At 43.5% G+C, this 144,179-nt stretch overlaps 3 protein-coding genes across 3 annotated transcripts; 1 reads left to right on the forward strand and 2 right to left on the reverse strand.

Moving 5' to 3' along the window:
• The first annotated feature begins 9,395 nt into the window (after positions 1-9,395).
• On the forward strand, positions 9,396-53,888 carry LOC144595642 (matrix metalloproteinase-20-like). Its single transcript, XM_078403219.1, has 5 exons — positions 9,396-9,595; positions 10,095-10,222; positions 10,669-10,825; positions 46,057-46,154; positions 53,674-53,888. Exons 1-5 carry the CDS (start codon positions 9,396-9,398, stop codon positions 53,730-53,732), a joined length of 642 nt encoding a protein of 213 aa, XP_078259345.1. The 3' UTR covers positions 53,733-53,888.
• A 3,680-nt stretch (positions 53,889-57,568) lies between these two features.
• Positions 57,569-62,635, reverse strand: LOC144595357 (collagenase 3-like). Its single transcript, XM_078402783.1, has 10 exons — positions 62,519-62,635; positions 62,107-62,327; positions 61,854-62,002; positions 61,634-61,759; positions 61,301-61,462; positions 60,435-60,564; positions 59,369-59,499; positions 58,273-58,432; positions 57,905-58,008; positions 57,569-57,781 (listed from the first exon to the last, which is right to left on the reverse strand). Exons 1-10 carry the CDS (start codon positions 62,633-62,635, stop codon positions 57,678-57,680), a joined length of 1,404 nt encoding a protein of 467 aa, XP_078258909.1. The 3' UTR covers positions 57,569-57,677.
• Positions 62,636-114,028: 51,393 nt separating this feature from the next.
• On the reverse strand, positions 114,029-119,097 carry LOC144595360 (collagenase 3-like). Its single transcript, XM_078402787.1, has 10 exons — positions 118,981-119,097; positions 118,569-118,789; positions 118,316-118,464; positions 118,096-118,221; positions 117,763-117,924; positions 116,897-117,026; positions 115,831-115,961; positions 114,733-114,892; positions 114,365-114,468; positions 114,029-114,241 (listed from the first exon to the last, which is right to left on the reverse strand). Exons 1-10 carry the CDS (start codon positions 119,095-119,097, stop codon positions 114,138-114,140), a joined length of 1,404 nt encoding a protein of 467 aa, XP_078258913.1. The 3' UTR covers positions 114,029-114,137.
• Between the last annotated feature and the right edge of the window lie 25,082 nt (positions 119,098-144,179).

Here is a 144,179-nt window from a genome sequence, read left to right on the forward strand (position 1 = left end):
GAAGAAGTTTCATTGAAATCGGTGTTATATTTTAAAAGTTATTCACATTTTAAAGTTTAAATCTATCTTCTGGGGAGGGAGGGGGCGAGCGGAGGGGGGAGGGGAGGAGGGAGGGGAGGGAGGGGAGAGGAGGGAGGGGGAGAAGGGAGGGTAGAGGGAGGGTAGAGGGAGGGAGGGGGCGAAGGGAGGGAGGGGGCGAAGGGAGGGAGGGGGGGAGGGGGAGGGAAGGGGTAGGAGGGGAGGGGAGGGGAGGAAGGGGGAGCGGGGAGTGGGGCAGGACAGGGTGCTGCACCAATGCGGCACGGTAGCGCAGCGGTAGAGTTGCTGCTTTACAGCGAATGCAGCGCCGTCGACTCAGGTTCGATCCTGACTACGGGTGCTGCACTGTAAGGAGTTTGTACGTTCTCCCCGTGACCTGCGTGGGTTTTCTCCGAGATCTTCGGTTTCCTCCCACACTCCAAAGACGTACAGGTATGTAGGTTAATTGGCTGGGTAAATGTAAAAATTGTCCCTAGTGGGTGTAGGATAGTGTTAATGTGCGGGGATCACTGGGCGGCACGGACTTGGTGGGCCGAAAAGGCCTGTTTCCGGCTGTATATGATATGATATGATAGGTTTGGGCCCAACGGGTCCACTTGATCTAGTATTACTTAAAGGTGAAATAATATTGTTGAATCCAATGCCGTAATCTGTTCCAATTTTACAACGTTTTAATTATGGGTTAGTATTTATAGAAATACTTAATATGGTTGGTTATTTTGATCTTAAGATATCCACTGACCAGAGTTTGGTCCAAGAATCAGTACGGTGTCTGCAATGATTGAAGGCAAACACTCAGTTAAGATCAGGATTACATTATCTGTACTTCTCTGCCAACCACAATGTGATTCAGCCAGGACAATTCAACATATTTGCACTTTAAAATATCAATGATAATAACATTAATAGAGTTGAGAGTTGCTAAATGAATGAGAGACTCCGTGTAATAAACTGGGTTCAATACCAATGTTGGGAAACAGACGCCGCCCATTTCTGCAGTGCTCCAACATTCCACTGACGAGGACACGGGTCAGAATGGATCTGAACACAACACACAGCATCAGCTCTGCCAATTGTGGGGTCTCCAGAAATAAAACAGGCAATGACTGATCTGTACAGGCTGCCCCTGGCATTAAAATGACGAGATGAGGGTCTGTTTCCTCACAAGAATGGAAATATTTACATCATGTTGTGTTTGGCAGTGATAGAAAACAGTGAATTATTACACAGAATTATATATATTTTCAGACGATTGCTGAGATTGTCCATTGCATTGCTTGCACTCTTAACCTTGTGCATATCCTGTCACCATCTGAAACCCTAGAATGGATTTTAATCTTTGCCTCTGTAGGAGTTTCCTGAATGGCAAATATTGGTTTCAAACACTGAAATTTGTACAATAACTTTAAAAATGTGACTAATTTTGTCTCTGAACAGAATAATTCAATATGGGTCTAATTTACCAATAAATGAAGTTGATGACATCTTGAAAAATACTCTTAAACTCTGGAGCGATGTTACTCTCTTAACATTTACAGAAACAACATCCACAGCAGACATTGAAATCACTTTTGCTTCACGAGGTACGTTCAGACAATAACATTGTAAGAGTAAATGCAAAAGCTTGAAATCTGAATTAAAAATAAATATTGTTGAAATTCAATAGTAAACCAGTCAGCAGCTGTAAACAGAGGATTAAGCAATAAAACATTTAGCCTATAAAACATCTCTACTGATTGATATAATTTATATTTCCAGCATAATGTTACCCAAAGATACTAGAGGAACAAGATAGACCACTCAACCCTAAAAACCATAGTACGTCATGGCGCCATTTTACTTGCAGAAGTAAACTTGAAGAAACATTTTAAAAGAAAAATAACAAAAATATGTGAATTGATAGATGAGATATATTCTACATTTTAATGGTATCATCACACATACTGTTCCCCCAAAACACTGATTACACTGCGAGAGGCATATCGAATGGCGGGTTTTGCCTACTAAAATGGCTCCTTTGCGTACTATACTTCAGTATAGGCGATATCAACAGAGTGGTCCATCTTGTTCCTCTAGTATCTTTGATTTTATCTACTTTTAAACAGTCCAATCAGAGTTCTGTTTTCACCCTTGGGAGAAAATTATTCTTGAGTGAATTGTTTGTTCAATGTCTCCTCTAGATCATGGTGATGGTTTTCCATTTGATGGACCTGACGGTATCCTGGCCCATGCTTTTGGCCCTGGTGCAGGTTAAGGAGCTGATGCTCATTTTGATAACGATGAAAATTGGACAAACAACGCTAATGGTAATTTTTTATTACTATCAATTGAAATGTTTCAAGCTCTCTTTCTTGAATCCTTGCTGTAGGACATCACCTTCAGCCCCAACTAACATGTACTGAAAAGTCTAGGGAAGGTTGTGCTCCCTAGGCTGGGTTTGAAAATCAATTGAATTGAATTTAATACTTTGTTGTATGTGACAAGTCACAGTGAAATTCATTACTTGCGGCACGGTAGCGCAGCGGTAGAGTTGCTGCTTTACAGCGAATGCAACGCTGGAGACTCAGGTTCGATCCTGACTACGGGTGCTGCACTGTAAGGAGTTTGTACGTTCTCCCCGTGACCTGCGTGGGTTTTCTCCGAGATCTTCGGTTTCCTCCCACACTCCAAAGACGTACAGGTATGTAGGTTAATTGGCTGGGTAAATGTAAAAAAAAAATTAAAAAATTGTCCCTAGTGGGTGTAGGATAGTGTTAATGTACGGGGATCACTGGGCGGCACGGACTTGGAGGGCCGAAAAGGCCTGTTTCCGGCTGTATATATATGATATATGATATGATGATATGATATGATATGATGATTGTGCCAAGGTATGCAAATAGTCACCCAAAAAGGGAGCTTAAAAGTTACAAATCCCCCCCTGAATACTTAATCCATTTCATGTTTTGTATGTTTTGTATGCCTTACGTTTGTATCTGGAAGAATTATGCCAAAGACCTGACCCACCAGGAAAGTACAAGAAAGCCTTTGATACCTGTGTCCATCCCTTTGTATAGTGCCAGTTATGGAGTCATAAAGTCATACAGTGTGGAAACATGCCCTTCAGCCCAACTTAAACACACAGACCAACAAAACCCATCTACATTGAATGCACCTGCCTGCATTTGGCACGTATCTCGCTAAATCCTTCCTATCCAAATGTCGTGATAGTACCTGTCTCAACTACCTCTGCCGGCAGCTCGTTCCATATACCTACCAGCCTTTGTGTAAAACAGGTGCCCCTCAGGTTCCTATTAAATTTTTCTCCCCTCACCTGAAACCTATGTCCCCGGTTCTTGATTTCCTTACTCGGGATAAAAGATTCTGTGTGTTTATCCTATCTACTTCTCTCATGACCTTGCACACCTCCGAAGGTCACCCCTCATTCTCCTGTACTCCAAGGAATAAAGGTCAACCTTTCCCAATAATTCAGTCCCTTGAGTTCTGGCAACATACTCGTAAATCTTCTCTACATCCTTTCCAGCTTCACAACATCTTTTCTGTAATAGGGTGACCAAAACAGAACATAATACTCCAAATGTGGCCTCACCAATGTCTTGTACAACTGTTACATGACCTTACAAATTCTATACTCCATTCTCTGACTGATGAAGGCCAATGTGCCAAAAGCCTTCTTGACCACCCGATCCACCTATGATGCCACTTTCATGGAATTATGTACCTGCACTCCTAGATCCCTCTGTTCTACAACATTCCCCAGAGCCTTGCCATTCACTGGGTAGATCCTGCCCTGGTTTGACTTCCCAAAATGCAACACCTCGCACTTCTCTGCATTAAACTCCATTAACCATTCCTTAGCCCGCCTGTCCTACCGATCAAAATACTGCTGCAATTTTTGTCAAACATCTTCACTATCTACAAGTTGTGTAGGAAAATAACTGCAGATGCTGGTACAAATCGAAGGTATCATAAAATACTGGAGTAACTCAGCGGGTCAAGCAGTATCTCAGGAGAGAAGGAATGGGTGACGTTTCTGCTTCCGCGGAGACCTTTCCCTCTGCAACTCCCTGGTCCACTTGTCCCTTCCTACCCAAACCACCCCCTCCCCAGGCACTTTTCCCTGCAACCGCAGGAGATGCAACACCTGTCCCTTTACCTTCCCCCTCGATTCCATCCAAGGACCCAAACAGTTTGTCCAGGTGAGGCAGAGATTTACCTGCACCTCCTCCAACCGCTCTTGCTTCCCCTCCATTGTATCTGTTGTTCCAGATGTCAACTTCTCTACATCGGCGAGACCAAACGCAGGTTCGGCGATCGTTTCGCTCAACACCTTCGCTCAGTCCGCCTTAACCAACCTGATCTCCCGGTGGCTGAGCACTTCAACTCCTTCTCCCAGTCTGACCTTTCTGTCATGGGCCTCCTCCAGTTTCATAGTGAGGCCCACTGCAAATTGGAGGAACAGCACCTCTTATTTCGCTTGGGCAGCTTACAGCCTAGCGGTATGAACATTGACTTCTCTAACTTTAAATAGCTCCTCTGTCCCTCTCTTCCCCTCCCCTTCCCAGTTCTCCCACTGTCTTCCTGTCTCCACCTATATCCTTCCTTTGTCCCGCCCCCTGACATCAGTCTGAAGAAGGGTCTTGACCCAAAACATCACCCATTCCTTCTCTCCTGAGATGCTGCCTGACCCTCTGAGTTACTCCAGCGTTTTGTGATACCTTCGCTATCTACAATGCCACCCACTTCAGTGTCATCTGCAAGTACGAACCATGCCTTGTACATATCAAATTGTTGATTTCAATCACAAACTACAGTGAAGCATGTGGCACACCACTAGTCACAGGCCTCCAGTCTGAAAAACAACCTTCCATCATCACCATCTGCTTCCTTCCACAAAGGAAATTTTCCATGCAATCGTCTAGCTGTCCTTGGATCCCATGCTATCTAACTCTCAGTAGCAGTTACAAAGCAGAACTCTGTCAAATGCATTGCTGAAATTCACATATACAACATCTACAGTTCTTCCTTCATCAGCCATTTTGATGACATTTTGGTCACAGTCACTGAAAATATTCAGCAATCCCTCAGCCTGAAGCTGCCACATGTGTATTCCACAAACATATTATTCGACATTAGGAAATTCTTCTAATAATTTACAACTACCTACACCTTGAGGGAGTGGAAACCTTTCCAATTTATAAAAACGTCCATATTCTAAATGGAGGCAGAACACAGTCGAAGTCTCCCCAAGAGAGACACCTATGTGGCAAAACTTGCTATCACAGGTGCCATCTCGTCCTAACGCCAAACTAGGTAAAATAATTTGTTCACAGATACAGTGCTGGGAGGATTATTAAATGCATAGAACTGGTTCTCTGCTCATCCTTATGTAATTGGATCCCCAACTTCATCGGCCAACCTCAAAGCAGTACGAATTGGCAACAATATTTACTTCTCAATAGCCATCAACACAGGAGCATCTCAAGGCTGTGTGCTCGATCCCCTTCTATATTCTCTCTCCAAACCCATGACTGTATCGCCAGAGCCATCTTTAAATTCACCGTCAATATACAGTATGTGTTTTTGGACAAATAACGCGCAACAATGAGTCAGTGCCAGTGGGAATTTGAACATTTTAATGGTGAGAAAACAGGAAGCTTGGTTTGCTTGTCCTTTCCCACCTAAACTGTCCACTCCCCAGGTACTTTCCCTTGCAACCACAGACAACATAATGCAGATAAAAACAGAAAAATGCTGGAAATGCTCAGGCCAAGCTTTGTCTTCTCACAATTGTGGCCTGAGCTGCTGAGTATTTCCAACATTTTCTGGTTTTATATTAGATTTTCAGCACCTATTGGCTTTTGATTTTCCCTTAAATGTCAGAAGCATCCATGCTGCCTCATGTAGATGACAGGCAGTGGTGACAGAAGCCAACGTTGTAAATCTGTTGATCTATGATTTTAGAAATAATTTTAATACATTTACGACTAATAAAAGAACTAAGGAAACATGTTCAATACCAATTAAAAAGGTTTAAACACAATTAGATACGATACTATTTGATAGAACGTTGTTTATCCCAGGAGGGAATTTGGTCTGCCAATAAGCCTTAAAACAATAATGTTGTGTTTCTAGGAATCAACATGTTTCTTGTTGGAGCTCATGAATTTGGTCATTCTCTGGGACTTGGCCATTCTAATGTCCAAGAAGCTTTGATGTATCCCTATTATGAATATGTGGACACGGAAGGCTATACACTGCCAGAAGATGATGTTAAAGGAATCCAGGCTTTATATGGTAAACTCAAAATGTGTGCATCCATCTTTGCTCTGATTCCAGTGATGTCCCACTGTTTGAATCAGAACATGTTTTATTTCTGGAAGTTCCCCCACAAGAGTATAAGAGGATAACTGCAGATGCTGGTACAAATCGAAGGTTTTTATTCACAAAATTCCCCCACAAGAGTCTCATTTCCATTTCTCTGCTCAGCTTTACAAGAGCCTTAAACCATCATTAATCAACTTCTGTCAGCTCCCAGATTCACCACTATCTCTAGGTGTAGGTTCCAATTCCAGCTGGTTGCTTTTCTACCAGAGTTCCAGTGATCTCTTCCCAAAACTGAAGTGGAGATTCAGTGGAATATTTAAACAATCGGCTAAACAACTTTTTATGCCAGTGAATGAACGTACAGCCCTCCGCTCAATCTGCAACAGCACCGACATTATCCTTAAACACGCCAACAAGGAAGGTGCTGTGGTAGTCTGGTGAGCTGACCTCTACTGCTCTAAGGCCAGATGCCAACTCTTGGACACCTCCTCCTACTTACTCCTGGACCATGACCCCACAGATGAGCACCAGGCCATTATCTCACAGACCATCTCTGATTTTATCACTTCCAGCTGTCTGACCTCCACAGCCTCCAACCTTATCGTTTCCCAGCCCCACAAGGCCCGGTTTTACCCTCCCCCTATAAACACAACTGCCCTGGCCGGCTCATTGTCTCTGCCTGCTCCTGACCCACTGAAATAATTTCTATGTACCTCCTATTCCCCCTGGTCCAATCCCTCCCGACCTATGTCCTAGATACCTCACATGCCCTTCGTCTCTTTAATGCTTTACGGTTTCCAATCCCCCTTTCCCACATCTTTACGATGGGCGTTCAGTCATTCTACACCTCCGTCCCCCACCAGAAAGGTCTTAAAGCCCTCAGTTTCTTCCTCAACCATACAACCAGCCAATTTACGTCCACAAACAAATCAAAGGCATAGCTATGGGCACCCGCATGGGCCCCAGCTATGTCTGCTTCTTTGTAGGGTATGTCGAGCAATCCCTGTTGCAGGCGTACACTGGCCCTATCCCTGACCTCTGTCTCCGTTACATTGACGACTGCATTGGGGCTACCTCATGCACCCGCGCCGAATTCATGGGCTTCTTTAACTTCACTATCAATTTTCATCCTGCTCTCAAATTTGCTTGGATCATCTCCGACACCTCCCTCCCATCACAGGATATAGACTATTGTCTACTACAACCCTACTGACTCCCACAGCTATCTAGACTACACTTCTTCCCACTCTGCCTCCTGCAAAGACTCTATTCCCCCACTCCCAATTCTTAACAGGAGTTCCCCTCTTCTATCATAGATGAGGCCCTCCCACATGACTTTTTGGTATCCTGTAGCTCCGCTCTTGCTCCGCCTCCTCCCAGTCGCAACAGGAACAGAGTCCTCCTAATCCTCACCTTTCACCCCATCAGCTGTCGCGTATGCCAAATAATCCTCCGACATTTTTGCCAGCACCAATGGGATCCCACCGCTAATCACATCTTCCCGTCTCCATCCCTTGCTGCTTTCCGCAAAGACTGTTCCCTCTGCAACATTCTGGTTCACTCATCCCTTCCCACCCAAAGCACTCCCTCCCAAGGTACTTTCCCCTGCAATGGCAAGGGATGCTACACCTGTCCCTATACCTCCTCCCTCGATTGCATCCAGGGACCCCAGCAGTTCATTCAGGTGAGGCAGAGGTTCACTTGCACCACCTCCAACCTCATTTACTGTATCCAGTTCTGGGTGTGGACTCCTATATATCGGCAGCACCAAATGCAGACTCGGCGATTGTTTCGCTAAACACTTACGCTCAGTTCCCCTTGGCCTACACAATCTCCCAGTTGCCAAACACTTTAACTCCCCCTCCCATTCTCGTACTGACCTTTCTGTTCCGTGCCTCCTCCACTGTCAGAGTGAGGCCACACACAAATTGGAGGAACAACACCTCATATTTCGCTTGGGCAGCTTACAACTCAACGGCATGAATATTGATTTCTCTAATTTGAAGGAGCCCTTGCATTCCTCTCTCTTTCTGTCTCTCTCTGTCTCCCCCCCCCCCCCCCCCCCCCCACCCTAGTCATCTTGCTAGTTTTACTGTTCAAGGCATCCCAACGCCCGCACTCAAGTTCATGCCAAGCATAAATACCTTCTCCACCACCCTCTCTTCCTATGTTGCTGCTTTCAGGGATTGATGTACCTCTTCGCCCGAGGTCTATCTGTTCTACAACACTCTCCTGGGCCTTACTATTAACTATAAGTCCTGCTCTAGTTTGACTTACCAAAATGCAACACTTTGCACTTGTCCAAGTTTTTTCCATCTGCTATTGCTTGGTCCATTTCCCCGGTTCATCTAGATCTTGCTATAATCTTAGATAACCTTCAGAACATCCTATCATGTGGGATCTTGTCAAAGGTTCCACTAAAGTCCATGTAGACAACGTCTAGTGTTCTGCCCTCGTCAATCATTTTGATCACTTCTTCAAAAAACCCAGTCAAATTTTTGGTAAGATAAGATTTCCCATGCACATCGTCACGCTGACCACCTTTCATCACTCCTTGGCTTTTCAAATGGGGAAACATCCTTTCTCTCAGAATTCTCCACTGCCTCCCACCACAACTTGATCACCACTGATGTTAGGCTCACTGATCTGTCGTTCCCCAGCAACATCAGCCACCTTCCAGTCTTTCAGTACATCACCAATGGCAAAAGATGATGCAAATATCTCTGCCAGGGCCCATACAATTTAGAACCATCATTAATGGAAGCACAAACCCTTATTCATGTATTTTCAAATCCAGGTCCTGTTGTAACAACTCCATCAACCACTGAACCTTCAACATTGATGACAACAGTGCCTTCAACACAGACGCCCACAGTGCCTTCAACACAGACGCCCACAGTGTCTTCAACACAGACGCCATCAATGTCTTCAACAGACGCCACAGTGTCTTCAACACAGACGCCCACAAAATCTTCAACACAGACACCCATAGAATCTTCAACACAGACGCCACAGTGTCTTCAACACAGATGCCCACAAAATCTACAACACAGATGCCCACAGAATCTACAGCACAGACAACAACGGTGCCTTCAACACAGACGCCTACAGAATCTTCAACACAAACTTCCACAGAGCCACCAACAGAGAATCCACCAACCAGTGACTCAAACCTGTATGCAGATGCTGCCACCATCATGAATGCAAAACTTTTCCTCTTCAAGAATGGGTAAATAAATTCCGTTGTAATATCAGTACCATGCACACAATTTTACCCTGTCCGCAGGTTATCTTTAATAATCCTGATGTGCTTTGTTAACTGGTTGCAGAGAGTAAGACCATCCTGCCTTTGCTTCCAGCACTGGATGTCCTGGCTATCCAAGCACCGGGACTCGTTTCCATTGGTTGCAGATGTTGAGGTGACGGCCCACTGCCACAGCTGGTCCCCACAGAATGAACACTGAGCCCCGACCCCCACCCCAACCCTCCTCTTCACCCCACCCCATACTACCCAACCCCCCCTCCTGCCGGGCTGGCCAAGAGCCAGATACGAGTGTTGTCAGGAGAGGAGACAACTTCTGTCTGAGTCCCATTCAAAAAGTGGCACCATTTCCTTTTGAATTTACAACTTGTCCGAAAATTGACAGACTCTCCACTATTTCACTCATTAGCACCACAGCTTAAATATTTACCGCTTAGTTTAACAGGAAAACAATAACAAACTATAGGTTGTTTCGAATTGGAGAATCTGCCGATGTCCATCCCGTGAAAGACACTTGGCCGGGTGGCCCATCAAATATTGATGCTGCCTTTGCTGCAAATGAGAAAAATACAATGATAACTTATTTCTTTCAAGGTTACACAATGCTTTATATTATCAGTAATGTGGCTATTGGTACTCCATGTTACTCATTGCTAATCTGCAAACCATTACCGAACATTAATTGGATACTTGTATGGAGATATCTTATTTATTCTTGTAATCTTTGCAAATCAATTGTAAATATGCAAGTCACATGATTTATTTTTGGCATTATTGCACTTGCTGTAATGCATGTTAGGAATAATAATCCAGAAACCAGTGTACATGCAATATTTTGACAGTCCAGTGCTAGTTTACATACGATTAGTGCACATATCTCATCTAAGTTTTATTACTCCAAGTATTTGTGGAACAAGACAATCAATCCAAATGTACAGTTACGCAACATCTTGATATTATTATAACATGAAACTGAGTGATAAGATGGAACAACCATTTCAAGAATATTTTTAAAAACTAATGTCCCCCTTGTCTTGCAGGATCACAGTATTGGCGCTTCACTGGGAATGTTTCAGATTCAGGAAACCCGCAACCCATCTCTGGTTTTGGTTTTCCAAGCAGTGTTGAGAAAATTGATGCTGCATTGAGTGAAAATGGGAAAATAACAATGTTCTTTGTGGGCAATCAGCTCTGGAGGTCTGAACTTTCTTTGACCTATTTTTCCCATGCCGACCAACATGCCCCATCTACACTAGTCCCACCTGCCTGAGTTTGGCCCATATCCTTTTAAACCTATCCTACCCATCTACCTGTCCAAATATCTTATAAACACTGTGATAATACCTGCCTCAACTACCTCCTCTGGTAGCTCGTTCTATATACCCATCATACTTTGTGTAAAAAAGTTGCCCCTCACGTTCCTATTAAATCTTTCCCCCCCTCACCTTAAACCTTTGTCCTCTGGTTCTTGATTCCCCAACTCTGGATAAAAAAGCTCTGTGCATTTACCTTATCTATACTCTAATGTTCTTATATATTTCCCAGATAATATATTCTATCTATTACTTTCTTGTTTAGGTACAAAAAGGGAAAAGGAATGGACGAGAGGTCCCCAGTCCCAATAAGAGAGGTCTTTATAGAAAATGATACCGTGGATGCTGCGAATATGGATCAACGTAAGTGTGAACTGGATGGAAAAAAATATTTGTTAGTTTCATGAATATTTAATAAAATTAATTTGGAGTTTGCAACTAAGATGCGACAGTGAGATTTGAGATAATATATTTAATTGAGAAGTTTTCACTTGATTAAATCTTTTGGAATTAACAATATCGGGGCAACTTGTGGCATGCAATCGTTTGCAAAGAAATGTGGATCATTTCCATCATGGAGAATTAGGGAAGTCAGAAACCAGCTTTGACTTGCCTTTGCCTCTTTAAATCAAGACTCCATCCCAGCAGCCGAGCCTCACAAAATTGGCTCCATTGTTTCACTCAGTTTCCCTTTTGTCTTCTAGAAGTTATGCCTTTTAGAGTATTGGAGATCATCTAGCATTTATCCATGAGATTTGTGCATTTATCCAGGCTTTAAAATCTGTCGGGAATATGAAGATCGGTATCAGATTTTTGTTTTGCACTTCAAACATTTAAAAGAAACAACAACACACTTTCCGCTTCATATTCAGTAAAACCCATCTATTCTCTTTAAGTTGCAATACGCAATACTTCAGGACTATGTCATCCAAAAGCGATTTAGACTAAATTACATTAGCCATCTATATACTTAAACTCTCGTTTGTTTGTTTGTTTGTTTGTTTGTTCTTGAACTACAGCCAAAATGTACACAATAGCGCAACAATTTTAGGCCCATCTTACTCACTGTCATCCCTTTGGTGTTAATGGAAGAAGTTTCATTGAAATTGATGTTATATTTTTAAAGTTATTCGCATTTTAAAGTTTAAATCTATCTCCCAGGGAGGGAGGGGGGGAGGAGGAGGGTAAGGTGGGTTGAGGGGGGGTGGAGTGGGGGGGAGGGGAAAGGGGGAGGGGAAGGGGGAGGAGGAGGAGGAGGAGGAGGAGGGAGCAGAGAGGCGGGAGAGAGGGGAGGGGGGAAGAGAGGGTGCTGCACCAATGCCAGAGGTATGGGCCCAACGGGTCCACTTGGTCTAGTAATTTCTAAATTCACAGGATCCACAAGGAGTCTTCAACTGCTGTTTTCCTAGCACTGGAGGTGCATCTCTTGGCATTAGCGATAAAGCAAAGCACTTTTGAAGTCTCTCCGTATAAAGTGAAGCTCCAGGAAATAATTTATTGGGCAGTCTCAAACTAATAAAGATTTACATCAGGATGCCATTTAAAAAGCCATGCAGCTCGCAAGGGGACATGTCACAAAACAGCTCCACATTTCTTTGAAAACAGCTTACATGTATATCCGAGCGCTTAGACTGTGCACAAACAAGTAAATATTGCTCTTTGGCAAATTTAACTGTTGCAGAGTTAATCTAGTGAGTGCCTCAATATCACCTCTTCCTTAATATATGGCAGACACTGTGCCCATGAGCGCCCACACTGCCCAGATGACCATCTTACTCCTTTCAGTTTCTGCATCCATGAACAATGATGTAAATGGTCCTAAAGCAATCATAGGCTTGACCTGTGTGTTGGCCTCACAACGGAGGGCTAAAACAATCTATAGCTGTGTGCATGTGAGATACGGATAGATTTCACAGGCGGGAATAGAAGAATGGACACACGTGTGTGTGTGTTTAGTTTGGTTAAGTTTAGTTTAGAGATACAGCACGAAAACAGGCCCATCAGCCCACCAAAGCTGCGCCGACCAGCGATCCTCGAACACTAATGGATGGCACGGTGGGGCAGTGGTAGAGGTAGAGTTGCTGTCTTACAACGCTAGGGACCCAGGTTTCTTCCTGGCTACAGGTGCTTGTCTGTACGGAGTTTGTACGTTCTCCCCGTGACCTGCGTGGGTTTTCTTTGAGAACTCCAGTTTCCTCCCACACTCCAAAGATGCACAATTTTGTAGTTTAATTGGCTTGGTAAAAATGTAAAAGTTGTCCCCCGTGTAAGATAGTGTTAATAAGTGATAGGACCAGAATTAGACCATGCGGCCCATCAAATCTACTCTGCCATTCAATCACAGCTGATCTATCTCTCTCTCCCTCAACCCTTCTCCCCATAACCCCTAACACCCATACTAATCAAGAATCTACAATCTCTGCCTTAAAAATATCCACTGACCTGGCCTCCACATCCTCTGTGGGAATGAATTCCACGGACTCACCACCCTCTGTGTTGGATATGAGTTCTTAAGGCCAAGGTCTAACTATTCACACTAAATCATGGTATATGCAGAATGTCTACTATGTTCTACCTTGGTCCACACTGTAAAGGTCAAAACTACTTGTCCGTGGATTGCTGGTCGGTGCGGACTCTTTGAGCCAAAGGGCCTGTTTCCGCGCTGTATCTCTAAACTAAACTAAACTAAAACTATCCAACACCCTACGGACAATTTACAATTTAATCAAGTCAGTTAACTGACAAACCTGTATGTCTTTGGAGTGTGGGAGGAATCTGGAGTTCCCGGAGAAAACCCATGCAGGTCATGGGGAGAATGTACAAACTCCATACATACAGTGCCTTAATCATGATCGAACCAGGGTCTCTGCCGCCTCGCCACTGTGCGTGTGCGTGAATAAACATCAACATTAAGTAGATTATTATAACATTTCTAATGATGTCATGATTTACTTTCCAACACCAGACATTGGAACGCTTAGGTTTGGATATAGGCTTATTATTGGCATATGAACCCTAGTATAGTTAAGAAAAAAATTCATGCTATTCAATCAAATCAGATAATACTGAACATAGGTACAATCAAGCCAAACTCAAGTATAATGGCTAGGGCAAAGAGAAAGATCAAATAAAATAATGTTTTTGATGAAATAATGTTTTTTTAAATTTATAGACAATTATTATCTCATAAATGGACCTTTTCTGAATGAATACAACAAAAACATTAAATTCATAAGACATAGTGAACCGACAGGATGGCTGGACTGAGCCTGAAGAAATGTGCTGATGCATGGCTGTGCACTGTTTTGTATAAATAATGCTTGACGAAAAAGAAAATATGACCTCAGATATGTTTTAAAATGAACTACTCAAATCATACTTAATTCTTTCACCTAAAATTGACAATATTTTAATAAGTTGATGAATCAGTTGCAATAATAACATTCTGTAATGTGTGATAAGATGATAAATTCTTTGAGCTTCAAAAAACAATCAAGCAATAAAGCATTTTTTTCTACTACAACTACACTTCATGTCATTGCTATATTACACTAAAGGCAGAGAAGACAACTGATCTCATGGTGTTCTGGGCAAAATGTTTCTTGCAGTTTATTTCTAAATGTCATTTATTCGCATCATTATTTTTGGCTTCAACATACACTTACTTGTTAAAGTTTGTTTTTTTCTAGACAGACAACAATGCCACAAAGTTAGTGGTAAAACGGTAAATTTATTACGCCGGGCAGGAGTGGAGAGGTCAGCACTGGGTGTCCAGACACCCACAGAGCTCACCTCGAGTCCCACTCCAGAAAACAAAGGACAAAACGGCTTAGTTATATCTTTATCTTATCAGCAAATGATGGGACACAACTCACATCGTGCCCATACAAGGTAGTAAAGGAAATAAGACCATGTCCATATAAGGTATTAAAAAGTCATCAGTAGGTCAGCTTCTTTTTCATAATAAAGCAATCTCAGCTTATTCTTTTTTTTAGCAAATCCAACTAAAGGTCAGTTTTTTTAATTAAAGTACGTGTCGTACTTCCCAAGGTTCAACATAGCTCACCCCCTTTCTGCTTAGCTAAGCAATTCACAATGTGCAAAGAAGAAGCAGGCATCCATTTTGTGACCTGTTTCTTTTATAATTACGTTAACTCTTTCATTCCCTCCTTTAATCATAACATGATAACATTCACAATCCTCGGTAGACACACAATGATCGCAAACATTTGATGATAAAAATCAGAGCAATGATTAACAGGAAGATAGAGCCATAATGTATCATAGCACCCCAAAGTCCACCAAACCAACTGTACGGCCACCAGTTCCCACTCGCTACACTCTATCCATGCATGGCACTGCCAACCTTGCGGATCTTTTTAATTTATTAGGAAATGTGAGTAGCAAGGTTAGTGATATTAGAAGATTCATTGGGGGAAATAGGTGCAGCACTCTTGTTCTGTCATAGCACAGGTGCCCCCTTTTTCTGCCAAGATAAAGTCTAAGGCCATACGATTTTGTAAAGCCACAGTGCGGATGGCAACCATTTCGGCTGAAAGAGACGTTATGGCCATGTTTGTATCTACTAGGGCACTGGCAGTTGTATTTTCCAATATTTCCATGGCAGAGGCCATATTGATCAACTCCCATAGCTGGGGAAAGCGATCATCCAAAATCTCTGTGCTTCTGAGATACCCCTTGACTCTCAGGACTATTAATGTCATTGTCCTTTTTTTCTTCCATTTACCAATCCTTTTGCAATCAGTTAGGTGTATCCAACGAGGGTGGTCTTCGACCTTCACTGCTGTAGGTGTAGTCAGTCATACTTGGCAGGGCCCATTCTACCATTCTCCTACTTTCTTCCGATCGCAATTTCTTATTAGTATGCAGTCTCCTGGTTGTATGAATTTGCCGTTATGGTCTCTGTGTCTCCAATACCTGTGAATGCAAGACTGACAAGATTCGGCTCAATTGCTGTGCGTACATAATTAACTCTTCACTAAGGGCATGTAGATCAAAACTAACTTCTGTTCTTGCAAACGCACCCCAAGGAGTACTTAGTGGTCGTCCATATATGATCTCAGCAGGTGTTAGTTTAGTAATACTGTGTGGAGTGATTCTCATTCCAAACAGACTGAGGGGAAGAACCTTAATCCAGCTCTGCCCCATTTCTCCCATTAACTTAGTCAATTTGGTCTTGAGTGTCCCATTTGCCCTTTCGACGATACCAGAATCCTGCGGATGGTGAACACAGTGAAATTGGTTCTTGATTTTAAAATGCTGGCATATTTCCTTATTAACAGTGGCTATAAAGTGACGACCATTGTCGGAGCTGATAGTGATTGGCAAACCAAAGCGGGGTATAATTTCTTTTAGCAGCAACGTAACATTTGTTTCTGCTGTGTTATTTGTAGTAGGCAAGGCTTCAATCCATCTACTAAATAAATCAACAATTACTCAACAATATTTATAACACTGTGCATGTGGCATTTCAATAAAATCTATCTGTATGCATTCAAAAGGGCAGGATGGCATTGGAGTGACTCCCTTTGGACCTTTTCTTGCCTTACCAGGATTGCTCCTCTGGCATATCCCACACTCAGAGGCCTGCTTGAATGCCTCTTGCCGAATTTTCAGGTACCACCTTGTTTCTTTGGTCATCCTTACCATTCCCTCCTTTCCAGCATGAGTAAGGGAGTGTATGCAAGTTAACAGTAGAGGTAAAAATGCATCAGGTACACAAACTTGTCCAAGAGGGGTGAGCCAATCACTGGGACAGCCCTCTCGTTTCCAAAGATCTTTTTGAGCGGCAGAGGCGTCTCCCTGCATTAACTTAACTTCACCCATGTCTGGCAGAACCGTTCTGTTTGTCAAAACCCTTTGTTCAGAGGGGACAATATTAAGGGAGTAGGAGGCCAACATGCGGGCAGTGGCATCGACGGGGGCATTTCCTTTAGAAACCTCATCTGAGCCTCCCGTGTGTGTATTACATTTAATAATGGCTAATCGATACGGGAGAGTTAGAGTCTGTAACAAATTGGTCACATAAAGGGAGTTTTTAATCGGAGTGCCGGAAGACGTTTAAAAGCCTCTATGCTGCCAGAGGGCTCCAAAATCATGGGCAATGCCGAAGGCACAATGAGAATTGGTATAGATATTAAGTGTCTTTTGTTGGCCCAGAATGCACGCCCTAGTGAGAGCATAATGTTCTGCCTGCTGGGCGGAGAGAGCGTTTTGGAACCGGCCTTCTTCTATTCTTCTATTCTATTCTATCCTATTCTTCTTCTATTATGGCCCCGTTATCTGCGTAGTCCGAGGTTCGGTGTCCATTTTCGGCAATCAGTGACGATGCATCCACAAACCAATTGCAGTCTTTCTGTTTGAGAGGAATATCCTGTAAGGAGTATCCTGTCAGACTGTGGTTAACAGTTCATTTGCCAATGCACAGTCATGAAGTGGTTCTTTGCGATGTTTGGGTGGTTCTGTAAGAAATGCTGAAGGATTAATGGTGGTGCAATGATAGAAGGTAAGGTACGGGTTGCTCAGGAGGGTAACTTCATAGCGGCCTAATCAGGCTTAAGTCAAATATTTAGTTTGTCCTGTGTTAAGCAGGGCTGCAACACATTGAGTGGTGTATACTGCCACCGGTTGGTGCAGGGTAATATTGCAAGCCACAGCAACAGCTGCATGTAGCCCTGGTAAAATCTGTGTGCCTGGAGGGTAGCCCTGGGCAACAGCGTCTAGACAGACCAAGAAGTAAACAACCAGGCGTCACACATCATCATGATATTGGATAAGCAAATTTTGGATAATACTGACATACGGTTGGAAAGGCCTGTTGTAGAGTGGGCCGCCGATAGCGGGGCGGCCACTAGGGCAGCCTTAAGTTTGGTGAATGCTTCTTCTTGCACGGGCGTTAGGGCAAACTTTCAGGGTGCATTTGCAGATGCCAGGGGGGAGAGTTGCATGGTGTATAAGGCCACATCCGGAATCCATTGCCTGCAGAAGTTAACCAACCCTAAAAAGCCTCTCACAACTCTAAAGTCACTCATTTTGAGTTGTCACTCATCCAAGTGCTGAATAAATAACTGTTCCCAGACACTATCTTCAAGGGCCATTCTGCCCAGCCATGGTTAATTGCAGCTCTGTTCTCACCAGATGTCCATCATGTGACCATTTTCACAGTGTTTCTTTGTTCTTCTGTTCCCAGCGTTTCGCTCTGTCTGTCTCTACCTAGTAGCATCCTTCAAAAGCCTGTCGCTCCATGTAACACCTCAGAGGTTTTGTGTCCCATTAGGTTTTTCCAGCATGCCCCTTCAGTGGGGTCCAGTAAGGATTCAGCCAAGGAGAATACTTATCTCTTATTACCAACATGTCGTGGTTTTCAAGCCATGTATATCCTTACGGTGTCTGGCTGTCTGTTTTCTCTGGCTCAGGGGTTTACCATAGCTCTGATTGGCATTACTCTTTTTGCTGTCTTTCGAGGATGTATTTTAACTCCCTCCGCAACATTTGACTCAATTACTTCTCCTTCCTCCATACATTTCTCGGCCCTTTCTCAGTCTCCTTCTGACTCGACTTCTCTTTCTCTAACTGGGGGAGGTGCTGCAGCCTGGGGTGAGACAGGGTAGAGACCCTGGGCTCCCTGGAGTGGGGGCGCAAAGGGCGGAGGTCTACACCACCCTTGTTCGGCCTCGTCCTCCTCTGTAAACAGGGTCGCTATGCCAGGTCGTTTATGACCTTTTTCAGCGCTTAAGTTTTTCACATTCCATGTTCGCCTTAGTGGCCAGGCTTCATTTCTCAATCTTTTTGTTAATGAAGTAGACAATTGTCGGTAATCTTTACGTTTTTCCGGATACAGATAACACATGTATTGTACCGGAGCTCCCCCATCGCTCTTATCCAGAGCCTGTCCCATTTTTAAGAAATCTTTCACGAATAACATCCGACCTGACCAATCTTATTAAGAAATCTTTCACGGATAACATCCGACCTGACCAATCTTATTTCACTCTCTCCCATTAACACATGTGATGTCTCGCCTTATATAACAAAAATATAAGGTCTTACCTATGTTGTCTGTCTAAAGGTTCTCGGCAGGAACCAGATCGACCTCAGACGAGGGACCACAGTGTTCCCAGGAACTCATTCGGAAGCTCAGACTCAATGGATCCGATAGTGCACTTTTTACTCCACTCCAGGTCCCGGCCAAATTGCAGCCTCTTACTCAGTCGTTGAAGTTGGTACCAGCGATATCCTGCCGACTACGCCAATGTTAAAGTTCATTTTTTCTAGACAGACAACAATGCAACAAAGATAGTGGTAAAATGGTAAATTTATTACACCAGGCAATAGTGGGGAGGTCAGCACTGGTTGGCTTCAGACACCCACAGAGCTCATCTCGTGTCTCACTCTAGAAAACAATGGACATAACGGTTTAGTTATATCTTAATCTTATCAGTGAATGATGTGACACAACTCACATCGTGCCCATACAAGGTAGTAAAGGAAATAAGACCATGTCCATATAAGGTATTAAAAAGTCAAAACCTCAAAATATCTTGCCAAGGCAATATAGTGCCTGCTTTGGTAGACTTGTGCAAGCAACATCCCTGTTGATCCCTGTGGTGCAAGCAACATGGCTTCAGAATCAGATAAGAATGAGTGTCATTTGACCCTCATTTCTGGCTACATTGGTCTGAGGAAACAGATGAGATCTCTTGCAACTGCTTTGAGTCGGAGGACTCGTCCATCTTCAAGGACTCTGTGGCCACCCAAAATGAGTATGCCACTGCTATCACAGACTTCTTCAATAAGTGTGTGGAGCAATTCATGTCAAAGAAGACAATATCAACATTCCCCAACCAGAATCCATGGATGAATTGTGAGGTCCATTCCCAGGTGAAGTGCTAGTATGTAGCATGTAAGTCAAACGATCCCAAGCAATACAAGAAATCTATTTATGATCTTTGCAAGACCATCAAGGATGCCAAAGGGATATTTCAGACTGAGATAGAGTTCCAGTCGAACCACACAGGCACCCGTTGATTGTGGCAAGGCTTGCATGCTAGAACAGGCTACAAAATGAAGTTGGACAATATCTCTGCAGCACCATATCTCTCTCTCATAAGTTTAATGCATTCTATGCTCACTTTGAACAGAAGGTCAGTGGATTGCTTTATCCACCCTGACAGTCACGGGTGGGACGGTATCCATGGCCATTATCACAGATGTGAACCCACCGAAAACAATTGTCCCCTGGGTGCATCCTCAGGAACTGTGTAACCAACTGGCAGGGGTATTGACGCACGTCTTTAACCTCTCCATATTCCATTCTGAGGTTCTAATCTGCTTCAAGAAGATCATTATTTACCCAGAGGTTGCAGGATCAATTTATTCCAAAGAGGTGGAAAGACTCTTAAGGGGAGTAAGAGACACCTGTGGCTGACAAGGGAAGTCAGGGACAGCATAAAAATTAAGGAGAGGAAGTATAACATAGCAAAGAAGAGTGGGAAGACAGAGGATTGGGACTCTTTTAAAGAGCAACAAAAGTTAACTAAAAAGGCAATACGGGGAGAAAAGATGAGGTACGAGGGTAAACTAGCCAATAATATAAAGGAGGATAGCAAAAGTTTTTTTAGGTACGTGAAGAGGAAAAAAATAGTCAAGGCAAATGTGGGTCCCTTGAAGACAGAAACGGGGGAATTTATTATGGGGAACAAAGAAATGGCAGACGAGTTAAACCATTACTTTGGATCTGTCTTCACTGAGGAAGATACACACAATCTCCCAAATGTTCTAGGGGCTGGAGAACCTAGGGTGATGGAGGAACTGAAGGAAATCCACATTAGGCAGGAAATGGTTTTGGGTAGACTGATGGGACTGAAGGCTGATAAATCCCCAGGGCCTGATGGTCTGCATCCCAGGGTACTTAAGGAGGTGGCTCTAGAAATAGTGGAAGCATTGGAGATCATTTTTCAATGTTCTATAGATTCAGGATCAGTTCCTGTGGATTGGAGGATAGCAAATGTTATCCCACTTTTTAAGAAAGGAGGGAGAGAGAAAACGGGTAATTATAGACCAGTTAGTCTGACATCAGTGGTGGGGAAGATGCTGGAGTCAATTATAAAAGACGAAATTGCTGAGCATTTGGATAGCAGTAACGGGATCATTCCGAGTCAGCATTGATTTACGAAGGGGAAATCATGCTTGACAAATCTACTGGAATTTTTTGAGGATATAACTAGGAAAATTGACAGGGGAGAGTCAGTGGATGTGGTGTACCTTGACTTTCAGAAAGCCTTCGACAAGGTCCCACATAGGAGATTAGTGGGCAAAATTAGGGCACATGGTATTGGGGGTAGGGTACTGACATGGATAGAAAATTGGTTGACAGACAGAAAGCAAAGAGTGGGGATAAATGGGGCCCTTTCGGAATGGCAGGCAGTGACCAGTGGGGTACCGCAAGGTTCGGTGCTGGGACCCCAGCTATTTACAATATACATTAATGACTTAGACGAAGGGATTAAAAGTACCATTAGCAAATTTGCAGATGATACTAAGCTGGGGGGTAGTGTGAATTGTGAGGAAGATGCAATAAGGAACCACAGTAAAAGTGAATCAACTCTCATCGCAGAATAATTTAGATTTGTCTCCTCTGACTGAGAATCTAGAACCACAGGTCATAGTCTCGCAATAAACAATTTAAGACTGAGAATATGGTGAATCTTTGGGATTTTCCTCTGAGAGAACAGTGGAGGCTCTGTTGTTGAGTTAATTCAAAATAGAGATGGATAGATTTCTGGACATGAGGAAATCGATGTGTGGACAGTGCAGAGAAATGGCAAGGACATAGATGTTGATCTTGATGTAGGGCATAGCAGGCTCGAAGGGCGAAACAAGGAGGAGGAATGTTGGAGATGGTAGAAGTGGTCGTCACTGGGAAGTGACAACTCTTTACCCGAGAAAATGGGCAGGAGACGGTGGCGAAGGAAGAGGAGCTCTATAGCATGTCGGGCCCGGAACCTGTTGAGCTGTGGGCATGGGAATACAAAGATAAGGTCTCTGTTGGGGACTGAAAGAAATCTCGGGTTCTAGAAAATCACATCAGAAAAACAATTGAGTTAATGGGGAAGAAGATTGTGTTTAGTTGGTCTTCTTCAATTTCCTGTATACTCATGTCAAGAGAAGTTTGTTGAAAGGATATTGTATATTGAAATGTGCAATTTGTTTTGTAAGTCTTCCTCAGGTTATCCTACTGCCAGTTTACCGGTAGTTAAACCAGAATAGGGAGTCAGAAGGAAGAAAATAAATATTACTGCATCAAGATGAACAATGCATGTTTCATAGGTGTACTCTGGTAACAGGGAACATCACTGGGACACTCCAAATTGTGTCACTCTGTGCAATTGCTGTGTGTTTGTTCCTTATGAGTGAAAAAGCCATTTTGAAGCTCACACTTGTAATTTCCGATTTCAGTTGAGAATCAGGATCTCATTAACTGCATAGTGCAGGAAATCACTGGATGTGCATCTGATGCCGGTAAATGTAAGATAAGCCTGGGTGGATCACAACCAGAGGGGCTCCGACCAATTTAGCAATTTAGCAGCATTCCAATAGAAAATGGTTGTTCACACAGTGGGCAAATACCAAAGAAAATTGGTTTTAATAATAGTAATAATAATAATATATTTCCTTTATTTGTCCCACACCGGGGAAACTTGCAGTGTTTCTGTAAACAGCAGCAAAATGGATAGCAAGAGACATTCATTCATATCATATATATACAGCCGGAAACAGGCCTTTTCGGCCCTCCAAGTCCGTGCCGCCCAGTGATCCCCGTAGATTAACACTATCCTACACCCACTAGGGACAATTTTTACATTTACCCGGCCAATTAACCTACACACCTGTACGTCTTTGGAGTGTGGGAGGAAACCGAAGATCTCGGAGAAAACCCACGCAGGTCACGGGGAGAACGTACAAACTCCTTACAGTGCAGCACCCGTAGTCAGGATCGAACCTGAGTCTCCGGCGCTGCATTCGCTGTAAAGCAGCAACTCTACTGCTGCGCTACCGTGCCGCCCTAATAAATTATAAATAAAAATAAAGATAAGGATAATTGTCATAATTTACAATGTTTTTTTTTTACTGTTACCCTTGACTGGTCCGTTGACTGGTCTGCGGGGAGTAGCGTTGGTGTGCCGTCTCACAGCAGCGGAAAGGAAGGACCTCCTATATCTCTCCTTCACACACTTGGGGTGAAGGAGTCTGTCACTGAAGGAGCTACTCAGTGCAGTGACAGTGTCCTGCATGGGGTGGGAGTCGTTGTCCAGCAGCGATGTTATCTTTGCCATCATCCTCCTCTCTCCCACTGCCTGTACTGAGTCAAGGGGGCAACCCAAGACAGAGCTGGCCTTCCTGACCAGCTTGTCAAGTCTCTTCCCCTCCGCTGCTGAGATGCTGCTGCTCCAGCAGACCACTCCATAGAAAATGGCTGATGCCATCACAGTGTTGTAGAAGGTCCTTAGGAGTGCCCCCTGCACTTCAAAGGACCTGAGTCTCCTCTGCAGGTAAAGTCTGCTCTGGCCCTTTTTGTACAGTGCATTGATATTTTCGGTTCAGTCAAGTTTATTGTTAAGGTAAGCACCCAGGTACTAAAAGAGTCCACCCTCCCGATGTCCATTCCCTGGATGTTCACCGGTGTCGGGGGGACATGGCTGCGTCTGCGGAAATCCACCACCATCTCCCTGGTTTTCCCCGCGTTGATCCGGAGGCAGTTCCGCTGGCACCAGTCCACAAAGTCCCTGGTCAGTTCTTTGTACGCCCTGTCATCATCGTCTGTGATGAGGCCAAGGATGGCAGAATCGTCAGAGAACTTCTGTAGATAGCAGTTTGCTGAGCTGTGCCTGAAGTCCACAGTGTATAGGGTGAACAGGACAGGAGCTAGCACTGTTCCCTGCGGAAGCCCTGTGCTGCAGACCACCCTGTCCGAAACATAGTCCTTTGTCCTCACATACTGTGGTGGGTTGGTGAGGTAATCCAGAATCCAGGATGTGAGGTGGTGGTCCACTCCTGCATGCTCCCGCTTGCCCCCAGAAGCCCAGGCTGGATGGTATTGAATGCACTGGAGAAATCAAAGAACATGATTCTCACAGTGCTACCAGGCTTCTCCAGGTGCGAAAGAGATCTGTGTCGTAGGTAGATGATGATGGAAAGTGAAAGGACACTGGGGCAGCTGCTAGAGTTGCTGCCTCACAGCACCAGAGACCTCTTAATTATCAACTATAGATCCGCCTTCAACGCCATCATCCCATTTAAACACATCTCCAAATTCCTGGACCCAGAAATCAGTACTCCTGTCTGCCACTGGATCCTTGACTTTCTGACTCACAGATCACAAGCAGTGAGGATAGGTGACAACAACTTATCCACAATAATTCTCAACACTGGTGATCCGCAAGGTTGCATTCTCAGTCCCCTACTTTATTCCCCATACACTCACAACCGTATGGCCAAATTCGACTCTAATTCCATCTACAAGTTTGCAGATAACACCATTCTGGTGGGCCGGTTCACAAACAATAATGAGGCAGAATGCAGGAAGGAGATAGAGAACTTACTGGCATGATGCCCAGGACAATACCCTCCCCCCTCAATGTCAGCAAGATGATTGAGTTATTGATCAGGAAGCATGATGGAGTGCATGCTTCAATCGGCATCAATAGTATGGAAATGGAAATGGTTGAGAGCTTCAAGTTCCTTAGCGTAAATATTACAAATGATCTGTCATGGATGAACCACGTTGCGACAGCCAAGAAAGCACACCCACACCTCTACTTCCTGAGGAGACTGAAGAAATTCAACCTCTCCAGTGACTCTTACAACTTAAACAGATGCACCATAGAAAGCATATTGTTGGGATGCATCACAGCTTGTTTTTGGGACTGCTCTGCCCAAGTCAGTCCCAAAAAATGCAGAGAGTTGTAGATGTAGCCCAGTCCATCACATAGACCAGACTCCTCACCACTGACTGCATTTGCAATTCGTGCCACCTTGGAAAAGCAGCTAACATAATCAAAGACGTCCCATCTCGGTCATTCCTTCGTCTTTCTGCTCCTGTCTGGCAGAAGGTGTAGACGCTTGAAAATGTACACCAGACTCCAAATTAGAACACATGGTAATGGGGGTAGGGTACGGACATAGACAATTGGTTGGCAGACAGGAAACAAAGAGTAGGGATTAACGGGTCCCTTTCAGAATGGTAGGCAGTGACTAGTGGGGTACAGCAAGGCTTGGTGCTGGGACCGCAGCTATTTGCAATATACATTAATGATTCAGATGAAGGGATTAAAAGTGACATTAGCAAATTTGCAGATGACGCAAAGCAGGGTAGCAGAGTGAACTGTGAAGAGGATGCTATGAGGATGCAGGGTAACTTGGACAGGCTGGGCGAGTGGGCAGATGCATGGCAGATGCAGTTTAATGTGGATAAATGTGAGGTTATCCAATTTGTTAGCAAGAACAGGAAGGCAGATTATTATCTGAATGGTGTCAAGTTAGGAAAAGGGGAAGAACACCGAGCTCTGGATGCTCTTGTACATCAGTCACTGAAAGTAAGCATGCAGGTGCAGCTCAGTTTTTGTTCTTCCACCATACTAGGATTAGTGTAGATAGTCTTCAATGTCAGTGTGGAAGAGCTAGGCCAAAGAGCCCATTTCTGTCCGATACAACACTATGAATGTCTATGGCTCTATGATTCTGAGACAGATTAGAGAGGATATGTTTAAAAATTATTAATGCGATGATACCTTGTTATAATGACGTTTAATTTAGTTTTATTAGGTTATCAGATGTAATAATAATCTAAAAACATTAAAAAAATAATAGAAGAATTGAAAAGTAATAGAATTGAAATAAATCTTTTCCTGTCCCTATAAGCTTCCTCCTGGGAAATTGCACAACATTACCCAGTTATTACCCAGTTAGTAAAGTTTAACTCCCACAGAGACCCAATTAACTGAGGTTTGGCACCCACCTCTCAGGTATTTAAATAATTTCACATTCACCTGAGCTAACCTCTGGGGTCAGAATGCCTTTGAGTTTCCTGTTACAAAAATGTAAACGGTGGCTTACGTCTCAGAATTTGTGTTTAATCTTTGGTTCATGGAGCACATCGGAGAATATTTTGCAGAAGAGGGACACTCTCAACAGATTCAGATTTCAGAAGTACCCTCTGAGAGCACAACCTGAAAAAAAAGCTCACAGGGGCAACAGTGTAAGAGGCGACCGTGGCCGACAAGGGAATTCAAGGAGAGTATAAAAATAAAAGAGAAGTATAACATAGCAAAAATGAGCGGGAAGCCGGAGGATTGGGTAACTTTTAAAGAACAACAAAAGATAACTAAAAAGGCAATAAAGGGAGAAAAGTTGAGGTACAAAGGTAAGCTAGCCAAGAATATAAAGGAGGATAGTAAAAGCTTCTTTAGGTATGTGAAAAGCAGAAAATTACTTAAGACAAATGTGGGTCCCTTGCAGACAGAAACAGGTGAATTCATTATGGGGAACAAGGAAAGGGTGGACGAGTTGAAAAGGTACTTTGGATCTGTCTTCATTAAGGAAGACATAAACAATCTCCCAGATGTATTAGTGGCCAGAGGACCAAGGGTGATGGAGGAATTGAAGGAAATTCATATTAGGCAGGAAATGGTGTTGGACAGACCCTCATAGGAGATTAGTAGGCAAAATTAGAACACATGGTAATGGGGGTAGGGTACCTACATAGAAAATTGGGTGGCAGATAGGAAAAACAAAGAGTAGGGATTAACAAATCCCTTTCAGAATGGTAGGCAGTGACTAGTGGGGTACAGCAAAGCTTGGTGCTGGGACTGCAGCTATTTGCAAGATACATTCATGATTCAGATGAAGGGGTTAAAAGTGACATTAGCAAATTTGCAGATGACACAAAGCTGGGTAGCAGTGTGAACTGTGAAGAGGATGCTATGAGGATGCAGGGTAAATTGGACAGGCTGGGCGAGTGGGCAGATGCATGGGAGATGCAGTTTAATGTGGATAAATGTGAGGTTATCCACTTTGGTAGCAAGAACAGCAAAGCAGCTTATTATCTGAATGGTGTCAAGTTAGGAAAAGGGGAAGAACAATGAGATCTGGATGTTCTTGTACATCAGTCACTCAAAGTAAGCATGCAGCAGGCAGTGAAGAAAGCTAATGGCATGCTGTCCTTCATAACAAGAGGAGTTGAGTATAGGAGCAAAGAGAGCCTTCTGCAGTTGTACAGGGCCCTGGTGAGACCAAACCTGGAGTATTGTGTGCAGTTTTGGTCTCCAAATTGATTATCTTTCTGGGCAGACCCAGTGAATCCCTCCTTGATGATATGCATCCAAACTGATGCTCTTGGCTCTGTCAATTATTGCAACATGCTCTAGAGCATTGTGAACCATTATCCAAGCTCCCGGTTTACATATTGAGGAAACAAGTCATATGATTCAGCTGGTATGGTACATGGAGAGCAATTCCTATAACATATGGTACCCGATTGTCCTGGAATTCCTGATCCACTTGACTAGATCTAGTCAGCGATCACAGGATGCAGGTTGCATATTCCCACTCCGCTGCCTCAGTTTTGTCGATATCCAAGTGGATACTCGGTAGTTGATTAACTGTAGAATGCCACCTGTACCTGGTACATCGGCCATTGAAATAGACATCAGACACCTGTTCCCTATGCTCTCCCTGAGAAACCTTACTCACTCTGCCTATCATTCTATTTATTGACCCTCAGGTAGCTTGAGTATTTTAACTTCTTTAAGAAATTCTAGCTTCCTCCCCTGCCTTAATTGGTTGTTTCAGTATCTTTAAATCCCGTTACTGCCCCTTCTGTATCTTCTCTCTCAGCTGTTCTATTGGTTCACTAAGTCCTGATACATCTATTATATGAACTGTGGATATCCCTGCAGCATATCCTGATGCCACTATCTCTACAAATCCTCTTCAGGTTCTATGTGGTTTTTTAGCCCTTTTCCAAATAACTGTAACATTCACAGATATTAAAATCATTCTTTATAGGTGTAGAGCATCATGTTGGATGTCCAACCCAATAAATTAGGCATCATCTGAATGTGATGGCAATGGGGAGCAAAGGTTATATTTTCATCGGGTCAACACTAACCTGTGACCATCCACCACCTTAATATCCTCATGACAGCAGGCAGATTGGCAGTAGTGGTGGTTACAGATGGATAAGTTTGAAACCCAATTAATGGTTCAATGTCCAATTGTTCTTTATTATCACACAAACACTGCAACCGTGAAATTCTTTTTGCATAGCTCACACATGCACAAGTCACTATATTTTGGCACCATTTACAAAACGGCCAAAGTCCATCCTCAAGCTGGATGTACTGGAGCTCCCCCGATCCAGGCATGCCCCAGGCTGTTGCAGGGCCTCCTCCATTGCCCCACCTAAGTAATATTTCTTCAACTAGGATCCATGGCATGGTTTTAGCCATACAGCCTCGGTGTGGGAATGACTCTAACCAGTGGGTGAAGTGGACAATGAGTATTAAAAAGAACACGTTATTTGGAGACTGGGTTAAGGATCAAGTAAAATCTATCTGTGTATGTTTGTCAGCAACAGCACACTCTCTCATTTTGTTTATCGACTATTTCACACCACTACCTTCCCTGCTTCTAGGAGTTACATTATACTGCCGGAGAATATAAAACTGTAGTCTTTAACAGTGTGATTGGTTCTGACACTTTTATTGCCCATGTCACAAAGTCGAGTTCTAGATCAGCCCAGCTACCAATTGGCTTTAATCAGTTGAAGAGTGCACAACTGGCCTCATTGTGTCTCCATGCTTTTGTGTTACAACTACAGTTTGAAAAGTCCGGGAGCAGAGCAAGGACGCCCGTTGGCTGAGCAGAAAAGTAAGTGCTAATTACAGTTGAACAGGCAGTTTAAAAAGAGCGCCAAAAGGAAGCTAGTAGTCAATTTGAAAAGTCCGGGAGCAGAGCAAGGACGCCCGTTGGCTGAGAAGAAAAGTAAGTGCTAATTTAAGTGAGAAGTCAGGTAAATTGGACAATCAGGTAATTTAATTGGTGATATAAGCAAGACTTGCAAAAGGGTGCAGCCCTGTTCAGGTGCAGCCCAGCGAGGGAAGTGCCCAGTGAGAAAAGTGCGAGTCTTTGGTGCCCAGTGAGAAAAGTGCGAGTCTTTGGTGCCCAGTGAGAAAAGTGCGAGTCTTTGGCTGCGAGCTTTCGGCGAGGAGGCTGAGGTGAGGAGGATACAATTGTTTTAAGCCAGAGCTGGTTATAGGCACAAGGTGATGGCGGAAAAGTTGGCGCAGTGTGTTTCCTGCAGGATGTGGGAAGACAGGGACGTCGCTGGAGCTTCTGGGAGCTACACCTGCAAGAACTGTGTCCAGGTGCAGCTCCTGAAGGGACGTGTGGTGGAGTTGGAGAGGCAGTTGGATGACCTCAGGGCCATCCGGGAATGCGAGAGTTTCCTCGACAGGACCTATTGTGAGGCTGTCACGCCAAGGGTCCAGGTCGAGCGAAGGTGGGAGACTGTTTCAGGGGGGAGTGGACGTGGACTACAGGAGACCCCAGTGGCTGTGCCTATTGCAAATAGGTATACCCTCTTGGGAACTGTCGGGGCAGAAGACGTTTCCAGTCCGAGTGGCGGACCTGTTGGCAAGGATACTCGACGGGGGAGACCGAAGTCTGGAAGAGCCGTAGTGGTCGGTGACTCCATAGTCCGAGGGACGGACAGAAGATTCTGTGGCAGCAGGAGGGACTAGAGGATGGTCTGTTGCCTCCCTGGTGCCAGGGTTCAACACATCACGGACCGGCTTCAGAAAATCCTGGTGAGGGAAGGCGATCAACCTGAAGTCGTTATGCACGTGGGCACGAATGACGTCGGGCGGAAGAGGAAGGAGGTGCTACAGCGGGAGTTTAGAGAGTTGGGGAAAACACTGAGAAGTAGGACGTCGAAGGTGGTTATCTCTGGACTGCTACCGGTACCTCGTGCTGGTGAGGCCAGGAACAGAGAGATAGAGGGTATGAATTTATGGCTGAGGGACTGGTGCAGAGAGCAGGGATTTAGATTTCTGGACCACTGGGATCTCTTCTGGGCTAGGGGTGACTTGTACAAAAGGGACGGGTTGCATCTTAACAGCAGGGGGACAAACATTCTGGCAGGCAGGTTTGCTAGTGTGACACCTGTGGCTTTAAACTAAGTAGTGGGGGGGAGGGGTTAACAAATTGTGAATATGAAGATGAGGTAAAAGGGAATACAGGAGATATTGCAAAAGACTCTCGGAAGAATGGGAACAGAAGTTCTAGAGGGGAAAAGAAATTAAGGGCAGGGCCAATTGTGAACGATGTGAGAGGGGAGGTAAATACAGAAGTTAAAGTGTTGTACTTAAATGCGCGTAGTATAAAAAATAAAGTGGATGAGCTTGAGGCTCAGTTAGTCATGGGCAAGTATGATGTTGTAGGGATCACTGAGACATGGCTACAAGAGGACCAGGGCTGGGAACTGAATATTCAGGGGTACACAACGTATAGAAAAGACAGACAGGTGGGCAGAGGGGGTGGGGTTGCTCTGATGGTAAGGAATGATATTCATTCCCTTGCAAGGGGTGACATAGAATCAGGAGATGTTGAATCAGTATGGATAGAAATGAGAAATTGTAAGGGTAAAAAGACCCTAATGGGAGTTATCTATAGGCCCCCAAACAGTAGCCTCGACATAGGGTGCAAGTTGAATCAGGAGATAAAATTGGCGTGTCAAAAATGTAATGCTACGGTGGTTATGGGAGATTTCAACATGCAGGTAGACTGGGAAAATCAGGTTGGAAATGGACCCCAGGAAAGAGAGTTTGTAGAGTGCCTTCGAGATGGATTTTTAGAACAGCTTGTACTGGAGCCTACCAGGGAGAAGGCAATTCTGGATTTAGTGTTGTGTAATGATCCTGATCTGATAAGGGGACTAGAGGTAAAAGAGCCATTAGGAGGCAGTGATCACAACATGATAAGTTTTACTCTGCAAATGGAAAGGCAGAAGGGAAAATCGGAAGTGTCGGTATTACAGTATAGCAAAGGGGATTACAGAGGCATGAGGCAGGAGCTGGCCAAAATTGATTGGAAGGAGGCCCGAGCAGGGAAGATGGTAGAACAGCAATGGCAGGTATTCCTGGGAATAATGCAGAGGTTGCAGGATCAATTTATTCCAAAGAGGTGGAAAGACTCTAAGGGGAGTAAGAGACACCTGTGGCTGACGAGGGAAGTCAGGGACAGCATAAAAATTAAGGAGAGGAAGTATAACATAGCAAAGAAGAGTGGGAAGACAGAGGATTGGGACTCTTTTAAAGAGCAACAAAAGTTAACTAAAAAGGCAATACGGGGAGAAAAGATGAGGTACGAGGGTAAACTAGCCAATAATATAAAGGAGGATAGCAAAAGTTTTTTTAGGTATGTGAAGAGGAAAAAAATAGTCAAGGCAAATGTGGGTCCCTTGAAGACAGAAGCAGGGGAATTTATTATGGGGAACAAAGAAATGGCAGACGAGTTAAACCGTTACTTTGGATCTGTCTTCACTGAGGAAGATACACACAATCTCCCAAATGTTCTAGAGGCCGGAGAACCTAGGGTGATGGAGGAACTGAAGGAAATCCACATTAGGCAGGAAATGGTTTTGGGTAGACTGATGGGACTGAAGGCTGATAAATCCCCAGGGCCTGATGGTCTGCATCCCAGAGTACTTAAGGAGGTGGCTCTAGAAATAGTGGAAGCATTGGAGATCGTTTTTCAATGTTCTATAGATTCAGGATCAGTTCCTGTGGATTGGAGGATAGCAAATGTTATCCCACTTTTTAAGAAAGGAGGGAGAGAGAAAACGGGTAATTATAGACCAGTTAGTCTGACATCAGTGGTGGGGAAGATGCTGGAGTCAATTATAAAAGACGAAATTGCTGAGCATTTGGATAGCAGTAACGGGATCATTCCGAGTCAGCATGGATTTACGAAGGGGAAATCATGCTTGACAAATCTACTGGAATTTTTTGAGGATGTAACTAGGAAAATTGACAAGGGAGAGTCAGTGGATGTGGTGTACCTCGACTTTCAGAAAGCCTTCGACAAGGTCCCACATAGGAGATTAGTTGGCAAAATTAGGACACATGGTATTGGGGGTAGGGTACTGACATGGATAGAAAATTGGTTGACAGACAGAAAGCAAAGAGTGGGGATAAATGGGTCCCTTTCGGAATGGCAGGCAGTGACCAGTGGGGTACCGCAAGGTTCGGTGCTGGGACCCCAGCTATTTACGATATACATTAATGATTTAGACGAAGGGATTAAAAGTACCATTAGCAAATTTGCAGATGATACTAAGTTGGAGGGTAGTGTGAATTGTGAGGAAGATGCAATAAGGCTGCAGGGTGACTTGGACAAGTTGTGTGAGTGGGCGGATACATGGCAGATGCAGTTTAATGTAGATAAGTGTGAGGTTATTCACTTTGGAAGCAAGAATAGAAAGGCAGATTATTATCTGAATGGTGTCAAGTTAGGAGGAGGGGGAGTTCAACGAGATCTGGGTGTCCTAGTGCATCAGTCAATGAAAGGAAGCATGCAGGTACAGCAGGCAGTGAAGAAAGCCAATGGAATGTTGGCCTTCGTAACAAGAGGAGTTGAGTATAGGAGCAAAGAGGTCCTTCTACAGTTGTACCGGTCCCTGGTGAGACCGCACCTGGAGTACTGTGTGCAGTTTTGGTCTCCAAATTTGAGGAAGGATATTCTTGCTATGGAGGGCGTGCAGCGTAGGTTCACTAGGTTAATTCCGGGAATGGCGGGACTGTCGTATGTTGAAAGGCTGGAGCGATTGGGCTTGTATACACTGGAATTTAGAAGGATGAGGGGGGATCTTATTGAAACATATAAGATAATTAGGGGATTGGACACATTAGAGGCAGATAACATGTTCCCAATGTTGGGGGAGTCCAGAACAAGGGGCCACAGTTTAAGAATAAGGGGTAGGCCATTTAGAACGGAGATGAGGAAGAACTTTTTCAGTCAGAGGGTGGTGAAGGTGTGGAATTCTCTGCCTCAGAAGGCAGTGGAGGCCAGTTCGTTGGATGCTTTCAAGAGAGAGCTGGATAGAGCTCTTAAGGATAGCGGAGTTAGGGGGTATGGGGAGAAGGCAGGAACGGGGTACTGATTGAGAGTGATCAGCCATGATCGCATTGAATGGCGGTGCTGGCTCGAAGGGCTGAATGGCCTACTCCTGCACCTATTGTCTATTGTCTATTGTCTATTGTCTATTGTAATCCCTATCATTATCACAGTACAAATGGAAGGTTCATTCAAAGCTGGAGTCCCAGAGTTGAGGAGGAGGTCACAGCTTTAAAAATAATAGAAGAATTGAAAACTAATAGAATTGAAATAAATCTTTTCCCGTCCCTATAAGCTTCCTCCTGGGAAATTCCACAACACTAACCAGTTATTACCCAGTTAGTAAAGTTTAACTCCCACAGAGACCCAATTAACACTGAGGTTTGACACCCACCTCTCAGGTATTTAAATAATTTCATATTCACCTGAGCTAACCTCTGGGGTCAGAATGCCTTGGAGTTTCCTGATTCAAAAATGTAAATGGTGGCTTATGTCTCAGAATTTGTGTTTAATCTTTGGTTCATGGAGCACATCTGAGAATATTTTGCAGAAGAGGGACACTATCAACAGATTCAGGTTTCAGAAGTGCCCTCTGAGAGCACAACCTGAAAAAAAAAGCTCACAGGGGCAACAGTGTATCTGTGACCTGCATGTCATCTTAACTCAAGACATCTGGATGGAAAAATTAACAGAGGAAGAAGTAATGAGCGCAACTTAGAGCTGATTTTAATGTTGGGTCAGGTGAAGATAGTGAATAAATAAATCAAATGAGACGGAGAAAAGTCTATTTTTGAAAAGGTTAAGCATTTTGAATTTGATAATTTTTCTCCTGGAGTTATTGTCATTGAGCTATACAGCATGGAAGTGGGCCCTTCAGCACAACTCGTCCATGCCGACGTTTACTAAGAGCTAGTTCCACTTACCTTTGCCTAACCTATATCCCTCCAAATCTTTCCTATTCATGTACCTGTCCAAGTGCCTTTTAAATGTCATAATTATACCTGCCTCTATCACTTACTCTGTCAGATTCTATATGCACAACACCCTTTGTGTGAAAATGGTGTCCTTCATGTCCCTTTTCAATCCTTCTCCTCTCATTTAGTTAGTTGACTTTATGGACATGTATGGAGTTACAGTGAAAAACGTTTTATTGCATGCTAACCATTCAACGGAAAGGCTACACATGATTACAATCGAGCCATCTACAGTGTTGAGGTAAGTAATAAAGGGAATAACCTTTAGTGCAAGATAAAGTCCAGTAAGGTCCAATTAAAGATCGTCCGAGGGTCTCCAATGGGGTGGATAGTAGAACAGGACCGCTGTTTAGTTGTTGACAGGAATATGTTTTCACACTTCTGTACCTCTTGCCTGATGGGAGAGCGTCTTGGGTGAGACTCATCCTTGATTATGCAAGTGGCTTTACTGAGGCAGTGTGATGGAGTCAATGATGGAGTCAATGGAAGGGAGGTTGGTGTGTGTGATGGTCTGGGCTGCATCCACCATTCTCTGTAATTTCTTACAGTCTTGGATAGAGCTATTCCCAAACCATGCTGCGATGCATCCCAATAAAATGCTTTCTATGGGGTCATCTGCAGAAGTTGGTGAGAGTTCTTGGGGACATGCTGAACTTCTGAAGCCTTCTAACGAAGTAGAGTCATTGGTGTGTTTCCTTGGCCGTTGCTTTGATATAGATTGTCCAGGACAAGTTGCTGGTGATATTTACTTTTGTTTGCTCTAGTGTGGTTTGATTTATTGTCACGTGTGCCAAGGAATAGTGAAAAGCTTTTGTTGTGTGCTAACCAGTCATCAGAAAGATAATACGTGATTACATCCACAGTGCACAGATGCATGATAAAGGGAATAATGTTTACTGCAAGATAAAGTCTAGTAAAATCTGATTAAAAATCGTACAAAGGTGTCCAACGAGGCAAAAAGCATCTCAGGACCACTCTCTAGTTCTGACAGAATGATTCTCTAGTTTTAGAGAAACTAGATTAGTGTAGATAGTCGTCAATGTCAGTGTGGAAGAGCTGGGCCAAAGAGCCCATTTCTGTTCGATACAACACTATGAATGTCTATGGCTTTATGATTCCGAGACAGATTAGAGAGGATATGTTTAAAAATTATTAATGCGATGATACCTTGTTATAATGACGTTTAATTTAGTTTTATTAGGTTATCAGATGTAATAATGATCTAAAAACATTAAAAAATAATAGAAGAATTGAAAACTAATAGAATTGAAATAAATCATTTCCTGTCCCTATAAGCTTCCTCCTGGGAAATTGCACAACACTACCCAGTTATTACCCAGTTAGTAAAGTTTAACTCCCACAGAGACCCAATTAACACTGAGGTTTGGCGCCCACCTCTCAGGTATTTAAATAATTTCACATTCACCTGAGCTAACCTCTGGGGTCAGAATGCCTTTGAGTTTCCTGTTACAAAAATGTAAATGGTGGCTTACGTCACAGAATTTGTGTTTAATCTTTGGTTCATGAAGCACATCGGAGAATATTTTGCAGAAGAGGGACACTCTCAACAGATTCAGATTTCAGAAGTACCCTCTGAGAGCACAACCTGAAAAAAAAAAGCTCACAGGGGCAACAGTGTATCTGTGACCTGCATGTCATCTTAACTCAAGACATCTGGATGAAAAAATTAACAGAGGAAGAAGTAATGAGAGCAACTTAGAGCTAATTTTAATGTTGGGTCAGGTGAAGATAGTGAATAAATAAATTAAATGAGACGGAGAAAAGTCTATTTTTGAAAATGTTAAGCAGATTGAATTTGATAATTTTTCTCCTGGACATTGTCATTGAGCTATACAGTACGGAAGTGGGCCCTTCAGCACAACTCGTCCATGTGACTAAGTTACTACGAGCTAGTTCCACTTGCCTTTGCCTAACCTATATCCCTCCAAACCTTTCCTATTCATGTACCTGTCCAAGTGCCTTTTAAATGTCTCCACATCAGAGAAGCCAGTTTTCAGCCAAATCCAGTTAGAAATGTCACTTGAAAGGCTTAAGACCTCACCTCATGACTCCCCAAAAACCTTTTACATTTACAAAGCACACCAACATCTCTACTTTCTCAAGAAATTTGGCACATCTCCAATGACTCTTACAAACGTCTACAAGTGTACCATAAAAAAAGCATACTGTCGGGTTGTATCACAGCTTGGTTTGTGAACAGTTCTGCCCAAGGCAGGTATGATAAGTTTTAATCTACAATTTGAGAGGGATAAGGGAAAATTGGAAGTGTCAGTATTACTGTTGAGTAAAGGGAACTGTGGAGGCATAAGGGAGGAGCTGGCCAAAGTTGACTGGAAAGAGACCCTAGCAAGGATGACAGTGGAACAATAATGGCAGGTATTTCTGGGAATAATACAGAAGGTGCAGGATCAGTTCATTCCAAAGAGGAAGAAAGATTCTAAGGGGAGTAAGAGGCGACCGTGGCTGACAAGGGAATTCAAGGAGAGTATAAAAATAAACGAGAAGTATAACATAGCAAAAATGGGCGGGCAGCCGGAGGATTGGGTAACTTTTAAAGAACAACAAAAGATAACTAAAAAGGCAATAAAGGGAGAAAAGTTGAGGTACAAAGGTAAGCTAGCCAAGAATATAAAGGAGGATAGTAAAAGCTTCTTTAGGTATGTGAAAAGCAGAAAATTACTTAAGACAAATGTGGCTCCCTTGCAGACAGAAACAGGTGAATTCATTATGGGGAACAAGGAAAGGGCAGACGAGTTGAACAGGTACTTTGGATCGGTCTTCATTAAGGAAGACATAAACAATCTCCCAGATGTATTAGTGGCCAGAGGACCTAGGGTAACGGAGGAATTGAAGGAAATTCACATTAGGTAGGAAATGGTGTTGGACAGACCCTCATAGGCGATTAGTAGGCAAAATTAGAACACATGGTAATGGGGGTAGGGTACTGACATAGAAAATTGGTTGGCAGATAGGAAACAAAGAGTAGGGATTAACGAATCCCTTTCAGAATGGTAGGCAGTGACTAGTGGGGTACAGCAAAGCTTGGTGCTGGGACTGCAGCTATTTGCAAGATACATTAATGATTCAGATGAAGGGGTTAAAAGTGACATTAGCAAATTTGCAGATGACACAAAGCTGGGTAGCAGTGTGAACTGTGAAGAGGATGCTATGAGGATGCAGGGTAAATTGGACAGGCTGGGCGAGTGGGCAGATGCATGGGAGATGCAGTTTAATGTGGATAAATGTGAGGTTATCCACTTTGGTAGCAAGAACAGCAAGGCAGCTTATTATCTGAATGGTGTCAAGTTAGGAAAAGGGGAAGAACAACGAGATCTAGATGTTCTTGTACATCAGTCACTGAAAGTAAGCATGCAGGTGCAGCAGGCAGTGAAGAAAGCTAATGGCATGCTGTCCTTCATAACAAGAGGAGTTGAGTATAATAATAATAATAATGTATTACATTTATATAGCGCTTTTCATACACTCAAAGACGCTTTACAGGGATTTAAAGAACATAGGGAAGTGAATAATTAGATAAATAAGTAAACGAACAGAGAAAGGAGACAGAAGGTGAGGTGACCTTCAGTGGTTGAAGGCAGTACTGAACAGGTGAGACTTCAGTGATGTTTTGAATGTGGTGAGTGAGGAGGAGTCTCTGACGGTTTGGGGTAGTGAGTTCCATAGGGTGGGAGCAGCGATGGAGAAAGCCCTGTCCCCCCAGGATCTGAGTTTGGTCCGGATGGGGCGGATAGGAGATTGGCAGCAGCAGAGCGGAGGGTGCAGGTGGGAGTGTGCCTGTGGAGGAGGTCAGTCAGGTAGGATGGGGCCAGGTTATGGAGGGCTTTGTAGGTCATGAGGAGGATTTTGTACTGGATTCTCTGGGGGATGGGGAGCCAGTGGAGTTTGTAAAGGACGGGGGTGATATGGTCACGGATCGGGGTGTGGGTGAGTAGACGGGCAGCGGAGTTTTGAATGTATTGAAGTTTACTGATGATTTTTGAGGGTGCGCCATAGAGGAGGCTGTTGCAGTAGTCCAGACGGGAGGTGATGAAGGCGTGGATGAGGGTTTCTGCAGCTGTGGAGGAGAGGGATGGACGGAGACGGGCAATGTTTTTGAGGTGGAAGAAGGCTGTCTTTGTGATGTGTTTGATGTGTTTGTCGAAGGAGAGGGTTTGATCAAAGATGATTCCAAGATTCCGGATGTGAGGGGAGGTGGATACTGGGAGACCATCAATATTGAGGATGAAGTTTTGGGTGGATTTGGTGAGCGTTTTTGGACCAATGATGATGATTTCAGATTTGTTGCATTTGAGTTTGAGGAAATTTGATTGAAGCCAAGATTTTATTTCAGTGATGCAGTTTGTCAGTGTAGAGTGTGTGGTGGTGGAGATTGACTTGGTGGAGATGAGGAGTATAGGAGCAAAGAGAGCCTTCTGCAGTTGTACAGGGCCCTGGTGAGACCAAACCTGGAGTATTGTGTGCAGTTTTGGTCTCCAAATTGATTATCTTTCTGGGCAGACCCAGTGAATCCCTCCTTGATGATATGCACCCAAACTGATGCTCTTGGCTCTGTCAATTATTGCAACATGCTCTAGAGCATTGTGAACCATTATCCAAGCTCCCAGTTTACATATTGAGGAAACAAGTCATATGATTCAGCTGGTATGGTACATGGAGAGCAATTCCTATAACATATGGTACCCGATTGTCCTGGAATTCCTGATCCACTTGACTAGATCTAGTCAGCGATCACAGGATGCAGGTTGCATATTCCCACTCCACTGCCTCAGTTTTGTCGATATCCAAGTGGATACTCGGTAGTTGATTAACTGTAGAATGCCACCTGTACCTCCCCTGCCTTAATTGGTTGTTTCAGTATCTTTAAATCCCGTTACTGCCCCTTCTGTATCTTCTCTCTCAGCTGTTCTATTGATTCACTAAGTCCTGATACATCTATTATATGAACTGTGGATATCCCTGCTGCATATCCTGATGCCACTATCTCTACAAATCCTCTTCAGGTTCTATGTGGTCTTTTAGCCCTTTTCCAAATAACTGTGACATTCACAGATATTGAAATCATTCTTTATAGGTGTAGAGCATCATGTTGGATGTCCAACCCAATAAATTAGGCATCATCTGAATGTGATGGCAATGGGGAGCAAAGGTTATATTTTCATCGGGTCAACACTAACCTGTGACCATCCACCACCTTAATATCCTCATGACAGCAGGCAGATTGGCAGTAGTGGTGGTTACAGATGGATAAGTTTGAAACCCAATTAATGGTTCAATGTCCAATTGTTCTTTATTATCACACAAACACTGCAACCGTGAAATTCTTTTTGCATAGCTCACACATGCACAAGTCACTATATTTTGGCACCATTTACAAAACGGCCAAAGTCCATCCTCAAGCTGGATGTACTGGAGCTCCCCCGATCCAGGCATGCCCCAGGCTGTTGCAGGGCCTCCTCCATTGCCCCACCTAAGTAATATTTCTTCAACTAGGATCCATGGCATGGTTTTAGCCATACAGCCTTGGTGTGGGAATGACTCTAACCAGTGGGTGAAGTGGACAATGAGTATTAAAAAGAACACGTTATTTGGAGACTGGGTTAAGGATCAAGTAAAATCTATCTGTGTATGTTTGTCAGCAACAGCACACTCTCTCATTTTGTTTATCGACTATTTCACACCATTACCTTCCCTGCTTCTAGGAGTTACACTATACTGCCGGAGAATATAAAACTGTAGTCTTTAACGGTGTGATTGGTTCTGACACTTTTATTGCCCATGTCACAAAGTCGAGTTCTAGAGCAGCCCAGCTACCAATTGGCTTTAATCAGTTGAAGAGTGCACAACTGGCCTCATTGTGTCTCCATGCTTTTGTGTTACAACTACAGTATGGTAATCCCTATCATTATCACAGTACAAATGGAAGGTTCATTCAAAGCTGGAGTCCCAGAGTTGGGGAGGAGGTCACAGCTTTAAAAATAATAGAAGAATTGAAAACTAATAGAATTGAAATAAATCTTTTCCCGTCCCTATAAGCTTCCTCCTGGGCAATTGCACAACACTACCCAGTTATTACCCAGTTAGTAAAGTTTAACTCCCACAGAGACCCAATTAACATTGAGGTTTGGCACCCACCTCTCAGGTATTTAAATAATTTCATATTCACCTGAGCTAACCTCTGGGGTCAGAATGCCTTCGAGTTTGCTGATTCAAAAATGTAAATGGTGGCTTATGTCTCAGATTTTGTGTTTAATCTTTGGTTCATGGAGCACATCTGAGAATATTTTGCAGAAGAGGGACACTCTCAACAGATTCAGGTTTCAGAAGTGCCCTCTGAGAGCACAACCTGGAAAAAAAAGCTCACAGGGGCAACAGTGTATCTGTGACCTGCATGTCATCTTAACTCAAGACATCTGGATGGAAAAATTAACAGAGGAAGAAGTAGTGAGCGCAACTTAGAGCTGATTTTAATGTTGGGTCAGGTGAAGATAGTGAATAAATAAATTAAATGAGACGGAGAAAAGTCTATTTTTGAAAATGTTAAGCATTTTGAATTTGATAATTTTTCTCCTGGAGTTATTGTCATTGAGCTATACAGCATGGAAGTGGGCCCTTCAGCACAACTCGTCCATGCCGACTAGTTTACTAAGAGCTAGTTCCACTTACCTTTGCCTAACCTATATCCCTCCAAATCTTTCCTATTCATGTACCTGTCCAAGTGCCTTTTAAATGTCGTAATTATACCTGCCTCTATCACTTACTCTGTCAGATTCTATATGCACAACACCCTTTGTGTGAAAATGGTGTCCTTCATGTCCCTTTTCAATCCTTCTCCTCTCATTTAGTTAGTTGACTTTATGGACATGTATGGAGTTACAGTGAAAAACGTTTTATTGCATGCTAACCATTCAACGGAAAGGCTACACATGATTACAATCGAGCCATCTACAGTGTTGAGATAAGTAATAAAGGGAATAACCTTTAGTGCAAGATAAAGTCCAGTAAGGTCCAATTAAAGATCGTCCGAGGGTCTCCAATGGGGTAGATAGTAGAACAGGACCGCTGTTTAGTTGTTGACAGGAATATGTTTTCACACTTCTGTACCTCTTGCCTGATGGGAGAGCGTCTTGGGTGAGACTCATCCTTGATTATGCAAGTGGCTTTACTGAGGCAGTGTGATGGAGTCAATGATGGAGTCAATGGAAGGGAGGTTGGTGTGTGTGATGGTCTGGGCTGCATCCACCATTCTCTGTAATTTCTTACAGTCTTGGATAGAGCTATTCCCAAACCATGCTGCGATGCATCCCAATAAAATGCTATCTATGGGGTCATCTGCAGAAGATGGTGAGAGTTCTTGGGGACATGCTGAACTTCTGAAGCCTTCTAACGAAGTAGAGTCATTGGTGTGTTTCCTTGGCCGTTGCTTTGATATAGATTGTCCAGGACAAGTTGCTGGTGATATTTACTTTTGTTTGCTCTAGTGTGGTTTGATTTATTGTCACGTGTGCCAAGGAATAGTGAAAAGCTTTTGTTGTGTGCTAACCAGTCATCAGAAAGATAATACGTGATTACATCCACAGTGCACAGATGTATGATAAAGGGAATAATGTTTGCTGCAAGATAAAGTCTAGTAAAATCTGATTAAAAATCGTCCAAGGGTGTCCAACGAGGCAAAAAGCATCTCAGGACCACTCTCTAGTTCTGACAGAATGATTCTCTAGTTTTAGAGAAACTAGATTAGTGTAGATAGTCGTCAATGTCAGTGTGGAAGAGCTAGGCCAAAGAGCCCATTTCTGTCCGATACAACACTATGAATGTCTATGGCTCTATGATTCTGAGACAGATTAGAGAGGATATGTTTAAAAATTATTAATGCGATGATACCTTATTATAATGACGTTTAATTTAGTTTTATTAGGTTATCAGATGTAATAATAATCTAAAAACATTAAAAAATAATAGAAGAATTGAAAACTAATAGAATTGAAATAAATCATTTCCTGTCCCCATAATCTTCCTCCTGGGAAATTGCACAACATTACCCAGTTATTACCCAGTTAGTAAAGTTTAACTCCCACAGAGACCCAATTAACACTGAGGTTTGGCACCCACCTCTCAGGTATTTAAATAATTTCACATTCACCTGAGCTAACCTCTGGGGTCAGAATGCCTTTGAGTTTCCTGTTACAAAAATGTAAATGGTGGCTTATGTCTCAGAATTTCACCGAAACGTCACCCATTCCTTCTCTCCAGAGATGCTGCCTGTCCCTCTGAGTTACTCCAGCATTTTGTGTCTATCTATGACTGGTTCATGGGTGAAAATGCTAAATTCGGGAAGGCTGATTACAATGATATTAGGCAGGAACTGGGGGAGATTGTGAGTGGCTGTTTGAGAGTAAATCCACATCTGACATGAAGTCTTTTAAAAGATTGCTGATTCAAGTTCAGGGCCAGCATGCTCCTATCAATCTGAAAGATAAGGATGACAAGATTTGGGGGTTCGATGGCAAGAGATATTGTAAGTTTGATCAAAAAGAAAAAGGAAACATTTGTAAGTTTTGGAACCTAAAATTGAACAAGACCACTGAAGAATAAAAGACAAAAGGCAGGAGGAACTCAATGGGTTAGGCAGCATCTGTGGAGGTAATGGACAGATGACATTTCAATTTGGGATCCTTCTTCTGACTGATGGGGTTGGGGGAAGAAAACTGGAGAGGAGAGGCGGGGGTGGGGCAAAGCCTGGCAAGTGATAAAGGTGAGGTTAGGTGGTTGGCTGATGGGTGGAGTAAGTGACAAAGGCTGCGGAGTAAGTAAAAAGGAGAAAAAAGTGTGTCGGATTAGACGAGAGGAAGTGGAGTGAAATGTAAAGTCAGAGGTAGGGATAGATATGTGTGGAAATGGACAGGAGGGAAGGGGAACGGTGGACAGCAAAAAGGGAAATATGGGATGGGTCTGGGAGATGAGTGGATAGAGAAGCGGAAAAAGAGCGGGGTATCTGGGAGAATTCACTGTTCATATGATAAATTACCCAAGCTGAATCTGAGGAGCTGTTCTTCCAGTTTGCATGTGTCCTCACTCTGGATATGAGGCCAATTTCAGTCTGGAGGTCTGTGACCAGTGGTACTCTGCAAGCGTCAGTGGTGGCATCTCTTTTGTGTATAATATATAAATGACTTTGATTAAAATGTAGGTGGTCTGATTAGTAAGTTTGCGGATATCATAAAAAATGGTGGATTTGTGCATAGTGAGGGAGGGTGGTAGAGGATACAGCAGAATAACATATTGTGCTTGGATTGTTTTCTTTGGAGCATCAAAAGCTAAGGAGACCAAACCTGCCAATAGACAATAGACAATAGACAATTGTCTAATTACAACTGGATTACTTCTATTGAAATTTACACTTAATGGTGTTAGCACATACTGATTGTTTTTCTAGTACAGTGCCATAGCCTATGGCTAGAGTTTCAGGATTTAGTTCCTAAGTCCATAAGTTTGGAAACAATGAAGAGATAGCAAGGTATTTCAAATTCAGCATAATGTGCAGCTTCAAGAGGAACTGCATAAAATGGACAATATTCTTTCCTGCCCCTGACTTTTTTTCTTGATGGTGGTGGTACGATTTTGGGGAGTCAGATGATGAGTTTCTTGTTGAAGGGCAGGGACTCATTTACTTTCAAGACCCACCTTCCCATGTGTTATATAAGGAAGGGTTTGGCTCACATGATGAACATCATTTTGCAATTGTGGTGTTTACCTTTATGTCAAGTAAAGGGTTCCTTTGTGATCTTGAGCATCCTCATTTCAGATTAAATGACAGTAGAGACGGTATATTTGAAGAATGTAGTGGTCTGAGTCTTCCTTTAGCATTAATGCTGTGAACTTGGATCCATTTTTGATGGTCATTTTATCTGCTTCGATTTCACGATTCTTTCTTGGCTTCTTCAGCAATGCCTGGATCGTCTTTCTCTGTGGACGGCAGAATGAGGAGTAACGTGAAAACGATGCAAACACGAGCTCAACAGAAACGTTGCACAAATCCTGCCATCTGCTGTCCTCCGTTGATGTCACTGTCCTCCGATGATGTCATTGTCCTCTATCGATGACTATTGGTGTTCTGTAGGTGTCGATGTTGGGTCCGATATTTTTCACGTTGTATACTAATGAATTGGATGATGGAGATGGTAGCTTTGTGGCCAAGTTTGCGGATATTACAAAGATGGGTGGAGGGGCAGGCAGTGTAGAGGAAGCAGAGAATCTGCAGAAATTGGACAGGATGGGAGAGTGGGCAAAGAAGTGGCAGATGGAATGCTGCATAGAAAAGTGTGCAGTCATGCACTTTGGTAGAAGCTAAAAAGGTGATGACTATTTTCTAAATGGGGAGAGGATTCTGAAATCGGAGGTGCAAAGGGATTTGGGAATGCTGGTGCAATATTCCCGATAGGTTAATTTGCAGGTTGAATTAGTGGTAAGGAAAGTAAATGCCTTGAGAGGACTAGAATATAAAAGCATGGATGTATTGCTGAGGCTTTATAGGGTGCTGGTCAGACTGCGTTTGGAGTATTGCGAACATTTTTGGATGCATTTCTGTAAGGGATGGAGAGTGTCCAGAGGAGGCTTGCAAGAAGGTTCTCAGGGTTTATTTGGGTTAATGTATGATGAGCATTTGACAGCTCTGGGCCTTTACTCACTGGAGTTTAGAAGGATGAGGGGGGCTCTCTTGGAAACCTACCAAATAATATAAGTGGATAAGTAGAACAATAACAGAGTGGATGTGGAGAGGATGTTTCCAATGGTGGGAGAGTCTAGGACCAGAGGGCACTGCCTTAGAATAATAGAATTTACCTTTAGAAAGGAGATGTGAAGTAATTTCTTTAGCCAGATGGTGGTGAATCGGAGGAAATCATTGCCACAGATGGATGTGGAGCCCAATTCTTTGGTATTTTTAAAGTGTAGTTTAATAGCTTCGTGATTACTAAGGGTGTCAAAGGTTACGGGGAGAAAGCAGGTTTAATGGGGTTGAGAGGGAAAGGTAGATCAACAATGATTGAATCGCAGAGTAGACTGTGAGGTTATTCACTTTGGAAGTAAGAATAGAAAGGCAGATTATTATCTGAATGGTGTCAAGTTAGGAGGAGGGGGAGTTCAACGAGATCTGGGTGTCCTAGTGCATCAGTCAATGAAAGGAAGCATGCAGGTACAGCAGGCAGTGAAGAAAGCCAATGGAATGTTGGCCTTCGTAACAAGAGGAGTTGAGTATAGGAGCAAAGATGTCCTTCTACAGTTGTACCGGGCCCTGGTGAGACCGCACCTGGAGTACTGTGTGCAGTTTTGGTCTCCAAATTTGAGGAAGGATATTCTTGCTATGGAGGGCGTGCAGCGTAGGTTCACTAGGTTAATTCCCGGAATGGCGGGACTGTCGTATGTTGAAAGGCTGGAGCGATTGGGCTTGTATACACTGGAATTTAGAAGGATGAGGGGGGATCTTATTGAAACATATAAGATAATTAGGGGATTGGACACATTAGAGGCAGGAAACATGTTCCCAATGTTGGGGGAGTCCAGAACAAGGGGCCACAGTTTAAGAATAAGGGGTAGGCCATTTAGAACGGAGATGAGGAAGAACTTTTTCAGTCAGAGAGTGGTGAAGGTGTGGAATTCTCTGCCTCAGAAGGCAGTGGAGGCCAGTTTGTTGGATGCTTTCAAGAGAGAGCTGGATAGAGCTCTTAAGGATAGCGGAGTGAGGGGGGTATGGGGAGAAGGCAGGAACGGGGTACTGATTGAGAGTGATCAGCTATGATTGCATTGAATGGCGGTGCTGGCTCGAAGGGCTGAATGGCCTACTCCTGCACCTATTGTATATTGTCTATTGTCTATTATGACTTATGAACTTATGAACTATCCACTTTAGCTACAGGATCGGAGAAGGGATGGACAATAGATCTCCAATCCCAATCTCAACGGCCTTTGAAGAAAATAACCCTGTCGATGCTGCTTTAAAATATAACGGTAAATATACTTTGGTAGGGAAACAGAATTGGTAGTTTCATAACTGGAGTAGAATATTTTTTAAATCAACATGACTCAAAATCTACGGCCTGGGAATGTAGATCTGTTCATCATGGGAAAATCGGGGAAGCCAGAAATCAGTTTAGTTTAGTTTTGTCTAGAGAGTGCAGAAATGGGCCCCTCGGCCTGCCGAGTCCATGCTGACCAGCCATCCCCGCACACTTACACTATCCTACACACACTCGGGACAATTTACAGCTATTTATTTTATCATATCCAATTAACTTACAAACCTGTAGTCTTTGGAGTGTGGGAGGAAACCAGAGCACCCGGAGAAAACCTATGCAGGTCACATGGAGAATGTTCAAACTCCATAAAGTCAGCACCTGTAGTCAGGATCGACCTGGGTCTCTGGTGCTGTAAGGCAGCAACTCTACCGCTGCGCCACCGTGCCACTCCCAGCATTTGTCAGGATGTTATGCTGCACTCAAGCCAGAATTTCAATTTAAATCTGTGGAAAATCAGCATTTGCTACTCTTTTGCTTTTTTTATACCAAGACTCCATCCTCGAAGTGGAGCCTCACAAAATCAGCTATATTGTACGTTCCTTTTTATTCTCTTGAATTTGTTCCTTTTAGAGTTTTGATGACCATCCAGCACTTATCCATGAATGCATTTATGCAGGTTTGTAAATTACCAGAGACAGCGGATACATTGTTAACCTTAGCCATTGGTTGGTGTTCAATACCGAAACTGTGAAACTCCAATTCAAATTATTCCCAATGTTTTGACTATTTTGAGAGTTGGCAGAATAATCCACTCAGCTTTGTGTCATCTGCAAATTTGCTAATGTTACTTTTAATCCCTTCATCTAAATCATTAATGTATATTGTAAATAGCTGCGGTCCCAGCACCGAGCCTTGCAGTACCCCACTAGTCACTGCCTGCCATTCTGAAAGGAACCCGTTAATCCCTACTCTTTGTTTTCTGTCTGTCAACCAATTTTCTATCCATGTCAGCAACCTACCCCAATACCATGTGGTCTAATCTTGCCCACTAATCTCCTATGTGGGACCTTTTCAAAGGCTTTATGAAAGTCCAGGTACACTACATCCACTGGCTCTCCCTTGTCCATTTTCTTAGTTACATCCTCTTTTTTTTTCAGGTTGTGTTCTCAGAGGGTACTTCTGAAATCTGACTCTGTTGAGAGTGTCCCTCTTCTGCAAAATATTCTCCGATGTGCTCCATGAACCAAAGATTAAACACAAATTCTGAGACATAAGCCACCATTTACATTTTTGGATCAGGAAACTCCAAAGCATTCTGACCCCAGAGGTTAGCTCAGGTGAAAATGAAATTATTTAAATACCTGAGAGGTGGGTGCCAAACCTCAGTGTTAATTGGGTCTCTGTGGGAGTTAAACTTTACTAACTGGGTAATAACTGGGTAGTGTTGTGCAATTTCCCAGGAGGAAGCTTATACTGGATTTGGCTGAAAACTGGCTTCTCTGATGTGGAGACATTTAAAAGGCACTTGGCCAGGTACATGAATAGGAAAGGTTTGGAGGGATATAGGTTAGGCAAAGGCAAGTGGAACTAGCTCGTAGTAACTTAGTCGCATGGACGAGTTGTGCTGAAGGGCCCACTTCCGTACTGTATAGCTCAATGACAATGTCCAGGAGAATAATTATCAAATTATTCTCCTATGTGGGACCTTTTCAAAGGCTTTATGAAAGTCCAGATACACTACATCCACTGGCTCTCCCTTGTCCATTTTCCTAGTTACATCCTCAAAAAATTCTAGATTAGTCAAGCATGATTTCTCCTTCGTAAATCCATGCTGACTCAGAACGATCCTTTTATTGCTAAATGTTCCGCAATTTCGTCTTTTATAATTGACTCCAGTATCTTCCTCACCACTGATGTCAGACTAACTAGTCTACAATTTCCCGTTTTCTCTCTCCCTCCTTTCTTAAAAAGTAGGGTAACATTAGCTACCCTCCAATCCACAGGAACTGATCCTGAATCTATAGAATATTGGAAAATGATCCCCAATGTGTCCACGATTTCTAGAGCCACTTCCTTAAGTACCCTGGGATGCAGTCCATCAGGCCCTGGGGATTTATCAGGCCCATCAGTCTACCCGACAGCATTTCCTACCTAATGTAAATTTCCTTCAATTCCTCTGTCACTTTTAACCCCTTCATCTGAATCATTAATGTATCTTGCAAATAGCTGCAGTCCCAGCACCAAGCTTTGCTGTACCCCACTAGTCACTGCCTACCATTCTGAAAGGGATTCGTTAATCCCTACTCTTTGTTTCCTATCTGCCAACCAATTTTCTATGTCAGTACCCTACCCCCATTTCCATGTGTTCTAATTTTGCCTACTAATCTCCTATGAGGGTCTGTCCAACACCATTTCCTGCCTAATGTGAATTTCCTTCAATTCCTCCGTTACCCTAGGTCCTCTGGCCATTAGTACATCTGGGAGATTGTTTGTGTCTTCCTTAGTGAAGACAGATCCAAAGTACCTGTTCAACTCGTCTGCCCTTTCCTTGTTCCCCATAATGAATTCACCTGTTTCTGTCTGCAAGGGACCCACATTTGTCTTAAGTAATTTTCTGCTTTTCACATACCTAAAGAAGCTTTTACTATCCTCCTTTATATTCTTGGCTAGCTTACCTTTGTACCTCATCTTTTCTCCCTTTATTGCCTTTTTAGTTATCTTTTGTTGTTCTTTAAAAGTTACCCAATCCTCCGGCTTCCCGCTCATTTTTGCTATGTTATACTTCTCTTTTATTTTTATACTCTCCTTGAATTCCCTTGTCAGCCACAGTCGCCTCTTACTCCCCTTAGAATCTTTCTTCCTCTTTGGAATGAACTGATCCTGCACCTTCTGTATTATTCCCAGAAATACCTGCCATTATTGTTCCACTGTCATCCCTGCGAGGGTCTCTTTCCAGTCAACTTTGGCCAGCTCCTCCCTCATGCCTCCACAGTTCCCTTTACTCAACAGTAATACTGACACTTCCAATTTTCCCTTCTCCCTCTCAAATTGTAGATTAAAACTTATCATACCTGCCTTGGGCAGAACTGTTTACAAACCAAGCTGTGATACAACCCGACAGTATGCTTTTTTATGGTACACTTGTAGACGTTTGTAAGAGTCATTGGAGATGTGCCAAATTTCTTGAGAAAGTAGAGATGTTGGTGTGCTTTGTAAATGTAAAAGGTTTTTGGGGAGTCATGAGGTGAGGTCTTAAGCCTTTCAAGTGACATTTCTAACTGGATTTGGCTGAAAACTGGCTTCTCTGATGTGGAGACATTTAAAAGGCACTTGGACAGGTACATGAATAGGAAAGGTTTGGAGGGATATAGGTTAGGCAAAGGCAAGTGGAACTAGCTCGTAGTAACTTAGTCGCATGGACGAGTTATGCTGAAGGGCCCACTTCCGTACTGTATAGCTCAATGACAATGTCCAGGAGAAAAATTATCAAATTCAATCTGCTTAACATTTTCAAAAATAGACTTTTCTCCGTCTCATTTAATTTATTTATTCACTATCTTCACCTGACCCAACATTAAAATTAGCTCTAAGTTGCTCTCATTACTTCTTCCTCTGTTAATTTTTTCATCCAGATGTCTTGAGTTAAGATGACATGCAGGTCACAGATACACTGTTGCCCCTGTGAGCTTTTTTTTCAGGTTGTGCTCTCAGAGGGTACTTCTGAAATCTGAATCTGTTGAGAGTGTCCCTCTTCTGCAAAATATTCTCCGATGTGCTCCATGAACCAAAGATTAAACACAAATTCTGAGATGTAAGCCACCATTTACATTTTTGTAACAGGAAACTCAAAGGCATTCTGACCCCAGAGGTTAGCTCAGGTGAATGTGAAATTATTTAAATACCTGAGAGGTGGGTGCCAAACCTCAGTGTTAATTGGGTCTCTGTGGGAGTTAAACTTTACTAACTGGGTAATATCTGGGTAATGTTGTGCAATTTCCCAGGAGAAAGTTTATAGGGACAGGAAAAGATTTATTTCAATTCTATTAGTTTTCAATTCTTCTATTATTTTTTAATGTTTTTAAATTATTATTACATCTGATAACCTAATAAAACTAAATTAAACGTCATTATAACAAGGTATCATCGCATTAATAATTTTTAAACATATCCTCTCTAATCTGTCTCAGAATCATAGAGCCATAGACATTCATAGTGTTGTATCGGACAGAAATGGGCTCTTTGGCCTAGCTCTTCCACACTGACATTGACGACTATCTACACTAATCTAGTTTCTCTAAAACTAGAGAATCATTCTGTCAGAACTAGAGAGTGGTCCTGAGATGCTTTTTACCTCGTTGGACACCCTTGGACTATTTGTAATCAGATTTTACTAGACTTTATCTTGCATTAAACATTATTCCCTTTATCATGCATCTGTGCACTGTGGATGTAATCACGTATTATCTTTCTGATGACTGGTTAGCACACAACAAAAGCTTTTCATTATTCCTTGGTACACGTGACAATAAACCAAACCACACTAGAGCAAACAAAAGTAAATATCACCAGCAACTTGTCCTGGACAATCTATATCAAAGCAACGGCCAAGGAAACACACCAATGCCTCTACTTCGTTAGAAGGCTTCAGAAGTTCAGCATGTCCCCAAGAACTCTCACCAACTTCTGCAGATGACCCCATAGAAAGCATTTTATTGGGATGCATCGCAGCATGGTTTGGGAATAGCTCTATCCAAGACTGTAAGAAATTACAGAGAATGTTGGATGCAGCCCAGACCATCACACACACCAACCTCCCTTCCATTGACTCCATCCTTGACTCCATCACACTGCCTCAGTAAAGCCACTTGCATAATCAAGGATGAGTCTCACCCAAGACGCTCTCCCATCAGGCAAGCGGTACAGAAGTGTGAAAACATATTCCTGTCAACAACTAAACAGCGGTCCTGTTCTACTATCTACCCGATTGGAGACCCTCGGACGATCTTTAATTGGACCTTACTGGAATTTATCTTGCACTAAAGGTTATTCCCTTTATTACTTATCTCAACACTGTAGACGGCTCGATTGTAATCATGTGTAGCCTTTCCGTTGAATGGGTAACATGCAATAAAACGTTTTTCACTAACTCCATACATGTCCATAAAGTCAACTAACTAAATGAGAGGAGAAGGATTGAAAAGGGACATGAAGGACACCATTTTCACACAAAGGGTGTTGTGCATATAGAATCTGACAGAATAAGTGATAGAGGCAGGTATAATTACGACATTTAAAAGGCACTTGGACAGGTACATGAATAGGAAAGATTTGGAGGGATATAGGTTAGGCAAAGGTAAATGGAACTAGCTCTTAGTAAACTAGTCGGCATGGACGAGTTGTGCTGAAGGGCCCACTTCCATGCTGTATAGCTCAATGACAATAACTCCAGGAGAAAAATTATTAAATTCAAAATGCTTAACCTTTTCAAAAATAGACTTTTCTCTGTCTCATTTAATTTATTTATTCACTATCTTCACCTGACCCAACATTAAAATCAGCTCTAAGTTGCGCTCATTACTTCTTCCTCTGTTAATTTTTCCATCCAGATGTCTTGAGTTAAGATGACATGCAGGTCACAGATACACTGTTGCCCCTGTGAGCTTTTTTTTTTCAGGTTGTGCTCTCAGAGGGCACTTCTGAAACCTGAATCTGTTGTGAGTGTCCCTCTTCTGCAAAATATTCTCAGATGTGCTCCATGAACCAAAGATTAATCATAAATTCTGAGACATATGCCACCATTTACATTTTTGAATCAGGAAACTCCAAGGCATTCTGACCCCAGAGGTTAGCTCAGGTGAATATGAAATTATTTAAATATCTGAGAGATGGGTGCCAAACCTCAGTGTTAATTGGGTCTCTGTGGGAGTTAAACTTTACTAACTGGGTAATAACTGGGTAGTGTTGTGCAATTTCCCAGGAGGAAGCTTATACTGGATTTGGCTGAAAACTGGCTTCTCTGATGTGGAGACATTTAAAAGGCACTTGGACAGGTACATGAATAGGAAAGGTTTGGAGGGATATAGGTTAGGCAAAGGCAAGTGGAACTAGCTCGTAGTAACTTAGTCGCATGGACGAGTTGTGCTGAAGGGCCCACTTCCGTACTGTATAGCTCAATGACAATGTCCAGGAGAAAAATTATCAAATTATTCTCCTATGTGGGACCTTTTCAAAGGCTTTATGAAATTCCAGGTACACTACATCCACTGGCTCTCCCTTGTCCATTTTCCTAGTTACATCCTCAAAAAATTCTAGATTAGTCAAGCATGATTTCTCCTTCGTAACTCCATGCTGACTCAGAACGATCCTGTTATTGCTAAATGTTTCGCAATTTCGTCTTTTATAATTGACTCCAGTATCTTCCTCACCACTGATGTCAGACTAACTAGTCTACAATTTCCCGTTTTCTCTCTCCCTCCTTTCTTAAAAAGTAGGGTAACATTAGCTACCCTCCAATCCACAGGAACTGATCCTGAATCTATAGAATATTGGAAAATGATCCCCAATGTGTCCACGATTTCTAGGGCCACTTCCTTAAGTACCCTGGGATGCAGTCCATCAGGCCCTGGGGATTTATCAGGCCCATCAGTCTACCCGACAGCATTTCCTGCCTAATGTGAATTTCCTTCAATTCCTCTGTCACTTTTAACCCCTTCATCTGAATCATGAATGTATCTTGCAAATAGCTGCAGTCCCAGCACCAAGCTTTGCTGTACCCCACTAGTCACTGCCTACCATTCTGAAAGGGATTCGTTAATCCCTACTCTTTGTTTCCTATCTGCCAACCAATTTTCTATGTCAGTACCCTACCCCCATTTCCATGTGTTCTTATTTTGCCTACTAATCTCCTATGAGGGTCTGTCCAACACCATTTCCTGCCTAATGTGAATTTCCTTCAATTCCTCCGTTACCCTAGGTCCTCTGGCCATTAGTACATCTGGGAGATTGTTTGTGTCTTCCTTAGTAAAGACAGATCCAAAGTACCTGTTCAACTCGCCTGCCATTTCCTTGTTCCCCATAATAAATTCACCTGTTTCTGTCTTCAAGAGACCCACATTTGTCTTAACTATTCCGATTTTAAAAGCTTTTGACTTTATATTAAAGAGTTTATGGTGCTCCTGTCCAGACAATACCATTGCTAGCCATGTGTGCCTCTCTCTTCATCTGTAGTTCTCAACTCTCTCACCACGTCAGTTTCAAACTTTACACTGGCCCATTGGGCAAAGTTACAGCAACTTCCAAAATGGTCCCAGTTCTAGTTCAGCCCTCTTGGAATCGTTGGTCTGGTACAAGCAGGCAAATTATTAAACTGGCAGATGGTAACCAAAGTTAATGTGAATCTGACATCTGTCTTTTATCAGGATGTTCTGCTGCACTGCCAGAATTACAATTTAAATCCATGTAAAATCACAGAGAGGTATATGCTGTGTTTTAATATTTTGTTTTGTTAACAGGTAACGTTTACCTCATAAGTGGATCTACTGTGAGCAAGTACAGCAGGATGCAAGATTGAAGTGATGGGATGGCTGGACTGTGCCTAAATAATTTTGTTTTGCTCTATTTTGTGGAAGATACTGCAAGGAGAAGATTAATAAAATGTAATCTAAGATATTAACTATTAATCTAAAAATTAACTATTCAAGGCATGTGTAATGATTAGAATTTTCAAAATATAGTAACTACATTTTAATAAGTTGATCAGTTGTTTTGTTTCCTAAACTTGTCAATAATCATATTTCAATAATCATATTTTAATAAGTATCTTAAGATACATACAATCTGGATCACAACTAAGTATTCAAGTGTAATGAATAAAGAGCAAGAATTCTTGACTTCTTGAGCCTCCTGTTGTAGTCAACAAGTTCATGACTGATCTGAATCTAATTGTAGCCTCAATATCATAAACACAACCACCACTGCAATTTTTTACTCTCCTGTTTATTAAGAATCTATGCACCTCTGTCTTAAAAATCTTTAAAGACTCTACTTCTCCCCCATTTTTTGAGGAAGAACACTCAAGTCATCACCCACAGAGCCAATGAATTCTGTTTAGTTTCTGCATTTTTTTTTTAAATGACCCTTGTTTCTAGATTCCATCTCACCCTTTTCCTATCCACTCTGTCAAGAACCCTCACGACCCAAAGACCTCCAGTCAAAACCCTAAAAATCCCAATCTTTCCTCAAATAACAGCTTATCAATGCATTGATAAGTAACAATGCATTCAATCTCTGAACCATTTTGCATTCATTCACATCCTTCCAGAAATAACAGATATAATACTTTACGGAGTACTTCCAAAGTGGTCTCATCAATGCCCTGTTAACCGAAGTATTACTTACCTGGAGTGATAGAGTTGTGCAGCACGAAAACAGGTACTTCGCCTAACTCTTCCAAGCCGACCAAGATGCCCATCTAAGCTGGTCCCATTTGTCCACATTTGGTCCGTATCCATCTAAACATTTCCTATCCATGTACCTGTCCAAATGTATTTTAAATGCTAGTAGACCAAGTGGACCTGTTGGACCCAAACTTCTCCTGCATTGGTGCAGCACCCTCTCCTCCCCCACTACCCTCCCCCTCCCCCCTCCTCCCACCCCTCCCCCTCCTCCCCTCCCCCTCTCCTCCCCCTCTCTTCCCCCTCTCCCCTCCCTCCATCTCCCCCCCCACTCCCCCCCACTCCATCCCCCTCAACCCCCCTTATCCTCCCTCCTTCTACATCCCTCGGAGACAGATTTAAACTTTAAAATGTGAATAACTTTAAAAGTATAACACCAATTTCAATGAAACTTCTTCCATTAGCACCAAAGGGACAACGGTGAGTAAGGTGGGCCTAAAATTGCCGCTCTATTATGTACCATTTTGGCTGTAGTTTAGGAACAAACAAACAAACAAATGAGGGTTTTAGTATATAGATTATAGTACCTGCCTCAACTGCCTCCTCTTGCTGCTCATTCTACATACCTACCACTTACTTTTATTCAATTTCCTTTTGCAGGAAAAGGTAGCATCCTGTTAGCCTTCCTCGTTTACTTGCTGTACCTGAATACTAATCTTTTGTGCATCATTCATCAGGCCACCCCGATTCCTATGCTTCTTAAAGCTTAGACAATATGTGCATTTTTCGTTTTCCCTGCCAAATTTGACAGCTCACATTTTCCCACATTACGTTCCATTTTCCAGGTCTCTGGATTGGGCCACTCCCTGGGCCGAACCTCTCGAAGAGTTCCACATGGTCCCTAAAGCCAACGGGGGCTAGCGTCCTTGTGGGGATTATCGGCAGTTGAACAATGCCACCACGGCCGTTCAGTATCCCGTGCCCCACCTTCAAGATTTCAACTCCCATCTCGCAGGCGCCACGGTTTTCTCAAAGGTGGACTGGGCGCGGGGGTATAATCAGATCCCGGTCCATCACGCCCTTCGGGCTTTTTGAATTTGTGTGGATGCCCTTTGGACTTAAGAACGCCGCGCAGGCTTTCCAACGCCTCATGGACGGGGTATGCCGCGGCCTCCCTTTCCTGTTTGTGTATCTGGACGACATCTTGGTGGCTAGCCGCTCGTGGAGGGAACATTATGCGCACCTTCGCCAGCTCTGCCAACGGCTCAGTGAGCACAGCCTCGCCATTAACATCGACAAGTGCCACTTTGGAGTTCCCACTATGGACTTCCTCGGCCACTGGGTGACTGCGCTGGGGTTGGGGTGGTTTGGGTAGGAACCAGGGAGTGGACCAGGGAGTTACGGAGGGAACGGTCTCTGCAGAACGCAGAGAGGGGAGGGGATGGGAAGATATGGCCAGTGGTGGGGTCCCGTTGTAGGTGACAGAAATGTTGGTGGATGATATGTTGGATCCGCTGGCTGGTGGGGTGGAAGGTGAGAACGAGTGGGATTCTGTCCTTGTTGCGAGTGGGGGGAGGGGGAGCAAGAGCGGAGCTGCGGGATGTAGAAGAGACCCTAGTGAGAGCCTCATCTATAATGGAGGAGGGGAAGCCCCGTTTCCTGAAGAACGAGGACATCTCGGAAGCCCTAGTGTGAAACACCTCATCCCGGGCGCAGATGCGGTGTAGATGGAGGAATTGGGAGTAGGGGATCGACGTTTTGCAGGGGACCGGGTGGGAAGAAATGTAGTCCAGATAGCTGTGTGAGTCAGTGGGTTTATAGTAAATGTCCGTCACTAGTCTGTCTCCTGTGATGGAGATGGTGAGGTCCAGAAATGGAAGGGAGATGTCGGAGATAGTCCAGGTATATTTAAGGGCAGGATGGAAATTGGAGGTGAAGTGTATGAAGTCAGTGAGTTCTCCCTCCCGTTTCTGGACCTCCACCTCGTTCTCACCTTCTCCATCATCTGGTCCCTTCCTACCCAAACCACCCCAACCCCGGGCACTTTCCTCTGCAACCGCACGAGATGCAACACCAGGACTGCAGCATAAGGGTCGGGGGCCGCGACGACGGCCAGGACAGTCGGGTTGGGCGGGGTGGCGGCCAGTGGAGCGGCGGACTCATCGCTGCTGGCGGAGGTTCGATGGCCGTTACCGCGGACATCGGGGACTAGTGAAAAGGCCCAGAGGAAATCTGCGCCCAGGATCGCCTGACCAAATTACACTTGAACATTATTAAAATGCATCATCTGGTTATTATCATGTTGCTGTTTTTGTGAACTAGGTGTGCTCCAGTGGACCGCTGTACTTCCTACATATCAATTGAAACTACACTTCTAAAGTTCTTCATGTCTATAAAGTATATAAATGTAATCTTTTTGTGTATGTTATTTAATAAATAAAATGTTAAAAAACTTTTCTTCAGATTGTGCCTGATATATATCTACTGAAATCATTTTGTTTCCACCCCAAATTATTAATATGGCTGGATAATTAGCTGAAAGTGTCCTTGAGTAAACTGATGTGTGATGGTACAGAAAAGTGAAAACTAAAACACAGAACACAAATCTTCAAGATTTTCCATTCTCTTCTCCCTTGATCCAAGAATTTTGCTTTAATTGTAAATGATTTAGAAAAGTAAGGAGTAGACTTTTAAGTAATAAAGATATAAAACTTATCAAACCGGATCACTGGTTGTGAAAACTACACGTTGTGAACAATTGTTGCACAAATAATTGAATAAACTTCAAATGATATGAAGCAGCTCTTTATTAAGTTATTTAAATGATGGAAATCAGGCACAATAATACTGCAGTGAAATACATTCTAAGCAGTTTAAATCCATATTTTTTTTATTATCATTCAAAATTATGGTTTTAAATATTTCACATCAGAAAACGAGATTATTCATCACTGACTTTTTGAAAAAATGTTTAAAAATATGTACCCAGAAATGTGAATTATTAAAACCCCAATTACCTTTTCCGTAACAAACAAAAATCAATTTTAAAGTTTGCCTGGTTTGAAAGAGTAAACTGCTCTGTTAAATGTTAGGCAGTTCTTAAGGCAAATACTTATTGTTAATTAATCACAATTTAGCCAGCTGGATGTTTTCAAAACACGGATAACTTGTTTATTTCTGTAGTCATATTCATATTGTATTGGTCCATTTGATAAATAGAGGAAGCCTAGACAAAAAAGGAAAAAACTTTGAATGAATACAGCATTAAATAATCAAACATAAATGCAAATCACATAAATGCGTTGGTAAGTTTTGAATATTTTGCCCATCCACTATTTTCATTCCATACCAGAGTTTTCAAATGCTGAATCTACTTTATTCCCTATTCCAGGAAAGTCATCATTTATTCTTCTTGGGTAGCCTCTTCCCATTCGTCCTCTCCTCAGATTATAACTAAACAAAAAGAGAATAAATGCAGTTATTTCAAGTGGTTGTCAAAGTCAAGGTGTCTTGCAAGCATGTTGTAGAAATTGGCACTACTTACATAATATATACAATATACATTTCTGCATCCTCTTAAAGAGTCAGAGAGACCTATTAATGTAGATAGTGCCATTGCATTTTGTTTTTAAATTTAGAGTTCTTAGACTGATGGGATTCTGAAAATATTTTTTTTAATTTCACAGTGAAACACTGTAAAATAATACTGCTACATACCTCCAATACTTATCTCCAATAAAGAATAATGCTTTATTTCTCTCCTTGATATACAGGGCAGCATCAAGATGTGTAACAGATCTTGGAAATCCAATCCGTCGGATGCTCCTTGGGAACTGTGATAAAAGTCTGTTTCCTCTAATTAACCAGTACTGTGATCCTGTTAAATATTAACAGTAGTTTAGTTAAGACATGGGATTAAAGTCAAAGATTGCTCAAAAATTAAGAATTGTGGATTTGCAGTTTTCTATTACCAACTTCATTTTAATTATCCAAAAACTCAGGGGAGGCAAACTTCACTTCAATTGATTAAATACAAAGTGTTAGTATTTTGTCCATAATTTGTATAGACCATGGTCTGCCATAGGAATGCCTCATAATATGATTTTTAATTGTGTCAAGGGATATTGATTTAGTGCAGGGAAGTGGTATTGAGATTGAAGATTAGAGATGATTTTAATGACTGGCAGAGCAGACATATAAACGAACGCCCCACTTTTGCTTATATTTCTTAAATTCTGATATTGTTAGTGGACTGTCAAAAGATGAACCCAGACTTGCCTCTCTCCCTTTTCCAAAAGCACTTCAAGCCATTAAGTGTTCCACTATACAAAGTGAAAGGAAAATCGTCCATGCGCAGTCGTTAGTTGCCAACTCATAGAAACATAGACAATAGGTGCAGGAGGAGGCCATTCTGCCCTTTGAGCCAGCACCGCCATTCATTGTGATCATGGCTGATCATCCACAATCAGTAACCTATGCCCAACTTCCCCCCACATCCTTTGGTTCCACTAGCCCCAGAACTTTATCTAACTCTCTCTTAAATTCATCCAGTGATTTGGCCTCCACTGTGGCAGAGAATTGCACAAATTCACAATTCTCTGAGTGAAAAAGTTCCTTCTCACCTCAGTTTTAAATGGCCTCCCCTTTATCCTAAGACGGTGTCCCTTGGTTCTGGACTCCCCCAACATTGGGAACATTTTTCCTGCATCTAGATGTCCAGTCCTTTTATAATTTTATATGTCTCTATCAGATCCCCTCTCATCCTTCTGTATTTATGCGCGTTCCCTTTTACAATAATCGAAAACTCACGCACCTTTGAAGAGAACGACAAAATTTCTATCCTTTATTTCAACCGCAGCATCAACTGACTGAATGTTTGGAAAAATATTCTTGATTTGATTTGATGTCACATCTGGGCGCGAAGGCTGTTTTCGCCACACAGCTCTAAACAAGAGAAGGTTGCTTTGATCATTTAGGCATTATTCTTATTCTAGAGTAAAGAGTAATTGAATGTACAAAACTTTTTATCAGCCATGAAAGTAAAGCAATTTCATCAATATTTGAATAAAAGGGCTGCTGTATTTTATTAACCTATCTTTCCTTACCAGATGGAATTAAACTGTTCAATTCACTGAATCTACATCAACTCATAATTCCACCCCTCCAATTATTTCCCTGACATTAGGATTAAACTCCTGCCGTGCCACTGTGCCATCCTTTTTGTATTAATGTGGATATAAGTCTTCAATTGTAGGTTTTCATTATAGACAATAGACAATAGGTGCAGGAGGAGGCCATTCGGCCCTTCGAGCCAGCACCGCCATTCAATGTGATCATGGCTGATCATTCTTAATCAGTACCCCGTTCCTGCCTTCTCCCCATACCCCCTAACTCCGCTATCCTTAAGAGCTCTATCTAGTATAGCATCTTGATTTAAAAAATCTAACATATACTGTACATTAGACTTCCTATGATGCAAAATAATGTTTTCTGTACTTTTTTTTACTGTTACTATCTTTGAAAATCAAACGCCACATTTGCAATAAATGAAAGATCTTTGGGCTTTCATAATTGCGTGGCTCCCTGCATTCATTCCTGCTAATCATTACAGCAACCTGTGAGATCATGCCACCAGAATTAGAAATAACAAAAAGTATTCCTAACCTTCTTCCATGAGTTACTCATGTTGGCTTGCCAGCAATTCCAATGGTCGCAGTCGAGGTTAGACATGCAATATAAAATGCTACCCGTTCCTTCTAGCATATAGTGAGATAATATTTCAGAATATACTAATCCACTAATGTGGCGGGATTGCTACGTTTGAAAATATCTGCAATGGAATACATAGCATAAAATAGAAACAAAAATGTCGTCCATACCCCTCTTTAAAGAACCAGAGTTCACCACGTACACTGGTAATAGCATCAAATGACATTTGGGGATCGCATCTATCGGAAGGTTTGGTCGGTTTTGGCTCTGGTGGTGTTGGTATTGGTTCTTCACGAGCTCCTAAAATACAGAAAATATATTGTTCATGTTAAGGTGGTAGATTAGCAGCAAGAATTGATCTTAAATTGAATGATGTCATCTTAATGGTTAAAGCAACAATATAATGCTAACTTCTCCGTTTTGTAACCAGAAAACATTGTTGCAAATTTTAAAGGACAGGGAAAATAGCAGTAGGCCAATGGGCTGTTTAGACTCCAAATACTGTAAAATTCAATGAATGATTGTATTCTGCAAAGTTCATCACTCAGGGCAACATTTTAACTTCGTTTAAATTCTGGTGATCGAAGTCAATGGTTTCGAAATGGTAATCTACACTGACACTTTTAGAAAGAAATGTATATGTCGTTCAAATTGAATCGCCAGCATTCACTGAGGAAGGGCTGCATTTTACATGGTTCGTTCAGAATTCTGAGCAACTTTGGGATTTTGTGTCTGGGTCTGAAATATCTGTAATGATAACGTGTTAATAATCTGACTGATGGTAGGACCAAGTTACCATTTTACCAGGAAAGGACGTATGTCCAGAACCCAATCGATAGCAAGATTTTATCCGAAATGGCAGATGCAATAACAACATTTAAAAGACATTTAGAAAGGTGCATGTGAAGTTCTCTAAGTAATTCATTTTAATCTGGATTTTGGTTTTCTGAAGACGTTGTGCTCTTCCCCAATAAGTGAAGCACGGAAACATTTTAAGGATCACGAACAGTAAACTTTTTAAATATTTTCAGTGTACCATACAAGGCCTGGATTCGTCTGACATCGTCGGCTGGGAGGCGATACCCATTGGTATTGACGAACGAATAGGTGGGGAACATAAGAGCAGATCTATCGTTTGAGTGCTCCAGTCCGAGTGAATGGCCAAATTCATGAGCCGCAACAAGGAACAAGTTGATTCCTGTTAAGGTGAGTAACACAATTGGGTTTAACTTCTAACATTTCACCATAATTGACATTATAAAATAATTTATTCCACAACCTCTTCATTTTTTATGTCATTAAATGAAATATGGGGTCACGGTTTTTTTTAGAAAGCTAGTTAAATCTTTCGAGTTTATAACTTATTTACCGGCTCTGGACAACGTCCACCTTTTAGCTTCATCAAAGTGAGCGTCGCCACCGAGGCCCGATCCAGGGAAAAACGCATGAGCCAGAATCTCACTTCGGCCATCGAACAGGGAACCGTCCCCGTGACCTGGGAACAGAGAACGTGGAACAGAAGTCACACACACATAGTACATGTCCACCATGGCAAAAATGGCCAGGAATTGTTGAATGGCTGAACTCACGGCCTCCAGCGAACAATATCATGATATCAGCTTCTCCTGCGTTCAGTCTGACAAAGGTCAGAGGAGTAACATCGCTCCAGACTTTAAAGGCCAGGGCAATAGCGGTGTCTATCTCTCGTCTGTTCAGATCTGGCGTGTAATTTACGATTCTGTCAGACAAGAAGGAAGCGAGCACATGGATCACTTTTAATTGGATTCCTCTTTATAACGAAAGACCAATGTTCCCGCCGCCTCAGCGAATGCATGCATGTACCTGTAGGTGATTCTCCTCTGCGACCACCGAGAACCTCTGAGCTGCCTCGAGTCTGAGACCCCACAACGTTCTTTCTTCATCTCTTCCATAGTGTCGCGGTTCAATCTCCCAGTCACTTGCAGACCAAAGAAATGTTGCATTTCTCTAATCTTATCATGAAGTCCGAAATCGGGCGTTCTCCATTTGGATTCGGTCATGTTGTAAAATCGTTGGAGGTAATTCTGGATCAACGAAAGAAACACAACTTACAACAGGTAAAGTTTATAATGTATACATATTGTTGCCTGTACGACGGTACCTTCAACGCCCGGAGGAAATTACGTTTGTCATTGCGCTGCTTTATATTTGAAATTGATTATTGGTTTTATACACTGAACATAAACATTGGTTTAGTATATATCTCTGATTATACCCGGCATTGATCCCAGTCGTTTTCGTTCAATAGTTCTGTATCGGAGTTGGGGGGTGCACTTAAACTAAGCGCAAGACGAAGTAACACAATTACAACGGGGATCTTGAAGCACTTCATCTTCAGGATCTCGGAGTCTTGAAATGAACTGAGTCTTTCTGTCCTGACTGAGTTTTATAGGGATGATTAGGTGTCTTACATTATTGTACCATTGCCCAATGTGCAGGGTATGAGCAATATTTTTGTTTCGTTGCTTGTGGTTTGGTCACCGACATACCCGTTATCTTGCAGCTGGAGGCGTTATAACTCTGCACCTTCATTTCGATGTTGTAACTTTGAAGGCATGGGATGTGTGACCAATAACAGAAGTGGGAAGCATGGAATGAATGCTTCACTCGCAGTATTATATTTAGAGATAGGGAAGAGTTCATTTTTTAGTTTAATATGTATCTCAGAGAGTTGGCAATTTAGGAAAGTTGGCAGTTTCAATCAAATTGGAAATATGTTTAAGAATATGCACTATTTTTTAAAGTGGAATACATTCTTTCAGATATCATGTTCTACCAAAAGTTTATGTGTGTCCATTTTATATTCGAGTAGTGACATTGCCCAATGATCCTTTCATTCAAAATAATACTTCCCATCCTCTAAAATGCCGGTCAATTAAAAATGACGAGGTTCTTTGGTATCAAAATTGCCTCAACTAAAAGCTTTGAAAGTAATTTGTTGCCAGATAGGTGTAGCTACATATAGCAGAAATTAGAACTCCCTCAATAGAAATGGAGTAAATGCAGGAAAATTCAGGCCCTGATATTTTTTCATCCATTTCAATACTTGTGAAAAGATGTTTTGAACCATGCATCTGGGTCCACTGGTGAGCCAAATAAAACTCTAAAACGAAAGAAAAGAAAAACACTACAAATTTGAAATAAAAAGAAAGCCTTTGGTAAGGTTCCACACGGGAGATTGTTGAGCAAAATTAGAGCACATGGTTTTGGGGGTAGAGTGTTGACATGGATAGAGAATCGGTTGACAGACAGGAAGCAAAGAGTAGGAGTAAACGGGTCCTTTTCAGAATGGCAGGCAGTGGCGAATGGTGTGCCGCAAGGCTCGGTGCTGGGGCCGTAACCATTTACCATATATATTAATGATTTGGATGAAGGAATTAGAAGTAAAACTAGCAAGTTTGCAGATGGCACAAAGCTGGGTGGCAGTGTGAACTGCGAAGAGGATGTTAGGAGTTTGCAGGGTGACTTGGACAGGTTGAGTGAGTGGGCAGATGCATGGCAGATGCAGTATAATATAGATAAATGTGAGGTTATCCACTTTGGCGGCAAAAACAAGGAGGCAGATTATTATCTCAATGGTGTCAGGTTAGGTAAGGGGGAAGTGCAGCGTGACCTGGTGTCCTTGTACACTAGTCACTGAAAGTTGGCGTGCAGGTACAACAGGCAGTTCTTCTTTCCTTCTTTCTTTTCTTTCTTTTCTTCTCCTTTTTCCACTTTTTTCTAACTGGGGGGTGGGGGGGAGGGTTGTGGGTGGGGAGATAATACAGAACAATACATGTATAATCGAATTTATCATGTATAAAAAAAAAGACTGAGGGGAAGAACCTTAATCCAGCTCTGCCCCATTTCTCCCATTAACTTAGTCAATTTGGTCTTGAGTGTCCCATTTGCCCTTTCGACGATACCAGAATCCTGCGGATGGTGAACACAGTGAAATTGGTGCTTGATTTTAAAATGCTGGCATATTTCCTTATTAACAGTGGCTATAAAGTGAGGACCATTGTCGGAGCTGATAGTGATTGGCAAACCAAAGCGGGGTATAATTTCTTTTAGCAGCAACGTAACATTTGTTTCTGCTGTGTTATTTGTAGTAGACAAGGCTTCAATCCATCTACTAAATAAATCAACAATTACTAAACAATATTTATAACACTGTGCACGTGGCATTTCAATAAAAATCTATCTGTATGCATTCAAAAGGGCGGGATGGCATTGGAGTGACTCCCTTTGGACCTTTTCTTGCCTTACCAGGATTGCTCCTCTGGCATATCCCACTCAGAGGCCTGCTTGAATGCCTCTTGCCGAATTTTCGGGTGCCACCCTGTTTCTTTGGTCATCCTTACCATTCCCTCCTTTCCAGCATGAGTAAGGGAGAGTATGCAAGTTAACAGTAGAGGTAAAAATGCATCAGGTACACAAACTTGTCCAAGAGGGGTGAGCCAATCACTGGCACAGCCCTCTTGTTTCCAAAGATCTTTTTGAGCGGCAGAGGCGTCTCCCTGCATTAACTTAACTTCACCCATGTCTGGCAGAACCGTTCTGTTTGTCAAAACCCTTTGTTCAGAGGGGACAATATTAAGGGAGTAGGAGGCCAACATGCGGGCAGTGGCGTCGACGGGGGCATTTCCTTTAGAATCCTCATCTGAGCCTCCCGTGTGTGTATTACATTTAATAATGGCTAATCGATACGGGAGAGTTAGAGTCTGTAACAAATTGGTCACATAAAGGGAGTTTTTAATCGGAGTGCCGGAAGACATTAAAAAGCCTCTATGCTGCCAGAGGGCTCCAAAATCGTGGGCAATGCCGAAGGCATAATGAGAATCGGTATAGATATTAAGTGTCTTTTGTTGGCCCAGAATGCATGCCCTGGTGAGAGCATAAAGTTCTGCCTGCTGGGCGGAGAGAGCGTTTTGGAACCGGCCTTCTTCTATTCTTCTATTCTATTCTATCCAATTCTTCTTCTATTATGGCCCCGTTATCTGCGTAGTCCGAGGTTCGGTGTCCATTTTCGGCAATCAGTGACGATGCATCCACAAACCAATTGCAGTCTTTCTGTTTGAGAGGAATATCCTGTAAGGAGTATCCTGTCGGACTGTGGTTAACAGTTCATTTGCCAATGCACAGTCATGAAGTGGTTCTTCGTGATGTTCGGGTGGTTCTGTAAGAAATGCTGAAGGATTAATGGTGGTGCAATGATAGAAGGTAAGGTACGGGTTGCTCAGGAGGGTAACTTCATAGCGGCCTAATCAGGCTTAAGTCAAATATTTCGTCTGTCCTGTGTTAAGCAGGGCTGCAACACATTGAGTGGTGTATACTGCCACCGGTTGGTGCAGGGTAATATTGCAAGCCACAGCAACAGCTGCATGTAGCCCTGGTAAAATCTGTGTGCATGGAGGGTAGCCCTGGGCAACAGCGTCCAGGCGGACCGAGAAGTAAACAACCAGGCGTCACACATCACCATGATATTGGATAAGCAAATTTTGGATAATACTGACATACGGTTGGAAAGGCCTGTTGTAGAGTGGGCCGCCGATAGCGGGGCGGCCGCTAGGGCAGCCTTAAGTTTGGTGAATGCTTCTTCTTGCACGGGCGTTAGGGCAAACTTTCAGGGTGCATTTGCAGATGCCAGGGGGGAGAGTTGCTTGGTGTATAAGGCCACATCCGGAATCCATTGCCTGCAGAAGTTAACCAACCCTAAAAAGCCTCTCACAACTCTAAAGTCAATCATTTTGAGTTGTCACTCATCCAAGTGCTGAATAAATAACCGTTCCCAGACACTATCTTCAAGGGCCATTCTGCCCAGCCATGGTTACTTGCGGCTCTGTTCTCACCAGATGTCCATCATGTGACCATTTTCACAGTGTTTCTTTGTTCTTCTGTTCCCAGCGTTTCGCTCTGTCTGTCTCTACCTAGTAGCATCCTTCAAAAGCCTGTCGCTCCATGTAACACCTCAGAGGTTCTGTGTCCCATTAGGTTTTTCCAGCACGCCCCTTCAGTGGGGTCCAGTAAGGATTCAGCCAAGGAGAATACTTATCTCTTATTACCAACATGTCGTGGTTTTCAAGCCATGTATATCCTTACGGTGTCTGGCTGTCTGTTTTCTCTGGCTCAGGGGTTTACCATAGCTCTGATTGGCATTACTCTTTTTGCTGTCTTTCGAGGATGTATTTTAACTCCCTCCGCAACATTTGACTCAATTACTTCTCCTTCCTCCATACATTTCTCGGCCCTTTCTCAGTCTTCTTCTGACTCGACTTCTCTTTCTCTAACTGGGGGAGGTGCTGCAGCCTGGGGTGAGACAGGGTAGAGACCCTGGGCTCCCTGGAGTGGGGGCGCAAAGGGCGGAGGTCTACACCACCCTTGTTCGGCCTCGTCCTCCTCTGTAAACAGGGTCGCTATGCCAGGTCGTTTATGACCTTTTTCAGCGCTTAAGTTTTTCACATTCCATGTTCGCCTTAGCGGCCAGGCTTCATTTCTCAATCTTTTTGTTAATGAAGTAGACAATTGTCGGTAATCTTTACGTTTTTCCGGATACAGATAACACATGTATTGTACCGGAGCTCCCCCATCGCTCTTATCCAGAGCCTGTCCCATTTTTAAGAAATCTTTCACGAATAACATCCGACCTGACCAATCTTATTAAGAAATCTTTCACGGATAACATCCGACCTGACCAATCTTATTTCACTCTCTCCCATTAACACATGTGATGTAGAATAGTAGAATAGTTCCTTTATTGTCATTGTAACATGAGCCATGTACAACGAAATTGTAAAATGTCAGCCAGTCAGTGCACCATTCAAACATTTCTAAAAGCTAACGATACATACAAGGTAAAATATTTTAAAAAAGATAAACAACTAAAATAAATATCATGAAAATAGCACGCATAAACACCCAACCCTACATCCTTCTGTCGATTTCACAGTCTCTTATTATGTATCGCCCCTGCGTTCCTTGGCGGCTACATTTAGTGCCTTTATAGCAGTGGGGTAAAAACTATTTTTAAGTCTGTTTGTCCTTGTCCTTGTAGATCTGTACCGTCTGCCTGACGGTAACAGTTCAAACAGGGAGTGTCCGGGGTGGGAAATGTCCTTTATAATACTCTGGGATTTTTTGATGCAGCGGGAACTGTGTAAGTCCTCCAAGGTAAGTAGAGGGCAGCCGACAATCCTCTGGGCGTTGTCAATGGCCCTCTGGAGCGCTTTCCTCTGAGCCGCTGTGCAGCTGGTGTACCATACGCATACACAGTATGTTAGGATGCTCTCAATGTAGCACCGATAAAAGGACAACAGCAGTCTCTGAGTGATGTTATTCTTCCTGAGCACCCTCAGGAAGTGCAGTCTCTGCTGGACCTTTTTCAGCAGCGCAGAGGTGTTCACGCTCCACGTCAGGTCCTCCTCAATATGGATTCCCAGGAAGCGGAAATCCGCCACCCTCTCCACACAGTCCCCTCTGATAGTTAATGGTACCATGTCCGTTTTATTCTTTCTGAAGTCTATTATTATTTCCTTTGTCTTTAAGGTGTTGAGGAGCAGGTTATTTTCTCCACACCACACTGTCAGCTGCTCCGCCTCATCCCGGTAGGCGTACTCGTCCCCCCCGGTGATGAGTCCCACCACCGTAGTGTCATCCGCAAATTTGACAATGGTGTTGCTGTGGTGGGCGGGGGTGCAGTCATGTGTATAGATGGTGTAGAGCAGGGGGCTCAGCACGCAGCCCTGTGGAGAGCCGGTACTGAGGCTGAGGGCCGTGGATGTGTGATGGCCCACTCTGACTCTCTGGCTGCGAGCTGACAGGAAGCTATTTATCCACATGCAGGTGGAGTGTGGAAGTCCCAAGTCCCCCAGTTTGTCCACCAGTTTATGGGGAAGGATTGTATTAAAGGCAGAGCTGTAGTCCACAAAGAGCATCCGCACGTAGCTCCCCGGCTGCTCCAGGTGGAACAGTGCAGCATGGAGGGCTGTGGCTATAGCGTCCTCTGTGGATCTATTCGCTCTGTACGCAAACTGGTGGGGGTCAAAGCTTCGGGGCAGGAGTGATGTGATATGACCCTGGACCAGTTTTTCAAAACACTTCATCACCACTGGTGTGAGTGCGACTGGCCGGTAGTCGTTGAGGCTGGAAATGTGGGGTTTTTTGGGCAAGGGGACTATGATTGCGGACTTCAGACAGGATGGAACAGTGGACTGGGCCAGAGACTGGTTGAAAATCCTCGTACAGACTCCAGCCAGCTGGTCAGCGCAGTCCTTCAGCACGCGTCCAGAGACGCCGTCGGGTCCAGTAGCCTTCCTTGGATTGATGGCCCGCAGCGTGCGCCTCACCTCATGCTCCTCTATCTTGAGGGTTAGGCTGCTGTGGACCATGTGGTGTGATATGGCTGTCTCGGGTGGCTCCACTTCAAAGCGAGCAAAGAAGAGGTTCAGCTCCTCTGCCAACGAGGCGTCACCTTCAGCAGCTCCAAGGTTGGTCTTATAGTTGGTTAGATACTGGATCCCCTGCCACACCTGCCTGCTGTTGTTACTGTCCAGGTGGTCCTCTATCTTCCTCCTGTAGTCTAATTTGGCCTCTCTGATGCCTCTCTTCAGGTTAGCTCGGGCCATGCTGTATAAAGCCCTATCGCCAGACCTAAAAGCAGTGTTCCTCTCTTTTAACAGCCGCTGGACCTCCCGGGTCATCCAGGGCTTCTGGTTGGGGTAGACCCGGATGCGTTTGTCCACTGTGACAGTGTCCATGCAGTTTTTAATGTAACATAGTACACTGTCTGTGAACACCTCCAGGTCCCGGTGTTCAAACACATCCCAGTTGGTCCTGTCGAAGCAGTCCTGCAGCTGCTGAGATGCACCATCAGGCCAAGTTGTGATGGTCTTTGTGATGGTAGGAGCGGTTTTCCTGAGGGGGGCATATGCAGGAATTAAAAACAGGGACATATGGTCCGACTGACCCAGGTGTGGTAGTTGTCTAGCCCTGTAGCCCAGCTTGATGTTGGAGTAGACCTTGTCCAGTGTGTTAGCTCCTCTTGTAGCACATTTAACATGCTGATAGAATTTGGGGAGCATTTTCTTCAAGTCCGCGTGGTTAAAGTCCCCTGCTATGATGTGAACACCGTCAGGATATATGCTCTGTTGACTGCTAGTGCTACCATACAAATATCCGATAGCCGAGTTAGCATTAGCATCCGGTGGTATGTACACAGCAGTTATCATGACAACAGTAAACTCTCTAGGGAGATAAATGGGCCTGCATTTAACAGTCACATACTCCAGGTCCGGGGAGCAGTGACTGTCTACAATCACTGTGTTTGTACACCAGGTGTTGTTCACGTACACACAGAGCCCTCCACCTCTGCTCTTACCAGAGTCTCTTGTCCTGTCATGACGCTGTGCTGTGTAGCCTGCTAGCTCGATAGCAGAGTCCGGAATGAAAGAATGAAGCCAGGTCTCCGTGATCAACAGGATACAGCTGTCCTTCACGGCGTTGTTAGCTGCAGTCTGCAGCCTAAGTTCATCCATCTTGTTAGCGAGGGATCTGGCGTTCGTTAGAAACAGGCTGGGAAGCGGTGGTTTCAGTGGCTGCCTCCGTAGCCTGACCAGAGCGCCGGCCCTGCCGCCTCGCTTTTGCCTTCTCTCTCTGCGCCGCCTTCGCCTCCTCCCCGCGGGGATGGTGATCCACGGAGAGTCGGGGCTCCTCGCTATGTCCGCCGGGATCTTGTATGAGCGGACAAACTCGGCGGTAACCCCCCATTCGCGACCGGCTCCAATCCTAAGAAGATCCTGCCGGCCGTAGACGTTGTTCGCCCGACAGTAAGTACACAGGGCACAAAACAACACGCACACATACCCATACACATACACATACACAAAAAACACGAGCACTGACCGGGAGGACATCGAGCCGCTGCAACTGTGTGCGCCGCCAGACTCGCCTTATACACCAAAAATATAAGGTCTTACCTATGTTGTCTGTCTAAAGGTTCTCGGCAGGAACCAGATCGACCTCAGACGAGGGACCACAGTGTTCCCAGGAACTCATTCGGAAGCTCAGACTCAATGGATCCGATAGTGCACTTTTTACTCCACTCCAGGTCCCGGCCAAATTGCAGCCTCTTACTCAGTCGTTGAAGTTGGTACCAGCGATATCCTGCCGACTACGCCAATGTTAAAGTTCATTTTTTCTAGACAGACAACAATGCAACAAAGATAGTGGTAAAATGGTAAATTTATTACACCAGGCAATAGTGGGGAGGTCAGCACTGGTTGGCTTCAGACACCCACAGAGCTCATCTCGTGTCTCACTCTAGAAAACAATGGACAAAACGGTTTAGTTATATCTTAATCTTATCAGTGAATGATGTGACACAACTCACATCGTGCCCATATAAGGTAGTAAAGGAAATAAGACCATGTCCATATAAGGTATTAAAAAGTCAAAACCTCAAAATATCTTGCCAAGGCAATATAGTGCCTGCTTTGGTAGACTTGTGCAAGCAACATCCCTGTTGATCCCTGTGGTACAAGCAACATGGCTTCAGAATCAGATAAGAATGAGTGTCATTTGACCCTCAGTTCTGGCTACATTGGTCTGAGGAAACAGATGAGATCTCTTGCAACTGCTTTGAGTCGGAGGACTCGTCCATCTTCAAGGACTCTGTGGCCACCCAAAATGAGTATGCCACTGCTATCACAGACTTCTTCAATAAGTGTGTGGAGCAATTCATGTCAAAGAAGACAATATCAACATTCCCCAACCAGAATCCATGGATGAACTGTGAGGTCCATTCCCAGGTGAAGTGCTAGTATGTAGCATGTAAGTCAAACGATCCCAAGCAATACAAGAAATCTATTTATGATCTTTGCAAGACCATCAAGGATGCCAAAGGGATATTTCAGACTGAGATAGAGTTCCAGTCGAACCACACAGGCACCCGTTGATTGTGGCAAGGCTTGCATGCTAAAACAGGCTACAAAATGAAGTTGGACAATATCTCTGCAGCACCATATCTCTCTCTCATAAGTTTAATGCATTCTATGCTCACTTTGAACAGAAGGTCAGTGGATTGCTTTATCCACCCTGACAGTCACGGGTGGGACGGTATCCATGGCCATTATCACAGATGTGAACCCACCGAAAACAATTGTCCCCTGGGTGCATCCTCAGGAACTGTGTAACCAACTGGCAGGGGTATTGACGCACGTCTTTAACCTCTCCATATTCCATTCTGAGGTTCTAATCTGCTTCAAGAAGATCATTATTTACCCAGAGGTTGCAGGATCAATTTATTCCAAAGAGGTGGAAAGACTCTTAAGGGGAGTAAGAGACACTTGTGGCTGACAAGGGAAGTCAGGGACAGCATAAAAATTAAGGAGAGGAAGTATAACATAGCAAAGAAGAGTGGGAAGACAGAGGATTGGGACTCTTTTAAAGAGCAACAAAAGTTAACTAAAAAGGCAATACGGGGAGAAAAGATGAGGTACGAGGGTAAACTAGCCAATAATATAAAGGAGGATAGCAAAAGTTTTTTTAGGTACGTGAAGAGGAAAAAAATAGTCAAGGCAAATGTGGGTCCCTTGAAGACAGAAACGGGGGAATTTATTATGGGGAACAAAGAAATGGCAGACGAGTTAAACCATTACTTTGGATCTGTCTTCACTGAGGAAGATACACACAATCTCCCAAATGTTCTAGGGGCCGGAGAACCTAGGGTGATGGAGGAACTGAAGGAAATCCACATTAGGCAGGAAATGGTTTTGGGTAGACTGATGGGACTGAAGGCTGATAAATCCCCAGGGCCTGATGGTCTGCATCCCAGGGTACTTAAGGAGGTGGCTCTAGAAATAGTGGAAGCATTGGAGATCATTTTTCAATGTTCTATAGATTCAGGATCAGTTCCTGTGGATTGGAGGATAGCAAATGTTATCCCACTTTTTAAGAAAGGAGGGAGAGAGAAAGCGGGTAATTATAGACCAGTTAGTCTGACATCAGTGGTGGGGAAGATGCTGGAGTCAATTATAAAAGACGAAATTGCTGAGCATTTGGATAGCAGTAATGGGATCATTCCGAGTCAGCATGGATTTACGAAGGGGAAATCATGCTTGACAAATCTACTGGAATTTTTTGAGGATATAACTAGGAAAATTGACAGGGGAGAGTCAGTGGATGTGGTGTACCTTGACTTTCAGAAAGCCTTCGACAAGGTCCCACATAGGAGATTAGTGGGCAAAATTAGGGCACATGGTATTGGGGGTAGGGTACTGACATGGATAGAAAATTGGTTGACAGACAGAAAGCAAAGAGTGGGGATAAATGGGGCCCTTTCGGAATGGCAGGCAGTGACCAGTGGGGTACCGCAAGGTTCGGTGCTGGGACCCCAGCTATTTACAATATACATTAATGACTTAGACGAAGGGATTAAAAGTACCATTAGCAAATTTGCAGATGATACTAAGCTGGGGGGTAGTGTGAATTGTGAGGAAGATGCAATAAGGAACCACAGTAAAAGTGAATCAACTCTCATCGCAGAATAATTTAGATTTGTCTCCTCTGACTGAGAATCTAGAACCACAGGTCATAGTCTCGCAATAAACAATTTAAGACTGAGAATATGGTGAATCTTTGGGATTTTCCTCTGAGAGAACAGTGGAGGCTCTGTTGTTGAGTTAATTCAAAATAGAGATGGATAGATTTCTGGACATGAGGAAATCGATGTGTGGACAGTGCAGAGAAATGGCAAGGACATAGATGTTGATCTTGATGTAGGGCATAGCAGGCTCGAAGGGCGAAACAAGGAGGAGGAATGTTGGAGATGGTAGAAGTGGTCGTCACTGGGAAGTGACAACTCTTTACCCGAGAAAATGGGCAGGAGACGGTGGCGAAGGAAGAGGAGCTCTATAGCATGGCGGGCCCGGAACCTGTTGAGCTGTGGGCATGGGAATACAAAGATAAGGTCTCTGTTGGGGACTGAAAGAAATCTCGGGTTCTAGAAAATCACATCAGAAAAACAATTGAGTTAATGGGGAAGAAGATTGTGTTTAGTTGGTCTTCTTCAATTTCCTGTATACTCATGTCAAGAGAAGTTTGTTGAAAGGATGTTGTATATTGAAATGAGCAATTTGTTTTGTAAGTCTTCCTCAGGTTATCCTACTGCCAGTTTACCGGTAGTTAAACCAGAATAGGGAGTCAGAAGGAAGAAAATAAATATTACTGCATCAAGATGAACAATGCATGTTTCATAGGTGTACTCTGGTAACAGGGAACATCACTGGGACACTCCAAATTGTGTCACTCTGTGCAATTGCTGTGTGTTTGTTCCTTATGAGTGAAAAAGCCATTTTGAAGCTCACACTTGTAATTTCCGATTTCAGTTGAGAATCAGGATCTCATTAACTGCATAGTGCAGGAAATCACTGGATGTGCATCTGATGCCGGTAAATGTAAGATAAGCCTGGGTGGATCACAACCAGAGGGGCTCCGACCAATTTAGCAATTTAGCAGCATTCCAATAGAAAATGGTTGTTCACACAGTGGGCAAATACCAAAGAAAATTGGTTTTAATAATAGTAATAATAATAATATATTCCTTTATTTGTCCCACACCGGGGAAACTTGCAGTGTTTCTGTAAACAGCAGCAAAATGGATAGCAAGAGACATTCATTCATATCATATATATACAGCCGGAAACAGGCCTTTTCGGCCCTCCAAGTCCGTGCCGCCCAGTGATCCCCGTAGATTAACACTATCCTACACCCACTAGGGACAATTTTTACATTTACCCGGCCAATTAACCTACACACCTGTACGTCTTTGGAGTGTGGGAGGAAACTGAAGATCTCGGAGAAAACCCACGCAGGTCACGGGGAGAACGTACAAACTCCTTACAGTGCAGCACCCGTAGTCAGGATCGAACCTGAGTCTCCGGCGCTGCATTCGCTGTAAAGCAGCAACTCTACCGCTGCGCTACCGTGCCGCCCTAATAAATTATAAATAAAAATAAAGATAAGGATAATTATCATCATTTACAGTGTTTTTTTTTTACTGTTACCCTTGACTGGTCCGTTGACTGGTCTGCGGGGAGTAGCCGTGGTGTGCGGTCTCACAGCAGCGGAAAGAAAGGACCTCCTATATCTCTCCTTCACACACTTGGGGTGAAGGAGTCTGTCACTGAAGGAGCTACTCAGTGCAGTGACAGTGTCCTGCATGGGGTGGGAGTCGTTGTCCAGCAGCGATGTTATCTTTGCCATCATCCTCCTCTCTCCCACTGCCTGTACTGAGTCAAGGGGGCAACCCAAGACAGAGCTGGCCTTCCTGACCAGCTTGTCAAGTCTCTTCCCCTCCGCTGCTGAGATGCTGCTGCTCCAGCAGACCACCCCATAGAAAATGGCTGATGCCATCACAGTGTTGTAGAAGGTCCTTAGGAGTGCCCCCTGCACTTCAAAGGACCTGAGTCTCCTCTGCAGGTAAAGTCTGCTCTGGCCCTTTTTGTACAGTGCATTGATATTTTCGGTTCAGTCAAGTTTATTGTTAAGGTAAGCACCCAGGTACTTATAAGAGTCCACCCTCCCGATGTCCATTCCCTGGATGTTCACCGGTGTCGGGGGGACATGGCTGCGCCTGCGGAAATCCACCACCATCTCCCTGGTTTTCCCCGCGTTGATCCGGAGGCAGTTCCGCTGGCACCAGTCCACAAAGTCCCTGGTCAGTTCTTTGTACGCCCTGTCATCATCGTCTGTGATGAGGCCAACGATGGCAGAATTGTCAGAGAACTTCTGTAGATAGCAGTTTGCTGAGCTGTGCCTGAAGTCCACAGTGTACAGGGTGAACAGGACAGGAGCTAGCACTGTTCCCTGCGGAAGCCCTGTGCTGCAGACCACCCTGTCCGAAACATAGTCCTTTGTCCTCACATACTGTGGTGGGTTGGTGAGGTAATCCAGAATCCAGGATGTGAGGTGGTGATCCACTCCTGCATGCTCCCACTTGCCCCCAGAAGCCCAGGCTGGATGGTATTGAATGCACTGGAGAAATCAAAGAACATGATTCTCACAGTGCTACCAGGCTTCTCCAGGTGCGAAAGAGATCTGTGTCGTAGGTAGATGATAATGGAAAGTGAAAGGACACTGGGGCAGCTGGTAGAGTTGCTGCCTCACAGCACCAGAGACCTCTTAATTATCAACTATAGATCCGCCTTCAACGCCATCATCCCATTTAAACACATCTCCAAATTCCTGGACCCAGAAATCAGTACTCCTGTCTGCCACTGGATCCTTGACTTTCTGACTCACAGATCACAAGCAGTGAGGATAGGTGACAACAACTTATCCACAATAATTCTCAACACTGGTGATCCGCAAGGTTGCATTCTCAGTCCCCTACTTTATTCCCCATACACTCACAACCGTATGGCCAAATTCGACTCTAATTCCATCTACAAGTTTGCAGATAACACCATTCTGGTGGGCCGGTTCACAAACAATAACGAGGCAGAATGCTGGAAGGAGATAGTGAACTTACTGGCATGATGCCCAGGACAATACCCTCCCCCCTCAATGTCAGCAAGATGATTGAGTTATTGATCAGGAAGCATGATGGAGTGCATGCTTCAATCGGCATCAATAGTATGGAAATGGAAATGGTTGAGAGCTTCAAGTTCCTTAGCGTAAATATTACAAATGATCTGTCATGGATGAACCACGTTGCGACAGCCAAGAAAGCACACCCACACCTCTACTTCCTGAGGAGACTGAAGAAATTCAACCTCTCCAGTGACTCTTACAACTTAAACAGATGCACCATCGAAAGCATATTGTTGGGATGCATCACAGCTTGTTTTTGGGACTGCTCTGCCCAAGTCAGTCCCAAAAAATGCAGAGAGTTGTAGATGTAGCCCAGTCCAACACATAGACAAGACTCCTCACCACTGACTGCATTTGCAATTCGTGCCACCTTGGAAAAGCAGCTAACATAATCAAAGACGTCCCATCTCGGTCATTCCTTCGTCTTTCTGCTCCTGTCTGGCAGAAGGTGTAGACGCTTGAAAATGTACACCAGACTCCAAATTAGAACACATGGTAATGGGGGTAGGGTACGGACATAGACAATTGGTTGGCAGACAGGGAACAAAGAGTGGGGAATAACGGGTCCCTTTCAGAATGGTAGGCAGTGACTAGTGGGGTACAGCAAGGCTTGGTGCTGGGACCGCAGCTATGTGCAATATACATTAATGATTCAGATGAAGGGATTAAAAGTGACATTAGCAAATTTGCAGATGACACAAAGCTGGGTAGCAGAGTGAACTGTGAAGAGGATGCTATGAGGATGCAGGGTAACTTGGACAGGCTGGGCGAGTGGGCAGATGCATGGCAGATGCAGTTTAATGTGGATAAATGTGAGGTTATCCAATTTGTTGGCAAGAACAGGAAGGCAGATTATTATCTGAATGGTGTCAAGTTAGGAAAAGGGGAAGAACACCGAGCTCTGGATGCTCTTGTACATCAGTCACTGAATGTAAGCATGCAGGTGCAGCTCAGTTTTTGTTCTTCCACCATACTAGGATTTGTGTAGATAGTCGTCAATGTCAGTGTGGAAGAGCTAGGCCAAAGAGCCCATTTCTGTCCGATACAACACTATGAGTCAAGTCAAATTTATTTGTCACATACACATACACGATGTGCAGTGAAATGAAAGTGGCAATGCCTGCGGGTTGTGCACAAAAAGAATTACAGTTACAGCATATGAATAAAGTTAATAAGTTACTATTAGTGTCGACAAAAATTTAGTGTCTGGGGTTATAAAAGTTGACAGTCCTGATGACCTGTGGGAAGAAGCTCCGTCTCATCCTCTCCGTTTTCACAGCGTGACAGCGGAGGCGTTTGCCTGATCGTAGCATCTGGAACAGTCCGTTACTGGGGTGGCAGGGGTCCCTCATGATCTTGCTTGCTCTGGATCTGCACCTCCTGATGTATAGGTCCTGCAGGGGGACGAGTGTAGTTCCCATGGTGCGTTCTGCAGGGGCCATCCTGTCCTGGGCAGAGCTGTTCCCCAACCAGACTGTAATGTTGCCGGACAGGATGCTCTCTACAGCCCCAGAGTAGAAGCAATGAAGGATCCTCAGAGACACTCTGAATTTCCTCAGTTGTCTAAGGTGGTAAAGGCGCTGCTTAGCCTTACCCACCAGTGCGGCAATGTGCGTTGCCCACGTCAGATCCTCTGCGATGCGGACTCCCAAGTATTTAAAACTGCTCACCCTATCCACAATAGACCCATTTATCTCCAGTGGCGTGTACGTCCTTGGATGTTTAGCCCTTCTGAAGTCCACAATCAGCTCCTTTGTTTTAGTGACATTCAAGAGGAGGCTATTGTCCTGACACCAGAGTGCCAGATCAGCCACCTCCTCCCGGTAGGCCTTCTCATCGTTGTTGGAGATCCGGCCCACCACCACAGTGTCATCAGCAAACTTGATGATGGAGTTTGAGCTGAACCTGGCCCCACAGTCATGTGTGTACAGGGAGTACAGTAGGAGGCTAAGGACGCAGCCCTGGGGGGATCCTATGTTCAGGGTGAGGGAGCTAGATGTGTGTTCCCCCATCCTGACCACTTGGGGCCTGGCAGTGAGAAAGTCCAGGACCCAGGCACACAGAGGGGTGCTAAGCCCCAGTTCCAGCAGCTTCTCAACCAGTCTGCTGGGGACTATTGTGTTGAATGCTGAACTAAAGTCAATGAACAGCATCCTCACTTAGCCCCCCTGGCTGTCCAGATGAGAGAGAGCGGTGTGTAGAACCTGGGAGACCGCATCATCCGTGGACCTGTTCGGACGGTATGCGAACTGTAGTGGGTCCATGTTGCGAGGAAGGAGAGCGCAGATGTGCTTCTTGACTAGCCTCTCAAAGCATTTCATGACAACCGAGGTGAGGGCCACCGGTCGGTAGTCATTTAAACACGTTGGAGAGGCATTCTTTGGCACCGGTTCAATGATGGATCTTTTGAAGCATGCAGGGACCACGGACTTTGCCAAGGAGAGGTTGAATATTGTGGTGAATATGTCTATGGCTCTATGATTCTGAGACAGATTAGAGAGGATATGTTTAAAAATTATTAATGCGATGATACCTTGTTATAATGACGTTTAATTTAGTTTTATTAGGTTATCAGATGTAATAATAATCTAAAAACATTTAAAAAATAATAGAAGAATTGAAAACTAATAGAATTGAAATAAATCTTTTCCTGTCCCTATAAGCTTCCTCCTGGGAAATTGCACAACATTACCTAGTTATTACCCAGTTAGTAAAGTTTAACTCCCACGGAGACCCAATTAACACTGAGGTTTGGCACCCACCTCTCAGGTATTTAAATAATTTCACATTCACCTGAGCTAACCTCTGGGGTCAGAATGCCTTTGAGTTTCCTGTTACAAAAATGTATATGGTGGCTTACGTCTCAGAATTTGTGTTTAATCTTTGGTTCATGGAGCACATCGGAGAATATTTTGCAGAAGAGGGACTCTCTCAACAGATTCAGATTTCAGAAGTACCCTCTGGGAGCACAACCTGAAAAAAAAAGCTCACAGGGGCAACAGTGTATCTGTGACCTGCATGTCATCTTAACTCAAATATCTGGATGACAAAAATTAACAGAGGAAGAAGTAATGAGAGCAACTTAGAGCTAATTTTAATGTTGGGTCAGGTGAATAAATAAATTAAATGAGACGGAGAAAAGTCTATTTTTGAAAATGTTAAGCAGATTGAATTTGATAATTTTTCTCCTGTCATTGAGCTATACAGTACAGAAGTGGCCCTTCAGCACAACTCGTCCATGCGACTAAGTTACTACGAGCTAGTTCCACTTGCCTTTGCCTAACCTATATCCCTCCAAACCTTTCCTATTCATGTACCTGTCCAAGTGCCTTTTAAATGTCTCCACATCAGAGAAGCCAGTTTTCAGCCAAATCCAGTTACAAATGTCACTTGAAAGGCTTAAGACCTCACCTCATGACTCCCCAAAAACCTTTTACATTTACAAAGCACACCAACATCTCTACTTTCTCAAGAAATTTGGCACATCTCCAATGACTCTTACAAACGTCTACAAGTGTACCATAAAAAAAGCATACTGTCGGGTTGTATCACAGCTTGGTTTGTGAACAGTTCTGCCCAAGGCAGGTATGATAAGTTTTAATCTACAATTTGAGAGGGAGAAGGGAAAATTGGAAGTGTCAGTATTATTGTTGAGTAAAGGGAACTGTGGAGGCATGAGGGAGGAGCTGGCCAAAGTTGACTGGAAAGAGACCCTAGCAGGGATGACAGTGGAACAATAATGGCAGGTATTTCTGGGAATAATACAGAAGGTGCAGGATCAGTTCATTCCAAAGAGGAAGAAAGATTCTAAGGGGAGTAAGAGGCGACCGTGGCTGACAAGGGAATTCAAGGAGAGTATAAAAATAAAAGAGAAGTATAACATAGCAAAAATGAGCGGGAAGCCAGAGGATTAGGTGACTTTTAAAGAACAACAAAAGATAACTAAAAAGGAAATAAAGGGAGAAAAGTTGAGGTACCAAGGTAAGCTAGCCAAGAATATAAAGGAGGATAGTAAAAGCTTCTTTAGGTATGTGAAAAGCAGAAAATTACTTAAGACAAATGTGGGTCCCTTGCAGACAGAAACAGGTGAATTCATTATGGGGAACAAGGAAAGGGCAGACGAGTTGAACAGGTACTTTGGATCTGTCTTCACTAAGGAAGACATAAACAATCTCCCAGATGTATTAGTGACCAGAGGACCAAGGGTGACGGAGGAATTGAAGGAAATTCACATTAGGCAGGAAATGGTGTTGGACAGACCCTCATAGGAGATTAGTAGGCAAAATTAGAACACATGGTAATGGGGGTATGGTACTGACATAGAAAATTGGTCGGCAGATAGGAAACAAAGAGTAGGGATTAACGAATCCCTTTCAGAATGGTAGGCAGTGACTAGTGGGGTACAGCAAAGCTTGGTGCTAGGACTGCAGCTATTTGCAAGATACATTAATGATTCAGATGAAGGGGTTAAAAGTGACATTAGCAAATTTGCAGATGACACAAAGCTGGGTAGCAGTGTGAACTGTGAAGAGGATGCTATAAGGATGCAGGGTAAATTGGACAGGCTGGGCGAGTGGGCAGATGCATGGCAGATGCAGTTTAATGTGGATAAATGTGAGGTTATCCACTTTGGTAGCAAGAACAGCAAGGCAGCTTATTATCTGAATGGTGTCAAGTTAGGAAAAGGGGAAGAACAACGAGATCTGGATGTTCTTGTACATCAGTCACTGAAAGTAAGCATGCAGGTGCAGCAGGCAGTGAAGAAAGCTAATGGCATGCTGTCCTTCATAAGAAGAGGAGTTGCGTATAATAATAATAATAATAATAATAATGTATTACATTTATATAGCGCTTTTCATACACTCAAAGACGCTTTACAGGGATTTAAAGAACATAGGGAAGTGAATAATTAGATAAATAAGTAAACGAACAGAGAAAGGAGACAGAAGGTGAGGTGACCTTCAGTGGTTGAAGGCAGTACTGAACAGGTGAGACTTCAGTGATGTTTTGAATGTGGTGAATGAGGAGGAGTCTCTGACGGTTTGGGGTAGTGAGTTCCATAGGGTGGGAGCAGTGATGGAGAAAGCCCTGTCCCCCCAGGATCTGAGTTTGGTCTGGATGGGGGGGATAGGAGATTGGCAGCAGCAGAGCGGAGGGTGCAGGTGGGAGTGTGCCTGTGGAGGAGGTCAGTCAGGTAGGATGGGGCCAGGTTATGGAGGGCTTTGTAGGTCATGAGGAGGATTTTGTACTGGATTCTCTGGGGGATGGGGAGCCAGTGGAGTTTGTAAAGGACGGGGGTGATATGGTCACGGATCGGGGTGTGGGTGAGTAGACGGGCAGCGGAGTTTTGAATGTATTGAAGTTTACTGATGATTTTTGAGGGTGCGCCATAGAGGAGGCTGTTGCAGTAGTCCAGACGGGAGGTGATGAAGGCGTGGATGAGGGTTTCTGCAGCTGTGGAGGAGAGGGATGGACGGAGACGGGCAATGTTTTTGAGGTGGAAGAAGGCTGTCTTTGTGATGTGTTTGATGTGTTTGTCGAAGGAGAGGGTTTGATCAAAGATGATTCCAAGATTCCGGATGTGAGGGGAGGTGGATACTGGGAGACCATCAATATTGAGGATGAAGTTTTGGGTGGATTTGGTGAGCGTTTTTGGACCAATGATGATGATTTCAGATTTGTTGCAGTTGAGTTTGAGGAAATTTGATTGAAGCCAAGATTTTATTTCAGTGATGCAGTTTGTCAGTGTAGAGTGTGTGGTGGTGGAGATTGACTTGGTGGAGATGAGGAGTATAGGAGCAAAGAGAGCCTTCTGCAGTTGTACAGGGCCCTGGTGAGACCAAACCTGGAGTATTGTGTGCAGTTTTGGTCTCCAAATTGATTATCTTTCTGGGCAGACCCAGTGAATCCCTCCTTGATGATATGCATCCAAACTGATGCTCTTGGCTCTGTCAATTATTGCAACATGCTCTAGAGCATTGTGAACCATTATCCAAGCTCCCGGTTTACATATTGAGGAAACAAGTCATATGATTCAGCTGGTATGGTACATGGAGAGCAATTCCTATAACATATGGTACCCGATTGTCCTGGAATTCCTGATCCACTTGACTAAATCTAGTCAGCGATCACAGGATGCAGGTTGCATATTCCCACTCCGCTGCCTCAGTTTTGTCGATATCCAAGTGGATACTCTGTAGTTGATTAACTGCAGAATGCCACCTGTACCTGGTACATCGGCCATTGGAATAGACACCAGACACCTGTTCCCTATGCTCTCCCTGAGAAACCTTACTCACTCTTCCTATCATTCTATTTATTGACCCTCAGGTAGCTTGAGTATTTTAACTTCTTTAAGAAATTCTAGCTTCCTCCCCTGCCTTAATTGGTTGTTTCAGTATCTTTAAATCCCGTTACTGCCCCTTCTGTATCTTCTCTCTCAGCTGTTCTATTGGTTCACTAAGTCCTGATACATCTATTATATGAACTGTGGATATCCCTGCTGCATATCCTGATCCCACTATCTCTACAAATCCTCTTCAGGTTCTATGTGGTTTTTTAGCCCTTTTCCAAATAACTGTGACATTCACAGATATTGAAATCATTCTTTATAGGTGTAGAGCATCATGTTGGATGTCCAACCCAATAAATTAGGCATCATCTGAATGTGATGGCAATGGGGAGCAAAGGTTATATTTTCATCGGGTCAACACTAACCTGTGACCATCCACCACCTTAATATCCTCATGACAGCAGGCAGATTGGCAGTAGTGGTGGTTACAGATGGATAAGTTTGAAACCCAATTAATGGTTCAATGTCCAATTGTTCTTTATTATCACACAAACACTGCAACCGTGAAATTCTTTTTGCATAGCTCACACATGCACAAGTCACTATATTTTGGCACCATTTACAAAACGGCCAAAGTCCATCCTCAAGCTGGATGTACTGGAGCTCCCCCGATCCAGGCATGCCCCAGGCTGTTGCAGGGCCTCCTCCATTGCCCCACCTAAGTAATATTTCTTCAACTAGGATCCATGGCATGGTTTTAGCCATACAGCCTCGGTGTGGGAATGACTCTAACCAGTGGGTGAAGTGGACAATGAGTATTAAAAAGAACACGTTATTTGGAGACTGGGTTAAGGATCAAGTAAAATCTATCTGTGTATGTTTGTCAGCAACAGCACACTCTCTCATTTTGTTTATCGACTATTTCACACCACTACCTTCCCTGCTTCTAGGAGTACACTATACTGCCGGAGAATATAAAACTGTAGTCTTTAACAGTGTGATTGGTTCTGACACTTTTATTGCCCATGTCACAAAGTCGAGTTCTAGATCAGCCCAGCTACCAATTGGCTTTAATCAGTTGAAGAGTGCACAACTGGCCTCATTGTGTCTCCATGCTTTTGTGTTACAACTACAGTATGGTAATCCCTATCATTATCACAGTACAAATGGAAGGTTCATTCAAAGCTGGAGTCCCAGAGTTGTGGAGGAGGTCACAGCTTTAAAAATAATAGAAGAATTGAAAATTAATAGAATTGAAATAAATCTTTTCCTGTCCCTATAAGCTTCCTCCTGGGAAATTGCACAACACTACCCAGTTATTACCCAGTTAGTAAAGTTTAACTCCCACAGAGACCCAATTAACACTGAGGTTTGGCACCCACCTCTCAGGTATTTAAATAATTTCATATTCACCTGAGCTAACCTCTGGGGTCAGAATGCCTTGGAGTTTCCTGATTCAAAAATGTAAATGGTGGCTTATGTCTCAGAATTTGTGTTTAATCTTTGGTTCATGGAACACATCTGAGAATATTTTGCAGAAGAGGGACACTCACAACAGATTCAGGTTTCAGAAGTGCCCTCTGAGAGCACAACCTGAAAAAAAAAAAGCTCACAGGGGCAACAGTGTATCTGTGACCTGCATGTCATCTTAACTCAAGACATCTGGATGGAAAAATTAACAGAGGAAGAAGTAATGAGCGCAACTTAGAGCTGATTTTAATGTTGGGTCAGGTGAAGATAGTGAATAAATAAATTAAATGAGATGGAGAAAAGTCTATTTTTGAAAAGGTTAAGCATTTTGAATTTGATAATTTTTCTCCTGGAGTTATTGTCATTGAGCTATACAGCATGGAAGTGGGCCCTTCAGCACAACTCGTCCATGCTGACTAGTTTACTAAGAGCTAGTTCCACTTACCTTTGCCTAACCAATATCCCTCCAAATCTTTCCTATTCATGCACCTGTCCAAGTGCCTTTTAAATGTCGTAATTATACCTGCCTCTATCACTTATTCTGTCAGATTCTATATGCACAACACCCTTTGTGTGAAAATGGTGTCCTTCATGTCCCTTTTCAATCCTTCTCCTCTCATTTAGTTAGTTGACTTTATGGACATGTATGAAGTTACAGTGAAAAACGTTTTGTTGCATGCTAACCATTCAACGGAAAGGCTACACATGATTACAATCGAGCCGTCTACAGTGTTGAGATAAGTAATAAAGGGAATAACCTTTAGTGCAAGATAAAGTCCAGTAAGGTCCAATTAAAGATCGTCCGAGGGTCTCCAATGGGGTAGATAGTAGAACAGGACCTCTGTTTAGTTGTTGACAGGAATATGTTTTCACACTTCTGTACCTCTTGCCTGATGGGAGAGCGTCTTGGGTGAGACTCATCCTTGATTATGCAAGTGGCTTTACTGAGGCAGTGTGATGGAGTCAATGATGGAGTCAATGGAAGGGAGGTTGGTGTGTGTGATGGTCTGGGCTGCATCCACCATTCTATGTAATTTCTTACAGTCTTGGATAGAGCTATTCCCAAACCTTGCTGCGATGCATCCTAATAAAATGCTTTCTATGGGGTCATCTGCAGAAGTTGGTGAGAGTTCTTGGGGACATGCTGAACTTCTGAAGCCTTCTAACGAAGTAGAGTCATTGGTGTGTTTCCTTGGCCGTTGCTTTGATATGGATTGTCCAGGACAAGTTGTTGGTGATATTTACTTTTGTTTGCTCTAGTGTGGTTTGGTTTATTGTCACGTGTACCAAGGAACCGTGAAAAGCTTTTGTTGTGTGCTAACCAGTCATCAGAAAGATAATACGTGATTATATCCACAGTGCACAGATGTATGATAAAGGGAATAATGTTTAATGCAAGATAAAGTCTAGTAAAATCTGATTAAAAATCGTACAAAGGTGTCCAACGAGGCAAAAAGCATCTCAGGACCACTCTCTAGTTCTGACAGAATGATTCTCTAGTTTTAGAGAAACTAGATTAGTGTAGATAGTCGTCAATGTCAGTGTGGAAGAGCTAGGCCAAAGAGCCCATTTCTGTCCGATACAACACTATGAATGTCTATGGCTTTATGATTCCGAGACAGATTAGAGAGGATATGTTTAAAAATTATTAATGCGATGATACCTTGTTATAATGACGTTTAATTTAGTTTTATTAGGTTATCAGATGTAATAATGATCTAAAAACATTAAAAAATAATAGAAGAATTGAAAACTAGTAGAATTGAAATAAATCATTTCCTGTCCCTATAAGTTTCCTCCTGGGAAATTGCACAACATTACCCAGTTATTACCCAGTTAGTAAAGTTTAACTCCCACAGAGACCCAATTAACACTGAGGTTTGGCGCCCACCTCTCAGGTATTTAAATAATTTCACATTCACCTGAGCTAACCTCTGGGGTCAGAATGCCTTTGTGTTTCCTGTTACAAAAATGTAAATGGTGGCTTACGTCTCAGAATTTGTGTTTAATCTTTGGTTCATGAAGCACATCGGAGAATATTTTGCAGAAGAGGGACACTCTCAACAGATTCAGATTTCAGAAGTACCCTCTGAGAGCACAACCTGAAAAAAAAAAGCTCACAGGGGCAACAGTGTATCTGTGACCTGCATGTCATCTTAACTCAAGACATCTGGATGAAAAAATTAACAGAGGAAGAAGTAATGAGAGCAACTTAGAGCTAATTTTAATGTTGGGTCAGGTGAAGATAGTGAATAAATAAATTAAATGAGACGGAGAAAAGTCTATTTTTGAAAATGTTAAGCAGATTGAATTTGATAATTTTTCTCCTGGACATTGTCATTGAGCTATACAGTACGGAAGTGGGCCCTTCAGCATAACTCGTCCATGCGACTAAGTTACTACGAGCTAGTTCCACTTGCCTTTGCCTAACCTATATCCCTCCAAACCTTTCCTATTCATGTACCTGTCCAAGTGCCTTTTAAATGTCTCCACATCAGAGAAGCCAGTTTTCAGCCAAATCCAGTTAGAAATGTCACTTGAAAGGCTTAAGACCTCACCTCATGACTCCCCAAAAACCTTTTACATTTACAAAGCACACCAACATCTCTACTTTCTCAAGAAATTTGGCACATCTCCAATGACTCTTACAAACGTCTACAAGTGTACCATAAAAAAGCATACTGTCGGGTTGTATCACAGCTTGGTTTGTGAACAGTTCTGCCCAAGGCAGGTATGATAAGTTTTAATCTACAATTTGAGAGGGAGAAGGGAAAATTGGAAGTGTCAGTATTACTGTTGAGTAAAGGGAACTGTGGAGGCATGAGGGAGGAGCTGGCCAAAGTTGACTGGAAAGAGACCCTAGCAGGGATGACAGTGGAACAATAATGGCAGGTATTTCTGGGAATAATACAGAAGGTGCAGGATCAGTTCATTCCAAAGAGGAAGAAAGATTCTAAGGGGAGTAAGAGGCGACCGTGGCTGACAAGGGAATTCAAGGAGAGTATAAAAATAAAAGAGAAGTATAACATAGCAAAAATGAGCGGGAAGCCGGAGGATTGGGTAACTTCTAAAGAACAACAAAAGATAACTAAAAAGGCAATAAAGGGAGAAAAGTTGAGGTACAAAGGTAAGCTAGCCAAGAATATAAAGGAGGATAGTAAAAGCTTCTTTAGGTATGTGAAAAGCAGAAAATTACTTAAGACAAATGTGGGTCCCTTGCAGACAGAAACAGGTGAATTCATTATGGGGAACAAGGAAAGGGCAGACGAGTTGAACAGGTACTTTGGATCTGTCTTCACTAAGGAAGACATAAACAATCTCTCAGATGTATTAGTGGCCAGAGGACCAAGGGTGATGGAGGAATTGAAGGAAATTCACATTAGGCAGGAAATGGTGTTGGACAGACCCTCATAGGAGATTAGTAGGCAAAATTAGAACACATGGTAATGGGGTTAGGGTACTGACATAGAAAATTGGTTGGCAGATAGGAAAAACAAAGAGTAGGGATTAACGAATCCCTTTCAGGATGGTAGGCAGTGACTAGTGGGGTACAGCAAAGCTTGGTGCTGGGACTGCATCTATTTGCAAGATACATTGGGCGGCACGGTAGCGCAGCGGTAGAGTTGCTGCTTTACAGCAACCGAACAGCGCCGGAGACTCAGGTTCGATCCTGACTACGGGTGCTGCACTGTAAGGAGTTTGTACGTTCTCCCCGTGACCTGCGTGGGTTTTCTCCGAGATCTTCGGTTTCCTCCCACACTCCAAAGACGTACAGGTATGTAGGTTAATTGGCTGGGTAAATGTAAAAATTGTCCCTAGTGGGTGTAGGATAGTGTTAATGTACGGGGATCGCTGGGCGGCACGGACTTGGAGGGCCGAAAAGGCCTGTTTCCGGCTGTATATATATGATATGATATGATTAATGATTCAGATGAAGGGGTTAAAAGTGACATTAGCAAATTTGCAAGATAAAGTCTAGTAAAATCTGATTTAAAATAGTCCAAGGGTGTCCAACGAGGCAAAAAGCATCTCAGGACCACTCTCTAGTTTTGACAGAATGATTCTCTAGTTTTAGACTGCTCTACTTGAAGAAAAACACTCTGGATATTCATTTTATCCATGCCTCCCATGACTTTATAAACATCTATAAAGTTATCCCTCAGCCTCCTACATTCCAAGGAAGAAAGAACTAGCCTATCCATCTTTTCCTGACAACTGAAACCCTTGAAATGCGTATCTTTTTTACATTATTTCCAGTTAATTTAGAACCTTCCTACATATCACTCCAAATGAAGCCTTCCTAATGCCTTGCAATACAATGTCACATGTTATTCTTCACCTGTGTAAACTATAATGTTTTATTCTTTATCGTTTACTGTATGTCATGTTGTTACTTGCGAGCAAAGCACCAAGGCAAATTCCTTTGAGCAGCACCTCATATTTCGCCTGGGCAGTTAGCGGCCCGGTGGTATGAACGTCGACTTCTCCAACTTCAGATAGCTCCTCTGTCCCTCCCTTCCCCTCCTCCTTCCCAGATCTCCCTCTATCTTCCTGTCTCCACCTATATCCTTCCTTTGTCCCACCCCCGACATCAGTCTGAAGAAGGGTCTCGACCCGAAACGTCACCCATTCCTTCTCTCCCGAGATGCTGCCTGACCTGCTGAGTTACTCCAGCATTTTGTGAATAAGGCAAATTCCTTGTATGTATACATAATTGGCTAATAAAATGTATTCAATTCAATTCAATTAAATCCTGCATTCAATAGCCTGAACGATGAAAGCATGCATGCTGAACAGGTTCTTCACCACTTTTGTGGAACTATTTTCCTGCCTCTGCATAGGTTTCTCTGTTCCACAACATTCCCCAGGATCCCACCATTTACTTTGTAAGTTCTGCCCTGGTTTGCCCCACCAATAAATAACACCACATTTTATCTGCATTAAATTTGAGCTATTAAAAAAAATATTTTTTTTTTAAAAGGGCAGCATGGTGGCACAGCAGTAGAGTTTCTGCCTTACAGCGCCAGAGACCCGGGTTTGAACCTGACTATGGGTGCCCAGCACCAATCCTATTGGTATACCATTGTTATAGGATTCCAGTCTGAAAAACAACCCTCTCCGTGTCCACGCTTCAAGCCAATTTTATACTCTATTTACCAGCTCACCCTGGATCCAATATAATCTAACCTTCCAGACCAGCCTGTAGTATTTTGACATAGGCCACACTAAAATCCATGTAAATAACAAATACTGCCCTCATCAATCTTCTTTGTCAGTTCTTCACAAAGCTCAATCATTTTTAAAACTTTACTTTACTTTAGAGTTACAGCACAGAAATAGGTCCTTCAGCGCACCGAGTCCACGCCAACCAGTGATCACCCCATACACTAACACTATCCTACACACTAGGGATAATTTACAATTTTACCAAAATTAACCTACAAACCTGTATGTCTTTTGAGTGTGGGAGGAAACCAGAGTACCCAGAGAAAACCCATGAAAAAAACAGGGAGAACGTACAAACTCTCTACAGACTGCACCCATAGTCGGGATCGAACCCGGGTCCTGGACGCTGTAAAGCTGCGGCTCTACCAATATTGCACTGTGCCAGCCCTAAATTTCATGCAACATGATTTCCCATGCACAAAACTCTGCTGAGTATCCCTAAGCAGACCTTGCCTTTGCAAATGCCTTCAGACCCCATGTCTCTGAAAGTTCACCAAAATCCGAGCAAAACACAAATGCTGGAGCAACTCAGCAGGTTAGGCAGCATTTGTGGGGTAAATGGATAAGCAATGTTTTGAGTTTGGGCCTGGCCCTCCAGTAACCTACCCACCATTCCAGTAAGGCTCATTAGTGGGCATTTCCCTGGCTTTTTCTTGTATTCTTTCATAAATAGAGGCACCACACCACCTATCGTCACATTCCAGCACCTCATCTATGGCGACTGATTACACTGTGACCTCACATTTTCTTTCCCAGCTTCCCACAATGTCTTAGTATTCACTTGATCAAGTCCCGGGGATTTATCTACCTTTATGTGTTCACGACCACTCTGTAAGTTCTCCTCTTCTGGAACATGGATTCTCTTCAAGACACGACACTGAATTTCCCCACATTCCCTAACATCCAAGTCTTTCTCCACACTAAATACAAATGAGAAATATTCATTTAACAGCTCACCCATCTTCTGTGGCTCCACCCATAGACAACCTTGTTGATCTTTAAGGGGCTCTCTTTTCCATCTCTATTTACTCTTTTAGCTTTAATATACTTTTAGAATCTGTTTGGATCCTGCTATCAGCCAGACCTGTCTCATGACCCCTTGTTTCCACCTGGTATCTTGTAAAGCAGTGCACAACATGGAAGTCTCCATGAACATAATCGTTCACTTCCTGGATAAGAGAAGATGATTCACACTCATTAACATTTTTTATATAATTAAAAGTGTAATTACCTCTGTATATTATCATCCTCACAGGTAACCTCATTCCTAGCTTCTTTCACCATTGACAGCCATCCTTTTAGAGTTTGGAGATAGTGTGGAAACAGGCCCTTTGGCCCATGAGTCCGTACGATCATCTGTACACTAGTTCTATCCTTCACACTTGGTACAATTTACAGAATTAATCTTGATCCAGGCATTTGACAGTCGTATACTAGGTACTTACTCTGTTCCCATTGCAAGGAAACAATTCTTCTGAGAGTATTATGTGGCCAGACAAATATTGCTGAATTTTCTCTTCAAACTGGTTCCTGAAGCTCTGTGAAACTGTAACGATAGTTGAAATAAAACTCTCTTGACTTAAATGCTAAAAACAATTTGTCACGTCTCATGTTTGAAGTGAATTTTACATTATCTGCCTGCACTTCACTTTTTCTGTTTCACACGTTTAGATAATTCAAAGGTATTGGTATAAATGCCTAATGACACGCTCTCTGAAATCTATAAAGAGCTCCTACTATGTTTAAGGTACACAGACTACATTTAGTATTTTTTAAATTAACCCCAAGATAAAAAAGACCAGTTCAGATTCTGGAATTCTGGAATTTCAAAGAATGAAAGGTAATTTCATCGAAATGGACAAAATTGTTACGAGGCTCAATAGGATGATGTTCCCCTCCCCGGGGTGTCTAGAACAAAGAGTCACACCCTGAAGATAAGGAATCAGCGATTCGGGACTGGGATGAGGAGTGACCACTTAACCCAGTGGGCTGTGCATCTTTGGTGTTTCCAGATCTTGTTGTTACATTTATTCACAAAATGCTGGAGTAACTCAGCAGGTCAGGCAGCATCTCGGGAGAGAAGGAATGGGTGACGTTTCGGGTCGAGACCCTTCTTCAGACTGATGTCGGGGGTGGGACAAAGGAAGGATATAGGTGGAGACAGGAAGATAGAGGGAGATCTGGGAAGGAGGAGGGGAAAGGAGGGACAGAGGAGCTATCTGAAGTTGGAGAAGTCGACGTTCATACCACCGGGCCGCAAACTGCCCAGGCGAAATATGAGGTGCTGCTCCTCCAATTTCCGGCGGGCCTCACTATGGCACTGGAGGAGGCCCATGACAGAGAGGTCAGACTGGGAATGGGAGGGGGAGTTAAAGTGCTGGGCCACCGGGAGATCAGTTGCGTTAATGCGGACCGAGCGCAGGTGTTCAGCGAAGCGATCGCCGAGCCTGCGCTTGGTTTCGCCGATATAGATAAGTTGACATCTAGAGCAGCCGCTTGGTTTTACATTCTTATGCAGAATACTCCAACTGCCTTCATTTCTTTCTTGTGCTTTTCATATTTCAATATGTTCATTTTAATGACTTGCAATTCATTGATGAGTTCATGCCTGGAACAAAATCATGGAAACATTCAGCAGACAGGCAACAGCTGCAGTCATCCAGCACGGAAACAGACCCTTTGGCCCAACTCATACGTGCAAAGCAAATGCTCCATGTAAACTGGTCCCGTTTGCCCACGTTTAGTCCATTTCCCTCTAAGTTTCTCCTATTCAAGCCTGTTGGGCAATGGTAAGGGCTGAGGCTCCTCATGAATCCGTCTGAAGGAGGGTCTTGACCCAAAACATCACCTATCCATGTTCTCCAGTGATTCTGCCAAACCTGCCAATAGACAATAGACAATAGACAATTGTCTAATTACAACTGGATTACTTCTATTGAAATTTACACTTAATGGTGTTAGCACATATTGATTGTTTTTCTAGTACAGTGCCATAGCCTATGGCTAGAGTTTCAGGATTTAGTTCCTCAGTCCATAAGTTTGGAAACAATGAAGAGATAGCAAGGTATTTCAAATTCAGCATAATGTGCAGCTTCAAGAGGAACTGCATAAAATGGACAATATTCTTTCCTGCCCCTGACTTTTTTTCTTGATGGTGGTGGTAAGATTTTGGGGAGTCAGATGATGAGTTTCTTGTTGAAGGGCAGGGACTCATTTACTTTCAAGACCCACCTTCCCATGTGTTATATAAGGAAGGGTTTGGCTCACATGATGAACATCATTTTGCAATTGTGGTGTTTACCTTTATGTCAAGTAAAGGGTTCCTTTGTGATCTTGAGCATCCTCATTTCAGATTAAATGACAGTAGAGACGGTATATTTGAAGGATGGAGTGGTCTGAGTTTTCCTTTAGCATTAATGCTGTGAACTTGGATCCATTTTTGATGGTCATTTTATCTGCTTCGATTTCACGATTCTTTCTTGGCTTCTTCAGCAATGCCTGGATCATCTTTCTCTGTGGACTGCAGAATGAGGAGTAACGTGAAAACGATGCAAACACGAGCTCAACAGAAACGTTGCACAAATCCTGCCATCTGCTGTCCTCCGTTGATGTCACTGTCCTCCGTAGATGTCACTGTCCTCCGTTGCCAAGGATCCCACTCCCTTTCCTCATCTAAAATAGGCTTTGGAGTTGAATAAAGGGCTAGTGTTTGTATAAAGGTCTCCTTAAGTGCACTGTCTCTGTTTAACTATCGATGACTATTGGTGTTCTGTAGGTGTCGATGTTGGGTCCGTTATTTTTCACATTGTATACTAATGAATTGGATGATGGAGATGGTAGCTTTGTGGCCAAGTTTGCGGATATTACAAAGATGGGTGGAGGGGCAGGTAGTGTAGAGGAAGCAGGGAATCTGCAGAAATTGGACAGGATGGGAGAGTGGGCAAAGAAGTGGCAGATGGAATGCTGCACAGAAAAGTGTACAGTCATGCACTTTGGTAGAAGCTAAAAAGGTGATGACTATTTTCTAAATGGGGAGAGGATTCTGAAATCGGAGGTGCAAAGGGATTTGGGAATGCTGGTGCAATATTCCCAATATGTTAATTTGCAGGTTGAATTAGTGGTAAGGAAAGTAAATGCCTTGAGAGGACTAGAATATAAAAGCATGGATGTATTGCTGAGGCTTTATAGGGTGCTGGTCAGACTGCGTTTGGAGTATTGCGAACATTTTTGGATGCATTTCTGTAAGGGATGGAGAGTGTCCAGAGGAGGCTTGCAAGAAGGTTCTCAGGGTTTATTTGGGTTAATGTATGATGAGCATTTGACAGCTCTGGGCCTTTACTCACTGGAGTTTAGAAGGATGAGGGGGGCTCTCTTGGAAACCTACCAAATAATATAAGTGGATAAGTAGAACAATAACAGAGTGGATGTGGAGAGGATGTTTCCAATGGTGGGAGAGTCTAGGACCAGAGGGCACTGCCTTAGAATAATAGAATTTACCTTTAGAAAGGAGATGTGAAGTAATTTCTTTAGCCAGATGGTGGTGAATCGGAGGAAATCATTGCCACAGATGGATGTGGAGCCCAATTCTTTGGTATTTTTAAAGTGTAGTTTAATAGCTTCGTGATTACTAAGGGTGTCAAAGGTTACGGGGAGAAAGCAGGTTTAATGGGGTTGAGAGGGAAAGGTAGATCAACAATGATTGAATCGCAGAGTAGACTGTGAGGTTATTCACTTTGGAAGTAAGAATAGAAAGGCAGATTATTATCTGAATGGTGTCAAGTTAGGAGGAGGGGCAGTTCAACGAGATCTGGGTGTCCTAGTGCATCAGTCAATGAAAGGAAGCATGCAGGTACAGCAGGCAGTGAAGAAAGCCAATGGAATGTTGGCCTTCGTAACAAGAGGAGTTGAGTATAGGAGCAAAGATGTCCTTCTACAGTTGTACCGGGCCCTGGTGAGACCGCACCTGGAGTACTGTGTGCAGTTTTGGTCTCCAAATTTGAGGAAGGATATTCTTGCTATGGAGGGCGTGCAGCGTAGGTTCACTAGGTTAATTCCCGGAATGGCGGGACTGTCGTATGTTGAAAGGCTGGAGCGATTGGGCTTGTATACACTGGAATTTAGAAGGATGAGGGGGGATCTTATTGAAACATATAAGATAATTAGGGGATTGGACACATTAGAGGCAGGAAACATGTTCCCAATGTTGGGGGAGTCCAGAACAAGGGGCCACAGTTTAAGAATAAGGGGTAGGCCATTTAGAACGGAGATGAGGAAGAACTTTTTCAGTCAGAGAGTGGTGAAGGTGTGGAATTCTCTGCCTCAGAAGGCAGTGGAGGCCAGTTCGTTGGATGCTTTCAAGAGAGAGCTGGATAGAGCTCTTAAGGATAGCGGAGTGAGGGGGGTATGGGGAGAAGGCAGGAACGGGGTACTGATTGAGAGTGATCAGCTATGATTGCATTGAATGGCGGTGCTGGCTCGAAGTGCTGAATGGCCTACTCCTGCACCTATTGTATATTGTCTATTGTCTATTATGACTTATGAACTTATGAACTATCCACTTTAGCTACAGGATCGGAGAAGGGATGGACAATAGATCTCCAATCCCAATCTCAACGGCCTTTGAAGAAAATAACCCTGTCGATGCTGCTTTAAAATATAACGGTAAATATACTTTGGTAGGGAAACAGAATTGGTAGTTTCATAACTGGAGTAGAATATTTTTTAAATCAACATGACTCAAAATCTACGGCCTGGGAATGTAGATCTGTTCATCATGCCAGAAATCAGTTTAGTTTAGTTTTGTCTAGAGAGTGCAGAAATGGGCCCCTCGGCCTGCCGAGTCCATGCTGACCAGCCATCCCCGCACACTTACACTATCCTACACACACTCGGGACAATTTACAGCTATTTATTTTATCATATCCAATTAACTTACAAACCTGTAGTCTTTGGAGTGTGGGAGGAAACCAGAGCACCCGGAGAAAACCTATGCAGGTCACATGGAGAATGTTCAAACTCCATAAAGTCAGCACCTGTAGTCAGGATCGACCTGGGTCTCTGGTGCTGTAAGGCAGCAACTCTACCGCTGCGCCACCGTGCCACTCCCAGCATTTGTCAGGATGTTATGCTGCACTCAAGCCAGAATTTCAATTTAAATCTGTGGAAAATCAGCATTTGCTACTCTTTTGCTTTTTTTATACCAAGACTCCATCCTCGAAGTGGAGCCTCACAAAATCAGCTATATTGTACGTTCCTTTTTATTCTCTTGAATTTGTTCCTTTTAGAGTTTTGATGACCATCCAGCACTTATCCATGAATGCATTTATGCAGGTTTGTAAATTACCAGAGACAGCGGGTACAGTGTTAACCTTAGCCATTGGTTGGTGTTCAATACCGAAACTGTGAAACTCCAATTCAAATTATTCCCAATGTTTTGACTATTTTGAGAGTTGGCAGAATAATCCACTCAGCTTTGTGTCATCTGCAAATTTGCTAATGTTACTTTTAATCCCTTCATCTAAATCATTAATGTATATTGTAAATAGCTGCGGTCCCAGCACCGAGCCTTGCAGTACCCCACTAGTCACTGCCTGCCATTCTGAAAGGAACCCGTTAATCCCTACTCTTTGTTTTCTGTCTGTCAACCAATTTTCTATCCATGTCAGCAACCTACCCCAATACCATGTGGTCTAATCTTGCCCACTAATCTCCTATGTGGGACCTTTTCAAAGGCTTTATGAAAGTCCAGGTACACTACATCCACTGGCTCTCCCTTGTCCATTTTCTTAGTTACATCCTCTTTTTTTTTCAGGTTGTGTTCTCAGAGGGTACTTCTGAAATCTGAATCTGTTGAGAGTGTCCCTCTTCTGCAAAATATTCTCCGATGTGCTCCATGAACCAAAGATTAAACACAAATTCTGAGACATAAGCCACCATTTACATTTTTGGATCAGGAAACTCCAAAGCATTCTGACCCCAGAGGTTAGCTCAGGTGAAAATGAAATTATTTAAATACCTGAGAGGTGGGTGCCAAACCTCAGTGTTAATTGGGTCTCTGTGGGAGTTAAACTTTACTAACTGGGTAATAACTGGGTAGTGTTGTGCAATTTCCCAGGAGGAAGCTTATACTGGATTTGGCTGAAAACTGGCTTCTCTGATGTAGAGACATTTAAAAGGCACTTGGCCAGGTACATGAATAGGAAAGGTTTGGAGGGATATAGGTTAGGCAAAGGCAAGTGGAACTAGCTCGTAGTAACTTAGTCGCATGGACGAGTTGTGCTGAAGGGCCCACTTCCGTACTGTATAGCTCAATGACAATGTCCAGGAGAATAATTATCAAATTATTCTCCTATGTGGGACCTTTTCAAAGGCTTTATGAAAGTCCAGATACACTACATCCACTGGCTCTCCCTTGTCCATTTTCCTAGTTACATCCTCAAAAAATTCTAGATTAGTCAAGCATGATTTCTCCTTCGTAAATCCATGCTGACTCAGAACGATCCTTTTATTGCTAAATGTTCCGCAATTTCGTCTTTTATAATTGACTCCAGTATCTTCCTCACCACTGATGTCAGACTAACTAGTCTACAATTTCCCGTTTTCTCTCTCCCTCCTTTCTTAAAAAGTAGGGTAACATTAGCTACCCTCCAATCCACAGGAACTGATCCTGAATCTATAGAATATTGGAAAATGATCCCCAATGTGTCCACGATTTCTAGAGCCACTTCCTTAAGTACCCTGGGATGCAGTCCATCAGGCCCTGGGGATTTAGCAGGCCCATCAGTCTACCCGACAGCATTTCCTGCCTAATGTAAATTTCCTTCAATTCCTCTGTCACTTTTAACCCCTTCATCTGAATCATTAATGTATCTTGCAAATAGCTGCAGTCCCAGCACCAAGCTTTGCTGTACCCCACTAGTCACTGCCTACCATTCTGAAAGGGATTCGTTAATCCCTACTCTTTGTTTCCTATCTGCCAACCAATTTTCTATGTCAGTACCCTACCCCCATTTCCATGTGTTCTAATTTTGCCTACTAATCTCCTATGAGGGTCTGTCCAACACCATTTCCTGCCTAATGTGAATTTCCTTCAATTCCTCCGTTACCCTAGGTCCTCTGGCCATTAGTACATCTGGGAGATTGTTTGTGTCTTCCTTAGTGAAGACAGATCCAAAGTACCTGTTCAACTCGTCTGCCCTTTCCTTGTTCCCCATAATGAATTCACCTGTTTCTGTCTGCAAGGGACCCACATTTGTCTTAAGTAATTTTCTGCTTTTCACATACCTAAAGAAGCTTTTACTATCCTCCTTTATATTCTTGGCTAGCTTACCTTTGTACCTCATCTTTTCTCCCTTTATTGCCTTTTTAGTTATCTTTTGTTGTTCTTTAAAAGTTACCCAATCCTCCGGCTTCCCGCTCATTTTTGCTATGTTATACTTCTCTTTTATTTTTATACTCTCCTTGAATTCCCTTGTCAGCCACGGTCGCCTCTTACTCCCCTTAGAATCTTTCTTCCTCTTTGGAATGAACTGATCCTGCACCTTCTGTATTATTCCCAGAAATACCTGCCATTATTGTTCCACTGTCATCCCTGCGAGGGTCTCTTCCCAGTCAACTTTGGCCAGCTCCTCCCTCATGCCTCCACAGTTCCCTTTACTCAACAGTAATACTGACACTTCCAATTTTCCCTTCTCCCTCTCAAATTGTAGATTAAAACTTATCATACCTGCCTTGGGCAGAACTGTTTACAAACCAAGCTGTGATACAACCCGACAGTATGCTTTTTTATGGTACACTTGTAGACGTTTGTAAGAGTCATTGGAGATGTGCCAAATTTCTTGAGAAAGTAGAGATGTTGGTGTGCTTTGTAAATGTAAAAGGTTTTTGGGGAGTCATGAGGTGAGGTCTTAAGCCTTTCAAGTGACATTTCTAACTGGATTTGGCTGAAAACTGGCTTCTCTGATGTGGAGACATTTAAAAGGCACTTGGACAGGTACATGAATAGGAAAGGTTTGGAGGGATATAGGTTAGGCAAAGGCAAGTGGAACTAGCTCGTAGTAACTTAGTCGCATGGACGAGTTGTGCTGAAGGGCCCACTTCCGTACTGTATAGCTCAATGACAATGTCCAGGAGAAAAATTATCAAATTCAATCTGCTTAACATTTTCAAAAATAGACTTTTCTCCGTCTCATTTAATTTATTTATTCACTATCTTCACCTGACCCAACATTAAAATTAGCTCTAAGTTGCTCTCATTACTTCTTCCTCTGTTAATTTTTTCATCCAGATGTCTTGAGTTAAGATGACATGCAGGTCACAGATACACTGTTGCCCCTGTGAGCTTTTTTTTTCAGGTTGTGCTCTCAGAGGGTACTTCTGAAATCTGAATCTGTTGAGAGTGTCCCTCTTCTGCAAAATATTCTCCGATGTGCTTCATGAACCAAAGATTAAACACAAATTCTGAGACGTAAGCCACCATTTACATTTTTGTAACAGGAAACACAAAGGCATTCTGACCCCAGAGGTTAGCTCAGGTGAATGTGAAATTATTTAAATACCTGAGAGGTGGGCGCCAAACCTCAGTGTTAATTGGGTCTCTGTGGGAGTTAAACTTTACTAACTGGGTAATAACTGGGTAATGTTGTGCAATTTCCCAGGAGGAAACTTATAGGGACAGGAAATGATTTATTTCAATTCTACTAGTTTTCAATTCTTCTATTATTTTTTAATGTTTTTAGATCATTATTACATCTGATAACCTAATAAAACTAAATTAAACGTCATTATAACAAGGTATCATCGCATTAATAATTTTTAAACATATCCTCTCTAATCTGTCTCGGAATCATAAAGCCATAGACATTCATAGTGTTGTATCGGACAGAAATGTCCCTCTATTATTTTTTAATGTTTTTAGATTACAGCAGAAGTACGGATTACATGTTAATAATTATTTTAGATATTTACAACTTAGACATTATGTAAAAATATGGTCTCCATTTATTGAATTTTTAGAAAAGTAAATGGGTTTGGCACAGGACTAAAATAAAAAAATAAAAATTTAAATAAAAAGTTGAAACTTGAGTTGGGGGTTGGATGTACAGCTGTGGTTTTTGTCTCCCGGATCTACTCCCGTTAATTTTTATTGTTAGATCCTTTTTTTTTTTTAACCCTCTTACTCTCTCTTCCCAAGTTTATAGTTTTATATTTTTATTTTTACTTTCTCTCTTCAAAAATTTAAAAATTGAAGCTATGTAAGAACTTTGTAAAAAAAAAAAAAAAAAAGTTTATAGGGACAGGAAAAGATTTATTTCAATTCTATTAGTTTTCAATTCTTCTATTATTTTTTAATGTTTTTAGATTATTATGACATCTGATAACCTAATAAAACTAAATTAAACGTCATTATAACAAGGTATCATCGCATTAATAATTTTTAAACATATCCTCTCTAATCTGTCTCAGAATCATAGAGCCATAGACATTCATAGTGTTGTATCGGACAGAAATGGGCTCTTTGGCCTAGCTCTTCCACACTGACATTGACGACTATCTACACTAATCTAGTTTCTCTAAAACTAGAGAATCATTCTGTCAGAACTAGAGAGTGGTCCTGAGATGCTTTTTACCTCGTTGGACACCCTTGGACTATTTGTAATCAGATTTTACTAGACTTTATCTTGCATTAAACATTATTCCCTTTATCATGCATCTGTGCACTGTGGATGTAATCACGTATTATCTTTCTGATGACTGGTTAGCACACAACAAAAGCTTTTCATTATTCCTTGGTACACGTGACAATAAACCAAACCACACTAGAGCAAACAAAAGTAAATATCACCAGCAACTTGTCCTGGACAATCTATATCAAAGCAACGGCCAAGGAAACACACCAATGCCTCTACTTCGTTAGAAGGCTTCAGAAGTTCAGCATGTCCCCAAGAACTCTCACCAACTTCTGCAGATGACCCCATAGAAAGCATTTTATTCGGATGAATCGCAGCATGGTTTGGGAATAGCTCTATCCAAGACTGTAAGAAATTACAGAGAATGGTGGATGCAGCCCAGACCATCACACACACCAACCTCCCTTCCATTGACTCCATCATTGACTCCATCACACTGCCTCAGTAAAGCCACTTGCATAATCAAGGATGAGTCTCACCCAAGACGCTCTCCCATCAGGCAAGAGGTACAGAAGTGTGAAAACATATTCCTGTCAACAACTAAACAGCGGTCCTGTTCTACTATCTACCCGATTGGAGACCCTCGGACGATCTTTAATTGGACCTTACTGGACTTTATCTTGCACTAAAGGTTATTCCCTTTATTACTTATCTCAACACTGTAGACGGCTCGATTGTAATCATGTGTAGCCTTTCCGTTGAATGGTTAACATGCAATAAAACGTTTTTCACTAACTCCATACATGTCCATAAAGTCAACTAACTAAATGAGAGGAGAAGGATTGAAAAGGGACATGAAGGACACCATTTTCACACAAAGGGTGTTGTGCATATAGAATCTGACAGAATAAGTGATAGAGGCAGGTATAATTACGACATTTAAAAGGCACTTGGACAGGTACATGAATAGGAAAGATTTGGAGGGATATAGGTTAGGCAAAGGTAAATGGAACTAGCTCTTAGTAAACTAGTCGGCATGGACGAGTTGTGCTGAAGGGCCCACTTCCATGCTGTATAGCTCAATGACAATAACTCCAGGAGAAAAATTATTAAATTCAAAATGCTTAACCTTTTCAAAAATAGACTTTTCTCTGTCTCATTTAATTTATTTATTCACTATCTTCACCTGACCCAACATTAAAATCAGCTCTAAGTTGCGCTCATTACTTCTTCCTCTGTTAATTTTTCCATCCAGATGTCTTGAGTTAAGATGACATGCAGGTCACAGATACACTGTTGCTCCTGTGAGCTTTTCTTTTCAGGTTGTGCTCTCAGAGGGCACTTCTGAAACCTGAATCTGTTGTGAGTGTCCCTCTTCTGCAAAATATTCTCAGATGTGCTCCATGAACCAAAGATTAAACATAAATTCTGAGACATATGCCACCATTTACATTTTTGAATCAGGAAACTCCAAGGCATTCTGACCCCAGAGGTTAGCTCAGGTGAATATGAAATTATTTAAATATCTGAGAGATGGGTGCCAAACCTCAGTGTTAATTGGGTCTCTGTGGGAGTTAAACTTTACTAACTGGGTAATAACTGGGTAGTGTGCAATTTCCCAGGAGGAAGCTTATACTGGATTTGGCTGAAAACTGGCTTCTCTGATGTGGAGACATTTAAAAGGCACTTGGACAGGTACATGAATAGGAAAGGTTTGGAGGGATATAGGTTAGGCAAAGGCAAGTGGAACTAGCTCGTAGTAACTTAGTCGCATGGACGAGTTGTGCTGAAGGGCCCACTTCCGTACTGTATAGCTCAATGACAATGTCCAGGAGAAAAATTATCAAATTATTCTCCTATGTGGGACCTTTTCAAAGGCTTTATGAAATTCCAGGTACACTACATCCACTGGCTCTCACTTGTCCATTTCCCTAGTTACATCCTCAAAAAATTCTAGATTAGTCAAGCATGATTTCTCCTTCGTAACTCCATGCTGACTCAGAACGATCCTGTTATTGCTAAATGTTTCGCAATTTCGTCTTTTATAATTGACTCCAGTATCTTCCTCACCACTGATGTCAGACTAACTAGTCTACAATTTCCCGTTTTCTCTCTCCCTCCTTTCTTAAAAAGTAGGGTAACATTAGCTACCCTCCAATTCACAGGAACTGATCCTGAATCTATAGAATATTGGAAAATGATCCCCAATGTGTCCATGATTTCTAGGGCCACTTCCTTAAGTACCCTGGGATGCAGTCCATCAGGCCCTGGGGATTTATCAGCCCCATCAGTCTACCCGACAGCATTTCCTGCCTAATGTGAATTTTCTTCAGTTCCTCCGTTACCCTAGGACCTCTGTCCACTAGTACATCTGGGAGATTGTTGGTGTCTTCCTTAGTGAAGACAGATCCAAAGTACCTGTTCAACTCGCCTGCCATTTCCTTGTTCCCCATAATAAATTCACCTGTTTCTGTCTTGAAGAGACCCACATTTGTCTTAACTATTCCGATTTTAAAAGCTTTTGACTTTATATTAAAGAGTTTATGGTGCTCCTGTCCAGACAATACCTTTGCTAGCCATGTGTGCCTCTCTCTTCATCTGTTGTTCTCAACTCTCTCACCACGTCAGTTTCAAACTTTACACTGGCCCATTGGGCAAAGTTACAGCAACTTCCAAAATGGTCCCAGTTCTAGTTCAGCCCTCTTGGAATCGTTGGTCTGGTACAAGCAGGCAAATTATTAAACTGGCAGATGGTAACCAAAGTTAATGTGAATCTGACATCTGTCTTTTATCAGGATGTTCTGCTGCACTGCCAGAATTACAATTTAAATCCATGTAAAATCACAGAGAGGTATATGCTGTGTTTTAATATTTTGTTTTGTTAACAGGTAACGTTTACCTCATAAGTGGATCTACTGTGAGCAAGTACAGCAGGATGCAAGATTGAAGTGATGGGATGGCTGGACTGTGCCTAAATAATTTTGTTTTGCTCTATTTTGTGGAAGATACTGCAAGGAGAAGATTAATAAAATGTAATCTAAGATATTAACTATTAATCTAAAAATTAACTATTCAAGGCATGTGTAATGATTAGAATTTTCAAAATATAGTAACTACATTTTAATAAGTTGATCAGTTGTTTTGTTTCCTAAACTTGTCAATAATCATATTTCAATAATCATATTTTAATAAGTATCTTAAGATACATACAATCTGGATCACAACTAAGTATTCAAGTGTAATGAATAAAGAGCAAGAGTCCTTGACTTCTTGAGCCTCCTGTTGTAGTCAACAAGTTCATGACTGATCTGAATCTAATTGTAGCCTCAATATCATAAACACAACCACCACTGCAATTTTTCACTCTCCTGTTTATTAAGAATCTATGCACCTCTGTCTTAAAAATCTTTAAAGACTCTACTTCTCCCCCATTTTTTGAGGAAGAACACTCAAGTCATCACCCACAGAGCCAATGAATTCTGTTTAGTTTCTGCATTTTTTTTTTAAATGACCCTTGTTTCTAGATTCCATCTCACCCTTTTCCTATCCACTCTGTCAAGAACCTTCACGACCCAAAGACCTCCAGTCAAAACCCTAAAAATCCCAATCTTTCCTCAAATAACAGCTTATCAATGCATTGATAAGTATCAATGCATTCAATCTCTGAATCACTTTGCATTCATTCACATCCTTCCAGAAATAACAGATATAATACTTTACGGAGTACTTCCAAAGTGGTCTCATCAATGCCCTGTTAACCGAAGTATTACTTACGTGGAGTGATAGAGTTGTGCAGCACGAAAACAGGTACTTCGCCTAACTCTTCCAAGCCGACCAAGATGCCCATCTAAGCTGGTCCCATTTGTCCACATTTGGTCCGTATCCATCTAAACATTTCCTATCCATGTACCTGTCCAAGTGTATTTTAAATGCTAGTAGACCAAGTGGACCTGTTGGACCCAAACTTCTCCTGCATTGGTGCAGCACCCTCTCCTCCCCCACTACCCTCCCTCCCCACTACCCTCCCCCCTCCCCCCTCCTCCCACCCCTCCCACCCCTCCCCCTCCTCCCCCTCCATCCCTCCCCCTCTCCTCCCCCTCTCCCCTCCCTCCATCTCCCTCCTCCTCCCCCCCCACTCCCCCCCACTCCATCCCCCTCAACCCCCCTTATCCTCCCTTCTTCTACATCCCTAGGAGACAGATTTAAACTTTAAAATGTGAATAACTTTAAAAGTATAACACCAATTTCAATGAAACTTCTTCCATTAGCACCAAAGGGACAACGGTGACTAAGGTGGGCCTAAAATTGCCGCTCTATTATGCACCGTTTTGGCTGTAGTTTAGGAACAAACAAACAAACAAACGAGAGTTTTAGTATATAGATTATAGTACCTGCCTCAACTGCCTCCTCTTGCTGCTCATTCTCCATACCTACCACTTACTTTTATTCAATTTCCTTTTGCAGGAAAAGGTAGCATCCTGTTAGCCTTCCTCGTTTACTTGCTGTACCTGAATACTAATCTTTTGTGCATCATTCATCAGGCCACCCCGATTCCTATGCTTCTTAAAGCTTAGACAATATGCGTATTTTTCGTTTTCCCTGCCAAATTTGACACATTTTCCCACATTACGTTCCATTTTCCAGGTCTCTGCCCACTCATGTAATGTATCTATAACTCTTTGAACTCAACTTCCTGACACATAGACCACAATGAAGCCAAAACATCCTCCACCATAATCCTCAACCCCAGTGTCAAGGATGCATTCTCAGCACCTTAATATACTTCCTAATTATATACATGACTGCGCAGCCAAATTCTGCAATATCATCATTTGCAGATGACACCACTGAAGTGAAACAGATCTCGAACAATGATGAGACAAGAGTACAGGAAGGAGATAGAGAACTCAGTAGTGTAGTGTGATAACAACAACCTCTCCCTCATTGTCAGCAAAGTACAGGTGCTTGTTATTGACTTCAGGAAAAAAGGCGCTGTGCTCGCCCAAGTCAGCATCAATGGTGTCAAAATGGAGATGGTCGATAGCTTCATGTTACTTGGAGTAACTATAACCAGCTCTCTGTCATGGACGAACCACATTGTGGCTTTGGCCAAGAAAGTACACCAATGCCTCTTTCCTCAGAAAACTATGGAGGTTAGGCATGTCTCCAACATCGCCTAACACCTTTTACTTTTGCACTGTAGAAAACATCCAATCTAATTTCACTGTACCTTAATTGGTACATGTGACAATAAACTGACCTTGAAACCTTGAATCGAGATGCATCACAGCTTGGTTTGGCAACAGCTCTGCCCAAGACCCCAAGAAATTGCAGGAGTTGTGGATATACCCGACCTAGTCCATCACACAAACCCGCCTCACCACAGCTCCATTTCATACTGCATTGGAAAAGCAGCCAAATTGATCAAAGACTTTTCACAACTTGTTAATTCCCACCCCTCTCTCATTTGGCAGATGATACAATAGCTTGAAAGCACATACTTCCAGATTCAGGAACTGCTTATTCCCCACTCTTATCATACTACTGAATGGTCCTCTCTTAAACTATGGGGATAGTTCCAATCTACCTCATTGTGGTCATTGCACTTATTTTATCTGCACTTTTTCTGTATTTTTTTCCGTATTTGTACCCCAGCTATATTCTGTGCCCTGTGGTGACACCTGGTGGCAGCCCAAGGGCACATCAAACCATCGGCTCTAGAGGGCGGCGTCATGGTGTGGGAGGTGCCAGCCACGGGGGTGGTACCTGTGTTGGTATTTAAGGCCGGGCAACGCCTGTGACCAGGGGGAGTAGTAGGGAGCTGTACTGGAGAGAATAAACACGTCTAGTGCATGCAACTCGTTTCCGATTAGTTTTTGGCTGGACTCCATCGCGTTCCTGCTACATTGGTGACCTCGACGCCCAGGAAGGATAATCCTGGAGGGGAAATTTGAAAATAAAATGCATTCTGCCGCTGCCGCCCACAGGGCTGACGAGGCCGAACTCAACGCGGTATCGCTGAAGCTACTTACATTTTGGAACTCGCAGCCGGGGGTTTGGTTTCGACAGGCCGAATCCCAATTTTACATCCTAGGCGTTAGATCCGCTATCACCATGTGGTAGGCACCCTGGACCAGCAGATAATTGTTTATCTACAATCTTTTGCTGTCAATGCATTAGATTTTTATGCAGAAATTTCTTATTTACCATTGCAGAAAATATAAAACCAGCTGGATTCAGCATAGACAACATTTCTTATTTTTCTTAGGCCCCCTCGGTCATGGCTGACTAGGACCATGCATCCTAGTTGGCTGCTTGCTCCACACCTCGGCTAGAGCAGCGTCGCTTGTGGCTGAAGAGACCAATGCGAGAGTGACAGTCTCTGTCGCAAAGGTCACATTTGTGTGTGGACTCTTGTCTGTTGAAGTTGCTGCGCTCCTTTCTGCGTGCCCGCTTGTCTGCCGCTGCAATCATCAGTTTCTCTTCCCCCGTTTTGACATGTTGGTTCAGGGTACCTCTCCACCTTGTACGGTCAGCTGTAAGGCTGATCAGGTCAGGGGGAGTCCCGTCGCTGCCTGGGGCCTTGCCTGAGGCCAGGCTGTCAATGGCCTTGCTGAGCTCTTCTACCGGCGGCTCTCTGTCTAACTCATCCATGGTCGGCAGGCACTCGATGGCGTCAAGGGCTGAGGGGGACACAGTGTTCTTTCTCGAGTAGAGGTCAGAGTAGTGTTCCACCCATCTCTCCATCTGCTGGCATTTGTCTGTGCTTACTTCCCCAGTGGAGGATTTGAAGGGGGCTGTTTTGCTCTGGACTGGTCCTAGTGTCTTCTTAATGCCTTCGTAAATTCCCCTGATGTTCCCTGTTATGGCGGCCATCTGGATGTCCTCACTAAGCTGTATCCAGATGCTCACGCTCATGGGTGACCATCAGCCCTGCCCGCTCTTTGAATTTACCTACCTGCAGCCGTTGCCTCGAGACATCCGTCGGCAGCTCGCGGAGGATCCCATCCGGCTAGCGGCCCGTGCTGATGAGCTGTGGCTGTCCGACCAGCAGCAGGTGGGTGCGCTGGAATACCTGGAACTGCTGGAATCCCCGGAATGGCTGGACCTGATTGATTCCATGCCCTGGCAAGCCCAGCGGCCCAGGACCACGCCCACAAGAGGGCCACGCCCACGAGAGCCACAGACCAGACAAGTGGCACAGGAGAGGAGGATGGCTGAGCAGGACCCAGGAGATCCAAGGAAAAGGATGTGGTGTTTTTACCACCAGCGCTGGGGTTCAGCAGCACGCCAATGCCGCCAGCCATGTTCGTTCCCGGGAAACGGCAGTGCCGGCCGCCGTTAGTCACTGAGGTGCCCGGCAGGATCCATCAACTGTATGTCTGGGACTGGCGCACGTGGCTCAGGTTCTTGGTGGACACCGGGGCGGAGGTCAGCGTATTGCCCCCGTCTGGACGCGACCTTCGTGCTGGTGAAAAGGGTCCCCCGTTAACTGCTGCGAACGGCAGTTTAATCCGCACATATGGCGTCCGCACGGTTCCTGTTATTTTCGGCGCGTGCCATTTCACCTGGCCATTCATTGTCGCGGACGTGGCCCAGCCCCTGCTGGGCGCAGATTTCTTGCGGGCGCCGTCACTCCTCGTGGACCTGAGCGAGCCAGTCCTTGTGGCTCAACCGCCCCGTCGCGGGCGTCCGCCGTCCCGGACTCCCGGAGATTCTTCCAAACCGAGCAAATCCCCAGGGCGTGGGATTGTATCTATGCGTTCGGGCCACCTCGTTCGGCGTCCCGTCCGGTTCGGTGCCTCTGGTTCTGGGGGGGGTCATGCGGTGACGTCTGGTGGCAGCCCAAGGGCACAACGAACCATCGGCTCTCGAGGCCGGCGTCTTGGTGTGGGAGGTGCCAGCCACGGGGGCGGTACCTGTGTTGGTATTTAAGGCCGGGCAACGCCCGTGACCAGGGGGAGTAGTAGGGAGCTGTACTGGAGAGAACAAACACGTCTAGTGCATGCAACTCGTGTCCGATTAGATTTTTGCTGGACTCCATCGCGTTCATGTTACAGCCCCGGTATTTTTTTCTTTGTGCTACCTGTTGGACTTGTGTATGGGTTCATTGTCTCACCATAATAAGGAACCTACTTTCAGTCAGGTTAAAGGGATATGGGCCAAATGCATACAAATGTGTGAGTGAGTTTGATACAATTGTGAGATAATGCATTTTGGATCATCTAATACTTGCTGGATATATAATGTAAATGGAAGAGACTTAGAAGCATTGATATGTGGAAAGATCTTTGGGTGTATGTTCATAGCTCCCTGTAAATTGCAACACAGGTGTATAGGGTAGTGAAGGAGGCATTTCGCCTGTTTACCTTCATAGGCATGGGTAATGAAAATAAGGGTTAGGACATCATATTGCATCTGTATAAGACATTGGTTTAGACCACACTTGGATTATTATGCACCGTTCTGGTCAAGACATTATAGAAAGGATATGGTAATACAAGAAAGGGTATAAAAGAGATTCACCACAATGTTGCCTAGAATGGAGGGCTTTAGTTACACAGAGAGACAGTATAAGATGGGGCTGTTCTCATTGGTGTACAGGAGGTTGAGGGTGTCCTTATGGAGTTTTTTTAATTATGAGGGGCATAGGGGAGAGCGTCACAATCTTTTCTTCAGGGATAGGGGTGTCTTAAACTGGAGGACGTCGGCTTGGGGTGAGAATGGAAGTATTTATTGGAGATCTGAGGGTAATGTTTATCACACAGTAGGTGGTGGATATCTGGAACAACCTGTGAGGGAGCTGGCAGAGGCAGGGACAATCACAGCGTTATAAATGCATTTGGACAGGTATGTTGGTATAAACGAATCAAGGGATATGGGGGACTCGATATCGCCATCTGCTGGTCCATTGTCGTCAGTGGAGGCCTGTTACACCCAGGTGCTGGCCGACTTCCCTGCCATCCTCCAGCCCCAATTCAGCAGTGCCAACCCGCAACACGGCGTGGTGCACCATATTCTGACTATCGGCCCGCCCCTCCACGCCCCGGCCCGCCGCCTGCCGCCTGATAAGCTGCGCATCGCCCACGAAGAGTTCCTAAGGCCAACGGGGGCTAGCGTCCTTGTGGGGATTATCGGCGGTTGAACAATCCCACCACGGCCGTTCGGTATCCCGTGCCCCACCTTCAAGATTTCAACACCCATATCGCAGGCGCCACGGTTTTCTCAAAGGTGGACTGGGTGCAGGGTTATAATCAGATCCCGGTCCATCCCACAATCATCACGCCCTTCGGGCTTTTCGAATTTGTGTGGATGCTCTTTGGACTTAAGAACGCCGTGCAGGCTTTCCAACGCCTCATGGACGGGGTATGCCGCGGCCTCCCTTTCCTGTTTGTGTATCTGGACGACATCTTGGTGGCTAGCCGCTCGTGGAGGGAACATTGTGCGCACCTTCGCCAGCTCTGCCAACGGCTCAGTGAGCACGGCCTCGCCATTAACATCGACAAGTGCCGCTTTGGACTTCCCACTATCGACTTCCTCGGCCACCGGGTGACTGCGCTGGGCGCTGTGCCACTGCCGGACAAGGTCGATGCCGTCCGCCGGTTTACCCGCCCCTCAACAGTGCGGGGTCTGCAGGAACACGTTGGCATAGTTGCCTTTTATCACCATTTTGTTCCCTCTGCGGCCAGACTTTTGCGCCCGCTATTTCACCTGTTGTCGGGCTCACGGAAGGACCTGCAATGATCTGCCGAGGCGTTGACTGCGTTTGACGGGGCCAAGGAGGTGCTGGCCCGCGCCACGATGCTCGTCCATCCACGGGAGGACGCGCCGACTGCCCTCACGATGGACGCCTCCGAGTCAGCGGTTGGAGCGGTTTTGGAGCAGCTGGTGGACGGGTGCTGGCGACCATTGGCTTTATTCAGCCGTCATCTGACCAACGCTCAGCGTAATTATAGTGCCTTTAACCGTGAGCTCCTCGCCCTGTGCTTGGCTGTGCGCCATTTCCATTACTTTCTGGAGAGTCGGCTGTTCACAGCGTACACGGACCACAGGCCTCTCACCTTCGCTCTCGCCAAGATTTCTGACCCAATGTCCGCCCGGCAGCAACGGCAGTTGGCGTTCATCTCAGAGTTTACCACCTCCATCCGAATAGTCGAGGCAAGGACAATCGGATTGCAGACGCGCTGTCCCGCCCAACCATCAGTGTTGTGCTCGCAACCTTCCCCTGGGATTGACTACTCCGCTCTGGCGGTGGCTCAGCTCCTGGATGAGGAAATGTCCGCCTACTGGACCGCCATTTTGGAACTCCGTCTGGAGGACGTCCCCTTTGGGCCAGGAGGGGCGGCGCTGTTGTGTGACGTTTCCACGGGTCAGCCGTGCCCCATCGTCCCTGACAGATGGCGGCGGAGGATGTTCGACGTCATTCACGGTTTGGTTCACCCTTCCATCCGGGCGACGACGGCTATGGTAGCTGCTCGGTTTATGTGGCACGGGTTGCGTAAGGAGGTTGGTCACTGAGCGCGCACCTGTATTCCGTGTCAGACCTCCAAGGTCCAGTGACATGTCTGGGCCCCTCTGCAGGAGTTTGGGATCCCCCGTCAGCGTTTTGATCACATCCATGTGGATATTGTGGTGCCCCTCCCACCATCCCGGGGCATTACCCACCTCCTCACCGTCGTAGACCGCTTCACGTGGAGGCTGGAGGCTGTTCCCCTTGTTGACACATCTACGGCCACTTGTGCCCACGCCCTGGCGGCCCATTGGATTGCCCGTTTCGGCTTATCTCTGGACATGACTTCCGACCGGGGGGCCCAGTTCACGCCCGCAGCTGTGGTCGGCAATGGCTCACCTGTTGAGGGTACAGCTTCACCGTACCACCGCGTACCACCCGCAGGCCAATGGTCTCGTTGAGCGCTTCCATTGCCAGCTCAAGGCCGCCCTGAAGGCCCGCCTCATGGATCCGGATTGGCTTGATGCCCTGCCCTGGGTGTTGTTGGGTATCCGCACTGCCCCAAAGGATGACCTGGCCACCTCCTCCGCTGAGCTGGGGGAATTCGTCACGTCGGCGCGGGGCTAGAAGGAACTGCCATCTTCTGTCCTGAGGCGCCTCTGTGACCGGGTTGGTACCCTTGCTCCCGTCCCGACGTCACACCATGGGCCCTTCCACTCACAAGTCCCTTCTGCCCTGCAGGACTGTGCCTACGTTTTCTTACGCAGGGATGCTCACCGCACTCCACTCCAGCAGCCCTATGAGAGCCCCTTCAAGGTGCTGCAGCACAGCCCTACCACTTTCGTGCTGGACATGGGGGGTCGGCGTGAGCCAGTGCGGGTTGCTCAGCCTCAGCCTCGGCCTAAGGCAAGCCTCCGGATCCTCGCCCTCCACCTGGGCCTGCGTTGGTTCCTCCGCAGGTTGGGGTGCACACCCGGGTTGGGCGGCTCGTGCGTCTCCCTGTCCGTTTTCTGCCTCCGGTTCTGGGGCGGTGAGGGAGGTCCCGTGGCGGTCCCTGGGGGATTGGGCCACTCCCTGGGTCGAACCTCTCGGCACCAGATGGACAGGTCGGGGGGGATGGCCTTAAGCTACAGGGTTTCTGGAAGGGGCAGAGATCCTCTGCAACCGCACGAGATGCAACACCAGGACTGCAGCATAAGGGTCGGGGGCCGCGACGACGGCCTGGACAGTCGGGCTGGGCGGGGTGGCGGCCGGTGGAGCGGCGGGCTCATTGCTGCTGGCGGAGGGTCGAAGGCCGTTACCGCGGACATCGGGGACTAGTGAAAAGGCCCAGAGGAAATCTGCGCCCAGGATCGCCTGACCGACTTCCGCGATGATGAATGGCTATTCGTACGTGCGGGTGCCGAAAGCCAGGGACATTGTCCGCGTACCGTACGTGCGGATGGGGCTGCCGTTAACCGCGATGAGGGTAGGCCCTTTCTTACCCGATCACGTTTCGAGGTCGGTCGGCGGCACGATGCTGACTATGGCTCCCGTGTCAACCAAAAATTCCGTGTCCGTGAATCGATCTCGGACGAAGAGGCGTCGGTTCTGGCCAATTGCAACCACCCCTATGTACGATCGGCCAAGGCATTTCTCGAGAAGGTGCAAGGTGAGCGGCAGTTGCGGGCTTCTCCAACCCATCGTAGATGGTAATAACACCAGCCGCACTTGTGCGGATCCTTTTGGCGGGCTTTTGGAGAAATGGCGGGAGACGCGGCGCCATCTTGATGCCGCTGCGGCCCGCCCGCTGATGCCGAGACCTTGTTGATCGAACTGTTTCTTTTTGATTTGGATGCCATGAGCGCATCAGCTTTCTCTGCATATGCCATGGGGTCCTTAAAAGAACAATCCGTGAGCATGAGCTTGACATCCTCGGGAAGCTGCTCTCTGAAAGCCTGCTCGAACATGAGGCAATCCTTGTGTTCACCTGCTAGCGCCAACATTTCAGCCATGAGGGCGGACGGCAGCCGATCTCCGAGATCCGGTAGGTGCATAAGCCTCTTAGCTCGGTCATGCCTACTGTAAGTTCCGTAAGTTGTGCGGTTATTTATGTGTGTGGTTTTCACCCACCCACACACACACGATAGCGCAACAATTTTAGGACCACCTTACTCACCTTTGTCCTAGGGACACATTTATCCAAGTTTCATTAAAATAGGTCTTTTTTTTAAAAGTCAGAGAGATTTTAAAGTTTAAAAATGACCTTATTAAACCGATGCCTTGCCATGTTCAGCGTATGACATCACATTGGGACCTGCCCGAGTGACGGCCAATGAGGGAGGGGGTTTCACGATGACCATCGGGGCGGAACCCTCCAGAGTGATGGAATGATGGGGGGGTTCTGTGGGCTGACATGCTGCCACTAACTCACCCACTCCATCCCCCCTGAACCCCCCTCCTCCCCTCCTCCCCCCACTCACCCACTCTTTCCCCCCTCAACCCCCCTCCTCCCTTACCACCCCTCACCCACTCTGGCCCCCATCAACCCCCCCTTATCCCTAATACCCCCCCCCCCTACCCACTCATCCACTACACCCAGGATCAAAGCAAAAACTGTTCTCCATATTCCACAAATAATATATAGGCATAGCCTGAGCACGTGCAAGTGCTCATAACCATGCCTCTGATCTGAAGAAAGTGAGTTGAAAGAAACGTTTAATGTGAGGATGGAATTTGCCAGGCCTATGAATGTGCTGGTCGAGGGGAGCTCTTTGTGCCCCTCAAACACTGTAGATGTGAGTGGAGGTGTAGAAGAATTGCAGGTCCATGGCAAAGATGAATCACTTGGGACTAGGGAATTTGAAACTTTAAAATAGGGGAGGGCATCCGATGTAAGGGTAAAAAGATTGGACCGGAGGAGAGAGAATGGAGCCAAGGCAGCAAGAAATAAGTTTGGCAGGACAAGACAAGGCTGAAGCAATGGGTCTGCCTGGGCAGTCCTGTAGAAGGGATACTTAAGACTGAATCTGGTAGATATGAAAACATTGTTAGTAAAGATAATGATTTGCTTGACGGAGTAAATGGAAACAAATCATGTCCTGCTTATATAGATGTATGTTTTATGAATAAAGTTTATTTTTGGAAATACTGATTGGCTATCTCAATGCTTTGACTGTTTGGCAGTACCCTGAATGTCTGTCCTCGCTGTCCTTATTAATATTTACTCGTATAGATAGAACATAGAACAGTTCACCACAAGAAAATATCCTTTAACCCACAATGTTTATGTCGATCATGATGCCAAGCCCACTCCTATCTGCCTGCACATAATCTGTATCCCTCCATACCCTGCATATCCATATGGCTGGCCAAATTACACTTGAACATTATTAAAATGCATCATCTGGTTATTATCATGTTGCTGTTTTTGTGAACTAGGTGTGCTCCAGTGGACCGCTGTACTTCCTACATATCAATTGAAACTACACTTCTAAAGTTCTTCATGTCTATAAAGTATATAAATGTAATCTTTTTGGGTATGTTATTTAATAAATAAAATGTTAAAAAACCTTTTCTTCAGATTGTGCCTGATATATATCTACTGAAATCATTTTGTTCCCACCCCAAATTATTAATATGGCTGGATAATTAGCTGAAAGTGTCCTTGAGTAAACTGATGTGTGATGGTACAGAAAAGTGAAAACGAAAACACAGAACACAAATCTTCAAGATCTTCCATTCTCTTCTCCCTTGATCCAAGAATTTTGCTTTAATTGTAAATGATTTAGAAAAGTAAGGAGTAGACTTTTAAGTAATAAAGATATAAAACTTATCAAAGCGGATCACTGGTTGTGAAAACTACACGTTGTGAACAATTGTTGCACAAATAATTGAATAAACTTCAAATGATATGAAGCAGCTCTTTATTAAGTTATTTAAATGATGGAAATCAGGCACAATAATACTGCAGTGAAATCAATATTTTTTTAATTATCATTCAAAATTATTGTTTTAAATATTTCACATCAGAAAACGAGATTATTCATCACTGACTTTTTGAAAAAATGTTTAAAAATATGTACCCAGAAATGTGAATTATTAAAACCCCAATTACCTTTTCCGTAACAAACAAAAATCAATTTTAAAGTTTGCCTGGTTTGAAAGAGTAAACTGCTCTGTTAAATGTTAGGCAGTTCTTAAGGCAAATACTTATTGTTAATTAATCACAATTTAGCCAGCTGGATGTTTTCAAAACACGGATAACTTGTTTATTTCTGTAGTCATATTCATATTGTATTGGTCCATTTGATAAATAGAGGAAGCCTAGACAAAAAAGGAAAAAACTTTGAATGAATACAGCATTAAATAATCAAACATAAATGCAAATCACATAAATGCGTTGGTAAGTTTTGAATATTTCGCCCATCCACTATTTTCATTCCATACCAGAGTTTTCAAATGCTGAATCTACTTTATTCCCTATTCCAGGAAAGTCATCATTTATTCTTCTTGGGTAGCCTCTTCCCATTCGTCCTCTCCTCAGATTATAACTAAACAAAAAGAGAATAAATGCAGTTATTTCAAGTGGTTGTCAAAGTCAAGGTGTCTTGCAAGCATGTTGTAGAAATTGGCACTACTTACATAATATATACAATATACATTTCTGCATCCTCTTAAAGAGTCAGAGAGACCTATTAATGTAGATAGTTCCATTGCATTTTGTTTTAAAATTTAGAGTTCTTAGACTGATGGGATTCTGAAAATATTTTTTTTAATTTCACAGTGAAACACTGTAAAATAATACTGCTACATACCTCCAATACTTATCTCCAATAAAGAATAATGCTTTATTTCTCTCCTTGATATACAGGGCAGCATCAAGATGTGTAACAGATCTTGGAAATCCAATCCGTTGGATGCTCCTTGGGAACTGTGATAAAAGTCTGTTTCCTCTAATTAACCAGTACTGTGATCCTGTTAAATATTAACAGTAGTTTAGTTAAGACATGGGATTAAAGTCAAAGATTGCTCAAAAATTAAGAATTGTGGATTTGCAGTTTTCTATTACCAACTTCATTTTAATTATCCAAAAACTCAGGGGAGGCAAACTTCACTTCAATTGATTAAATACAAAGTGTTAATATTTTGTCCATAATTTGTATAGACCATGGTCTGCCATAGGAATGCCTCATAATATGATTTTTAATTGTGTCAAGGGATATTGACTTAGTGCAGGGAAGTGGTATTGAGATTGAAGATTAGAGATGATTTTAATGACTGGCAGAGCAGACATATAAACGAACGCCCCACTTTTGCTTATATTTCTTAAATTCTGATATTGTTAGTGGACTGTCAAAAGATGACCCCAGACTTGCCTCTCTCCCTTTTCCAAAAGCACTTCAAACCATTAAGTGTTCCACTATACAAAGTGAAAGGAAAATCGTCCATGCGCAGTCGTTAGTTGCCAACTCATAGAAACATAGACAATAGGTGCAGGAGGAGGCCATTCGGCCCTTTGAGCCAGCACCGCCATTCATTGTGATCATGGCTGATCATCCACAATCAGTAACCTATGCCCAACTTCCCCCTACATCCCTTGGTTCCACTAGCCCCCAGAACTTTATCTAACTCTCTCTTAAATTCATCCAGTGATTTGGCCTCCACTGTGGCAGAGAATTGCACAAATTCACAATTCTCTGAGTGAAAAAGTTCCTTCTCACCTCAGTTTTAAATGGCCTCCCCTTTATCCTAAGACTGTGTCCCTTGGTTCTGGACTCCCCCAACATTGGGAACATTTTTCCTGTATCTAGCTTGTCCAGTCCTTTTATAATTTTATATGTCTCTATAAGATCCCCTCTCATCCTTCTGTATTTATGCGCGTTCCCTTTTACAATAATCGAAAACTCACGCACCTTTGAAGAGAACGACAAAATTTCTATCCTTTATTTCAACCGCAGCATCAACTGACTGAATGTTTGGAAAAATATTCTTGATTTGATTTGATGTCACATCTGGGCGCGAAGGCTGTTTTTGCCACACAGCTCTAAACAAGAGAAGGTTGCTTTGATCATTTAGGCATTATTCTTATTCTAGAGTAAAGAGTAATTGAATGTACAAAACTTTTTATCAGCCATGAAAGTAAAGCAATTTCATCAATATTTGAATAAAAGGGTTGCTGTATTTTATTAACCTATCTTTCCTTACCAGATGGAATTAAACTGTTCAATTCACTGAATCTACATCAACTCATAATTCCACCCCTCCAATTATTTCCCTGACATTATGATTAAACTCCTGCCGTGCCACTGTGCCATCCTTTTTGTATTAATGTGGATATAAGTCTTCAATTGTAGGTTTTCATTATAGACAATAGACAATAGGTGCAGGAGGAGGCCATTCGGCCCTTCGAGCCAGCACCGCCATTCAATGTGATCATGGCTGATCATTCTTAATCAGTACCCCGTTCCTGCCTTCTCCCCATACCCCCTGACTCCGCTATCCTTAAGAGCTCTATCTAGTATAGCATCTTGATTAAAAAAATCTAACATATACTGTACATTAGACTTCCTATGATGCAAAATAACGTTTTCTGTACTTTTTTTTACTGTTACTATCTTTGAAAATCAAACGCCACATTTGCAATAAATGAAAGATCTTTGGGCTTTCATCGTTGCTTGGCTCCCTGCATTCATCCCTGCTAATCATTACAGCAACCTGTGAGATCATGCCACCAGAATTAGAAATAACAAAAAGTATTCCTAATCTTCTTCCATGAGTTACTCATGTTGGCTTGCCAGCAATTCCAATGGTCGCAGTCGAGGTTAGACATGCAATATAAAATGCTACCCGTTCCTTCTAGCATATAGTGAGATAATATTTCAGAATATACTAATCCACTAATGTGGCGGGATTGCTACGTTTGAAAATATCTGCAATGGAATACATAGCATAAAATAGAAACAAAAATGTCGTCCATACCCCTCTTTAAAGAACCAGAGTTCACCACGTACACTGGTAATAGCATCAAATGACATTTGGGGATCGCATCTATCGGAAGGTTTGGTCGGTTTTGGCTGTGGTGGTGTTGGTATTGGTTCTTCACGAGCTCCTAAAATACAGAAAATATATTGTTCATGTTAAGGTGGTAGATTAGCAGCAAGAATTGATCTTAAATTGAATGATGTCACCTTAATGGTGAAAGCAACAATATAATGCTAACTTCTCCATTTTGTAACCAGAAAACATTGTTGCAAATTTTAAAGGACAGGGAAAATAGCAGTAGGCCAATGGGCTGTTTAGACTCCAAATACTGTAAAATTCAATGAATGATTGTATTCTGCAAAGTTCATCACTCAGGGCAACATTTTAACTTCGTTTAAATTCTGGTGATCGAAGTAAATGGTTTCGAAATGGTAATCTACACTGACACTTTTAGAAAGAAATGTATATGTCGTTCAAATTGAATCGCCAGCATTCACTGAGGAAGGGCTGCATTTTACATGGTTCGTTCAGAATTCTGAGCAACTTTGGGATTTTGTGTCTGGGTCTGAAATATCTGTAATGATAACGTGTTAATAATCTGACTGATGGTAGGACCAAGTTACCATTTTACCAGGAAAGGACGTATGTCCAGAACCCAATCGATAGCAAGATTTCATCCGAAATGGCAGATGCAATAACAACATTTAAAAGACATTTAGAAAGGTGCATGTGAAGTTCTCTAAGTAATTCATTTTAATCTGGATTTTGGTTTTCTGAAGACTTTGTGCTCTTCCCCAATAAGTGAAGCACGGAAACATTTTAAGGATTACGAACAGTAAACTTTTTTAATATTTTCAGTGTACCATACAAGGCCTGGATTCGTCTGACATCGTCGGCTGGGAGGCGATACCCATTGTTATTGACGAACGAATAGTTGGGGAACATAAGAGCAGATCTATCGTTTGAGTGCTCCAGTCCGAGTGAATGGCCAAATTCATGAGCCGCAACAAGGAACAAGTTGATTCCTGTTAAGGTGAGTAACACAATTGGGTTTAACTTCTAACATTTCACCATAATTGACATTATAAAATATTTTATTCCACAACTTCTTCATTTTTTATGTCATTAAATGAAATATGGGGTCACGGGTTTTTTTAGAAAGCTAGTTAAATCTTTCGAGTTTGTAACTTATTTACCGGCTCTGGACAACGTCCACCTTTTAGCTTCATTAAAGTGAGCGTCGCCACCGAGGCCCGATCCAGGGAAAAACGCATGAGCCAGAATCTCACTTCGGCCATCGAACAGGGAACCGTCCCCGTGACCTGGGAACAGAGAACGTGGAACAGAAGTCACACACACACAGTACATGTCCACCATGGCAAAAATGGCCAGGAATTGTTGAATGGCTGAACTCACGGCCTCCTGCGAACAATATCATGATATCAGCTTCTCCTGCGTTCAGTCTGACAAAGGTCAGAGGAGTAACATCGCTCCAGACTTTAAAGGCCAGGACAATAGCGGTGTCTATCTCTCGTCTGTTCAGATCTGGCGCGTAATTTACGATTCTGTCAGACAAGAAGGAAGCGAGCACATGGATCACTTTTAATTGGATTCCTCTTTATAACGAAAGACCAACGTTCCCGCCGCCTCAGCGAATGCATGCATGTACCTGTAGGTGATTCTCCTCTGCGGCCACCGAGAACCTCTGAGCTGCCTCGAGTCTGAGACCCCACAACGTTCTTTCTTCATCTCTTCCATAGTGTCGCGGTTCAATCTCCCAGTCACTTGCAGACCAAAGAAATGTTGCATTTCTCTAATCTTATAATGAAGTCCGAAATCGGGCGTTCTCCATCTGGATTCGGTCATGTTGTAAAATCGTTTGAGGTAATTCTGGATCAACGAAAGAAACACAACTTACAACAGGTAAAGTTTATAATGTATACATATTGTTGCCTGTACGACGGTACCTTCAACGCCCGGAGGAAATTACGTTTGTCATTGCGCTGCTTTATATTTGAAATTGATTATTGGTTTTATACACTGAACATAAACATTGGTTTAGTATATATCTCTGATTATACCCGGCATTGATCCCAGTCGTTTTCGTTCAATAGTTCTGTATCGGAGTTGGGGGGTGCACTTAAACTAAGCGCAAGACGAAGTAACACAATTACAACGGGGATCTTGAAGCACTTCATCTTCAGGATCTCGGAGTCTTGAAATGAACTGAGTCTTTCTGTCCTGACTGAGTTTTATAGGGATGATTAGGTGTCTTACATTATTGTACCATTGCCCAATGTGCAGGGTATGAGCAATATTTTTGTTTCGTTGCTTGTGGTTTGGTCACCGACATACCCGTTATCTTGCAGCTGGAGGCGTTATAACTCTGCACCTTCATTTCGATGTTGTAACTTTGAAGGCACGGGATGTGTGACCAATAACAGAAGTGGGAAGCATGGAATGAATGCTTCACTCGCAGTATTATATTTAGAGATAGGGAAGAGTTCATTTTTTAGTTTAATATGTATCTCAGAGAGTTGGCAATTTAGGAAAGTTGGCAGTTTCAATCAAATTGGAAATATGTTTAAGAATATGCACTATTTTTTAAAGTGGAATACATTCTTTCAGATATCATGTTCTACCAAAAGTTTATGTGTGTCCATTTTATATTCGAGTAGTGACATTGCCCAATGATCCTTTCATTCAAAATAATACTTCCCATCCTCTAAAATGCCGGTCAATTAAAAATGACGAGGTTCTTTGGTATCAAAAATGCCTCAACTAAAAGCTTTGAAAGTAATTTGTTGCCAGATAGGTGTAGCTACATATAGCAGAAATTAGAACTCCCTCAATAGAAATGAAGTAAATGCAGGAAAATTCAGGCCCTGATATTTTTTCATCCATTTCAATACTTGTGAAAAGATGTTTTGAACCATGCATCTGGGTCCACTGGTGAGCCAAATAAAACTCTAAAACGAAAGAAAAGAAAAACACTACAAATTTGAAATAAAAAGAAAGCCTTTGGTAAGGTTCCACACGGGAGATTGTTGAGCAAAATTAGAGCACATGGTTTTGGGGGTAGAGTGTTGACATGGATAGAGAATCGGTTGACAGACAGGAAGCAAAGAGTAGGAGTAAACGGGTCCTTTTCAGAATGGCAGGCAGTGGCGAATGGTGTGCCGCAAGGCTCGGTGCTGGGGCCGTAACCATTTACCATATATATTAATGATTTGGATGAAGGAATTAGAAGTAAAACTAGCAAGTTTGCAGATGGCACAAAGCTGGGTGGCAGTGTGAACTGCGAAGAGGATGTTAGGAGTTTGCAGGGTGACTTGGACAGGTTGAGTGAGTGGGCAGATGCATGGCAGATGCAGTATAATATAGATAAATGTGAGGTTATCCACTTTGGCGGCAAAAACAAGGAGGCAGATTATTATCTCAATGGTGTCAGGTTAGGTAAGGGGGAAGTGCAGCGTGACCTGGTGTCCTTGTACACTAGTCACTGAAAGTTGGCGTGCAGGTACAACAGGCAGTTCTTCTTTCCTTCTTTCTTTTCTTTCTTTTCTTCTCCTTTTTCCACTTTTTTCTAACTGGGGGGTGGGGGGGAGGGTTGTGGGTGGGGAGATAATACAGAACAATACATGTATAATCGAATTTATCATGTATAAAAAAAAAGACTGAGGGGAAGAACCTTAATCCAGCTCTGCCCCATTTCTCCCATTAACTTAGTCAATTTGGTCTTGAGTGTCCCATTTGCCCTTTCGACGATACCAGAATCCTGCGGATGGTGAACACAGTGAAATTGGTGCTTGATTTTTAAATGCTGGCATATTTCCTTATTAACAGTGGCTATAAAGTGAGGACCATTGTCGGAGCTGATAGTGATTGGCAAACCAAAGCGGGGTATAATTTCTTTTAGCAGCAACGTAACATTTGTTTCTGCTGTGTTATTTGTAGTAGACAAGGCTTCAATCCATCTACTAAATAAATCAACAATTACTAAACAATATTTATAACACTGTGCACGTGGCATTTCAATAAAAATCTATCTGTATGCATTCAAAAGGGCGGGATGGCATTGGAGTGACTCCCTTTGGACCTTTTCTTGCCTTACCAGGATTGCTCCTCTGGCATATCCCACTCAGAGGCCTGCTTGAATGCCTTTTGCCGAATTTTCGGGTGCCACCCTGTTTCTTTGGTCATCCTTACCATTCCCTCCTTTCCAGCATGAGTAAGGGAGAGTATGCAAGTTAACAGTCGAGGTAAAAATGCATCAGGTACACAAACTTGTCCAAGAGGGGTGAGCCAATCACTGGCACAGCCCTCTTGTTTCCAAAGATCTTTTTGAGCGGCAGAGGCGTCTCCCTGCATTAACTTAACTTCACCCATGTCTGGCAGAACCGTTCTGTTTGTCAAAACCCTTTGTTCAGAGGGGACAATATTAAGGGAGTAGGAGGCCAACATGCGGGCAGTGGCGTCGACGGGGGCATTTCCTTTAGAAACCTCATCTGAGCCTCCCGTGTGTGTATTACATTTAATAATGGCTAATCGATACGGGAGAGTTAGAGTCTGTAACAAATTGGTCACATAAAGGGAGTTTTTAATCGGAGTGCCGGAAGACATTAAAAAGCCTCTATGCTGCCAGAGGGCTCCAAAATCGTGGGCAATGCTGAAGGCATAATGAGAATCGGTATAGATATTAAGTGTCTTTTGTTGGCCCAGAATGCATGCCCTGGTGAGAGCATAAAGTTCTGCCTGCTGGGCGGAGAGAGCGTTTTGGAACCGGCCTTCTTCTATTCTTCTATTCTATTCTATCCAATTCTTCTTCTATTATGGCCCCGTTATCTGCGTAGTCCGAGGTTCGGTGTCCATTTTCGGCAATCAGTGACGATGCATCCACAAACCAATTGCAGTCTTTCTGTTTGAGAGGAATATCCTGTAAGGATTATCCTGTCGGACTGTGGTTAACAGTTCATTTGCCAATGCACAGTCATGAAGTGGTTCTTCGTGATGTTCGGGTGGTTCTGTAAGAAATGCTGAAGGATTAATGGTGGTGCAATGATAGAAGGTAAGGTACGGGTTGCTCAGGAGGGTAACTTCATAGCGGCCTAATCAGGCTTAAGTCAAATATTTAGTCTGTCCTGTGTTAAGCAGGGTTGCAACACATTGAGTGGTGTATACTGCCACCGGTTGGTGCAGGGTAATATTGCAAGCCACAGCAACAGCTGCATGTAGCCCTGGTAAAATCTGTGTGCATGGAGGGTAGCCCTGGGCAACAGCGTCTAGGCGGACCGAGAAGTAAACAACCAGGCGTCACACATCACCATGATATTGGATAAGCAAATTTTGGATAATACTGACATACGGTTGGAAAGGCCTGTTGTAGAGTGGGCCGCCGATAGCGGGGCGGCCGCTAGGGCAGCCTTAAGTTTGGTGAATGCTTCTTCTTGCACGGGCGTTAGGGCAAACTTTCAGGGTGCATTTGCAGATGCCAGGGGGGAGAGTTGCTTGGTGTATAAGGCCACATCCGGAATCCATTGCCTGCAGAAGTTAACCAACCCTAAAAAGCCTCTCACAACTCTAAAGTCAATCATTTTGAGTTGTCACTCATCCAAGTGCTGAATAAATAACCGTTCCCAGACACTATCTTCAAGGGCCATTCTGCCCAGCCATGGTTACTTGCGGCTCTGTTCTCACCAGATGTCCATCATGTGACCATTTTCACAGTGTTTCTTTGTTCTTCTGTTCCCAGCGTTTCGCTCTGTCTGTCTCTACCTAGTAGCATCCTTCAAAAGCCTGTCGCTCCATGTAACACCTCAGAGGTTCTGTGTCCCATTAGGTTTTTCCAGCACGCCCCTTCAGTGGGGTCCAGTAAGGATTCAGCCAAGGAGAATACTTATCTCTTATTACCAACATGTCGTGGTTTTCAAGCCATGTATATCCTTACGGTGTCTGGCTGTCTGTTTTCTCTGGCTCAGGGGATTACCATAGCTCTGATTGGCATTACTCTTTTTGCTGTCTTTCGAGGATGTATTTTAACTCCCTCCGCAACATTTGACTCAATTACTTCTCCTTCCTCCATACATTTCTCGGCCCTTTCTCAGTCTTCTTCTGACTCGACTTCTCTTTCTCTAACTGGGGGAGGTGCTGCAGCCTGGGGTGAGACAGGGTAGAGACCCTGGGCTCCCTGGAGTGGGGGCGCAAAGGGCGGAGGTCTACACCACCCTTGTTCGGCCTCGTCCTCCTCTGTAAACAGGGTCGCTATGCCAGGTCGTTTATGACCTTTTTCAGCGCTTAAGTTTTTCACATTCCATGTTCGCCTTAGTGGCCAGGCTTCATTTCTCAATCTTTTTGTTAATGAAGTAGACAATTGTCGGTAATCTTTACGTTTTTCCGGATACAGATAACACATGTATTGTACCGGAGCTCCCCCATCGCTCTTATCCAGAGCCTGTCCCATTTTTAAGAAATCTTTCACGAATAACATCCGACCTGACCAATCTTATTAAGAAATCTTTCACGGATAACATCCGACCTGACCAATCTTATTTCACTCTCTCCCATTAACACATGTGATGTCTCGCCTTATACACCAAAAATATAAGGTCTTACCTATGTTGTCTGTCTAAAGGTTCTCGGCAGGAACCAGATCGACCTCAGACGAGGGACCACAGTGTTCCCAGGAACTCATTCGGAAGCTCAGACTCAATGGATCCGATAGTGCACTTTTTACTCCACTCCAGGTCCCGGCCAAATTGCAGCCTCTTACTCAGTCGTTGAAGTTGGTACCAGCGATATCCTGCCGACTACGCCAATGTTAAAGTTCATTTTTTCTAGACAGACAACAATGCAACAAAGATAGTGGTAAAATGGTAAATTTATTACACCAGGCAATAGTGGGGAGGTCAGCACTGGTTGGCTTCAGACACCCACAGAGCTCATCTCGTGTCTCACTCTAGAAAACAATGGACAAAACGGTTTAGTTATATCTTAATCTTATCAGTGAATGATGTGACACAACTCACATCGTGCCCATACAAGGTAGTAAAGGAAATAAGACCATGTCCATATAAGGTATTAAAAAGTCAAAACCTCAAAATATCTTGCCAAGGCAATATAGTGCCTGCTTTGGTAGACTTGTGCAAGCAACATCCCTGTTGATCCCTGTGGTGCAAGCAACATGGCTTCAGAATCAGATAAGAATGAGTGTCATTTGACCCTCAGTTCTGGCTACATTGGTCTGAGGAAACAGATGAGATCTCTTGCAACTGCTTTGAGTCGGAGGACTCGTCCATCTTCAAGGACTCTGTGGCCACCCAAAATGAGTATGCCACTGCTATCACAGACTTCTTCAATAAGTGTGTGGAGCAATTCATGTCAAAGAAGACAATATCAACATTCCCCAACCAGAATCCATGGATGAACTGTGAGGTCCATTCCCAGGTGAAGTGCTAGTATGTAGCATGTAAGTCAAACGATCCCAAGCAATACAAGAAATCTATTTATGATCTTTGCAAGACCATCAAGGATGCCAAAGGGATATTTCAGACTGAGATAGAGTTCCAGTCGAACCACACAGGCACCCGTTGATTATGGCAAGGCTTGCATGCTAAAACAGGCTACAAAATGAAGTTGGACAATATCTCTGCAGCACCATATCTCTCTCTCATAAGTTTAATGCATTCTATGCTCACTTTGAACAGAAGGTCAGTGGATTGCTTTATCCACCCTGACAGTCACGGGTGGGACGGTATCCATGGCCATTATCACAGATGTGAACCCACCGAAAACAATTGTCCCCTGGGTGCATCCTCAGGAACTGTGTAACCAACTGGCAGGGGTATTGACGCACGTCTTTAACCTCTCCATATTCCATTCTGAGGTTCTAATCTGCTTCAAGAAGATCATTATTTACCCAGAGGTTGCAGGATCAATTTATTCCAAAGAGGTGGAAAGACTCTTAAGGGGAGTAAGAGACACCTGTGGCTGACAAGGGAAGTCAGGGACAGCATAAAAATTAAGGAGAGGAAGTATAACATAGCAAAGAAGAGTGGGAAGACAGAGGATTGGGACTCTTTTAAAGAGCAACAAAAGTTAACTAAAAAGGCAATACGGGGAGAAAAGATGAGGTACGAGGGTAAACTAGCCAATAATATAAAGGAGGATAGCAAAAGTTTTTTTAGGTACGTGAAGAGGAAAAAAATAGTCAAGGCAAATGTGGGTCCCTTGAAGACAGAAACGGGGGAATTTATTATGGGGAACAAAGAAATGGCAGACGAGTTAAACCATTACTTTGGATCTGTCTTCACTGAGGAAGATACACACAATCTCCCAAATGTTCTAGGGGCCGGAGAACCTAGGGTGATGGAGGAACTGAAGGAAATCCACATTAGGCAGGAAATGGTTTTGGGTAGACTGATGGGACTGAAGGCTGATAAATCCCCAGGGCCTGATGGTCTGCATCCCAGGGTACTTAAGGAGGTGGCTCTAGAAATAGTGGAAGCATTGGAGATCATTTTTCAATGTTCTATAGATTCAGGATCAGTTCCTGTGGATTGGAGGATAGCAAATGTTATCCCACTTTTTAAGAAAGGAGGGAGAGAGAAAACGGGTAATTATAGACCAGTTAGTCTGACATCAGTGGTGGGGAAGATGCTGGAGTCAATTATAAAAGACGAAATTGCTGAGCATTTGGATAGCAGTAACGGGATCATTCCGAGTCAGCATGGATTTACGAAGGGGAAATCATGCTTGACAAATCTACTGGAATTTTTTGAGGATATAACTAGGAAAATTGACAGGGGAGAGTCAGTGGATGTGGTGTACCTTGACTTTCAGAAAGCCTTCGACAAGGTCCCACATAGGAGATTAGTGGGCAAAATTAGGGCACATGGTATTGGGGGTAGGGTACTGACATGGATAGAAAATTGGTTGACAGACAGAAAGCAAAGAGTGGGGATAAATGGGGCCCTTTCGGAATGGCAGGCAGTGACCAGTGGGGTACCGCAAGGTTCGGTGCTGGGACCCCAGCTATTTACAATATACATTAATGACTTAGACGAAGGGATTAAAAGTACCATTAGCAAATTTGCAGATGATACTAAGCTGGGGGGTAGTGTGAATTGTGAGGAAGATGCAATAAGGAACCACAGTAAAAGTGAATCAACTCTCATCGCAGAATAATTTAGATTTGTCTCCTCTGACTGAGAATCTAGAACCACAGGTCATAGTCTCGCAATAAACAATTTAAGACTGAGAATATGGTGAATCTTTGGGATTTTCCTCTGAGAGAACAGTGGAGGCTCTGTTGTTGAGTTAATTCAAAATAGAGATGGATAGATTTCTGGACATGAGGAAATCGATGTGTGGACAGTGCAGAGAAATGGCAAAGACATAGATGTTGATCTTGATGTAGGGCATAGCAGGCTCGAAGGGCGAAACAAGGAGGAGGAATGTTGGAGATGGTAGAAGTGGTCGTCACTGGGAAGTGACAACTCTTTACCCGAGAAAATGGGCAGGAGACGGTGGCGAAGGAAGAGGAGCTCTATAGCATGGCGGGCCCGGAACCTGTTGAGCTGTGGGCATGGGAATACAAAGATAAGGTCTCTGTTGGGGACTGAAAGAAATCTCGGGTTCTAGAAAATCACATCAGAAAAACAATTGAGTTAATGGGGAAGAAGATTGTGTTTAGTTGGTCTTCTTCAATTTCCTGTATACTCATGTCAAGAGAAGTTTGTTGAAAGGATGTTGTATATTGAAATGTGCAATTTGTTTTGTAAGTCTTCCTCAGGTTATCCTACTGCCAGTTTACCGGTAGTTAAACCAGAATAGGGAGTCAGAAGGAAGAAAATAAATATTACTGCATCAAGATGAACAATGCATGTTTCATAGGTGTACTCTGGTAACAGGGAACATCACTGGGACACTCCAAATTGTGTCACTCTGTGCAATTGCTGTGTGTTTGTTCCTTATGAGTGAAAAAGCCATTTTGAAGCTCACACTTGTAATTTCCGATTTCAGTTGAGAATCAGGATCTCATTAACTGCATAGTGCAGGAAATCACTGGATGTGCATCTGATGCCGGTAAATGTAAGATAAGCCTGGGTGGATCACAACCAGAGGGGCTCCGACCAATTTAGCAATTTAGCAGCATTCCAATAGAAAATGGTTGTTCACACAGTGGGCAAATACCAAAGAAAATTGGTTTTAATAATAGTAATAATAATAATATATTCCTTTATTTGTCCCACACCGGGGAAACTTGCAGTGTTTCTGTAAACAGCAGCAAAATGGATAGCAAGAGACATTCATTCATATCATATATATACAGCCGGAAACAGGCCTTTTCGGCCCTCCAAGTCCGTGCCGCCCAGTGATCCCCGTAGATTAACACTATCCCACACCCACTAGGGACAATTTTTACATTTACCCGGCCAATTAACCTACACACCTGTACGTCTTTGGAGTGTGGGAGGAAACCGAAGATCTCGGAGAAAACCCACGCAGGTCACGGGGAGAACGTACAAACTCCTTACAGTGCAGCACCCGTAGTCAGGATCGAACCTGAGTCTCCGGCGCTGCATTCGCTGTAAAGCAGCAACTCTACCGCTGCGCTACCGTGCCGCCCTAATAAATTATAAATAAAAATAAAGATAAGGATAATTGTCATCATTTACAGTGGTTTTTTTTTACTGTTACCCTTGACTGGTCCGTTGACTGGTCTGCGGGGAGTAGCGTTGGTGTGCGGTCTCACAGCAGCGGAAAGGAAGGACCTCCTATATCTCTCCTTCACACACTTGGGGTGAAGGAGTCTGTCACTGAAGGAGCTACTCAGTGCAGTGACAGTGTCCTGCATGGGGTGGGAGTCGTTGTCCAGCAGCGATGTTATCTTTGCCATCATCCTCCTCTCTCCCACTGCCTGTACTGAGTCAAGGGGGCAACCCAAGACAGAGCTGGCCTTCCTGACCAGCTTGTCAAGTCTCTTCCCAAACCGCTGCTGAGATGCTGCTGCTCCAGCAGACCACCCCATAGAAAATGGCTGATGCCATCACAGTGTTGTAGAAGGTCCTTAGGAGTGCCCCCTGCACTTCAAAGGACCTGAGTCTCCTCTGCAGGTAAAGTCTGCTCTGGCCCTTTTTGTACAGTGCATTGATATTTTCGGTTCAGTCAAGTTTATTGTTAAGGTAAGCACCCAGGTACTTATAAGAGTCCACCCTCCCGATGTCCATTCCCTGGATGTTCACCGGTGTCGGGGGGACATGGCTGCGCCTGCGGAAATCCACCACCATCTCCCTGGTTTTCCCCGCGTTGATCCGGAGGCAGTTCCGCTGGCACCAGTCCACAAAGTCCCTGGTCAGTTCTTTGTACGCCCTGTCATCATCGTCTGTGATGAGGCCAACGATGGCAGAATTGTCAGAGAACTTCTGTAGATAGCAGTTTGCTGAGCTGTGGCTGAAGTCCGCAGTGTACAGGGTGAACAGGACAGGAGCTAGCACTGTTCCCTGCGGAAGCCCTGTGCTGCAGACCACCCTGTCCGAAACATAGTCCTTTGTCCTCACATACTGTGGTGGGTTGGTGAGGTAATCCAGAATCCAGGATGTGAGGTGGTGATCCACTCCTGCATGCTCCCGCTTGCCCCCAGAAGCCCAGGCTGGATGGTATTGAATGCACTGGAGAAATCAAAGAACATGATTCTCACAGTGCTACCAGGCTTCTCCAGGTGCGAAAGAGATCTGTGTCGTAGGTAGATGATGATGGAAAGTGAAAGGACACTGGGGCAGCTGGTAGAGTTGCTGCCTCACAGCACCAGAGACCTCTTAATTATCAACTATAGATCCGCCTTCAACGCCATCATCCCATTTAAACACATCTCCAAATTCCTGGACCCAGAAATCAGTACTCCTGTCTGCCACTGGATCCTTGACTTTCTGACTCACAGATCACAAGCAGTGAGGATAGGTGACAACAACTTATCCACAATAATTCTCAACACTGGTGATCCGCAAGGTTGCATTCTCAGTCCCCTACTTTATTCCCCATACACTCACAACCGTATGGCCAAATTCGACTCTAATTCCATCTACAAGTTTGCAGATAACACCATTCTGGTGGGCCGGTTCACAAACAATAACGAGGCAGAATGCTGGAAGGAGATAGAGAACTTACTGGCATGATGCCCAGGACAATACCCTCCCCCCTCAATGTCAGCAAGATGATTGAGTTATTGATCAGGAAGCATGATGGAGTGCATGCTTCAATCGGCATCAATAGTATGGAAATGGAAATGGTTGAGAGCTTCAAGTTCCTTAGCGTAAATATTACAAATGATCTGTCATGGATGAACCACGTTGCGACAGCCAAGAAAGCACACCCACACCTCTACTTCCTGAGGAGACTGAAGAAATTCAACCTCTCCAGTGACTCTTACAACTTAAACAGATGCACCATAGAAAGTATATTGTTGGGATGCATCACAGCTTGTTTTTGGGACTGCTCTGCCCAAGTCAGTCCCAAAAAATGCAGAGAGTTGTTGATGTAGCCCAGTCCAACACATAGACAAGACTCCTCACCACTGACTGCATTTGCAATTCGTGCCACCTTGGAAAAGGAGCTAACATAATCAAAGACGTCCCATCTCGGTCATTCCTTCGTCTTTCTGCTCCTGTCTGGCAGAAGGTGTAGACGCTTGAAAATGTACACCAGACTCCAAATTAGAACACATGGTAATGGGGGTAGGGTACGGACATAGACAATTGGTTGGCAGACAGGAAACAAAGAGTAGGGATTAACGGGTCCCTTTCAGAATGGTAGGCAGTGACTAGTGGGGTACAGCAAGGCTTGGTGCTGGGACCGCAGCTATTTGCAATATACATTAATGATTCAGATGAAGGGATTAAAAGTGACATTAGCAAATTTGCAGATGACACAAAGCTGGGTAGCAGAGTGAACTGTGAAGAGGATGCTATGAGGATGCAGGGTAACTTGGACAGGCTGGGCGAGTGGGCAGATGCATGGCAGATGCAGTTTAATGTGGATAAATGTGAGGTTATCCAATTTGTTGGCAAGAACAGGAAGGCAGATTATTATCTGAATGGTGTCAAGTTAGGAAAAGGGGAAGAACACCGAGCTCTGGATGCTCTTGTACATCAGTCACTGAATGTAAGCATCCTGGTGCAGCTCAGTTTTTGTTCTTCCACCATACTAGGATTTGTGTAGATAGTCGTCAATGTCAGTGTGGAAGAGCTAGGCCAAAGAGCCCATTTCTGTCCGATACAACACTATGAGTCAAGTCAAATTTATTTGTTACATACACATACACGATGTGCAGTGAAATGAAAGTGGGAATGCCTGCGGGTTGTGCACAAAAAGAATTACAGTTACAGCATATGAATAAAGTTAATAAGTTACTATTAGTGTCGACAAAAATTTAGTCTCTGGGGTTATAAAAGTTGACAGTCCTGATGACCTGTGGGAAGAAGCTCCGTCTCATCCTCTCCGTTTTCACAGCGTGACAGCGGAGGCGTTTGCCTGATCGTAGCATCTGGAACAGTCCGTTACTGGGGTGGCAGGGGTCCCTCATGATCTTGCTTGCTCTGGATCTGCACCTCCTGATGTATAGGTCCTGCAGGGGGACGAGTATAGTTCCCATGGTGCGTTCTGCAGGGGCCATCCTGTCCTGGGCAGAGCTGTTCCCCAACCAGACTGTAATGTTGCCGGACAGGATGCTCTCTACAGCCCCAGAGTAGAAGCAATGAAGGATCCTCAGAGACACTCTGAATTTCCTCAGTTGTCTAAGGTGGTAAAGGCGCTGCTTAGCCTTACCCACCAGTGCGGCAATGTGCGTTGCCCACGTCAGATCCTCTGCGATGCGGACTCCCAAGTATTTAAAACTGCTCACCCTATCCACAATAGACCCATTTATCTCCAGTGGCGTGTACGTCCTTGGATGTTTAGCCCTTCTGAAGTCCACAATCAGCTCCTTTGTTTTAGTGACATTCAAGAGGAGGCTATTGTCCTGACACCAGAGTGCCAGATCAGCCACCTCCTCCCGGTAGGCCTTCTCATCGTTGTTGGAGATCCGGCCCACCACCACAGTGTCATCAGCAAACTTGATGATGGAGTTTGAGCTGAACCTGGCCCCACAGTCATGTGTGTACAGGGAGTACAGTAGGAGGCTAAGGACGCAGCCCTGGGGGGATCCTATGTTCAGGGTGAGGGAGCTAGATGTGTGTTCCCCCATCCTGACCACTTGGGGCCTGGCAGTGAGAAAGTCCAGGACCCAGGCACACAGAGGGGTGCTAAGCCCCAGTTCCAGCAGCTTCTCAACCAGTCTGCTGGGGACTATTGTGTTGAATGCTGAACTAAAGTCAATAAACAGCATCCTCACATAGCCCCCCTGGCTGTCCAGATGAGAGAGAGCGGTGTGTAGAACCTGGGAGACCGCATCATCCGTGGACCTGTTCGGACGGTATGCGAACTGTAGTGGGTCCATGTTGCGAGGAAGGAGAGCGCAGATGTGCTTCTTGACTAGCCTCTCAAAGCATTTCATGACAACCGAGGTGAGGGCCACCGGTCGGTAGTCATTTAAACACGCTGGAGAGGCATTCTTTGGCACCGGTACAATGATGGATCTTTTGAAGCATGCAGGGACCACGGACTTTGCCAAGGAGAGGTTGAATATTGTCGTGAATATGTCTATGGCTCTATGATTCTGAGACAGATTAGAGAGGATATGTTTAAAAATTATTAATGCGATGATACCTTGTTATAATGACGTTTAATTTAGTTTTATTAGGTTATCAGATGTAATAATAATCTAAAAACATTTAAAAAATAATAGAAGAATTGAAAACTAATAGAATTGAAATAAATCTTTTCCTGTCCCTATAAGCTTCCTCCTGGGAAATTGCACAACATTACCTAGTTATTACCCAGTTAGTAAAGTTTAACTCCCACGGAGACCCAATTAACACTGAGGTTTGGCACCCACCTCTCAGGTATTTAAATAATTTCACATTCACCTGAGCTAACCTCTGGGGTCAGAATGCCTTTGAGTTTCCTGTTACAAAAATGTATATGGTGGCTTACGTCTCAGAATTTGTGTTTAATCTTTGGTTCATGGAGCACATCGGAGAATATTTTGCAGAAGAGGGACTCTCTCAACAGATTCAGATTTCAGAAGTACCCTCTGGGAGCACAACCTGAAAAAAAAAGCTCACAGGGGCAACAGTGTATCTGTGACCTGCATGTCATCTTAACTCAAATATCTGGATGACAAAAATTAACAGAGGAAGAAGTAATGAGAGCAACTTAGAGCTAATTTTAATGTTGGGTCAGGTGAATAAATAAATTAAATGAGACGGAGAAAAGTCTATTTTTGAAAATGTTAAGCAGATTGAATTTGATAATTTTTCTCCTGTCATTGAGCTATACAGTACAGAAGTGGCCCTTCAGCACAACTCGTCCATGCGACTAAGTTACTACGAGCTAGTTCCACTTGCCTTTGCCTAACCTATATCCCTCCAAACCTTTCCTATTCATGTACCTGTCCAAGTGCCTTTTAAATGTCTCCACATCAGAGAAGCCAGTTTTCAGCCAAATCCAGTTACAAATGTCACTTGAAAGGCTTAAGACCTCACCTCATGACTCCCCAAAAACCTTTTACATTTACAAAGCACACCAACATCTCTACTTTCTCAAGAAATTTGGCACATCTCCAATGACTCTTACAAACGTCTACAAGTGTACCATAAAAAAGCATACTGTCGGGTTGTATCACAGCTTGGTTTGTGAACAGTTCTGCCCAAGGCAGGTATGATAAGTTTTAATCTACAATTTGAGAGGGAGAAGGGAAAATTGGAAGTGTCAGTATTATTGTTGAGTAAAGGGAACTGTGGAGGCATGAGGGAGGAGCTGGCCAAAGTTGACTGGAAAGAGACCCTAGCAGGGATGACAGTGGAACAATAATGGCAGGTATTTCTGGGAATAATACAGAAGGTGCAGGATCAGTTCATTCCAAAGAGGAAGAAAGATTCTAAGGGGAGTAAGAGGCGACCGTGGCTGACAAGGGAATTCAAGGAGAGTATAAAAATAAAAGAGAAGTATAACATAGCAAAAATGAGCGGGAAGCCAGAGGATTAGGTGACTTTTAAAGAACAACAAAAGATAACTAAAAAGGAAATAAAGGGAGAAAAGTTGAGGTACAAAGGTAAGCTAGCCAAGAATATAAAGGAGGATAGTAAAAGCTTCTTTAGGTATGTGAAAAGCAGAAAATTACTTAAGACAAATGTGGGTCCCTTGCAGACAGAAACAGGTGAATTCATTATGGGGAACAAAGAAAGGGCAGACGAGTTGAACAGGTACTTTGGATCTGTCTTCACTAAGGAAGACATAAACAATCTCCCAGATGTATTAGTGACCAGAGGACCAAGGGTGACGGAGGAATTGAAGGAAATTCACATTAGGCAGGAAATGGTGTTGGACAGACCCTCATAGGAGATTAGTAGGCAAAATTAGAACACATGGTAATGGGGGTATGGTACTGACATAGAAAATTGGTCGGCAGATAGGAAACAAAGAGTAGGGATTAACGAATCCCTTTCAGAATGGTAGGCAGTGACTAGTGGGGTACAGCAAAGCTTGGTGCTGGGACTGCAGCTATTTGCAAGATACATTAATGATTCAGATGAAGGGGTTAAAAGTGACATTAGCAAATTTGCAGATGACACAAAGCTGGGTAGCAGTGTGAACTGTGAAGAGGATGCTATAAGGATGCAGGGTAAATTGGACAGGCTGGGCGAGTGGGCAGATGCATGGCAGATGCAGTTTAATGTGGATAAATGTGAGGTTATCCACTTTGGTAGCAAGAACAGCAAGGCAGCTTATTATCTGAATGGTGTCAAGTTAGGAAAAGGGGAAGAACAACGAGATCTGGATGTTCTTGTACATCAGTCACTGAAAGTAAGCATGCAGGTGCAGCAGGCAGTGAAGAAAGCTAATGGCATGCTGTCCTTCATAACAAGAGGAGTTGCGTATAATAATAATAATAATAATAATGTATTACATTTATATAGCGCTTTTCATACACTCAAACACGTTTTACAGGGATTTAAAGAACATAGGGAAGTGAATAATTAGATAAATAAGTAAACGAACAGAGAAAGGAGACAGAAGGTGAGGTGACCTTCAGTGGTTGAAGGCAGTACTGAACAGGTGAGACTTCAGTGATGTTTTGAATGTGGTGAATGAGGAGGAGTCTCTGACGGTTTGGGGTAGTGAGTTCCATAGGGTGGGAGCAGTGATGGAGAAAGCCCTGTCCCCCCAGGATCTGAGTTTGGTCTGGATGGGGGGGATAGGAGATTGGCAGCAGCAGAGCGGAGGGTGCAGGTGGGAGTGTGCCTGTGGAGGAGGTCAGTCAGGTAGGATGGGGCCAGGTTATGGAGGGCTTTGTAGGTCATGAGGAGGATTTTGTACTGGATTCTCTGGGGGATGGGGAGCCAGTGGAGTTTGTAAAGGACGGGGGTGATATGGTCACGGATCGGGGTGTGGGTGAGTAGACGGGCAGCGGAGTTTTGAATGTATTGAAGTTTACTGATGATTTTTGAGGGTGCGCCATAGAGGAGGCTGTTGCAGTAGTCCAGACGGGAGGTGATGAAGGCGTGGATGAGGGTTTCTGCAGCTGTGGAGGAGAGGGATGGACGGAGACGGGCAATGTTTTTGAGGTGGAAGAAGGCTGTCTTTGTGATGTGTTTGATGTGTTTGTCGAAGGAGAGGGTTTGATCAAAGATGATTCCAAGATTCCGGATGTGAGGGGAGGTGGATACTGGGAGACCATCAATATTGAGGATGAAGTTTTGGGTGGATTTGGTGAGCGTTTTTGGACCAATGATGATGATTTCAGATTTGTTGCAGTTGAGTTTGAGGAAATTTGATTGAAGCCAAGATTTTATTTCAGTGATGCAGTTTGTCAGTGTAGAGTGTGTGGTGGTGGAGATTGACTTGGTGGAGATGAGGAGTATAGGAGCAAAGAGAGCCTTCTGCAGTTGTACAGGGCCCTGGTGAGACCAAACCTGGAGTATTGTGTGCAGTTTTGGTCTCCAAATTGATTATCTTTCTGGGCAGACCCAGTGAATCCCTCCTTGATGATATGCATCCAAACTGATGCTCTTGGCTCTGTCAATTATTGCAACATGCTCTAGAGCATTGTGAACCATTATCCAAGCTCCCGGTTTACATATTGAGGAAACAAGTCATATGATTCAGCTGGTATGGTACATGGAGAGCAATTCCTATAACATATGGTACCCGATTGTCCTGGAATTCCTGATCCATTTGACTAGATCTAGTCAGCGATCACAGGATGCAGGTTGCATATTCCCACTCCGCTGCCTCAGTTTTGTCGATATCCAAGTGGATACTCTGTAGTTGATTAACTGCAGAATGCCACCTGTACCTGGTACATCGGCCATTGGAATAGACACCAGACACCTGTTCCCTATGCTCTCCCTGAGAAACCTTACTCACTCTTCCTATCATTCTATTTATTGACCCTCAGGTAGCTTGAGTATTTTAACTTCTTTAAGAAATTCTAGCTTCCTCCCCTGCCTTAATTGGTTGTTTCAGTATCTTTAAATCCCGTTACTGCCCCTTCTGTATCTTCTCTCTCAGCTGTTCTATTGGTTCACTAAGTCCTGATACATCTATTATATGAACTGTGGATATCCCTGCTGCATATCCTGATCCCACTATCTCTACAAATCCTCTTCAGGTTCTATGTGGTTTTTTAGCCCTTTTCCAAATAACTGTGACATTCACAGATATTGAAATCATTCTTTATAGGTGTAGAGCATCATGTTGGATGTCCAACCCAATAAATTAGGCATCATCTGAATGTGATGGCAATGGGGAGCAAAGGTTATATTTTCATCGGGTCAACACTAACCTGTGACCATCCACCACCTTAATATCCTCATGACAGCAGGCAGATTGGCAGTAGTGGTGGTTACAGATGGATAAGTTTGAAACCCAATTAATGGTTCAATGTCCAATTGTTCTTTATTATCACACAAACACTGCAACCGTGAAATTCTTTTTGCATAGCTCACACATGCACAAGTCACTATATTTTGGCACCATTTACAAAACGGCCAAAGTCCATCCTCAAGCTGGATGTACTGGAGCTCCCCCGATCCAGGCATGCCCCAGGCTGTTGCAGGGCCTCCTCCATTGCCCCACCTAAGTAATATTTCTTCAACTAGGATCCATGGCATGGTTTTAGCCATACAGCCTCGGTGTGGGAATGACTCTAACCAGTGGGTGAAGTGGACAATGAGTATTAAAAAGAACACGTTATTTGGAGACTGGGTTAAGGATCAAGTAAAATCTATCTGTGTATGTTTGTCAGCAACAGCACACTCTCTCATTTTGTTTATCGACTATTTCACACCACTACCTTCCCTGCTTCTAGGAGTACACTATACTGCCGGAGAATATAAAACTGTAGTCTTTAACAGTGTGATTGGTTCTGACACTTTTATTGCCCATGTCACAAAGTCGAGTTCTAGATCACCCCAGCTACCAATTGGCTTTAATCAGTTGAAGAGTGCACAACTGGCCTCATTGTGTCTCCATGCTTTTGTGTTACAACTACAGTATGGTAATCCCTATCATTATCACAGTACAAATGGAAGGTTCATTCAAAGCTGGAGTCCCAGAGTTGTGGAGGAGGTCACAGCTTTAAAAATAATAGAAGAATTGAAAATTAATAGAATTGAAATAAATCTTTTCCTGTCCCTATAAGCTTCCTCCTGGGAAATTGCACAACACTACCCAGTTATTACCCAGTTAGTAAAGTTTAACTCCCACAGAGACCCAATTAACACTGAGGTTTGGCACCCACCTCTCAGGTATTTAAATAATTTCATATTCACCTGAGCTAACCTCTGGGGTCAGAATGCCTTGGAGTTTCCTGATTCAAAAATGTAAATGGTGGCTTATGTCTCAGAATTTGTGTTTAATCTTTGGTTCATGGAACACATCTGAGAATATTTTGCAGAAGAGGGACACTCACAACAGATTCAGGTTTCAGAAGTGCCCTCTGAGAGCACAACCTGAAAAAAAAAGCTCACAGGGGCAACAGTGTATCTGTGACCTGCATGTCATCTTAACTCAAGACATCTGGATGGAAAAATTAACAGAGGAAGAAGTAATGAGCGCAACTTAGAGCTGATTTTAATGTTGGGTCAGGTGAAGATAGTGAATAAATAAATTAAATGAGATGGAGAAAAGTCTATTTTTGAAAAGGTTAAGCATTTTGAATTTGATAATTTTTCTCCTGGAGTTATTGTCATTGAGCTATACAGCATGGAAGTGGGCCCTTCAGCACAACTCGTCCATGCTGACTAGTTTACTAAGAGCTAGTTCCACTTACCTTTGCCTAACCAATATCCCTCCAAATCTTTCCTATTCATGCACCTGTCCAAGTGCCTTTTAAATGTCGTAATTATACCTGCCTCTATCACTTATTCTGTCAGATTCTATATGCACAACACCCTTTGTGTGAAAATGGTGTCCTTCATGTCCCTTTTCAATCCTTCTCCTCTCATTTAGTTAGTTGACTTTATGGACATGTATGAAGTTACAGTGAAAAACGTTTTGTTGCATGCTAACCATTCAACGGAAAGGCTACACATGATTACAATCGAGCCGTCTACAGTGTTGAGATAAGTAATAAAGGGAATAACCTTTAGTGCAAGATAAAGTCCAGTAAGGTCCAATTAAAGATCGTCCGAGGGTCTCCAACGGGGTAGATAGTAGAACAGGACCTCTGTTTAGTTGTTGACAGGAATATGTTTTCACACTTCTGTACCTCTTGCCTGATGGGAGAGCGTCTTGGGTGAGACTCATCCTTGATTATGCAAGTGGCTTTACTGAGGCAGTGTGATGGAGTCAATGATGGAGTCAATGGAAGGGAGGTTGGTGTGTGTGATGGTCTGGGCTGCATCCACCATTCTATGTAATTTCTTACAGTCTTGGATAGAGCTATTCCCAAACCTTGCTGCGATGCATCCTAATAAAATGCTTTCTATGGGGTCATCTGCAGAAGTTGGTGAGAGTTCTTGGGGACATGCTGAACTTCTGAAGCCTTCTAACGAAGTAGAGTCATTGGTGTGTTTCCTTGGCCGTTGCTTTGATATGGATTGTCCAGGACAAGTTGTTGGTGATATTTACTTTTGTTTGCTCTAGTGTGGTTTGGTTTATTGTCACGTGTACCAAGGAACCGTGAAAAGCTTTTGTTGTGTGCTAACCAGTCATCAGAAAGATAATACGTGATTATATCCACAGTGCACAGATGTATGATAAAGGGAATAATGTTTAATGCAAGATAAAGTCTAGTAAAATCTGATTAAAAATCGTACAAAGGTGTCCAACGAGGCAAAAAGCATCTCAGGACCACTCTCTAGTTCTGACAGAATGATTCTCTAGTTTTAGAGAAACTAGATTAGTGTAGATAGTCGTCAATGTCAGTGTGGAAGAGCTAGGCCAAAGAGCCCATTTCTGTCCGATACAACACTATGAATGTCTATGGCTTTATGATTCCGAGACAGATTAGAGAGGATATGTTTAAAAATTATTAATGCGATGATACCTTGTTATAATGACGTTTAATTTAGTTTTATTAGGTTATCAGATGTAATAATGATCTAAAAACATTAAAAAATAATAGAAGAATTGAAAACTAGTAGAATTGAAATAAATCATTTCCTGTCCCTATAAGTTTCCTCCTGGGAAATTGCACAACATTACCCAGTTATTACCCAGTTAGTAAAGTTTAACTCCCACAGAGACCCAATTAACACTGAGGTTTGGCGCCCACCTCTCAGGTATTTAAATAATTTCACATTCACCTGAGCTAACCTCTGGGGTCAGAATGCCTTTGAGTTTCCTGTTACAAAAATGTAAATGGTGGCTTACGTCTCAGAATTTGTGTTTAATCTTTGGTTCATGAAGCACATCGGAGAATATTTTGCAGAAGAGGGACAATCTCAACAGATTCAGATTTCAGAAGTACCCTCTGAGAGCACAACCTGAAAAAAAAAAGCTCACAGGGGCAACAGTGTATCTGTGACCTGCATGTCATCTTAACTCAAGACATCTGGATGAAAAAATTAACAGAGGAAGAAGTAATGAGAGCAACTTAGAGCTAATTTTAATGTTGGGTCAGGTGAAGATAGTGAATAAATAAATTAAATGAGACGGAGAAAAGTCTATTTTTGAAAATGTTAAGCAGATTGAATTTGATAATTTTTCTCCTGGACATTGTCATTGAGCTATACAGTACGGAAGTGGGCCCTTAGCACAACTCGTCCATGCGACTAAGTTACTACGAGCTAGTTCCACTTGCCTTTGCCTAACCTATATCCCTCCAAACCTTTCCTATTCATGTACCTGTCCAAGTGCCTTTTAAATGTCTCCACATCAGAGAAGCCAGTTTTCAGCCAAATCCAGTTAGAAATGTCACTTGAAAGGCTTAAGACCTCACCTCATGACTCCCCAAAAACCTTTTACATTTACAAAGCACACCAACATCTCTACTTTCTCAAGAAATTTGGCACATCTCCAATGACTCTTACAAACGTCTACAAGTGTACCATAAAAAAGCATACTGTCGGGTTGTATCACAGCTTGGTTTGTGAACAGTTCTGCCCAAGGCAGGTATGATAAGTTTTAATCTACAATTTGAGAGGGAGAAGGGAAAATTGGAAGTGTCAGTAATACTGTTGAGTAAAGGGAACTGTGGAGGCATGAGGGAGGAGCTGGCCAAAGTTGACTGGAAAGAGACCCTAGCAGGGATGACAGTGGAACAATAATGGCAGGTATTTCTGGGAATAATACAGAAGGTGCAGGATCAGTTCATTCCAAAGAGGAAGAAAGATTCTAAGGGGAGTAAGAGGCGACCGTGGCTGACAAGGGAATTCAAGGAGAGTATAAAAATAAAAGAGAAGTATAACATAGCAAAAATGAGCGGGAAGCCGGAGGATTGGGTAACTTCTAAAGAACAACAAAAGATAACTAAAAAGGCAATAAAGGGAGAAAAGTTGAGGTACAAAGGTAAGCTAGCCAAGAATATAAAGGAGGATAGTAAAAGCTTCTTTAGGTATGTGAAAAGCAGAAAATTACTTAAGACAAATGTGGGTCCCTTGCAGACAGAAACAGGTGAATTCATTATGGGGAACAAGGAAAGGGCAGACGAGTTGAACAGGTACTTTGGATCTGTCTTCACTAAGGAAGACATAAACAATCTCTCAGATGTATTAGTGGCCAGAGGACCAAGGGTGATGGAGGAATTGAAGGAAATTCACATTAGGCAGGAAATGGTGTTGGACAGACCCTCATAGGAGATTAGTAGGCAAAATTAGAACACATGGTAATGGGGTTAGGGTACTGACAGAGAAAATTGGTTGGCAGATAGGAAAAACAAAGAGTAGGGATTAACGAATCCCTTTCAGGATGGTAGGCAGTGACTAGTGGGGTACAGCAAAGCTTGGTGCTGGGACTGCATCTATTTGCAAGATACATTGGGCGGCACGGTAGCGCAGCGGTAGAGTTGCTGCTTTACAGCAACCGAACAGCGCCGGAGACTCAGGTTCGATCCTGACTACGGGTGCTGCACTGTAAGGAGTTTGTACGTTCTCCCCGTGACCTGCGTGGGTTTTCTCCGAGATCTTCGGTTTCCTCCCACACTCCAAAGACGTACAGGTATGTAGGTTAATTGGCTGGGTAAATGTAAAAATTGTCCCTAGTGGGTGTAGGATAGTGTTAATGTACGGGGATCGCTGGGCGGCACGGACTTGGAGGGCCGAAAAGGCCTGTTTCCGGCTGTATATATATGATATGATATGATTAATGATTCAGATGAAGGGGTTAAAAGTGACATTAGCAAATTTGCAAGATAAAGTCTAGTAAAATCTGATTTAAAATAGTCCAAGGGTGTCCAACGAGGCAAAAAGCATCTCAGGACCACTCTCTAGTTCTGACAGAATGATTCTCTAGTTTTAGACTGCTCTACTTGAAGAAAAACACTCTGGATATTCATTTTATCCATGCCTCCCATGACTTTATAAACATCTATAAAGTTATCCCTCAGCCTCCTACATTCCAAGGAAGAAAGAACTAGCCTATCCATCTTTTCCTGACAACTGAAACCCTTGAAATGCGTATCTTTTTTACATTATTTCCAGTTAATTTAGAACCTTCCTACATATCACTCCAAATGAAGCCTTCCTAATGCCTTGCAATACAATGTCACATGTTATTCTTCACCTGTGTAAACTATAATGTTTTATTCTTTATCGTTTACTGTATGTCATGTTGTTACTTGCGAGCAAAGCACCAAGGCAAATTCCTTTGAGCAGCACCTCATATTTCGCCTGGGCAGTTAGCGGCCCGGTGGTATGAACGTCGACTTCTCCAACTTCAGATAGCTCCTCTGTCCCTCCCTTCCCCTCCTCCTTCCCAGATCTCCCTCTATCTTCCTGTCTCCACCTATATCCTTCCTTTGTCCCACCCCCGACATCAGTCTGAAGAAGGGTCTCGACCCGAAACGTCACCCATTCCTTCTCTCCCGAGATGCTGCCTGACCTGCTGAGTTACTCCAGCATTTTGTGAATAAGGCAAATTCCTTGTATGTATACATAATTGGCTAATAAAATGTATTCAATTCAATTCAATTAAATCCTGCATTCAATAGCCTGAACGATGAAAGCATGCATGCTGAACAGGTTCTTCACCACTTTTGTGGAACTATTTTCCTGCCTCTGCATAGGTTTCTCTGTTCCACAACATTCCCCAGGATCCCACCATTTACTTTGTAAGTTCTGCCCTGGTTTGCCCCACCAATAAATAACACCACATTTTATCTGCATTAAATTTGAGCTATTAAAAAAAAATTTTTTTTTTTAAAAGGGCAGCATGGTGGCACAGCAGTAGAGTTTCTGCCTTACAGCGCCAGAGACCCGGGTTTGAACCTGACTATGGGTGCCCAGCACCAATCCTATTGGTATACCATTGTTATAGGATTCCAGTCTGAAAAACAACCCTCTCCGTGTCCACGCTTCAAGCCAATTTTATACTCTATTTACCAGCTCACCCTGGATCCAATATAATCTAACCTTCCAGACCAGCCTGTAGTATTTTGACATAGGCCACACTAAAATCCATGTAAATAACAAATACTGCCCTCATCAATCTTCTTTGTCAGTTCTTCACAAAGCTCAATCATTTTTAAAACTTTACTTTACTTTAGAGTTACAGCACAGAAATAGGTCCTTCAGCGCACCGAGTCCACGTCAACCAGTGATCACCCCATACACTAACACTATCCTACACACTAGGGATAATTTACAATTTTACCAAAATTAACCTACAAACCTGTATGTCTTTTGAGTGTGGGAGGAAACCAGAGTACCCAGAGAAAACCCATGAAAAAAACAGGGAGAACGTACAAACTCTCTACAGACTGCACCCATAGTCGGGATCGAACCCGGGTCCTGGACGCTGTAAAGCTGCGGCTCTACCAATATTGCACTGTGCCACCCCTAAATTTCATGCAACATGATTTCCCATGCACAAAACTCTGCTGAGTATCCCTAAGCAGACCTTGCCTTTGCAAATGCCTTCAGACCCCATGTCTCTGAAAGTTCACCAAAATCCGAGCAAAACACAAATGCTGGAGCAACTCAGCAGGTTAGGCAGCATTTGTGGGGTAAATGGATAAGCAATGTTTTGAGTTTGGGCCTGGCCCTCCAGTAACCTACCCACCATTCCAGTAAGGCTCATTAGTGGGCATTTCCCTGGCTTTTTCTTGTATTCTTTCATAAATAGAGGCACCACACCACCTATCGTCACATTCCAGCACCTCATCTATGGCGACTGATTACACTGTGACCTCACATTTTCTTTCCCAGCTTCCCACAATGTCTTAGTATTCACTTGATCAAGTCCCGGGGATTTATCTACCTTTATGTGTTCACGACCACTCTGTAAGTTCTCCTCTTCTGGAACATGGATTCTCTTCAAGACACGACACTGAATTTCCCCACATTCCCTAACATCCAAGTCTTTCTCCACACTAAATACAAATGAGAAATATTCATTTAACAGCTCACCCATCTTCTGTGGCTCCACCCATAGACAACCTTGTTGATCTTTAAGGGGCTCTCTTTTCCATCTCTATTTACTCTTTTAGCTTTAATATACTTTTAGAATCTGTTTGGATCCTGCTATCAGCCAGACCTGTCTCATGACCCCTTGTTTCCACCTGGTATCTTGTAAAGCAGTGCACAACATGGAAGTCTCCATGAACATAATCGTTCACTTCCTGGATAAGAGAAGATGATTCACACTCATTAACATTTTTTATATAATTAAAAGTGTAATTACCTCTGTATATTATCATCCTCACAGGTAACCTCATTCCTAGCTTCTTTCACCATTGACAGCCATCCTTTTAGAGTTTGGAGATAGTGTGGAAACAGGCCCTTTGGCCCATGAGTCCGTACGATCATCTGTACACTAGTTCTATCCTTCACACTTGGTACAATTTACAGAATTAATCTTGATCCAGGCATTTGACAGTCGTATACTAGGTACTTACTCTGTTCCCATTGCAAGGAAACAATTCTTCTGAGAGTATTATGTGGCCAGACAAATATTGCTGAATTTTCTCTTCAAACTGGTTCCTGAAGCTCTGTGAAACTGTAACGATAGTTGAAATAAAACTCTCTTGACTTAAATGCTAAAAACAATTTGTCACGTCTCATGTTTGAAGTGAATTTTACATTATCTGCCTGCACTTCACTTTTTCTGTTTCACACGTTTAGATAATTCAAAGGTATTGGTATAAATGCCTAATGACACGCTCTCTGAAATCTATAAAGAGCTCCTACTATGTTTAAGGTACACAGACTACATTTAGTATTTTTTAAATTAACCCCAAGATAAAAAAGACCAGTTCAGATTCTGGAATTCTGGAATTTCAAAGAATGAAAGGTAATTTCATCGAAATGGACAAAATTGTTACGAGGCTCAATAGGATGATGTTCCCCTCCCCGGGGTGTCTAGAACAAAGAGTCACACCCTGAAGATAAGGAATCAGCGATTCGGGACTGGGATGAGGAGTGACCACTTAACCCAGTGGGCTGTGCATCTTTGGTGTTTCCAGATCTTGTTGTTACATTTATTCACAAAATGCTGGAGTAACTCAGCAGGTCAGGCAGCATCT

The sequence above is a fragment of the Rhinoraja longicauda genome, chromosome 7 (genome assembly GCF_053455715.1).
Source record: "Rhinoraja longicauda isolate Sanriku21f chromosome 7, sRhiLon1.1, whole genome shotgun sequence".
NCBI classification, from domain to species: Eukaryota; Metazoa; Chordata; class Chondrichthyes; order Rajiformes; family Arhynchobatidae; genus Rhinoraja; species Rhinoraja longicauda.

Excerpts from the sequence above, each read along its gene's own strand:
- LOC144595642 (XM_078403219.1), top strand. The coding sequence starts at position 9,396 with ATGCCCACAAAATCTACAACACAGATGCCCACAGAATCTACAGCACAG. Across the intron at positions 10,826-46,056 it reads GTGGGCAATCAGCTCTGGAG|CTACAGGATCGGAGAAGGGA; the intron begins GTCTGAACTTTC and ends TATCCACTTTAG. Across the intron at positions 46,155-53,673 it reads TGCTGCTTTAAAATATAACG|GTAACGTTTACCTCATAAGT; the intron begins GTAAATATACTT and ends TTTTGTTAACAG.
- LOC144595360 (XM_078402787.1), bottom strand. The coding sequence starts at position 119,097 with ATGAAGTGCTTCAAGATCCCCGTTGTAATTGTGTTACTTCGTCTTGCG. Across the intron at positions 115,962-116,896 it reads CTCTGGTTCTTTAAAGAGGG|AGCTGTGTGGCAAAAACAGC; the intron begins GTATGGACGACA and ends TCTCTTGTTTAG. Across the intron at positions 114,242-114,364 it reads TTCAGCATTTGAAAACTCTG|GCTTCCTCTATTTATCAAAT; the intron begins GTATGGAATGAA and ends TTTTTTGTCTAG.
- LOC144595357 (XM_078402783.1), bottom strand. The coding sequence starts at position 62,635 with ATGAAGTGCTTCAAGATCCCCGTTGTAATTGTGTTACTTCGTCTTGCG. Across the intron at positions 62,003-62,106 it reads CAGAGGAGAATCACCTACAG|AATCGTAAATTACACGCCAG; the intron begins GTACATGCATGC and ends CTTGTCTGACAG. Across the intron at positions 61,760-61,853 it reads GATATTGTTCGCTGGAGGCC|GTCACGGGGACGGTTCCCTG; the intron begins GTGAGTTCAGCC and ends CTCTGTTCCCAG.